Here is a 144179-nt window from a genome sequence, read left to right on the forward strand (position 1 = left end):
GCTCCGCAGATCTAAAGTGCACAAAGTAAAAGAATGGGAGGGGATATCTCACGCGACTGGGAAGCACACAGGCAGAGGCAGTTACTTAGACTCTGCCATAGCCAAGGTGTAAATTTTAAGTATGTAATACCAATGCTTTAAATGTGCGGGTCTTTTGAAGCAGCACCCTCACTTCGAGGGAAAGACAGTAAGTATGCAAAGGTGATTTACTGTGAAGTTTACAATAGCAAAAAACTAGGGACAATCTAAATGTTCCTTAGTGGGGGCTAGGATAAATATATTACAGTACATCCTCACAACGGAATACTATACAGCCATTAACATCAATGAGGTAAAACAGACACGGAATGAATGGTGTTACAGTATGTTAGTTTTAAGAGACATTTAATAAAGTAATTTATAATTGCCTCATTTTCATTAAAAACATCTGTACAAAGGCATAGTAAGAGTTGAGGTACAGTTATTAAAAAGGAGTGGATAGTGGTTATTTTTGGTGCATTAAATTTTGAGGTGATTTAAATTGCTTTTCTGTTTTCTATTTCCATATTACATGAGGAATGACAGTGTGTGCAACACGTGCTCCTCAAAAAAGAGCAGTGAATGTCTCAGAGAGAAAGCAGGGTCAGGTAGAGAAGATGTCTGCTTCAACACTGAACAGCCCTGGATGCACTGGTAAGAAGGTGGCAGACTCGGCGTTCCACCATACTCCTGCCGTGATAGTGATGTGGCATGAAGAGAAAAAAGGACTCCCAGGACTCCTTGAACGCACTTGCAAGAGTCTTCTTCCTAGTGGGTCTGACCACCTTCTTAGTTTGGACTCAGAGCTGGCAGATATCCAGCAGCAGCAGGAGCCCCAGGCAGATGACTGCTGGGATGTAGGTGTTCGGTGACTCTTTCAGAGATGCCAGAGTGAAGATGGCTCCTGGAATGGAAAGTGAGGTCCCTGAGGCCCCCTGCCCCTCTCCAGCTGAAGCCTTCCCATTCAACACCTCCCAACCACACCCACACAGAGCCTGAGCTAGCTGCTCTCATCTCTCTGGCCTCCCAAACAGAACCAGGAATCAGAAGCCTCTTAAACTAATGTAGCCCCTCTCAGAGGGTGAGAAAGAAACAGGAGCAATCTAGCCAAATGGCGCAGGGAGGTAGGTAGGTGGGCATCTGGGAACAACTTCTAATCCTTCTCCTTTCTTAATCCTACCGGAGGGAAGGTGGAGGTATGGGAAAGATCCGAAAATGAGGGAAGCCTCAGAGATGGAAAGCAAGTCCGGGGCGGGGGGAGGGGTGGCAGTGGTGGCAGCAATGGTGACACAAGGCCAGGGGATCCAGAAGAGTCTGAAGTCGTCTGATCTTTGAAGCAGCAGCTGTCTTGGTACATCAGCAGGTCCTGTGGGCAGAGCTGCTACGAGGGGGTGCTCTACAACTGCCTGTCACAGGGAAATTCTCTGCTTTTCTGGGGGCCCTGGCTTCCTTGCTCTCGATTCCCACCTGCCAGACACATAACCCCACCGGCAGCTGCAACTCCATCCCCTCCTCTTTAGGGTAGGGCTTAGGAGAGAGCAGTACGGACTTTGAGATTATATACATCCATACAATGGGAATACCCTGCAGCCAGTTGAACTGATGAGGTAGGAAGTATGTCTGACAAAGAATCACGTTCTAGTATACTAAGTTTTAAAAGCATCTGTCCTAGTCCAAAGGCCATGGAAAATAGAGTACAGCAGGGAGGGCTCCTGGTTCTAGAAAAAAAGGAAAGGAGGCAACAGTAAAGGGAACAGCCAGATCTTCCATGATCCTCTGCCAGAAGCCCCGATTTCCCCAGCCCAGTTGCACCCCCTTACCCATCATGAGCAGGGTCAAAAGCAAGTTACTGATCTCTTGCAGCATCGGTGGGCCCAGGACCAGCAGCAGCCCAGCCAGCAGTTCCAGCCAGCCCACAGCCTCTTGATAGCCCATGGGATCTGGCTGATAGCCGAACACCTTCAACGGGAACACCTCAGCAAACTGCACAAACAGGGCTTTCTAGGGGCAGCAGGGAATGTCTGTCAGCCACACTCAACAAGGATCCACTGCCTGGGCACTCCACAGGGACATTCTGGGCCTGCGCCCTCAACCCCTCCCCACCCCCCCCCCCAACAAAGGAGCTACTATTCTAGGTCAGGTCCAGGGTTGAGGTCAGTCTGGAGAGGGGAGGGCCTCCCTGGGGAGGGGCGGGGGGAGCTGAGCTTCGGAATCAGGAAACAGGCTTTACCCTCCAAGAAGGGCTGGATGGTGTGGTGCAGAGATGGACTGATTTTCTCAACAGACTCTCACCAGATTACAACCCAGCCCCAAATTCCAAGACCAGGAAGCTAGGCTTGCCAACTTTAGGAATGTCACAGCTTCTCTTTCTTTCTGCCTGACCTGCTTTCCCCTGATGACACTATGCTGGGAATATTGGGAGGTGGGGGTGAGGATGGAAGGGTAGACGGTTGCTCATTCAACGGATTCCACTATGAATATGGTATGCTGGGCCTGGATCCCATTGCAGTCGACACAAGAGTAGTTAAGGAGGCTCAAAGAGACTCATTGTGCTGAGTTAGGCTCCGTGACAACTTCAGCCTCTGGCTGACTACCTTTTCCTGCATCGCACCCCACCCCCACTTTAGCTCTACCTCCCCTACTGTCAGCAGCAAGGAAGAAACTGTAAGCGGCTGGCTCTGGGGAGGTATGTACTTCCGCAAACAATCCACCACCCTAAACCAGGGAGGAAGGGCAGAACCCAGGCCTGGGAGACGGAGGCTGGCAGGGGTCTCCAAGTCAGGCTTATTTGAAGGGCTGGGGAATTGGTGAGCATAAGGGCACGAAAGCTTTCCCGAGTCTGGACCTAGCCGGAAGGTGGAAGAACTTGTAGACTTCCCTCTCAAGCTGCCTGGGGAAGGGTTCTCTGGATTCTGAGTTAGGGGAGCGTCTAGATTGACTCCTGCTTCCTGACCTGCCGTGTAACCTTTAGCAGACACACTTCACCTTCAGGGAGAGTTTCCTAGCCCACCAAGCGGTAATTCATAAACCCATCCTCATGAACCTCCCAAGAACGCAAACAGGAGAAGGAGGAGAAAGGGGCAGGGAGGGTTCTGGGTCCCCCTTCCATTCCATCTTCTTCCGCCCGGGGTCCCGGCGCATTCCTCCTCCAGCCCTAGGTTTGCCCGGGGCCCCCAGTGCTCAGCTGGAAGATGTGCCCCTTCCGTCTAGGCAAGAGCCAGAGGACTCGGAGGAGCACCCCGGGAGAGCGCCTACGTCTCAGTCTAGCACTGTCTCGCCGGAAGGCAGGCGGGTCCGCGGGGCACCGGCGCAGGCAGGCGGGCCGGTCGCCGCGGGGGGGGGGGGGGGGGGTGCGTAACGGCCGCGTCCGCAGTACCCGCCGCCGCGTGGCCGCCCACATCCCGCTGCTCACCATCTGCTCGGACGCTGGAGCCGAGATCTGCCCCGAGAGCTTGGCCGCCCCCGTGAGCGCGAAGAAGCCACCCAGCAGGACGCGCAGAGCGGCGAGCCCGAGCGCCATGGCCGCGCAGGTCCTCCGGGAGGGAAGGAAAGGGAAAGGAAAGGAAGGGGAGGAGAGGAGAGGCCCTGCCGAACCCTCCCCCTGCCGCCCGCTCGGTTCCTCCCTCCCCAGGGCCACCAGAAGACCCGCGCCAGAACCTCCCGCTCCCCGCCCCCCACCCCGAGGCTGTTGCCACCCTCTTTTCTGGCCCCCACCTGTTGCGAGGGGAGACGGCCTTCGGGAGGGGCATCCCCATCTCTCAGATGGGGGCACTGAAGCCCAGTGGCTCAAATGACCGCACGAGCCCCTTTGAATTCAAGGGGCATCTCTTGTCTCCCAACCAGTATGACTGAGTAGAGTCAGACTCCAGGAGTAACCATCTACACGTGCCTCGCAGAAGACCGGGGTTTCCTTCCAGCCTGAGCCACCCTAGCTTTGGGATCTGAGCTGCCACCTAACCTCTTCGGGCCTCACTATTTGCATCTGTAAAAGCGATTAAGCCTGTTCTCCTTAGGAACAGGCCTAGCACAATGTCTGGCACCTGTAAGAGCTCAAACGTTATTTGTAAATTAGTAAATTATGAAATCATTAATAATAAGTCGGTAGCAAGTAATTATAAATTGCTTTCTTTGTGTAAAATATATTTTTCCTCCAATTCCTCTCAGTTGAAATTAAAATATGAAAAGTGTTTGAAAATTCAGACACTTGCAGCATAGGTAAGAGAGACTTCCACTAACAAAACCCTACAGGCCACTCGTGGTCCATCTGCTATAACCTGGAAATCAGTCTAGACCTTGATAGACAAACTGTGGGCCAAATTTAGTCAGCGGTTTTTTCCCACTGGTTCCCCCTTCTTCCTCCCCAGCTAACAATGTTTTACATTTTTTAATGATAAAAAAAATTTTAAGGCAGCTTTCATGACACATGAAAATTATATGAAATTCTTAGTTCAATGTTCATAAAGTTTTATTGAAACACAGCCACACTCATTTGTCTGTGTATTGCCTACAGCTGCTTTTGTGCTGCAAACCCAAAATTGACTAGTTGCCACCACATGGCCTGCAAAACCTAAAGTATTCACTATCTGGCCTTTTATGGGAAAAGTTTGCCAAACCCTGGTCTAGAGCGCCACAGAAACCCCTACTCTCCTGCAGCTTCTATTTCTGATCAGCCAAGCTGCTTAGATCTTTGTTTTCTACGTACCCACAACCTGCTGGGGTGGGTGGCTGCCTGGCTGAAGACTGCAATGTCCCATGTGCTTCTAAAGGCCAAGCAGATTAACATCCAGGTGTGCTGATACATTACAAACAGGCTTTTTGTGACCATTTTTGTCCCTAATCCAGATGATCCAATCAATCAATCAAATAGCTAAATTCTCTGCCTTGGACTATTAAAATTATAATATATAACTAGGTATAAATGCACAATTATTCCTCAACAAAAAGAAAAATTATTAAAACATATAATCACTGAAAACACATATCCACATTAGGAAATTATATTTTAGGATATTTATACAAAATTTAACACAAAATTATAGACTTTGATCATTAGCAATACCCATCTTACTATTCTTTCTCCTTTACTAATTTTTCTATCCTTGGAATTAAAGATGTGACTGCAAGTCTTAGAGCAGGACCAGAAACCAACAGATTTCTTTGTCTTGACTCAGTCAAAGCGGAAAATGTAGCATCACATAAATAAACAGTTGAAAAGGGCAATAAAAACTTCATTGCCTTTTCATGGAGTTCTGGGTAATTTGTCTTTGCATTTATCCAAAACTGAGTCACAGACATTGATTTAAATACTGACTGTAATTCCAAATCTGAAGATAGCTGTACTAGTTTTTCTTCTTCGAAGTCCATGAGATTACTATCTTTGGAATTCATAAAAGGATTAATTATCCACAAATTTCCTGAACGCAAGTCTTCTTCTGGTGGGTAACAGTCATTGAACATTTGACAAAGTCCTTCCAGGTGCTCAAAAATAATGCTTGCAATGCTTCTCATATTTAAGTCTGATGAGTTTACGAATTCGGAAAATGAAGGGAACATGTCATAATCATTCTCTTGTGTGCGCTTCAACCACATTTTTAACTTTTCCTTAAGTATATCCATTTTATTATACAAATTGAAGAGAGTAGTCATAGTTCCTCGGAGACTTAAGTTGAGTTCATTTATAAGTGAAAAAATATCTGATAAATAGGCCAGCTTTGCAACCCATTCTTCATCAAGAAAATACTTGGCCAAATCTGAATGCTTCTGGTTTAAAAAAATTTCAATTTCATGTCGTAGTTCAAATAATCTTGTTAAAATTCTCCCTCTCGAAATCCAACGTACTTCAGCATGAAGGGGTAGATTCACATGCTCAGGCCCCATTTCTTCACACAAAATCGTTAACATTCGTGAATTTGATGCATTGCTCTTTATAAAACTTAAAATTTGTGCTGACTGCAAAAGAATTTTATGTAAGCATGGAGACAACTTTTCTGCTGCTAAATGCTCACGGTGAATAAAACAGTGTGTAAATGCCACTGTATTCGTGGCGATTTCTTGAATCTTTGCCCTTAAACCAGAACACCTGCCAGTCATGCTTGCAGCCCCATCTGTACAGAGACCAACACAGTGTTTCCAATTCAGAGACTTACTATCAATATATTTATTTATTAGTTCAAATATTTCAAAACCAGTTATTTGAGAAGGCATTTCAATGCAACATAGTAATTCTTCTTTTATATCACTGCAATCATAATCAATGAAACGAATATAGCACAAAAGAAGGGTGATATTTGAGATTTCTGATGATTCATCTACCTGAAGGGCAAACCACTTTGACTTTCTGACTTTTTGAATCAGCTGATCTTCAATGTCTGCAGACAACTCATCAATCCTGTGTCCAATCGTGTTATTAGAAAGAGGAATGGTTTTCATTTTGTCTCCAGCACTTGAACCCAAAACTTCTGAACACATTTCCACTAAATATGGTTTAATTAATTCTTCGGCAATGGAGAATGGCTTCTTGCTGGCAGCAATTTGGAAAGCAATTAAATAAGAAGCTTTCACAAGTGACTTTTCAACTAGTAAACACTTTTTTAAAGAACTATTCTGACATTCCATTTCAAGAGATTTTTGTTCAAAAAAATCTACTGGTTTGTTTTCTAATTCTGAATGTTTTGTCTTCAGATGATGAGAAAGATTTGCTGGCTTCATGTTTTCAGTGGATAAGATTTCTCCACAAATGACACATTGTGGCCTTGGTGAACTTTCTTTTGATCCTGGACAGATAATAAAACCAACTTTTAAATATTCCGCATCATAAGTCTGGAAAAAACCTATTCTTTTTTTCTTTGCAGGTGGAGAATCAAGTTCCGCATCATTTTTCTCATTAGGCATAGGTAAATCTGAATGAAATATTTGAATCACTGTTATTTTTCAAGAAGAAATAAGCAATAGTCTTTATGTTTTCCCCCACACATTTAAAATATCTTTTTTTAGTATTTATATTTGTCAAAAGAATACACTAACGTTGAAACAGAAACCACAGAACTTTCATGGTGCCATTAAAAACAGAATTTCTCCTTGCCCAAAACTTGGCCACTGACTAGAGCAAAACTATAGGCTGCGGGACGTGAACTAGCAATGCTATATATATATATTCAACAGATTGCTGGAATTAGGGCTGAAGTCCACAGGATGCATCTAGTTAAGAATAAATTAATTTACTTTTTTAAATTTCAGAAAAAAGAAAACAAATGTTTAAAAAGTTAACATTTGGTGAATCTAGCTGTAGAATATATTAATGTTCATTGTGCCATATTTTCAATCATTCTGAACTTTGAAATTTCTCCAAATTAAAGTTGAAGAAAAAAAAAGGTTAATTAGTAGTTTTAATACCCAATGTATGAGGGTAAAGAGAAATGAGTGTTCTCAAACACTGATGTAATTTTTCAGTTTTGCAACACATATCAAAAAGCCTTAAAAATCTATGATAGCTTTTGAATCTGAAATTCTACTACTTAGGATTTATCCTAAAGACCTAATTAGACAAGTGAACAAAGATTCATTTACACAACTTAACTCAATACTGTTTACAATATTAAGCAACTAAAAGCGATCCAAGTGTCAATCTTAGGGGGATGGATAGGTACATACATTGGAATCTATGCATCCATTGAGAATCTCAATGTATATTTAAATTTATATTGACATGGAGTATTTCTGATGAGCAATGTCAAAGGAAAAAGTTCACAACAGTACATCTTAAACAATCCAGTATTTAATCTAGAAATTTTTGAAAAATGTATAAGCACACACATACCCACACATACAGATGTCCACAGATCTTTTACTACCTTCCACATGTGAATGTATATAGAATATAAATTCATGTACACAGAGTATATCATTTTAACAGGAATATACAACAATCAAATTTACTTTGGAAGGAAAACAGGATTCTCCTTGACTCCTACTAAAAGAAATGCACCCTACATAAAAACTCAAGATTACTTGTTGACAGATTATACTTTTAAATAAACTACATATATTCTGTGTAGTAAAATTATCATTAAAAACAAAAATCAAAAAATGCTTTGGGCAGAGTAGGCTATGTAAGTAATTGAAAACATGAGGGTAGTGGCAGTTAACATGGATTGGGGCAGCAATAGTTTACAGCCTTTCCAAATATGAATTCAAGTCATTTTCCTGATCACCAACACCTCAGACACACAGTTATATTTTTAGTAAATGACAAATTAATTCACATTGTTTTTAAAAAGAAAGAAGAACTACAGTTAAATCATTAACTCTTTTAAAGAAATTTGTATCTTAATAGTTATAATAGTTTGTACATTTGAAAAACAGCAGTGCACAGAGATGTCTGTCCACATAATGCTGTGTGTGCAGATGGATTCAATTTAGTAGTTATTGGTGTTAATGACAATAATTACAAAAGGAATAAATCAGATGTTCAAAGGATGTGATGCAAGGATGAATGTTTTCCCGTTTAAGAAATGGTATATGATTTTCTTTGCCTTTCTTAAAAAAAACAAAAACAAAACAGAGTTAACTTTCCACATAAGCAGAGCACAAGGATACATACCTGTCTGACATTCCTTGTGTTGTGTATGTGGTTTGCAAGAGGTGGCCTTGGTCTGTGTGACAGGCTTGCACAATACTGCTTTGTTCTTTAAAAGCTTGGAAGACTGGGAAGATAGAAGTTTTGTGGCATCTATCTGTGTGCTTCCCTAGTTAAAAGCAAATTCAGAAACCAAAAACATGTTTTTTAGTACCTTAACACTGACCAGAATCACTATCAATTGAAAGTTGGCACATAGTAAAAGAAACAATTCCTGTGAAAGAGTAGTTGCAATAAAGAAGCTACTTTGGAAAATATACACTAATTCCTAAATCTTCTAATTAGTGTCAGTTCCATTCATTAATTTTTTAAAAATACTCTGCCTATAGTAAGGACAATCAACACAATAAAAACAATCTTTACTGATTAAGACAATTGGCTATTCAGAAAAATTAGATCCAACTCAGACTTTATGCAAAATATATTCCATATTGATTTAAGACCTCAACATGAAAAAAATGAAACTTTAAAATCACTGGAGAGGGAGTGGCTAGCCGGCTCAGTCAGCAAAGACTCTTGATCTCGGGGTTGTGAGTTCAAGCCCCACGTTGGGACGAGAGATAACTTAAAAATAAAATATTTAAAAAATAAATAAAACAAAACAAAAAAATAAAATAAATTAAATCACTGGAGAACTTTCAAATGACCAGAACAAAGAGGAGATATTCTTAAAAGAAACACAAGAATTATAAACAAAATAGAAACGACTAATACATTTGACTATCTTGAATTTTTTTTTTTTTTTTTTTTTTAAATAAAGGTCTTTATAAAACAAAGCTGAAGAGTAAGCAACAGAGTTAGAGAATATATTTAAGGGGCACCTGGGTGGCTCAGTCTGTTAAGCATCCGACTTCAGCTCGGGTCATGATCTCAGTTTGTGGGTTTGAGCCCCACATCAGGCTCTGTGCTGACAGCTCAGAGCCTGGAGCCTGCTTCCGATTCTGTGTCTCCCTCTCTCTCTGCCCTCCCCTGCTCTCACTCTCTCTCAAAAATAAGAATAAAATATCCTAAAGGGAGAAAGAGAGAGAGAAAATGTATTTAAAAGATGTTTGCTGGAGTGCCTGGGTGGCTCAGTTGGTTAAGTGGTTAAGTGTCCGACTTCAGCTCAGGTCATGATCTCGCAGTTCATGAGTTCAAGCCCCACATCAGGCTCTACACTGGTAGCTCCGAGCCTGGAGCCTGCTTCAGATTCTGTGTCTCCCTCTCTCTCTCTGCCCCTTCCCTGCTTGCTCTCTCTCTCTCCCTCTCAAAAAATAAATAAAAATTAAAAAAAATTTTTTTCATAAATAAAACATGTTTTTCACTCAACAAGTATTTACGGAATGTTTACTGTAACTCAGGCACTGTTCTAAGCCCTGGGGATACAGCAAAAAAAAAGAGAAAGAAAGTCCTGCCTTTATGGGCTTTACATCCCACAGGGAGACACAAAAGATAAACAAGTAAAGCAAATATATATTGTATAATTCCAGGTAGTGACGAGTGCTATGAAAGAAAGCAGGGTAAGGGAATGGAGGGTAATGGTGTGGAGAAAGGGTATTTTTAGAGTAAATATTTGAGCAGAGATCTTCTGAATACTCAACTCAAAAGAACAAACCACACAAAGGCTTGAAGTCAGAGGACTCCAGGCAGTGGGATTACAGATGCAAAAGCCCTGAAATGGGAGAGTCTAGCATGCTTTAGGAACATTAACAAGAACAAGGCTGAAATAAAGTAAGCAGGGGCTAGAATGAAATGTTTGAAGAGGCTGGCAGAAGCCAAATTGTATAGGATCTTGAAGGTCTTAGTTTCAAAAACAGTAAGAAATTAGGATTGTATTTTAAATATGATGGAATGCACTGCAGATTATATTTAAATTTACTTTTTAAATAAGCAATGGATGTAATAATTTTGAATTATGTAATAATACAAAAGGTATAAAAGTATTTACATGAAAAGTAAGTTTTCCACCCATCTACCCCCTGTCCAGACTCAACCTTGAATACAAGGTTCCCAGTTTTGTTTTGTTTTTGAAGTTTATTAATTTGAGAGACAGAAAGCACATGTGTGAGCAGGAGAGGCGCGGAGAGAGGCAGAGAGAGAGAGAATCCCAAGCAGGCTCCACACTGTCAGTGTGAAGCTTGATGCAGGGCTCAAACCCACACACCGTGAGATCATGACCTGAGCCAAGATCAAGAGTCGGACACTTAACTGACTGAGCTACTCAGGTGCCCTCCTAGTTTCTTACACATCCTTCTAAAGGTGGTCTATGTAATTAAATAAGTTGCTTCTGACTACAAATTGGTGGCATATTATTAGCAAGGCTCTAGCACCTTGTACTGTACCTATTAGCAAGCTATCTTAGAGGTATATTTACATAACTTTGTATAAAGCCACCCTAATAACAGCTTTATACATTGAATGTATCATAGGTAATCTGAAGAATCTCTGCTACTGAAAACTGAATGTTAAAAACATTTGCTATTACAAACAAGGCTTTTTTTTATTACATTTATTTATTTTTGAGAGACAGAGTGAGACAGAGTGCAAGCAGAGGGACAGAGAGAGAAGGAAACACAGAATCTGAGCAGGCTCCAGGCTCTGAGCAAGTGTTCAGCACAGAGCTTGATATGGGGCTCGAACCCATGAACCATGAGATCATGACCTGAGCTGAAGTTGGACACTTAACTGACTGAGCCACCCAGGCGCCCCAAACAATGCTTTAATAAATACCCCTACATATAAATTAATTCTACACGTGCTAGTATATTTATAGAATAAGGTATTCTAAATTGTGGTTTGGTGGGTCAGAAGACTTTAATTATGTTAGTACAGTCACACTGCTTTCCATAGAAGCACACTATATCATATTATATGACCTTCAGCAATGTACATGAGCTCGTTTCCCAACACTCCAGTTAATATGGTATTTATGAAACTTTTTGTTATTTCTCAATAAATGAAAAATTATCTAACAGTAGTGTGGTTAGGTATTTTGCATGTTTAAGCATTATTAGTGTTTCCTCTTCTGTGAACTATCTACTCCTATCCTGTACCCTGTTTTCCTTTAGCCTTTAAAAAAAATTCTATAAAGTTAAAAAAGAAGGGGGTGGGGGGGACACCTGGGTGGCTCAGTTGGTTAAGCACCTGACGGCACAGGTCATGATCTCACAGTTCAGGAGTTCGAGCCCCACATCAGGCTCTCTGCTGTCAGCACAGGAGCCTGCTTCAGAGTCTCTGTCTCCCTCTCTGCCTCTCCCCTGCTCACACTCTTTCTCTAAAAAATAAATAAACATTTAAAAAATGTTTTAAAAACTTCTATGCATAATTTTTTGAATGAGTAATGTAACATGTGACATAAAATTCAAAGACTTTAATATCAAACATGAAAATATACTAATTTCCCTCTTAAATTCTGCCTCAGTCGTTCAGTTCTCCTTAGAGGCAACCACTATTATCTATTCATTGGCTGCCTTCCAGTGCTTTCTATACATATGTATAGGTATGTGGTGGTGGTGGTGGTGGTGTGTCTGTATGTGTGTTTAAAACACAAATGGCAGTTTGCTATACCATTTGGCCTTTTTCATTTATTGTATATGAGACTGCTCTATGTCTGTACATATATAGTTACCACATTCTTTTTAAGTGCACAGTATTCTACTGTAATGGATATAGCGTACTTATTTTAACTATAGTCCCCAAAGAGCTGCTGTATATGCTTGGGCAGGGAATTCCACTCACCAGACCACATGACTAAGTATGAGCTAGGAGAGGGGTATATTTCAGGTTCTACCCATGTAGGCCTATTTTTTTTTTTTTCTAGTTCACACAGTAACTGAGAATGAACTCACAATGGCCCTGACTATTGATCAAACAATGTGGCTGTTTTCAAGCCTTTGCTACTACAAACAATGCTGAAATCATCCCCGTACATACTTCAATTTATAAATGTGCAAAATATATCTGAAGGATAAATTCCTAAAAATGGAGTTCCTTGGTAATATGGTATTTACATTTTAAATTTTAACAAGTTTTACTAAATTGCTCTCTGTAGCAGTTTTACCAACTGCAATTGACAACATGTAAAAATGCCTTAACAGTGTTATCCATTATTTTTATTGTTGCCAATCTGATAAAGTTGGAATTTCTCTAATTTTAAAGTTGAGTATCTTTGCATATGTTTAAGAATAATTTTTATTTCCGGGGCACCTGGGTGGCTCAGTCGGTTAAGCATCTGACTTCGGCTCAGGTCATATCTCATGGTTCGTGAGTTCAAGTTCCACGTCAGGCTCTGTGCTGACAGCTCAGAGCCTGGAGCCTGCTTCAGATTCTGCCTCCCTCTCTCTGTCCCTCCCCCATTTGCCCTCTGTCTCTTTCTCTCTCTCAAATATAAATAAACATTAAAAAAATTTTTTTAAGAATAATTTTTATTTACTAGTCTGATGGATGAGATTTTGTTGCCCATTTTTCTACTGGGTGCTGGGTCTTTTTATTGATTTATAGAAGCTCTTTACATATGGAAAAACTGGCTTTTTATGACATGAATTGCAACCTTTTAATTTTTTTCATGTCTTCTGACTTTGAAATGTAGCTGAATTTCCATAACAACTCTTTATGGCTTCGAGTTTTGTGACATATTTAGAAAGACTTTCTCTACTTGTTTATTAAAATTCTTTCCTGTATTCTTCCCTACTACTTTATTATTTTTTTACATTTAAATCTTTTCTCCATGTGGACTTCATTTTGGTGGAACTCGTAAGGTAGAAATCCAATTTATTTTTTTCCATATGTATGCTCAGTTGTCACAATGCTGTTTATTGAATAAGTTTCTCCTACTGATCTGAAGTGCTATCTTTATTATTTCTAAATCTACATACATATTTAGGTCTATTTCCGGACTTCTATTGAGTTCATGGCTTCAGTATCAATTGTTTTATCTTTCTAGCTTCATAAAATTCACAGTTCTACTATAATTTTGGAAACTAGCTCTTCCTCTTCCCCCTTCTTTATTCTTCTTTTACAGAATTTCATTGAAGATTTTTAAGCAGTGGAGTGACACAATCTGATTTAAAATCATTCTGCTAACAATGTGGAGAAAAAAAATGCAAAGGGCAAGAATGCAAGCAGGAAGACAGGTAGGAGGTCACTGCAATGAATCAGAGAAAAGACGATGGTGCCTCAGACAAAGAAGGTAGCAGCAGGAATGGTAAGAAGTAAGGAACACTAGAGAGGAAGTCTGGGGTGGAATAAAAGGGTTCTGATTTAGACATATTATTTGAGATGGCCATTAATCATCTAAGTGTATATGTCAAGTAGGCAACTGGATACATGAATCTGGAGCTCAGAGGTCATGGCAAGAGAAATAAATCTGGGAATAAGCCACCATCTAGGGGGTGTTTAAAAACCACAGGACTGTACTGAGTCCCCAGGAAGATTGAGAAAAAAGACAAGTATGTTGACCTAGAAGTTGAAGAAGGTATTTGAAGAAGAAAGGGAGAGCAACTGTATCAAATGTTACTGAAAGGATAGGTTAAATGAGAACTGGAAATTGACCACTGGACTTGCAAAACTAAAGGTTCATGGTGACCTTGACAAGAGCAATTTCTTCCCCCCCCCCCCCCGTGTTTGTTTATTTTTGAGAGAGAGACAGAGCACAGTAGGGAAGGAGCAGAAAGAGAGGGGAGACACAGAATCTGAAGAAGGCTCCAGCTCTGAGCTGTCAGCACAGAGCCCAACGCAGGTCTCCAACGCATGAACCGCAATATCATGACCTCAGCCAAAGTCTTAACCAACTGAGCCACCCAGGCACCCTGACAAGAGCAGTTTCAATGGAATGGTGCAAAGCCTGACTTAAGTGCCCTAAGGAAAGATAACAGATAAGGGAGTAAGGCAGGAAGTTGAGGCCACCCTTAGAGTTTTTCTAAAATGGAGAGTAGAGAAATAGGACAATAGCTGGAGGGCTCTGGTGTTAAAATATTTTTCATAGATATTAAGTATTACTGCATGTTTTTTGTGTCAGTGAAAATGAGTAGAAAGAGGTGGGGGCAAATCCAGAATATATAAAGAGATTCTATAAATCAATAAGGAAAAGATAATTCCACACAAAAATGGGGAAAAATTAAGAACAGGAAATGAAAAGAAAATTCAAATGTTCAAAAATACAGACATATAAGCAAAATTGCTAGTTATCAGTGATATGCAAAATAAAATAAGGTATTACTAAATAGACTGACAAAAAATGTTTAAATCTGACAACACTGAATGATAGCAAGGCTGTGGGAAATGAGTATAATCATAATCTCCTGGTAGGAATAAAAACTGAAACAGACATTTTGAAAACAAAAATGCAAATACTCTTTGAATTCAAAATTCTACTCTTCCATATCTACACCAGACAAACACCAGCACACGTGCACAAGGAGATGTATACAAAGATGTTGATTGTAGCAGAGATTGTTTTAATAGTCAAGACCTAGAAGCAACCTAATGTTCATCAACAAAGCAAGGATAAATAAAATGCATTACTTTCATACAACACTATCCAGCAGTCAATGAACTAATAAGAAATGAATTCAGTAAAGCCACAGAATACAAAATTAACAGACAGAAATCAGTTGCATTTCTATACACTAATGAAGAACTATTAGAAAGAGAAACTTAAAAAACAATCCCACTCACAACTGCATCAAAAAGAACAAAATACCTACAAATAAATTTAACCAAAGAGATGAAAGATCTGTACTCTGAAAACTATAAGACACTGATGAAAGAAACTGAAGGAGATACAAATAAATGGAAAGCAATACCATGCTCATAGACTAGAAGAATTAATATTGTTAAAATGTCCACACTACCCAAAGGAATCTATAGATTCAATTCAATTCCCATCAAAATACCAACAACATTTCTCATAGAACTAGAACACAGAATCTTAAAATTTGTATGGAACCACAAAGACCCTGAATAGCCAAAGAAATCTTGAGAAAGAAAAACAAAACTGAAGTATCACGCACTCCCTGATTTCAAACTACAAAGCAATAGTAACCACAATAGTATGGTACTGGCCGGAAAACAGACATGGAGATCAATGGAATAGAACAGAGAACCAAGAAATAAACCCATTCATATATGGTCAATCTATGACAAAGGAGACAAAAATATACAGTGGGTAAAAGACAATCTCTTCAATAAGGGAAAAACCCAACAACTACCTGTAAAAGAATGAAACCGGACCACTATCTTACACCACATGTTGAGTAAGAGTTGAAACCATAAAACGCCTTGAAGAAAACATAGGTAATTAGCTATTTTTCATTTTTTAAATTAATTTATTTATTTTGAGAGAGACAGAGACAGCATGAGTGGGGGAGGGGCAGAGAGAGAATCCCAAGCAAGTTTCACGCTGCCAGTGCAGAGCTCAACTCGGGGCTTGAATCCACAAAACTGTGAGATCATGACCTGAGCCAAAACCAAGAGTTGGACGCTTAACCCACTGAGCCACCCAGGTACCCCGGCAGTTAGCTATCTGACATAAGTATCAGCAACATTTTTTTGGACCAATCTCCTCAGGCAAGGGCAACAAAAGCTAAAATAAATAAACGGAATTACATCAAACTAAAAAACTTCTACATAGAGAACGAAATGATCAACAAAGTGAAAAGGCAATCTACTGAATGCGAGAAGATATTTGCAATTCATGCATCTGATAAGGGAATATCCAAAATATAGGAAGAACTTATACAACTTAATATAAAAAAAAAACCCAATTAAAAAATGGGCAGAGGACTTGAATAAGCATTTTTCCAAAGAAGACATATAGATAGATGGTCAACAGGTATATGAAAAGATGATCACATCACTAATCATCAGGGAAATGCAAATCAAAACCACAATGATTCATCACCTCAAACCTGCCAGATTAGATATTATAAAAAAGACAAAAAAATGACAAGTGTTGGCATGGATATAGAAAAAAACCCTCATGCACTGCTAGTGAGAATGTATATTGGTGCAGCCACTGTAGAAAATAGTATGAAAACAGTATGGAGTTTCCTCAAAAAGTTAAAAATAGAATTCCCATATGATCCAGCAATTCAACTTCTAGGAATGCATCCAAAGAAAACCAAAACACCAAAGTGGAGAGATACATACACCCCTATGTTCACTGCAGCATTATTTACAATAGTCAAGATACAGAAGCAACCTAGGTATTCACTGATGGATGGATAAAGAAGTATGATGCACACACGTGCGCGCGCGCGCACACACACACACACACACACACACACACACACACACACTGGAATATAACTCAGCCATAAAAAAGAATGAAATTTGCAACAACATAGATGGACCCAGAGGGTATTATGTGCACTGAAATAAGTCAAACGCAAAAAGACAAGCACCATATGATTTCACTTGTATGTGGAATCTAAAAAACAAAACAAATGAGCAAACAAAACAGAAACAGATTCCTAGATAGAATTTCTGGTTATCAGAGAAAGGGAGAGATTCGGGGGGGGGGGGGGGGGGGGAAGGAGGGACAGGCAAAACAGGTGAAGAGGATTAGGAGGTACAAACGTCCAGTTATAAGAAAAATAAACCATTGGGATGTAATGTACAACACAAGGAACAAAATCAATAAAAATGTAATAACTTTGTATGGTGACAGATGGTAACTACAACTTACTGTGGGAATCATTTTTTTTTTTATAAAATTTTTTTTTTCAACGTTTATTTATTTTTGGGACAGAGAGAGACAGAGCATGAAGGGGGGAGGGGCAGAGAGAGAGGGAGACACAGAATCGGAAGCAGACTCCAGGCTCTGAGCCATCAGCCCAGAGCCTGATGCGGGGCTCGAACTCACGGACCGCGAGATCGTGACCTGGCTGAAGTCGGACGCTTAACCGACTGCGCCACCCAGGCGCCCCGGGAATCATTTTACAATGTATAAAAATATCAAATCACTATGATGTACTGATGTACTCCTGAAACTAATAGGATACTGTATGTCAATTATACTTCAATTTAGGAAAAAAAACATAAGTTTTAAAAGAAAAAGAAAAAAAAAGATAGACTAAAACTAAGCAAATAAGCCCAATCTAACAATGGTTAATTCTCAATGGTGAGAATACAGTAGAGCAGGAGTTAGCAAAGTTTAGAGTGGACCAAGCCCAGCCTACCACCTGGTTTTGTAAATAAAATTTTATTGGAATGCAGCCACTTACTCATTTATGGATTGTCTATGGTTACTTCTGCACAACAGCAGAGATGAGGAGTTGCAACAGAGTCTGTATGGCAAGTTTAGTCTAAAACATTACTACCTAGGAAGTCTGCTGACTTGTGCACATTTTTTTAAGTTTATCTTGAGAGAGTGTGTGACAGCACGGATGGGGTGAGAGGGAAAGAGAGAGAGAGAATCCCAAGCAAGGCCCACACTGTCAGCATGGAGGCTGATGCAAGGCTCAACCCATGACTCATGAGATCATGACCTGAGCCGAAATCAAGAGCTGGACGCTCAACTGACTGAGCCACACAGGAGCCCTGACTTGTGCAGATTTTCTTCTTTGTCCTTTTCTATATCTCACCTTCCCCTAAAATTTAAGACTATTTAAATAACTTGAAGGAGAGTCAAACTAAAGTCTGAGAGAAACAAAGAAAAGATTCTAAAACTTTCATTTTTTTTTTAAATTTAAGAGTACTACATATACTTTGTATTGACTAAACCGAAAACATTAATCAGAGCTATTCTATAACACAGTTTAAATGACTGGTGAATTATAGAGGTACTCCACATAGAGAAAAAATACATAGGGCAGTCCTATTTAAATGAGGGATGTATTCTTGAAAACCCAGAATAATTCAAAACTAACTGTCCCATATATAGAAGAAAAAGGATGCATTCTCAGGATACATAAATTTGCAACCAATATAGAATATTTTTATAATATATACTAATAACATTAGTATAAAACCTAGTCTATTAATGCCCTTATCAATTATACAGTTATGTGCTTAAGAAGAGAATTATTCATTCTGTTATAGCAATTTATTAATCACGTAATTTTAAAATATAACTTAATGTATAATATACAATATACAAATATAAGTACAAAGTTAACTTAATGATATTGCATTAACTACTGCAGTATCCTGCCTGAAAATAATTGAGTAAAAGTTATCATTATCATCTTCTAACAACACAAGTAAGGGGAGAGTTAAAAGGTATTAGGACAAGCTATGTCGCCACATCATGGGGAAGGCTGGTCTGAGTCCCTGGAAGATTTCTACTAAAGAATGAATCTGATGTGGCTGGTTTTTGCTCTCATTTTCTTTGCCTCTGGGGATTTCTTGATATGCAGACACACTGTCCATCTTTCACCTTGCCACCATGAAACAGCAATCCACATTTGGATCACTTTCTTTAATAATAGCAATTGTTGCTGGAATATGGTCAAAAGCATATGCCAGTTACTTCGCTGCTGGCTGCTGTGCTGAAGGCCCAATAAGTGCCGGGACCCTCTTCCAGCTGCCTTTGTTTTTCTAATTCTAGCAAGTCTTCCTGTATTACTCCATGGAGAACCACCCAAGCGAAATTTCAGCATCCCCTTCACCAACCTTGCACAAATTCACCTTCTTTGTCACTTTCACAGATTGTTTATCAGGCGTGAGGCTGTCGTCTTCCAAGATAAAGCCTCTTTAGATTATGGTAAAGCTGAAATGTTTTGATAGCTTCGGTTAGCAGCTATAGCTTGCCTGCTCATTTTTATACTCTTAAAACTTTGGTAGGCTTTAAAATTAGAAGGCCAGCCATGACTTGTAGTGAACTTTTTTGTCTCACTTTCAACTCCTTTCAAATCATTAAAATTACTTCAGGCCTTAGCACAGGCAATGGCTTGAACTTAGGGGGGCATTACAGCAGCACTGATCTTGCAGCTGCGTTGCCAGGATTTTTTCCGTTTACTCCATTATTCTTGCCTGGTTATAAGATTTTGTGTGTGTGTGTGTGTGTGTGTGTGTGTGTGTGTGTGTGTGTGTGTGAGTGTATGTGTGTGAACTAAACGATGTATCTTCTTTAATGCTGCTTTTGTTTTTTTGAGCATTATCTCAATATTCTGCAGGCTGCACTCTCCTAAATGAACTGCACATCCTGGTCTGGCCTTTCTCACAGAGTTTTATCACATCTAACTTCTGTTCCAAAGATACTGAATTTGGGGTACAGTTTTTTAGCACTAGCACCACTACTTAATGAACTTGAATGACACTGCTATATGACATACAAAAATATCTTTAACTATACCAAAAGCAAATGTTAAGACAGCTACCAAAAACAGTCCCCAAAAACATTAACCCAAGATCCAATATATTAGGTTCATGTGATATTGATAAAAGATGATGGGAATTTTGTTTCCTGCTAACACAAGATATAGGAAAATAATGACGTAATTTGCAATCCTTTCAACTAGTCAGATTTGAAATTATGTGTTTCCTCAAAATATTTTTTTTAATTTTAAAAAGTTTCACAATACTTCAAATTGGAAACATAAAGTGGGAACTTAAATGTATTTTTACTTTGCACTATTTTCAGCTTCACATAATTTGAAGATGCATAAAATAACACTACACTGAACTTTTTCAAGAGACTTTCCAGTCTAAAAGAAAAATACTTGAATGTAGTAAAAGAGAAAAATAAGCAGCCAGATGGAATTAACAAGAATTTAAAGAAATTAAGGAGCCAGGGAGCCCGGGTGGCTCAGTTCGTTGAGCGTCTCACTCTTGATTTCGGCTCAGGTCATGATCCCAGGCTCATGGGATCAAGCCCTGCACTGGGCTCTGCACTGAGTGTGGAGCCTCCTTAACATTCTTTCCCTCTCTCCTTCTGCCCTCTCCCCTGCTCGTGTTCTTTCTCTCTCACTTTTAAATTTTAAAAAATTTTTAAAAAAAGAAAGAAAGAAATTCAGGAGCCAGAACACAACAAAATAAATCAGAAATGCATTCTTATTAATGTAACTTTAAGATTCCGAAACAAAATCAGTGCATAATACTCTACTTTTTTTTGAAGACTAAGCGAAATGCATTCAGATACATATTAGAATGCTACATCCAAAATGAAAATAAACCCAAGTGGCATTATGAGGAAAAATATTAACGATAAAACTTACATCTTCAATGACTTTTTGTGTTGCCTCTTTAGTAACTGCACCTGTTATAAATGAACACACACATTATTATCCCCAAAATATACAGATGTAAACACTGAGACCAACAAGTTATTTTCCTCTCACTAAGGTGGGCCAGAGTCTACTCCAGAATTTCTCAAAGAATGGTCCAAGAAAACTGGGCATCAATATCACCTGGGATGCCTGAGAAAGGTAAGGATTCTTGGGCCCCAATTTCATCCTACTACAGTAGAATCTCTGGTGATAAAGGCAACTATATTAAAATCACTTAGGTTTAAAAGAATAATAATAAATTGTACACGCCTCTTCCTTCCCTACCCATGCCAATATGCCTGCTACCCACTTCCCTCTGAGAAAAAGGGGCATGTTTCCTCACAGAAATATAAAAGTAAATATTACTAACAAGAGCTACTTAGACAAAACATTTAACTCTATAGTCTAATTAAATGCCTTTACATCAAGTCATACCTTTTAAAACACTATTAGTGTTCCCTGTGGGCTGGGCAGGAGGTATTTTTGCCAATGACACCACACTGGTTATAACTGGTGTTGTATTTTTCCTTGTAGAAGGGAGCTCCGTGGAAGTAGTTTGCGCCTTATAAATATTTACTGATTAAAACAAAAAGGTAAGACCTAGTATAAACAAAAGGGTTACACACACACACACACACATACAAAACCCTGTTCGACAACTAAGTTTCCAAGAAACAGTGCAAATATCTAACTCTGTATAATGTAACTCTATAAAAAGAGTGATTCTGGTCAGATTAACATTCATTAGGACTTAAAAACAGCCTGATTTTCTAAAATTATAAACTTCAAATGCTATTTAAAAATATAGGTATTAGCTTTAGAATTAACTGGCCTTCCTATTAGTGAATATTAAAACTCCTCCACCTAAGCTTGCTTCAAATAAAAATTTAACATGACAGTTTTTATAAAGAAGTTGGTGAGTTTGCTACCCATCCGCTGGTTTGTCAACACATATTATAAAATAAAAACTCTACCACTGACCTGACTGGTCTTAGGGAATGGATGATGACATAAAAGATTGGCACATGGCATATGTGATTAAGATGATGATCAATAAAATTGCAAAGGTAGACAAGGGCCAGACTGTAAGGACAAAGCACATGGATTCTGTCAATTCAACAGCACTCCAGGCTTTGATCAGACAGCATAATATCAAATGGTTTTACCCTAATTCAGAGAAGTACTACTTCAGGGAGCTACTTTAAGAACATGCCACACATGTAACTATTCATCTGGATATTTTGACCATATTAGCTTTCCTACTTGCAAAATTATTCTTAGCCAAAAAAATTTTTGCCACCTATGAAGAACTGGTCTACTTTATTTTTTCTGATATAATTAATGTGTTGGTTCGTTTTTCCTTGGCTACAATCAAACTCTTGATCAAATCTTACACCAATCATAGCAACTGTATTAACATACTTCTATTCTCTCCTTCTGTTTGCCCTGATTTTCTATTTTTTTCTAGTTTATTAACTGAATAACATATGCCCCTTAGTGGAAATTATTTATGTACAGATAACATCAACCAAAAGCAATCAAATTTAATTTTCCTATAAAATACATTTATTGATTCCTTGGTGTGTTTGATTATGATAGCAAAAAGCATCAGGATTGATTTTCCCTGAAGGGCAATTTTTAAGAATTCTTACAAGAGGGACATCTGGGTGGCTCAGTCATTTAAGCATCCGACTTCGGCTCAGGTCAAAATCTCATGGTTTGTGGGTTTGAGCCCTGTATCAGGCTCTGTGCTGACAGCTCGGAGACTGGAGCCTGCTTCGGATTCTGTGTCTCCCTCTCTCTCTGCCCCTCCCCTGCTCATGCTCTGTCTCTGTCTCTCAAAAATAAATAAGCATTAAAAAAAAAATTTTTTTTTAATTCTTACAGGAAAATTTAAGGACATCCAGGCTATTTGAATTCAATAAAATTTTGATGCTATTATATTTACAACTGTGTGTACTAATAGTATATCCTAGCACTGACATAAAGATCCCATTAGCCAAGTTTAATTTTTACCTTTATTTTGTGAAAGAGGGTCATTCATAATTTGTCGATGACAAAACTCCAAGACACAAAATAAGTTACAGAAATGTTTGATGTTTCCTCGCCATTTTATGGACTCACTTAGCTTACCCTGTCGTTTACAGCCATCACACTTGGCCATCTGAGAAAAAAATATAAGACAGGATAGGCTTAAAACCATAAAATAATGAAAAGATAACATTAATCATAAAACCAGAAGGCACTATGAAAACAGGATATGTAAATCAGCTGAAATTACAAAATGTAAGGTTCCTACCTTAAAATATTCTGGTTAAAAATGCATATACTTGGGGCGCCTAGGTGGCTCAGTCGGAAAAGTGTCCAACTCGATTTCAGCTCAGATCATGATCTCACGGTTCATGAGATGGAGCCCTGAGTTGGGCTCCTTGCTGACAGTGCAAAGCCTGCTTGGGATTGTCTCTCTCCTTCTCCCCCTGCCCCACCCCTGCTCTTGTGCACACTCTCTCTCAAAATAAATAAATAAATATTAAAATATATATTTATTTGCTTTACATACATATCTCGATCTACAGAATATAAAAACTGATCTCCCATTTTCAAAATTACTGATGAAGGAATCTAAAGATAGGCTCTATTTTTAAAAGGTTAAGCAGTGACATCATGTAGTAGAAAGAATATGCACTTTAGAGTTGTAAAGACATTGATTCATTCAACAACTATTTAATTAGGTACGCTTTGTCTTGAGCACTGAGATAGGCGCCACATAATTATGATAAAGACATACCTCCCAAACAAAAATATTGTATTTTAGCGGGTAGGGAGACAAACAGATGATTTCACTGGCGTATTATAGGTGCTATCCAGCTATCACCTACCAGCTTCTTGAAGAATACACTACTGAACCTCCCTGGATCTTACTCCTTTTCCTTATTTCTAAGCTGGTAATAACACACCTACCTCTAAGGATTAGAGTGAGGATTAAATGCAATAACACTTACGAAGCACTGGACCTGTATTAGTGGTTCAATTAATTGTAGCTTTCATTGTTAGCCTTCCAAAAAAATAATTTTTTAAAAAATAAGTGGGTAAGGAGGTCAGTCACAGTCATTTGACCTATGAAGCAAGAACAAGGTCTGACTTCAAATTCATCAGAGTAACCTTCTGAATGAGACAGCCACTTAAAGGCAACATAACTATAAAGGCAACTTAAAGGCAACTTGAAAGAACTCAGTGGTAAATAAGGTTCGTGTGCCTCAAGAGAAAGCAAAAGATAAAAATAAAAGGAATATACCCTCAAACAACAACAAAGCCTCCAGATATCATATGCTCTTTACCATCAAAATTTCATGTTTATATTCAACTGAATTTTGCTTTGGGAGCCCATAATTTATTTTACCCAGTTCTAAACACTAAATTTTACTTCACATGATCTGAACGTATTTAAGAAAATAATTTGTACTAACTTCAGAAAACCAAAAAGGTGTATTACATTTACCTGATAAAACAAAACTGTAAATTTGGACATGCAATCTTCACAACAGAACTCTTCTAGCTTTCCTTCCAATCGATTTTCTACCAAATTAGGGGATGTCTGTGAGCAGTAACTGCACATCTTACAGTAATTCCCCCAGCGCTCTCCAAAGTCACGGGCAGAGAGGAATTTGCAAACTGAGAACCAGAAGGGATGAAAGGAAGAAACATCAAACTTACATTAACTCGAAGGAGGTAAAGTGAGTTTCCACAGTCTCAGACACCAACTAAGCTAGTTTCTTGCTTGCTTCTTAAGCCAAGAAGCAGTAATTGCTTAAGTATCCTCTTTACAAGTGGGTGCAAGAACAGGAAGATCTCTCAAGTCACTGATAAACTTATGAAGAGATTTTTTTTACACTCTAACCTAATACCATTGACCGAATTACCTTTCAAAAGTTTTTTTTTTTTTTAGTTTTAAGCAATTTATTTAGATGACTGTAATTTTAAAAATCACTACAATTTGGCAAATCATAATCACAAATATAATATTTAAATTTGTTTCAAGTTTTTCTTTGAGATTATTATAATATTTAAAAAGACTTTAAAGTGAATTAAGCATGAAAAATAAAATGAATTAAGTATAAACTCAAGAAAGAAAAAAACCTGAAATTATACCTAAAACAAAATTACTTGAAAATTAATTGTAGAATAGCCCAACTCAGCATGAACTACTTTGTACCAACCACAAGCTCTGTGGATAAAGCTGAACCGCTTGCTTTCTTTACCTTCACTACAGAATGGCTTATCAACCCCTGAGAATCGGACAGTCTCCTTTATAATTTTCTGCAGTTTACAGTAATCACACATTGCCATAACTTTATTTTTCTTTTTGTATTCATCAGAACAAGTCTTGCCACAAAAAAGAAACATTCTACCCTGCAGAGATTAAAAAAAAAAAAGTCATTAAGACCTAATTAACAGTTGCTTTATCTTTAAGAAATCATTCTCATTTCAAAGCAAATGAAGTGACTGTCAAAGATGAAAAGATAAATGCTTCTAATGGATATGTTTACAATTCAATCCCTTTCATAATTTCTCTTTACCTTGTAGAACAGAAGTTCTGGTTTTGTGGCAAACAGATGGTTACAGTGCTGACACTTGAGTTTAACAAGTGTCCGGGTTAAAGCAACTTGCTGGGATGGGGCCGCAAGAGGCCGGAAACTGGCTGCAGGAGAACCACTGATGGAGGCAGGGGAACCAGCAGAGGTGTTACCTCCTCCAGCTGATACTGATGACCCAGCTGGTGGGCTTACAACCACTTGGCCCTGAGACAGGGACACCGCTGACGAGTTTGTTCCTTTTGGCTTGTTAAATACATTCTGAACGAACACAAATAAGGCAAAGATTTTAGCAACTGAGAAACAACTTGGTAATTTTCATTTTCTCATTTTAATAAACTACTACCTGTAACATTTTATAAATATTTTTTAACATTTTATAAAGTAGTTCACAGAAAGAGTTTAAATGGCACACTTCCAGAATAGAAGGACTGAGAAATGTAACATAAAAAGGTTTAAGAACTTGAATTCAGGCTTTCCAAACACCTCTAATATAGAGCTCTAATAAACTAGAGCAGGCCCCTTCTTTTCCCCCAAAATACCCCTCCATCTGCATTCCCATCACCACCCGGCCTCTGATGGCTATTATGAGTACAGTGGAGGGGCGCCTGGGTGGCTCAGTCAGTTGAGCGTCCGACTTCGGCTCAGGTCATGATCTTGCAGTCTGTGAGTTCGGGCCCCACGTCGGGCTCTGTGCTGACAGCTCAGAGCCTGGAGCCTGCCTTGGATTCTATGGCTCCCTCTCTCTCTACCCCTACCCCGCTCATGCTCTGTCTCTCTGTCAAAAATAAATAAACATTAAAAAAAAAAAAAAAAAGAGTACAGTGACCACCAGTAGTCTCTTTCTTCCTGGTGCCAGGGACATTGCATCAGGCACCTTGCCACCCCAGGGGATCACTAAACTCTACCTTCTCTGTGTATCTCTCAGAGAGTGAGGAGCAAATGGGACAAGAAAATGGAGGCTTATGATTCCATGCCAGGAGTCAATAAGTATCTGGCCCATGATGAGAGGGACACATGAGCACATCACCGTGCCACCTATCTGAACCTTATCTTAGCTTCCATCCTTTTGAAAAGGATAGCGCCAAGGGCAAAAGTAGGAGGGAAGGGCAGTTTAGGTAAGGACCTTGAATTTAGGAAGAGGGCAAATGTCTACCTGGCTTAGACATTTTGCAGAAATGACTTCTGGGACCAGAGTTGAACAGAATTTTTTTCTTTCTAACTTGAATTTACTCTTTTGTAAATATGGACCTTCAGCAGTTCACATATTGCCATTCCCCAATGCCTAAGAGCACTTAGGGGTAAAATACTACCTCAGATCATACCTGGAAAGCCACCACACAACTGGAGCTGCAGAAGCTATAGATAGTTCCGTTGGACATGGCTAGGTGATACTGAGGGATTGCTGAGGTTTTACAACTATGACATGAAACCTGGACACCTTGGCAACAACAACAACAAAAAAACCAATGAATAAGCTACATAGATGAACACATGATCCAAAAGGGTATTAGGGGAATTAAAAAATATTCAGTAATATACAAAGCCAAAATCAAGCAACCTTACAATAATCTGTAAAGCTAACTGTAACTAATCTCAGTTAAATTCCACTTACACAAAAACTAACTTGGAACTTACAAGTGTGGTTTTTATTTCTTTCTTTTCACATATGGAACTACAAAATAAATGCCTCAACCAAACCAGTGAAAAACTATTTTCACTTAAAAATCAGTTCTTTGAAACTAAACTTTGGGTCTTTATTTAACCACACAGATAAATTCAATTTGTAACAAAATGAAACAAAAGCAGCTACATTGTTCTTTAATAGTTACTAAATCTATAAATTTATCCAATGTAAACATTACCTGAAGAAATAACGGTCTTAACTCTATAAGCAGATAAGCAATTAATAGAGCAGAAAAGTTCGGTTTTTCCTGAGTCGTTGGTAGTCTCAATCATTTCTGCTGAAGGCCTCAATGATTTCCCCAAGGCGTATGGAGGAGTTTGGGCTGAATTCTATCAAGAAAATAAAATAACATTTAGATACCTAGCACAAACACACACGTTGTTTACGAAAAGAAAAAAGAAAAACTAACTATAAAGATTGCCTTTGATTGAAATATCTGAGCTCAGAGGACTATGAGGCCACTCTAACTATAGATTTTTCTGGAAGTTGGGATGTGAGAAAAATGAGTTCTTTCAGACAATAATGAAATGTAAACTGAAGAAAATGAGTAACTACACTCACATACATTAACAACAAAACACATTAAAGGTAATGAATTTGGTATTTGTTATACACTTTTCTCATTAAAAATAATCTAAGATGACCAGGTAATCCATGAACCAAAGGGCCATCCTCAATAGTCTTGGACATCAATCTATAAGACTGTCTACCACCTTTAAGGTTACATAATCAGTAAGACTCTTTAGCAGGAGGAAACAGAAATGATGCTTAATGTAAATTAGGAGATCTTACAGAACTACCTGTTTTTTAAGCTGAGTTTTACACTAAAATGTGTCTGTAACTTTACTCATATTTTAAGAAACAATAATTACGATGGCTACCATTTATACAAATTACCAATATTATTACTTATTCAGTGCTTACCAGAAGCCAGGCCTTATACTAAATACTCTGTATTTAACTTATATATACTGTATCATGAAATCCTTCAAACAACATATTGAAATACTTTTAAAAATTATATTAACAAGAAGTTTAAATTAATTTTAATTCAATTAACAAATAAACAGAAAAGTGGGAGATTAAACATTTCATCTCGCTCCAAAGATCCAGGCTAACCATTACACTATACTGTCATTGACACAACATAGTCTCTCAACAAGAAATTATATGCGGAATTAAACAGTAGGAAAATACAAATTGTTGGGACTGCAAGCTGGTGCAGCCACTCTGGAAAACAGGATGGAGGTTCCTCAAAAAACTAAAAATAGAACTACCCTACGACCCAGCAATTGCACTACTAGGCATTTATCCACGGGATACAGGTGTGCTGTTTCTGAGGGACACATGCACCCCAATGTTTATAGCAGCACTATCGACAATAGCCAAAGTATGCAAAGAGCCCAAATGTCCATCAATGGATGAATGGATAAAGAAGATGTGATATATATATATATATATATATATATATATATATATATATATATATGTATATATACATACCTATATATGTATGTATATATATGTATATATATACATATGTATGTATATGTGTATATATATATATATATGTATATACACACACACACACATACACACAATGGAGTATTACTCGGCAATCAAAAAGAATGAAATCTTGCCATTTGCAACTACGTGGCTGGAACCGGAGGGTATTATGCTAAGTGAAATTAGCCAGTCAGAGAAAGACAAATATCATATGACTTCACTCATGAAGACTTTAAGAGACAAAACAGATGAACATAAGGGAAGGGAAACAAAATAATATAAAAACAGGGAGGGGGACAAGACATAAGAGACTCTTCAATATGGAGAACAAACAGAGGGTACTGGAGGGGTTGTGGGAAGGGGGATGGGCTAAATGGGTAAGGGGCATTAAGGAATCTACTCCTGAAATCACTGTTGCACTATATGCTAATTTGGATGTAAATTTTTAAAAATTAAATAAATTTATTAAATTTATTAAATAAATAAATAAAAATCTTTGCCAAAAAAGAAAAGAAAATATAAATTGTGAAGTTTCACTATATAATCTTCCTGGTGAAAGAGGAATATCACTTATACAGTTGACAGAGTATAATACCAGCAACAAAATTAGAAACAGAACGGATTTTTGGATCACATATATAAAAAAAACACGGGTTTTATTCTTGTGAAAACAGTAACCAAAATGCCAAAAGTGGTAACTCCTTGAAAAGGGATACTTCTCACAGATCAATGTCCAACACCAACTACTTGGAGGAATTAAAAATAAATCAAACTTGCTAACTGAAAAAATTTAGTTATCATTTATGCTTTTTTAGAAAAGTAACTTTTTAAAGACTTCATTCAGTAATAATTAACATAGATAGTAACCAAATGAATCTATTATTCATTACAACAAATAAAAATTAGGTAAAGTAGTCGAATAAGGCATGTTGCCAAAATAATTACAATTCATCCCAAAACACATTAAAAAAATATATTTTCTAGGGGTGCCTGGGTGGCTCGGTTGGTTGAGCGTCCAACTCTTGGTTTCCCCTCAGGGCATGATCTCATGGTTCATGGGATGATCAAGCTCCACGTGGAGCTATGCACTGACAGTGCAGAGCCTGCTTAGGACTCTCTCTCTCTCTCTCTCTCTCTCTCTCTCTCTCTCTCTCTCCCTCTCTCTCTCTCCCTCCCCCCTCCCCATCTCTCTTCCCCTCCCTGGCTCTCTCTCTCTCTCAAAATAAACAAACATTAAAAAAATTTTTTTAAATACGTATTGTTTTTTCCTAAAAGGAAAAAGAGAAAGATATGCTTTAGATCTACTGATTTTTAACATCTTATGCCTGTTGGCCACAATTTATTTAAAATAATATGGAGCTTTCTCCACTTACCAATATATCATAAAACATTTCTGACTCACAGAAAATCATGAAAGTACATTAGTGTATCATTTCACTATAGTCAACACACCACCAGGACCTATCCCATTTTTCTGGAAGGGAAATCACACCCCAAAATCAATTGATGGGAAGAGCCCACTCGTTTATTTTAACCTCATCCCTGCACAGCCATCCTGGAAGGAGTGACGGACGGGCCTTTATACCTGCTTATATGCTGTGACGCTTGTTGAACTAAACACCTTCTGGGACCGGCAAGGCCCAGAGCTGCTGTAGCAGTAGCCCCCACAGTTCTCACAACAGTTCATGGTGAGGTTGTTGGCGGAGTGAAATTTTGAGAAACAGGCATCACTACAAAGACCATGTACCACATTTTGATATTTAACTTCAAATCGGATCTAGGAAATAAAACACACACACATCCAAAATAAGTAAAGCCAATTAAAAATCTCTGATCTCTGGTCACGGCAGGTTTGCTGAAGAAGACCACCAGCCTTGTGGGATTGGCTGTCAGAGTCCACACAAGAGGCTAGGAATATTGTACACAAAGATTCTTGATGTTCCTGGGGTGCGTGGGTGGCTCAGTGGGTTGAGCATCCGACTTGGGCTCAAGTCACGATCTCGCAGTCCGTGAGTTCGGGCCCCGCGTCGGGCTCTGTGCTCCCTCTCTCTGTCTGCCCCTCCCCCACTCGTGCATGCCCTCTCTCTCTCTTTCTCTCTCTCTCTGTCAAAAATAAACATCAAGGGGCGCCTGGGTGGCGCAGTCGGTTAAGCGTCCGACTTCAGCCAGGTCACGATCTCGCGGTCCGTGAGTTCGAGCCCCACGTTGGGCTCTGGGCTGATGGCTCAGAGCCTGGAGCCTGTTTCCGATTCTGTGTCTCCCTCTCTCTCTGCCCCTCGCCCGTTCATGCTCTGTCTCTCTCTGTCCCAAAAATAAATAAACGTTGAAAAAAAAAACCACATCAAAAAAAATTAAAAAAAAAAACATTCTTGATGTTCTTGAGCAAATGCCTAAAAACGCAGCATATATAAAGTACACAGAACAGATTACAAATGAAAAGTTGAGTATGGTTAAAGGGGAACCAGATGTTAAGAAATCAGAAGACCAACTGCAGGATGGCCAACTAGTAGAGGTGATTCTTCAGGCTGAAATGAACCAAGTCTGGCAAGAAAACTTTAGAGTGGAAACCATGGGAGCCTTTAATGGAAGAGCCTCCTGCCAACCAATGGAAATGGCCAATATAATCATCATTAAATGACTAGCGTGTTGATGGGAAACTGATATAATTAATATTCTGTAATATTAAAAATGTTTCCTTATTATTGATGCCTTATAAACAAGAAAACTAATACAGAACATAGAGTTGTTAAAACTGATGACTGTGGTAACAGGGATTGGTGAATCCATATTTGATATGTAAAGCATTCATGTAAATTATTTCAAAGATGGTTTTTTTGTTTTGTTTTTTTAACAGAGAGGTTGTGCAAATATCTGAAAGTTAATTGGAAAAATTCCTACAGATTTTTAATGCAGAGGCCATAACTGAAATGTGAAGTATTTTTAGTAGTGTCTTCAACACATCATTTAATGTTTTTTATCCTGAAAAAAATAGGAAAGGTACTTAATTATTATTATTGTGTAGATAAATTTATAAATCACTGAAGTGAAGTACTAAGAGTAAAAACCATCAAATTATAGTTGTACAGCTGAGGAAACTGATTTGGTATTTGAAAGAAAGACTTCTTATTTATAGTGGTAATTGTAAAAACATTTTTTTTGTCTCATTTAAAGAAGTTAGCTTTCTGTTGCTTAGCCTTTTGTTTTCTTGATCAACCAAAGTACATCAAGGTAGAGATAGAATTTATATAAAAGAAGAGACATAAAGAGTTCCTAAAGTTTATCAGACTTATGAATAGGCTTATATTCAGAACATCTTAGTCACACATGGGTTGTAACTTCAAAGTGGAATCACTAGGTGGTTTCCACTAAGTTTCCAATATGAGTGCAGTTGGGTATCAAACTGAAGATAAATGCTATCGCAGGAAAGAAACAGTTGGCATAAATTACTTTTAATGTGTCCTCACCCTTTCTTCCTAGACCCTATCATGTCTAAATACCTAAGTTGGTATTTCTTAACTTCAAGACAGTACTCTTTTGTGTTTGTACGCATATGTGTGTGTTTTGCTATTCCTTGTGTTTTGCTATCCCTGACTCAATTCAGAATTTTTAGAATGAGAAAAATTTTTTCCCCAATATATTTCTCCCCTACAATGCTATAAATTGAATGGTAAATAAATAATTAAATGAAAAAAAATCTCTGAGCAGAATCCCAGGAAAGGTACAATGTAACTTACATCAGCATTCTTCTGACACATGCTGCACTTGGTTGAAATGCTGTTAGTATATATGGTAACAACAGGCTTCTTCTTTAGCTCATAAGAAGAAAGGCATGATTGGCTGCAGAAATCTTTGCTAGAATTTTCAAAACGGGTCGTGATCACATCCTTTGGATTTAAAATGTCTCTAAAAATAAATAACAAAAGGCAAAATGAAATATGTTCTTCATAATTGTAATTTCTTCCTCTTTGTGAGCTAAAATAACTATGTTTACTAAGGGCAGCTATTGCATGCTAGAAAATGGCTGGCCAGGGATAAGACATCTGAAAACCTGGGCTTGATGATTAGTTCTGTTAGTTAGCTGAGTGACAATGAGTGAGGTAATTACTCTCTCAATTTCCTCATGTAGAAAATGGGTTTATGATACCTAATTTATAGATGTGTTGAGGGAAAATTATATTTAAAATATATCCAGCCAGATGTTCATGACAAAAGCCGTGAGGCTTCCAGCTCCAACCAAGTTTCATCCACTGGAGCCAATGGAAGAAGTGGCCATCCCTCAAGTCCAGACCACAAAACCCTTGTCCTCTTACTAGCCAGCAGCTGCTAAGAGTAGGAACAGCAGAGACAAAGAATGACATGTTTGTTTGTTTTTTAATTTAAATGCAAGATTTGGGAAACAGATGAACTACCGAAGATTAATATAAAAAATAAGCATGATATATAAAACTGAACTATAACTGAAGAGATCAAAGAAACAGAGGACAAAAGAACTATTAAGGTTTGGTAGCAGAGGACAGATGGAAATAAGAATAAGACAGAAAGAACACAAATAACTGAGTCATTCTGTAAGATTCCTCAAGTTATTTTGTAAGAGCCCATTGATGCAATACGCACTAACGGTAAAAACAAAGGCTGAGCATTGCCATTTTCTGACAAGTATAAAAAAACTAAAGGAAATGGTCAGTAATCAGAAGCACTAGTATAAGCCACGAAGAATATAATGGCAATAATATTATATACAGTAATGTGTACTAAGTAATTGCTATGTACCAGACATCATTCTCTTTACTCAAATTATCCAACTTAATTTTCACAACAATTCTGTGAGATAAGTATTATTATAATTGCCATTTTACAGATGAGGAGACCAAATCGGAAAGGTTAAATAACTTGTCAAAGTCACAAACTGGTAAGCAATGAAGCCAGAATACAAATTCTAGGCAGTCTGATTCCACATTCAGTGGTTCATCATTCCACTCTTCTGCCTCCCATCCTGTGCCTTTATTATACAAAACTGTTTCACAGTAAACTATTTACGAATAACAATAACAACAAAGTACTTTAATTTTCTAAAACTCACCTAACCTTAAAAATAGGACAGTGAGTCTTGGAAACCAAGTGGATATGCTTACACACGGATGAAGTTATTAATTTTGAATAGTGATTTTTCTACTAAAAACAAAGCAATAAAGAATGTTATTTAATAATGTGAATCTGCCAGTGGTATAATATACATATATGTAAACCAAAGTGAATGACTTTTTAATGGAAATCTGTGCACATGAATATAAATGCATTCTAAACCTTAGGCATCCAAATGAATCTTACACCTTAACTTTAATCTTAGAAAAACCATACATCTTCCAAAAACATGGCTCCAACATTCTTCTACTTTATCCTTTATTTACAATAACTCTAAGAACAACTTTTCAAAGTTATAGTCAAGTATCACGTTTAACAGTATGACTCAGTTTAATCGTCTACGGTAGTCAACTGATAAGGCATCAAGCAACTTCTGACAATTTGTAAAAATCAAACCCATGGTTTAAAGATAGGTTTGTCACCTATCTTGGTCTAAAGGAAAGTTTCATAGGCTCTGAACGCAATGCCAAATCAAGAGAGCAAAAAAATTTTTGAGAAGGAGCAGCGCTGTGGTAGAACATCTCTGACAAGAGTAACTATTTAAAAAAAATAATATGCATTTAGATATATAACTTGTGCTGTGTTCTTTAAAATTTAATTCACTTTATTTTGATATTTGATATGTTGAAACGGAGTATCTAAAAACAGAAAACTAAACTTACCCTTCTAGATCAGTTTCACGAGAATGCTATAGAAGAGTTTAAGTAAGGTATTAGAATGGCATTTTAGAACAAAACTAAATTTGAATATTTATGTAAAATATTTTTAAATTCCTCTGTCCTTTTAGTTGGAGATTTTCATTTTAACATGATCTACTTTTAGATGCTTAAGGCCAACACCCCAAACAGATAAAGAAACTGTCGTAGATCTCCAAAGACAAAATAGGGGCCTAGAAATAATATGGTAAGATACATGATGTGCTAAGCCCTGGGCTAACATTGTCTCATTAAAATCTGAGGAAGTAGATACTATTTACCAATGAAGAAACTGAGGCTTAAAAAAAATTAAACATCTAGCCCCAACGTCATATAGTTAGTAAGGGATAGAGCGTGATCTACACAATAAGCTCTTAACTTTTTTCACTCTACATTAACACTTCGGACAACACAATACATTCTTAGAACTACATTACCACGGGAAGAGGCAGAACATGCCAAATTTTTCAAACATACTAAGGTAGAGAAAGAAGTTTACGTGGCTTTGTTACTATTTCTTCCTCTCTCTGCATCTATGTGTGACTATAAAGCAATAACTTCAAAGAACTTTTTTTAAGAAATAAACACATTATTTTGTGGCCATTTAGAGATTTTTTTTTAACCTTCTAAAGAATTAACTAACTTTTATATACTATTATAAGACCAATGTTATAATATGCTATATACTTCAATAACTTTCAAGATAATAAATAAATGTGAATGGCTGTTGTCTATAGTCACAGGATATATGAGCAGCCCTGCAATTCCCACAAATGGTTTGTTATTTCTTTCCACAGTAAAATTTAAACTTAAAGAGACAGAAAACTAGTTAAGATGATACTTTTAACACCAACTCTCTTGTTTAACATTACAAAGAATTTGCAAATTTCTCAGCTAAAAAGCTATTTCCATAGAAACGTGCTCAAGAGATTTAAAGTAGCAACAGCATATTTGAACTAAACTAGATACACACTAAAAAAGTAAAGTAAAAAGGGATGTAATTAAGAATTTTATACTTTGAGCAGTTTGTGCAGGTTTTCCTGGGAGGAGTTGGTACGCAGACAGGTGAAGGATATCCAGTGATGCACCGCGTGGAGCAAAAGAGCTGAGTAGATCCTGTCTTATGATATGCAGTTTGCCCTTTATAAAGCATTTTTTTACAACCAGAACAAAAAACCTGAATAGCTACGGCTGGAGCCGAAGGAAGCAATACATTTGGGCCAGATGATGCAAGAGAAAACTGAAAGCCTGGAGTCAACTGTTGGGCTATAAATACAAAATAAGGGGGGAAAAAACAGTTTTAGTATCAACACAAACACATATACATTCTCCATTTTTTAAGACAAATTCTCAGTCTCCAAATCCAATTAAACACTCTAAAACAGGGAGTTTCAAACTTTTTTTTTTTTTGGGGGGGGAAGGTGTGGGTTCAAACTTTTTTATAACCCATAGTAACAACTATATTTCACATTATAACCCTGGAGACACATACATACATTTCTGTGTATGTTTATATGTGTAAAATTTAATAACTGAAACAGTTTTGCAAAATAATGTTTCCTTACTACATGCATCACATTCTTCTAATACAATCTTATTCTATTCTCTCTCCCTCCCCCCACCCACATACATACATGTATATGTGTGTGTGTGTGTGTGTGTGTGTGTGTGTGTGTGTATTTTTTTTTTAAGATTTTAAGTAATCTCTACACCCAATGTGGGGCTTGAACTCATAACCCTGAGATCAAGAGCCGCATGGTCCACTGACTGAGACAGCCAGGTACCCCTCAATTCCACTTTTTAAAATGCTAGTCAACACCACCTACCCAGTTTAAAAAGTACTGCTTTATCTTAAGGAAAAAAAGATTTACATGAGGACATGCTCTCCCTCAGTTCTACTAGTTAGAATATAACAATATTAATCATAATTAACTTACTTGGTCCTATTTCTTTCCTTTTTTAGATTTTATTTTTAAGTAATCTCTACACCCATTGTGGGACTCGAACTTACAACCCTGAGATCAAGAGTTCCATGCTCTACTGACTGAGTCAGCCAGGTGCCCCATATTCAGTTCTATTTCTTACCAAGAGGACTGTCACTGACTGAAAACACAGCACTAATTTTCAGTTCACTTTCTTGAGTTTTTTGCTTTGGGGCATGTCCATACTCCTTAAAGAAAAAGAAAAGAGAGAAATGAGTACAGTGTTAGTATTTAAATAAACTAGAAATTCAAGAAAAAAATAAGTCTGTCATATCTCTTCTACATTCTAATCATAATCACCTTCACAAATACCTCAAAAATCAAAATTTACAAGTTGTTAGAACAGATTTAAACTTTACAAAAAGGACCTTTCAGAATTGGAAAATCTTTCATGACAGTTATTACTACTTTTCAAATGTAATATATAGGAGTCACATACAGCTACTTCAATGTTCAGCACTACCCTTACTTTAGTCTGTGTTTGTAAGAAAATGATAAATAACATTAAGTCTGAATGATGTAGAGTTTGGATCCAATTACAGATCTACAAACTGTCATATCTGTTAATGGCATAAAGACACAATGCAATCTGTTTGTTACACATAACATCATCACAGCCTAAATCAGATTTATTCTAATTATGTATTCTTTAAAATGCTTTAAGATGAAATATAATCATAAAACAAAGTTTTATTTTTTTACAAGACAAAATTCTAAAAATACATATATCAATTTTAAAAAAGACTTCTTTATTGAGATCACAACCATCCTACATTATGTTGTTGTTAAAATAGCCTTACATACTTCAAAATAAAAACTTAAGGGGCACCTGGGTGGCTCAGTCAGATAAACGTCCGACTTCAGTTCAGGTCACAATCTCACAGCTTGTGGGTTTGAGCCTCACATCAGGCTCTGTGTTGACAACTCAGAGCCTACTTCAGATTGTGTCTCCCTCTCACTCTCTGCCCCTCCCCCACTGTGTTCCGTTTCTCTCAAAAATAAACATTAAAAAGTTAAAAAAAAAAAAGTCTTACTTTTCTGAAACAATGGTGATAATAAATAGTAGTTGTATTTTACATCCTTATACTTAGCAAAATAAATGATGGGTATGTCAGCTCCCAAAGCTACTTTTGGAACTGCTTTGGACTATTACATGCCAAAGACTAGGAACCACTGCATTAATTTACCACTTCCCATAGTGTACATTGTGGCGCCAAATGAGCTGCTGCCTATGAGTAGGGACTACAGTATCTTCTTTATAGGTGAGGAAAGTGAAGCTTAGAGATGGTTCAGCACTTTGTCCAAGGTCACAAAGATACTAAGTGCACAAACGGGAATCAAACCCAGGTCTATCTGTTTCAATCTGTTTCAAAAGCCATGCTATCTCCCTCATAGATGGACAAATATAAAAAAATTACTATAATGAATTCAAACCCCAGCCCCCACCAGAAATTAAGCTCCCAACTCCTTTCACTCATAGCACCTGTCACAATATGTCACTTCTTATTTATTTGGGTGATACTTTGTTTGTCTAGCATCCTTCTTCTTTACCCCAAATGTGCAAGACTGAAAGGACCATGGCCATCAAGAACAGGCACGATATCTGTTTTTCTGCCTCTGCACACTCAACATGTGGCACAGTTAACATAACCTAACAGAGAAGGCTCTGGGTTCTGACAGAAGCAGAAGCAGATGTGATCTTGACTCAAACAAATTTTTTAATCTTTTCTAGTTTCAATTTCCTTATCTACAAAATATATTATCTAACCCACAGGGCCATGATGGAGGGATAAATGATTTAATACAGATGAAGTATGTAGCATGATCCCTTACAGATAAGCCAAAACTGAAGCATGATTTATACACAAAAATGCTAGCTTTTATTACTTTCACAATTATAGCATTTAATAAATATTTGTTGAGGGGCACCTGGGTGGCCCAGTCGGTTGAGCATCCGACTTCGGCTCAGGTCATGATCACATGGTTCGTGGGTTCGAGCCCCGGTTCGGGCTCTGTGCTGGTAGCTCGAAGCCTGGAGCCTACTTCGGATTCTGTGTGTGTGTGTGTGTGTGTGTGTGTGTGTGTGTGTGTGTGTGTCTGTCTGTCTGTCTCTCTCTCTCTCTCTCTCTCTCTCTCCCTGCCCCTCCACAGCTCACGCTCTGTCTCTCTCTAAGAATAAACATTAAAAAATTTAAAAAATTTTAAAAATATAATAAATAAATAAATATTTGTTGAGGAGCACCTGAGTGGCTCAGTTGGTTGAGTGTCCAACTCTTGATTTCAGCTCAGGTCATGATCCCAGGGTTGTGGGATCAAGTCCTGCATCAGGCTCCGTGCTGAGCATGGAGCCTACTTAAGATTCTCTCTCTCTCTCTCTCTCTCTCTCTCTCTCTCTCTCCCCTTGCCCCTCTCCCCCCTCTTTCTCTGAAAAACTAAATCAATCAATAGACAAATAAATATTTCTTGAATGAATGAGTCCAAGTGGATAGTCTTACATATACTAAAATAATAATGTTTATTTATTGGCACTTGCATAAAAAAGAGAGGAAGTTAAAAGTACCTATATACACCCTCCTTCAAATTACCAAAAAGAACACTTAAGAATCAATATAAAATTAATTTGCCCTATCATCAACTCAATCTCTAATATTTTTCTAACATGCCTGTTAAATTTCTCCCGATTATTTCCTTTTACTTCACAAAGTAACTGTTCCAAACCATCACTGCCAAGTCACAACCATGCAAATGTCCAGCTCCCTGATGTTTAAATTTCACCAAGAAAAACAGAAACAAAGAACTCCCTCAACACTCTGATTCCCCCCCCACCACCATGCCTACAAATTGATCAACAAACTGTCCTCCTATCTTCCAGGAAAAAGCAACCTTCTTACATGACTGACTAAAAACAGGCTTGCGTTTGGGATCCTGCTCCCTCTCCCATCTTTAAGCACTCCATAGTATCGTGTATCTTCAGCCTCTCACCACCTCCATGCTGGTTTTCTCCTCTCAGGTTATAAGGAACCTATTTCTTAAGGAACTACTTACTACCCTCTTCTCTCCCCTTCCAATCAGTCAGTGAAAAAGTGCCTCATTCTTTCTCTACTTCTTTATTTTTCTTTTAAATGCTTATTTATTTTTGAGAAGAAGGGGCAGAGAGAGGTGGGGACAGAAGATCTGAAGCCAGCTCTGCACTGACAGCAGAGAAGCCAGATGTGGGGCTCAAACTCACAAACCCATGAGACATAACCTATGCCGAAGTCAGACACTTAACTGACTGAGCCACCCAGGCACCCCTTCCTTAATCTGATTCCCTCCTGAACTTAATGCTATCAGGCTACTGCTTCAACTGAAACTGTTGGCTGTTTTTTGTTTGTTTTTTTAAGTTTATTTATTTACTTAAGTAATCTCTACCCCCATCTGGGGCTAGAACTCATGACCCTGAGAACAAGTGTCACATGCTCTACTGACTGAGCCAGCCAGGCACCCTCAATTGAAACTGTTTTAAGATTAACCAATCACCTCACAGTTGCTTAACCCAATGAACACTTTCAGGTTTTATCTTACATGGCTTCTCAGATACATTTGACACTGCCAATGATTCCATTCATTGTCTTCTGGTTCTTACTTCAATTCATTACTATGTCTTTCTACCCTTCATTGATGTTCTTATATTCAACCCTAGGGGTATCAGAAGCCCCTAGAGGTCTTGTTAAGACATAGACTGTTGGGCTTCAACCCCAGTTTCTGACTCAGAAGGTCTGCACCAGGGTCCAAGAATATACATTTCTAACAAGTATCCAGGTAATGCTGAGGCTGCTGATTGCAGGAACTACTTTGAAGCCACTTTGAAGCCCTAAATTAATCCATTTCCTAGCTTTCTGACGTGAGCTCTACTCTCCTCTCTCTACACTTTTTTCCCTGAACAATCTCATCCATATTCGTAACTTCAATTATCACCTATATGAGGTTACCAGATTTAGCAAATAAAAATATAAAAGCTTGGTTAAATTTGAATTTCGTATAAACAACAAATAGTTTTTAGTATAAGTATGTCCCAAGTATTGCATGCAACATACTTACAGTAAAAAATAATTACTGTTAACTTGAGAGTCAAATTTAACTGGGCATTCTATATTTTATCTGGAAACACTACACCAAATTTCTAAATACCATCACTTCTTGGCCTTTTGGCTAAGATAAAGTGCAACTCTCTAAATACCATACCCATATATGCAAAAGCCTCCCAGTGCAAATTACCAGTTGACTGTCCCACCAGCCCTTTAAACACAACAGATCCCAGGGCACCTGGGTGGCTCAGTCGGTTAAGCATCCAACTTCAGCTTAGGTCATGATCTTGCAGTTCATGAGTTCTAGCCCCACATCGGGCTCTGCGCTGACAGCTCAGAGCCTGGAGCCTGCTTTGGATTCTGTGTCTCCCTCTCTCTCTGCCCCAACCCTCCCCTGCTCATGCTCGCATCTCTCTCTCTCTCAAAAAAAAAAAAAAAAAAAGAAAGAAAGAAAGAAAAAGAAAGAAAAAAAAACATTAAAAATAAACACAACAGATCCCAAACGGTACTTATTACTTCCCCCCAAATCCTGTACCTATAGCCCCTCAGTAAACTGTATCATCAAAAACTCAACTTACCGAGGACAGACACTTCTAAGTACTCTGGGACTCCTCCTTGACCCACATACCTCATATGCTATCTCTAGGTCTGATCAACCCTACCTAAATATCTCAAATTCATTCTCTTTTCTTCTCTTCTTTATTGTTGAACACTCAACCACTAAACATACCACATTCGCTCACCTCTCCATGACTTGACACATGCTATTTTCTATGCCTGAAAACCTTAATTGTTACAACTCAAGTGCTACCTACCCCATGAAGCTGTTCTTTCCTCTCCAGACAGACTTCAGGGCTCCTTCCCCTATTCTCCCAACGTACCTTACACAATTTTTTTTTAGAGTAATTACATAAGACTGTGATTCTGTATCTGTACAGAGGTGGCACAAAGCAACAGAAAGAATACAAGTTTGAAAAAAAAAAAAAAAGAATACAAGTTTGAAGCCAGTTCCTATTCCAGTTCTGATGCTGCCTTTGAATTTGGCAAATTACTTAACTTCTCCTTTTCTCAGTTTCCTCATGTGTAAAATGGAGTAAAGATCTGCCCCTCATATGGTTGTAGAATTTAAGTGAGAATGCATACAGCATGCTTAACACAGCTTCTGATGAGGCATGCTCAATAAATAATTACCCCTTTTTCCTGTATCTTTATTCCTCCTTACACTATTTATTTCCTTGAGAGCAGAGGCCCTGTCTTTTCATCTTCTGAAAACTAAATAACTAACACAACTTAGCCTACAGGATCATGGTTAAGGGGTTGGGAATCTTGAACCAGACTGCTTGGGTTTACATTCTAGCTCAACCATTTACTAGTTGTGAGACATTTAACAAGTTACTACCTGTCTCAGCTTCTTTATGTGTAAAGCAGGGATAGTAATAGTATTTAACTCCTGGGTCCTGCTCATCAAATGGAGTAATATATGTACACCACTTACAACAATGTTAAACAAGTGCTATGAATCATAGTTAGCAAGAATAAAAACTCAGTGAATGAATGACAGCTCGACTGTGACTTTAACATCCAGAACAGACTCTTAGTAGAGGTATTCCCCACCTTTCAAAAGTTCATGTAACTCCACTTTGCTTTCACAAAAGACCTAGGTCAGTTCCTGCATTTGCCAACCAAAAGAAATCTGAAGATTTTCACTTTTAAGAGAAAAGGCAAAAAGCGAAAAACAGCCTTCAGCTTTGTTTTGCAGCGAACAGTTACAGAGCAGTGTGCAGCATGAGAAGCGAGAGTGGCACCACCGAGCTCCTTTCCCAAGAACCACACTCAGCATCTCAGCATCAACCTGATGCTGCTGTGGCTCTGAACTATGTAAGCATTGGTGCTTTCTCTTCATTTATTTTGTGCACCTGGGAGTAAGATGTGTCCTAAGGTATCAGAAAAGCCTAAGAGTGGTTAGTTTGGGGGGTCTAGGAATACTCAAAAATTTTTCCATATAAACCAATGGTAATCAATTCATTTTACACCATTTCAGCTTACAAAAGTTTTCATAGGAACACTACTTTCAGATGGGGGAGGGGGGAGGCTATATATCAGAAAATATTAAACATTTTCTATTTCTTGCCTCCTATTTTCCGAAATTCGAATGCAACATGGAAAACACTACACATGATTTGTTTCTTTTTGTTTTTTTGTTTTTTGTTTTTAATTTTTTTTCAACGTTTATTTATTTTTGGGACAGAGAGAGACAGAGCATGAATGGGGGAGGGGCAGAGAGAGAGGGAGACACAGAATCAGAAACAGGCTCCAGGCTCTGAGCCATCAGCCCAGAGCCCAACGCGGGGCTCGAACTCACGGACCGTGAGATCTTGACCTGGCTGAAGTCGGACGCTTAACCAACTGCACCACCCAGGCGCCCCTACACATGATTTGTTTAATTGGCTTTTCTATCATAGCCCACACTATCAATTATGAAAAAAAAATTACAGCCTATTCACCTTGAGTAGCCTTAATATAAACCAAAGAGAACTGAGTTGGTTCGTATCCACTTAAAATGTAAACTGTTAGGGGGATTTTCATTATCATAATTTTGATATTCAGAAAGAACACTCAACTCATAGCACAATATTTGTTAAATTTATGTACCACAGACAAGGCATAATGAAAGAAAAATTGGATCTGGAATTTTAAAAAACTGGTTTTGTATCCCAACTTGCTACGAGACCTTGGTGAAGTCACTTATTCCTTCGGGCTCAGTTTCCTCATCTGTGAAACAGAGGCTCTTTTATTCCAATTTTTGAGCATGTACTTTGTGCCAGTCATTTGCCCAGGAATTGAGGATTCAGGTCAAATAAGACCAGAGTGTATGTAAACAAAATTCATTGATGTATAGATGCTACAGCAAAAGTGAAAGCAATATACAATAGAAAAAAAGAGAATTACTAATTCTACCCCAGTGACTATTAAACTATGTCTTAAAAGAGGAGAAAACCTAGGCAAAGCTGCCTAGTTTAGAATACCACGGGCAGAAGAAATGGCATGTGCAAAGGGAGAAAACAAAACTCAACAGGATATGCTTCTGAGTAAAATGCAGATAATTTGCAGACTGAGTAGATTCGAAAAGGTGGAAAGGATAACCAATGATACTGAAGACAGAAACAAAGGCTGAAACGTGGATAGTTTGGATGTTACACTAAAAAGTTCACGCTGTATCACACGAGACAGGGTCTTTAAAGGGAATGGTGTCATCAGATCTGTAGAGACACAACAGCATCATTATACAGTGTTTTGAGGGAGGCTGTGACTACAGGAAAAAGGATGAGTAGGAAATACAGTTCAAATGAGAAATAAGAAATAGGGAGGAAAAGGAAGAGACAATAAAAAAATTCTTCAAAGGTAGAATCCACAAAACTTGGCAAACAACGCAACGGCTCTGGAAGAAGAAGAGTAAGAATTTACCATCTGGGGGAAAAGTAAATGTCATGGATGCCACCATCCCCCACCCCACACCCCACAGACACACCTCATAAGCCTTCTCAGCACAGCACAGGAAGACATAGAGTTGACGAATGAAACAAAGCTTTATGGCGTCCCTGTCCTGAAATAATACTGCCTTTAAGATGGTATGAGAAATAAAATATTACCATCATTTATTGTTTTATTATATTATTTATATTTTTAATATTATTAATTTGCTTATGTAATAACTAGAGTCTCAAGCAAAAGAACTGTCCAAGAAGAAAAAAAAAAATCATTTTTTGCCAAAACAACTAACCAATGTCTCCATATTGATCCCCAATCCGGGTTTCCAATCCAGGTTCCTAAGGGTAGCTAGATGATTTTTCTGAACATGTTTATCTCATTCTCCCACTTAAAATCCTGCAATGTCTTCCCACTGCTCTCAGCATGAGCCTCATCCTAGAGGCAGAATAACACAGGCTTTGAAGACTGACTACCTGAATTTGAATCTAGTCTGCCATTTATGAGGTGTGATCCCTGGTAAATTGCTTGACCTCTTTGTACTTCGGTTTCCTCATCTGTAAAATGGGAGTAATAACATGGTTGTGAGAACGATGTCTGCTACAGTCTAAGCACATATATCAATAATAATAAGTTAATATTTATGAAGTCACACATAATATATACTACACATTGATATATAAATACCATCTATTATCAGTGTTGGTGTTATGATCAACATTATCATCATCACCATTTTCATACCTTTTCTGTTCCAGGCCCACTGGTCTTGCAGTTTTTCAAAAGAACCATGCACCTTTCCAACTCAGGGCTTTCCTATATGCAGATCCCTCTGTCTGGAACACTCCCCATGCATTTGCCTAGTCCATTCATTCTTCATAACTCAGCTTACACATCCTTCCCGCAAGGAAGCCTTCCCTAGCCAGCCTCTGCCCCCAACCACACGTAGGTCAGACTCCCCATTTCAGGCTTTTCTTGAAAAGCACTTGTCATAGTGTGTAATTATATATATTATTTGATTAATTACTTGTGCAATGACTATCTCCCCCACTAATGTATAAGCTCAATGAGGGAAAGGACTAAACGGACTCCTTGATCCCCTGATACAGAACAGACCACAAATACTTACAGAATAAAAGGAAACTACTGTCAGATACAAGAGAATTTAAAAAAAAAAAAGGTACCAAGTATAGAAAAACAGTAATACATATTACTTTCCTTTTACAAAAAGAAATAAACAGTTACTAAGGTCTCATTTACAGAGCAGAAAAACCGATTTACCCATCTAATGGGGAGAAAAATCAGCTTGGGTTGTTTTAACATACAAGCCAGAAACTGACTGACTAAAAATCTGAATTCACCAGATAGAAAAGAATTCAAAAATTTTTTTTATTTAATAAAATGAAATGCTTACTTGAGCATTGTCAGGTTCTTCAGCTTGGGTTGTTTTAACATACAAGCCAGAAACTGACTGACTAAAAATCTGAATTCACCAGATAGAAAAGAATTCAAAAATTTTTTTTATTTAATAAAATGAAATGCTTACTTGAGCATTGTCAGGTTCTTCTTTAATTTTGTCCAGAAGTCCCTGCTGTGGTGCCATTGCCTTGCCACATTCACCATCCAAAGGTTCTTTCATTCTAATTGTTTACGTAAAGGAATTCCCCAGTCTAAAACTAATAGATTTCTTCTTGGGGAAGGATAGCTGGACTCCTAAAATACAACATAAAGGATTGGTATTCAGGTTTATTCTTCTCATTTTTTCCTTCATGTTTATATTAAAAGCTTTGTGTTGCGCTCAAGGCTTTAGAGTTGAGCCTTTGAAAAACAATTCTTCTGGGGCCATGACTAACTCTAGTCTCCCCTTCTCCTTCCTTCTGCTCCTTTAGTAGTTCTCATCACATAAGGAAAGTTTCCCGGCCACAGCTCCCAACCTCCCTAATAACTTTAAAGCCAAACGCTCTGGTCTCTCAAATGCTGAAAGTTACAAAGGGAACCAGACCAGCAACCCAGAATATGGGAAGAAATTACCAACCGCTCAGAGGAAAGGACTCGGAAAACAGTTTCTGACTCCAGGAGAATTAGTACTTGGAGGCCCATCTCTGCTTTTATTTCTCAAAGTGGGGACACACCAAGCTCCCCACCCCCACTTCTAACTCAGCCGCTGCTGGAGGCCTCCATAAGGGCCCCATTTCTTGGCCTAAAGATAGACCAGAGCTCCAAATGCCATCACAAGTGAACAACAGTACACCCTTGTTTAAAGCGGACCACCTGCACCTTCCAGGGTCTCCCTGGGAACCATTCCCACGAATAAGCCCCCCTAAGCTTTGCTTCTTAAATGCTTTCCTGCAAACAAGAAATTCTATTAGCCATTCAGCAGATTTCCGTTCCCCTATGGGTAAACGTTCTAAACCCGAACCAAAAAGGAAGCCCCCCAAAGTTGTCTTTATCCAGAGTCAAGCCAGGCATGGAAATGGGCAACTGGTGGAAAAGCCTGCGGGGAAGAACACATGAGAACTTTCGACCACTTGCCACAGTTACAACCATCTAAGGGTGCTCATCCCTCTTTGGAGTAGGGTATTCGCTCCGAAAGTCTCGTCCCCACCAATAATCTCCACGCCCGTCACCGAGTACAAACGCGGCAACGTTGTATCGGAGGGAGAGAACGCGACCCGCAAATCCCTGTCACCGCGTCCCTGCAGCGAAATCCGCACGGCGTCAGCCGCGCAGCCCGTCCGGCGCCGCCCCCACCCGGTGCCCGCCTCGTCACGTGGCGCGCCCGCCGCCCCGCCCCGCGCAGCCCTGGCCGCCGCCACCCGCCGCGCTCACCTTCTGGCCAGCTCCCGGCTCCCGGGGAGTACCGGGGTGAGTAAGGCCGCCTAGGACCCAACGGCTTGCGCCCAAAGACCAGGACGATTTCCTCTTACTGAAATTCTTCCGCCTGATCCATCACAACGCAACACCCAGCCAACCGTGCGTGCGCAGCCCTGGTCTCCGCCCCCCCACCCCCGTTTCCCGTCATGCCCCGGACCTGAGCCGAGTGGGTCTTCCCAGGATTCCCCTTTGCTCAATTATGGTTGACTTCTTAAAGAGACCAAGACCCAAGCGTGAGAAGGTAGAAGTAAGAGTTTGGGGCAGGAAGTTGGAGGCATTAGAAACCCTGCACTATTCTTTAATGCCGGTTTCCAGAAAGATGGCCTGTTAAGAGAATATAAAAATAAATAATGGCTGACATTTATTAAGCCAAGTGCTTGCTAAACACTTATTCCACTTAATCCTCACCACACCTGCAAGAGGTACAAATTTTTATCTGGGAGATGTAAGTGAATAGATTAATTAACTTGCTCGAAGCCAAGTGGTATTTTCCATTCAAAATTGTTTTTTGATTTGTGACTGCTGTATAGTATTCCATTTTATGAACATGCTACAATTTATCTACTATTTATGTACATTTGAGATGTTTCCAGTTCTTGGTTATTAGGAATGTTGCTGCTGTGAACATTCCTGTCTTTTGTTGCAAGTTTGCTAGGTTTATGCCTAGCAGTGAACTTGCTTGTTACATACACATAAAACTTTAATGGAGAGTTACAGTTGCCCCACATCCTTGCCAATAGCTACTATTGTACATCTTTTTAATTTTAACCATTTTTGTGGGGGGTATAGTGGTATCTCTTTGTGGTATTTTATTTCTATTATTATATTTTATTTTTAAATCATCTTTAAACCCAATATAGGGCTCAAACTCACAAACCCGAGATCAAGAGTCACTGTCTCCACCAACTGAACCAGCCAGGAGCCCTTCATTGTAGTTTTAATTTGGATTTCTCAGCTTTCTAATGAGGTTGAGCCCTCTTTTGGATATCTGGATATCCTCTTTTATGAAGTGCCTGTTCAAGATTCTTACCCATTTTTGTATTGGATTGTATGCCATTTTATCATGGGTATATATTCTCAATGAGTCCTTTCTTGAAAATATGTATTGCAAATTATCTTCTCCCAGATATAATTAGTTAAGAGGAGGTCATATTGGCATAGGGTGGACCCTTAATCCAACATAATTTGTGTCCTTATAAGAAGAGGAGACATAGAGACAGACATTTGAGGAAAGAACAACAGGTGACAATTGAGGCAGAGACTGAAGTACTGCAGCTGCAAGCTGAGGAATGTCAAGGATTAAAGGTAAACACCAGAAGCTAGAAGAGACAAGGAAGGATTCTCCCATACAGATTTCAGAAGGAACAAGGCTCTGCTGATACCTTGATTTTGGACTTCAAGTCTCCAAACTGTAAGACAATAAATTTATGTTTGTAGCACTTTCTTACAGCAGGCCTGGAAACTAAGATATGGTTGAATCTTCCAACCCGTGAAAATAGTATATCTCCCCATTTATTTCTGTAATTTCTCCTAATAATATTTTATAGTTTTTAAGTATAGAGATCACACATCTTTTTTAGATTTATTCTAGACCTTTGATATTTTATGGTATTTTAAATGGTAAAATTTCATTTCTTAATTTTTTTTATTTCCAGTGTAAGTATAGAAATACAATTGTTTTTTGTATGTTGGTTTTGAAGCCAGCACCTTTGCTGAGTTCATTTATTAATTCTAATAGTTTATCCATATTTCAAATTTTTTTTGTTTCTAACTATATAGAAAATAATGACAAATTTATTTCCTCCATTCTAAGCATATAATTTTTATCTCACTTTCTTGCCTTATGGAAATGGTAATATTGGACATCTGTATCTTTTTCCTGCTATGTTGCTTTCAATATAAAGTCATTAAATATTAATTTTGCTTTAGAATTTTTGCATTTACCTGTAGGGCATTAAGTATGGCAAATTCTTTGAAACTTCTTTCATCAAGAGAGGGAGTCTGTGTCCCTGCCCCTTGTTTTGTAGTTGGCTTTGTGAATTATTTTGACTGACAGAATGTGACAGAAGTGATATCATGTGAATTCCCAAGTGTAGGTCTCAATATCTTTGCAGCTTCTGCTTTCACTTTCTTGGAACATTCTCACCACATGTCAAGGTTAGATGGGTTAAACTACTGAATGATGAAAAATCATGTGCAGAGAGTAGCCCCATAGCCAGCACTAATGCCACATAATGTGAGTGGAACCACTTTAGATCCTCCAGGTTGATAGATGACTACAGCCGCATGAGTGAGCCCAGGCAAAATAAGCAGAAGAATTACCCAGCTAAGCCCAGATTTTTGATGATGATGATGATAATGTATTTATTTATCATGAATGAATAAATGGTTCTTATTATAAGCCAGTTAGTTTGGGGTGCTTTGTTATTTAGCAACAGGTAACTGTTACAGAATTGATATCTAGAAATGGAGTACTGCTATAATTAAAATCTAAAACATGACATTGACTTTGGGACCAGGCAGCCAGCAGAAGTCTGGAAAGACAGCAAGGAGTCTGTTAGTGGAGGCTGGAAGAGCAGTGAGGAAATTGTTATTGGAGGCCTAGAGAAACAGTAACCAGTGTAATGCAGCAGCAAAATGTTTTGCAGCACTGCCACCTGTAATAACATGGAAGATAGAAAATGTAGTTAGTGAACTTGTGGATCTGGTTAGGAGATTTCCAGGCAGAATATTAAAAGTGCCTATTGATTTATTTTAGTTACCTGTGATAAGATTTTGCAAAAGATAAGCTAAAAAAGGAACTTTTGTTTTCAAGCAGAAATTAGACAAAATATGAAGGGCCCAGGACAGTCTCTCCAGCTAACAAAATATCATCAAAATAAGAAACAACCTCAGAGAAGAAAAATCACATATAGGATATTGTAGGTAAATGTGGCCTCAAAGTCAAGATCAACTCAAGAGTGCCGCTGTAAGACAATGCCTCACAGACCCTCTCATCTAGACAGAAGGGCTTCTAAGAAACACAGGGCGTTGTCCAATAACAATCTGACACAACCAGAATAGAGTTTTGTCTCAGAAAAATGGATGTGATTTGGGGGGCACAGAGTGAATCCAGTAAGATCCACAAAGGTTTTTGTTTTTGTCTTGTTTTAGAGAGAGAGAGAGCGAGAAGGGGAGAGGGGCAGAGAGAGAAGGAGAGGGAGAGAGAGACTCTTAAGCAGGCTACACGCTCAGTGAGGAACTCAACACAGGGCTCGATCCCACCACCCTGGGATCATGACCTGAGCCAAAATCAATAGTCAGACACTCAACTGACTGAATCACCCAGGCACCCCAAGATTTTATTTTTAAGTAATCTCTACACCCTATGTGGGGCTTGAACTCACAACCCTGAGACCAAGAGTTGCAAGCTTCACTGACTGGGCCAGCCAGGCATCCCTCTTCTTCCTTTCTGAATAGGAGCATTCATTGGAGTCATTATGTTTCTGTATCATCAGGTGTATTGAGTATGTGGGCAGCAGGGAGCAGGGGGAACAGATAACCTGTCTTTTTAGTTCACAAAGTTGCACCTGAGCAGATGCACCCAGTCAACTAAAGGAGTTTCTTCTTCATAGACCTGATTTAGATGGTGAGATCATGGACTTTGATCCACTGCCATAATGGCTTGAGACTTTTGGTTGAGGATGTGAGTGTATTTTCGTTGGGAGGGGACATGAATTGTTATGTCCAGAAGCCAAACTGTGAGAGATTGTTTCCAAAGATGGCCACCAACAATTCCTCCTATCTCTGTATGTGTAATGAGGTTTCTCCTACCATGAGGTGGATTCAGTTTCCTTGCCACTTGAATCTAGCTGGCCTGTCAACTTATTTTGACCAATAAGTTGCAGGGGAGTGACAGTGTGAAGTTACAGGTGTAGGCATTAAGAGAACTGGCAGCTTCTGCCTTTGCCCTCTTGGAGCCACCAGCATGTAAACAGGTTTGGCCACCCTGCTAGAGAGACCAGGTACAGAAGGAGAGAAGTCCCTGAGCTTGCCTGCCAAGGTCCCGGGGATGTGGGTGAAGTTATCTTGGGCATTCCAGCCAAATTCCTAACTGAAAGCATCAACATCCTATGGGACAGAAGAACTCCCCAGCTGAACCCAACCAATCACAGAACCATGAGATATAACAAATTGTTGCTTTAAGCCACAAAGTATGGGGGTGGTTTGCTACATAACAATGGATAACTGACACACTAAAACAGTTTACATCTTTTAGTTTACACTAAAACAGTTACATCTGTATACTTCTATTTCAAGTTCCCATTTGCATTATTGTGACCTGTTTAAAGTACAGATTTATTGTTTATCACTCTTTCTTTTCTTCTCCCTTTCCTCTACCTTGAAAACTAGTTACAGTATTTTATTTCCCTCAGATACAGTTATGGATGATACATATTTTTGAATCACTATGTGTTAAAGAGTATATTTGTATAACAAAGAAACCCCAAAATGCAATACCTCAAATAAACTGAAGTTTATCTTTCTCTCACATCACCGTTCAAGGCATGTGTTCCAGGTCATTAGCAGTTGTGTTCCTACAACATCATTTATGAACACAGGATTCTCCCATCTTGTTTCTCCATCCTTGAAACTGGTTCACACGACACATCTTCCTGAGGGTGTGAAGGAGGCACACGTGGGTCTTATGTTGCTGGGCTCAGAAATGACACATAACACTCTGAGTACATTCTCTTAGAGACTCTTTTGTCCACATAGCCATGTATAACTGCATTGAGGGGGGTAGGGGGCAGGTGCAAGGAGAGAATAGTGTCATGTTCCCAGTTACAATGATAACCCCACAGTAAAAACGACATATTTGTTACCAAATTAAAACAAAAGTCACTGGGAAGTGACAGGCAGCTCTCCAGTTCGTGAGTGTAGTGCAGACGTGTGAGTAATAAGTAAGAAAATCCTATGTGAAACATGAAAAAGAACATTTACTTACAAAGGAAAGAGAATTAGACCAGCTTTGGACTTCTCATCTGCAATACTATGACAGAAACTAAAATCTAGGAATGTTATACATGTCCAAGACATTTGTCATGGTCAATTAATGACATTTCTGGAAGTACTGGACAAGGTATGGTGTAGATTGCTAACTTTCCAGTAAATTTCAGTCTTCCTTTTCTTTATGATCAGTTCTATCCATCATAGGCAGACCAAGCCTTCTCCACCTCTCCCCTTCTCAGGACTGCCTGGCCAGTCCCAAGAGGAGGAAGCCCCATAGCTTACCTGGGCCTGGGGGTAGTGGAGGAAATGTGTATAAACGTGGGTCGATGAGTGTTTATTTAGTGATGAAGTTAGGTTTTAACATGCTTATCGGTGAAGAACATATGAAGATAGGGTGCCTGGGTGGCTCAATTGGTTAAGCTGCTGACTCTTGATCCCTCTCTTGAAATAAATAAACTTAAAAAAAAAAAGAGTTAAAAAAAAGAATATATGAAGATAAACATTCATAGCAACATCTATATACAGGCAGGAGTTTATGTAAGTTGTATGTGATTTAAATTACTGTAAATATGGGTGTGCATGTATAAGAAAGCAATAGGAGTTGGGGTTCATTAGGCTGTGACATTATTCCAAGTGGCCTCCAGGCAACCTTGACCATGCCTAGACAGACAGGCAGCTTTTGGAGTGCTGTACCTCTCTGGGACCAGCCCTATGTCCTACCACGATCTCAAAGTTCAGAGATGGAAGGCCCTTTAGTGGTTATATGGTCTCAGCTTGTGCAGTGTTTGAATCCTTGCTGCAGCACTGCAAAGGCGATCTTCAGTCTCTGCACACCTTTCAAGACAGGGAGTTAACTCCCCCCTAGCAACTCCTTTCACAGTGGACAGCCCTGCCTTCAGGAAGGTTCTGATCATAAACTCTGGCTAGGCCCTAGGAAGGCATTCTCCTCCTCCCTCTTCTGTCCTCATTCCCACTTACATAATTCAGCTCCTGGGTACTTCCTTTCCTTTTCTCAATCACCATGACTAAAGCTATCAATTATTATTGAGCCAGAGCTGGTGCTAAGCACTAGAGACATAGAAATGGATGAGTTAAGTTTTATCTTTTAAAAAAATGTTTATTTATTTTAAGAGGGAGAAAGAGCATGAGCAGGGGAGGAGCAGAGACAAAGGGTGAGAGAGAATCCCAAGCAGGCTCCGCACTGTTAGTGCAGAGCCTGACACCAGGCTTGATCCCATGAACTGTGAGATCGTGACCTGAGCTAAAATCCAGAGTTGGATGCTTAGGGGTGCCTGGGTGGCTCAGTCGGTTAAGTGAGCAAATGAACACTCTCATGCTCTCTCTCTGTCTCCAAAAAAAAAAAAAAAAAAAAAAAAAGGAATTAGGAGTGAGTAACCAGGTCGAGGAGGAAGAGAGGTGGCTTTCAGGAAAGACTCCCTGGAGGAAGGAAGAAACATCTGAGCTGAATTAGAGGCAGAGTCAGGCTGAGGAAGCCTGCAGTCAGTGCTGCCTCGTCTACCACACACTCTCCAACTGTGTCCCTAGCTCCTCACTGTCTTTTCTCCTGTTAAGCCTGGAAATCCAGAGAGGAGAGAAACAGGCTTAGACATCTCCAAGGCTGGGGTCAGTATCTCACAGAGTTACAGGCAGAGCCAAGGTGGGAAGTGCCACCACGTGAATGCAGCAGCACGCCAAGTACCCTGTGAGGCCCAGCCCTGTGTCTGACTCCCCTCTGGGAGAGGCTCAGAAGGAGGGCACAGGCCTTCCAGCCCACACAGGGAGCTTTACAGAACAGTGTGCTAACCCGGGAGGCAGCCCTAAGCTCTGGTTCTGGTGAGGGTCTACATCCCTGGACCAGAGAATAGGAAAGGCCATGGGCCTGGCCTGGCTGAGCAGCTCTTGCCCCAAGGGTCCCCGCCATGGGCTTAGGTTCCTAACTACTGCTCTCTGGCAGTTCTGGCAGGCATACGTGTGCCAGCACTCTGGAAGCCAGGGCACATCTTGGACTCTATGATTACATCAGCTCAGCTCAACCCGTCAGAGATTCTCAGACTAGAGAAAGCCCTGGGGCATTAAGAAAGAAGAAAGAAAGGAAGCAAATGAATTCCTTCTGTACCAGGCACTACACAGGGTGCTTCACACAGATTAATCCTTTGATACTATAAATCTCAATTTTAGCATAGTCATAAGAAAAGACCGAACTGTTAACACTTATCTATGATAGGTAGAATATTAGAGGACTTTGTTTCAGTGTTTTATACAATAATACATTATCAGAAGTAAAATATCTTGGGGTGCCTGGGTGGCTCAGTCAATTAGGTGTCCGACATCAGCTCAGGTCATGATCTCACAGTTCATGGGTTTGAGCCCCGTGTTGGGCTCTGTGCTGACAGCTCAGAGCCTGGAGCCTGCTTCGGATTCTGTGTCTCCCTCTCTCTGCCCCTCCCCCGTGCGTGCGCGCGCTCTCTCTCTCTCTCTCTCTCTCTCTCTCTCTTCTCTCAAAAATAAATAAAACGTTAAATATTTTTAAAAATAAAAAAAGAAGTAAAATATCTCTAGCAGCCAAAATATCTATTTTGATAGATAAGATATATATTTTATTTCCCACATTTTATACAAAGGGTCAGTCATTAACAGTGAAGTACTGACTTCTATTTGCTCTGTCGTTCTTTGTCAGTTGAGGTAGTGACTTGTCTAAATAGAGAGTTTGAAAGGACAAACTATGCAATTTGGGCTTTTCTTTCTACATGGAAGCAAGTTGTCAACAGGAAACTAGTTTTCCTTGGCTCTTCTCTGCCTTAAGTATCACAGGGGCAGGCCTGCCATGTGGGGAGTCTTTATCCTCCAACCTAGCCTTTTTCCCAGTAATGAAGGTGATGTGTACCTTTATTTACCATTTCCTACGTCTTATTTCTCAATTGGTTTAGAAGTTAGTGAGGAAGAGGAATGCTAATTGTTTGGCCCCCTTGAAACTCCCAAGAGTACACAGAAAGAATGCTGAATCAGGAGATACAAAGTCAAGTTAGTAATCCTAGACATGCCACTTATGAATTGTGCCCTAGAGCAAAACACTTACCATTTAAAACCTCGATTTTTTAGCTGATGAAGGAGTCTATGTTCTTTTTTTTTTTGTAAGTTTATTTATTTATTTTGAGAGAGAAAGTACAGGTCAGGGAAGGGCAGAGAGAGAGGGAAACAGAGAATCCCGAGCAGGCTCCGCACCTTCAGCGCAGAGCCCATCTATGTTCTGACTGGTTTTCTAATGTAGTTAATGTACAGTGTTATATTAGTTTCAGGTGTACAATATCGTGAGTCAACAGTTCCATGCTCATCAATTAAGTGTACTCCACCTCCTCTTCTTCTCCTTCTCCTTCCTCTTTTTGAGTAGGCTCCATGGGGTTTGAACTCACAACCCTAATATCAAGAGTCACATGCTTTACCGACTGAGCCAGCCAACCACCCCAGGTCTGGTTGTTTTAAGCCAAAAAGGGAAAATATGGTGGCCTTGAGAATGATGAGAAAATCTAAGAAAAGGTTTAGACAATGAACAGAACAGAATCCCAAAATCTGTCAGCAAGAATAGCTTGATCCAAGTCACTGATAATTGCTAAAATAAACTTTATGCCAAACAATTGGTCTTTTAGTCTGGGTAAGCTAATTGCTAAGATAAACTCCCAAATTACAGAGGTTCTACAATGTGAACATTTGTTTCTGTCTCACACAATAGTCCAACATGGGTACTCCTGTTCTAGTGGCTTTTCTGGGCAGCTGTCCTCCAGGCGTTGTCTCAGGGACCCATTATCTTTACATTCTGTGGCTCTATCCTCTTCTATGTCTGTGGAGTCTTCTCCATTCAGCCAATGGTTGGGGAAAGAAAGGGCAAAGATCACATGAGGGAGGTTTATATAGGTCAGGTCTAGATGTTGGCCATTGTTTCTATGTTCCATTGTCCAGAAATCAAGTCACATGCCTGCACCCGACTGCAAGAAAAATGTAGTATATTTGTATGCCCAGGAGGATAAGAAAATGGGGTTTGATGAACATATGAAAGCCTCTCTCACAACATCCCTTGAACAAGATTCAAAGTTCTGAGAATGATCATCTGATTGGCATAGCTTAGGTCACTAAGCTACAGGCCAAATCAGGAAAGAAATACAGAAAGAATCAATCCCTTTCTATTCCACTGTGAGAGGAAGCAGACAAGGGAATTGTCTTTACTTACAATGGAGAATTTTCCTAAAAGGGAGATCAGGATGCTTAGAAACAGGGGGAGAGTTGGATGCTAGACAGCCAAAAATGACAAATGTCCAGTATATCTGTAATCTGCCTATGTTACACAAGAAAGTCTCTAAAGGTTTTTTCAGCTTTAATTGTTCATGACTCAGATGCAATAACTAAAACATATATAGATGTCCAAGGATTTCTGTTGAGAGCAACAGCCCTCCAATTCCTAAGGGCCTCCCTGACTCTCAGAAGGGCAAATAATTCATAGAACAAGATGATGCCTGTCAATACATGGGAAAGCATTAGTGCTCAATGGAACCATGTAGTCTAAGAAAAGTATGATTAAGTAACATAACATGTTAAAATGGAAAATAGCATTTCAACTTCACGACCTTGTTTGTTTTTTTTTTTCCAGGTTTGTCACTACTAAAAGACATAGCAGCTCTAATATTTTGACTCCACATTTACTCTCATGTATATCCCTAACACCTAAATTTGATCTTTAGTAGTTTTATCCACCAAAATTATCTGGAATTCATTGCAAAGTGGCTGATTATATGGGGCAGGGGAAAAAATAGTATGACTTCAGAACATTCTCTTATGGCAAGAAAGGAGGAATGTTTCAAGGATGTCAGGGGCAGAGCTAAAAGGACAACACTTAGAGATGTACCCAGTGGTGAAGTTGTAATAATTAAATTTAAATTTAAATTTAAATAATTTAATGTGAATAATTTAAAATGTCATAATTAGAGAAAATTGGAATAAGTAAAATCTACAAAGGCTATGCATTCATACTAAGACTCAAATGGGAAAAGTAAACAAAAAAATAGCTTTAAGTAAACAAAAAAATTTTAATACAATAAAGGATGAATACAATATATGTTTAATGATTAGTAATGTGTATGTCTTTGCATGTACAGGTGTGGCTGCACATATATTTTTTTCTTCTGTAAAAGGTATGTTGACTTAAATATATCCACATATAATTTACCTATATCTATGATTTACATATGAACAAGCAGATAAAAATGAACCAAAAGGTAGGAGGAAGGAGCCATCAACACTAGTAATTTTGTAAAATTATCACGACCAGATAGAAGGTGAGTCTGTCAATTATTCAGCACCACATTTACAAAAAGCAAGTAAAAATAGAGTTCAACAGATATTCTAAGAATGAGAAGGATAAATCAATATTCTATCTTTCAGGAGATAAAACAACGAAATGGCTCTAGTAATTATAATAAGATACTGATAAGAAATACATAAGTTCCTAAGCAGATCAATGTCATATAATAGCAAGATGGCTATTGGTCATGCAAACCTTAGAGCTTACATAATTTCCAAAATAGACACTAAGTTTCAAAATTTAAAAACCATAAGGAAGACAGAGGATTATAAGTCCTATGGTATTTTAAAACTTTTACTATTACAAAAGGGTTTTAAATAAATGGTCTGAATTACCTTGGACAACAAAACTAGGTCTTATGTCCCAACCAAGAAAGAATTAGTTGATATCACAGATCCTGGAACCTCAACTGATTTAAAATTATATTTCTTTTTCTATTTGATTTGGTAAAATTTCTGAAATCCCAGAAAATAATCAAAATGCTATTACTGAAACCTTAAGAAAATATGAAAGTAAATATAACCTTAAGAGATATAAAAGTGGTACAAAAATAATACAGTAATAGTCAACCCATGGCATTGAATATTCAATCCAGGCCTACCTAATTGATACAAGTGTAGTCGATTTTGTCATCTTTGTGTTTGTGCACAGTTTGCTGATATTTAACGCCTATGAGATATTCAAAAGTATCAACCATATTAAATTTGTAATTCCAGCTTAAATTGTTTCAGAGAATTAATCAAATGTGTATTCTGGTTTAGTGATCAAGAAAAACTATTTCGACATTTTATTTACTAGAAATAGGATTTTGGCAATTGGGCATTAAACAACAAACAAGCTGTGAGTATTCTCCAAGCAAAAAAGCCCCCTGGATATGAAAAATACTGAATCATAAGGCACAAAGTAGATAATGTGTTTTTACTAATACTCCTCAGGAAGAAGGGGAAGTAACAAATGGGAGACTTGAATAAGGGGTTGGTTGAAAGAATTTGGAAAACTGTGGCACATACACTTTCTGAGAGAGACACACAACCAAACAGATAATTAGCCTACAGTGTGGTGATTATTACAGAAGCGATACTTGGACCAAAGAAGAAAGAGAAATTAACCTAACCTGTGCATCTATTACTTACCAGGCATAATAGAATACGATGAAATTGGCTAGATGTTTGTAACCAAGTATCATGGAAACCTCACATCAGTTCTAATTCCAAAGATTTTTCATAATGTGGGGAAACCAGATTAAGCCCAAAATGGCCCCATGGCTAGGATCTAGACATATTCTCCAGGCGTACCTAATTGATAGGACAGCCAGGAAGTCTGTTTTCTAAGGGACTTCTAAGAGAGAACTGATGTGAAAGGAAAAAATAAACCATCAGGACAAACCTGGTGCAGTAATGAAGCCTCAGGGACAGTGGATAGGTGACTGGACAGAATACAGTGTCTGTCACTTGGATTTGATTCGGCCTCGGCTCAAATGGTGTCACGTCTAGGGAAAGGGAAAGACAGGGGAAGAATGAGGTCTCAAGAAGACATAAAAAAGAACAAAACTCAAAACTTGAAACATCAGTTTTTACAAAAGTTTCTGACCAATATTAACCCTACTTCAGCACCCCCTCACACACACATTACAGTGCAACACAAAAGTGGAGAGAGATGGTCTCCTCACTTTATTATAGATATCAAAAGATCATATTGCCAGGGAAATGGTGATTACAAACAAATTAGAGGTCTCAAAAATTAGTTAAACAGCTTCCCCAGCTTCTGCCAAGGTTGTAAGTGATAGAGTTAGCATTTGGATCTGAAAATATGTGTGGATCCAATTCCTCCCCCCCCCCCCCCCTTTCATTTCAATGTGCTCCTCTGTGGTCTCCAGGCTGTGTTTATTTCTAATGATAACTACTTCACTTGCAGCTCTCTAAATCGGAGGATGCTCAGTCTCCTATACCATCTGCCTTTGGATTTTTTTAAGGTTTTAAAGTAATCTTTACATTGAATATGGGGTTTAAACTCAGAACCCCGAGGGGCGCCTGGGTGGCTTGGTTGGTTAAGCGTACGACTTCAGCTCAGGTCATGATCTCACGGTCTGTGAGTTCGAGCCCCGCGTCGGGCTCTGTGCTGACAGCTCAGAGCCTGGAGCCTGTATCAGATTCTGTGTCTCCCTCTCTCTCTGCCCCTTCCCTGTTCATTCTCTGTCTCTCTCTGTCTCAGAAATAAATAAATGTTAAAAAAAAAAAAATTAAAAAAAAAAAAAAAAGAACCCCGAGATCAAGAGTCTCATGCTCCACTGACTGAACCAGCCGGGCACCCCCCATCTGCCTTAGGATTTAAAGTTGGGTCTATATCCCCTATGCCCCCCTTTGCTACTCTTACGTAAAAATTCATGTTCCTTTAAAGCTCATTTCATCAGGCTTTGAGTACCCCTCCTTATTACTGGCGTCTACTTATCTCCTAGTCACTCTTTAACATTCACTGAAGAATTTAGCTGCTGGCTCCGTTTTCCTCTTCTGCCACGATTTCACCTTTCCCATGGACACTTCTAATACCTTGGTCTCTCAGTTTATTTAGCTTCTCAATTTCAGCAAACTTTTCCCCTTTCTACCTGCGCCTCCCCACTCCAATGACACATCTTGAATCCTTTGCCTAAAATTGCTCCTCCTCGGAAATAATATATTCAGATATCCCACTTTCTGACCACACCCTGTTGTTTCTCACTCAATTTCTCCCTCTAAAGCTACCCTTCTATTTTGTAAAGACCTCTGGTTCCTCCATCAGTCTACTTTCATTCTATTTATTCACCTTTTGCTGTCTTCTCTTCCTTTTATGTTTTCTACTAGTCACTTGCCGATATCCTCCACTCTCTTCTATGGACCTTATCTTATTTCTACCTGGAAAAACCCTAAATCAACTTCTCCATGCCCACACCTGTGCTGTTTATTATTGTTGATAAAAGTCATAGAGTCTACCAAACTGGCACAAATATAAATTCTCAGGGTTCTCAGCCTCAACTGGGCTGATGGTATGTCTAGAAATCCTCCCATGGCTCTTTTGTCAGTTTTCTCTTCCATTCTTCACAAAGACTATTCAGTTTCTCCTTTCTCTTCAAATCTCTGACCCAAAACTTCACTCACAGCAGGTGACATAACCTCTTATTCTCATAGAGAAAATACTATACAATCAAATAAGAACTTCCTCAGTTCCTGGCACAAAATGAACAGTTTTCTGCAATTAAACCTACCATTCTTTCTTTCCTCCAATTACAAAGGAGAGAGTGTCTCTCCAGCTACTACCTTATCTTTGTCACAGCCACATACCTCTTAGAAGAGCTGACTACACTCGTTTTCACTTCTTCCTATCACAGCCACTCCTCAATCCACTGCTATCTGGCTTCTGCCTTCCACAGAAACCACTCTTGGCAAATTCACTAATGACTTTATTGCTAAATCCTATGGCTATTTATCAGTCCTTATTTCAGCAGTCAATGGCATTGCTGCTATTGACCTCATCCTCTCTTAAATCCTCTCTTCACGTGGCTTTGTGATACCATGTTCTCCGAGTTTTCCTCATATGGCCTTAGCCATTTCTTCTTAGTTCCTTTCTTGTGTTCCTATAGCTACACTAATTTGTTAATTATCAGTGTTCCTTAAGGTTTCTGTCTTTGGCCTTTTCACCTCACTCTACCCACAATGAGTGTACTCTCAACCACCCACTTCTGTGGCTATAATCATCAACTCTGTATGGTAACTTGCAAAACCACAACTCTTTCCGAGATATTTCTTCTGAACTGTTTATCCAACTGCCTATTAAATATTTATCTTTAGGTATTTCATGGTGTTTCAGACTCAACATATCTAAAACTGAACCCATTATTTGCCCCAGTGCCCCACCCTTTCAACAGCTCCCCTCCCCCTCTTGTATTCCCTATCTCTTGGAATAATGCCACCACCCCCTAGGATGTAACAGTGAGAAATAGAAACAAAGATATTCTGAAACAGAAAGGATACATTCACCCATCCATTCATCAAACAAACATGTATCAAGTGACTCCCTACCCAGTATTGTGTTAAGTACTAGGAGATGGGCTGAAAAGAGACAAAGACATATAGTTTCAGAAACAGAGAAAGTGCATGTCAGGCAGAGATGCAGAGAAAGACCTCCACAGAAAGTTTCATTTCGTGTGTTTGATAACCAGGGGAAAAGAAGTATATATATACTTCAAATAGTTGTCCTGAGACAGGATGTTACACTTAATTTGGGTGCTTTTTAAATTTTTTCTTCAGCATAAAGAACCTTGATGAAGAGGGAAAAGGGCTGATTAAGGAGACAAACAGAATTGACTCATTCTTTTTTTTTTTTTTTCAACGTTTATTTTATTTTTGGGACAGAGAGAGACAGAGCATGAACGGGGAAGGGGCAGAGAGAGAGGGAGACACAGAATTGGAAACAGGCTCCAGGCTCTGAGCCATCAGCCCAGAGCCTGACGCGGGGCTCGAACTCACGGACCGCGAGATCGTGACCTGGCTGAAGTCGGACGCTTAACCGACTGCGCCACCCAGGCGCCCCAGAATTGACTCATTCTTATTCTTGTTATTGGCAATTAGCTGTGTACTAACTATCTAGTTAAATCTCATTCTACGATTTTGCATCATTCTTTGAAATTTATGGAGCCTTTTTTTCCATTATAAAAGTGATACAGGCTATGGTGGGGGGGGGGGAGGATATATAAGAAGCCTTTTGGATGGTATAGAATTCAAAGAATAAGGTTGTGGGATTAATTCTCATTCTTTCTGAACTCCTATTCTTGGACCCAAAGCAGAATACTTTTTTTTTAAACATTTATTTTTGAGAGAAAGACAGAAAGAGAGACAGAGCACCAGTGGGGGAGGGGCAGAGAGAGAAGGAGACACAGAATTGGAAGCAGGCTCCAGGCTCTGAGCTGTCAGCACAGAGCCCAAAGCAGGGCTCGAACTTACGAGCTGTGAGATCATGACCTGAGCCGAAGTCAACCGACTGAGCCACCTAGGCACCCCAGAATACTCTTAATATCTAGGTGTTTTCCTAAGGGTTTGATTGCCACTGATTATCGATGAGATCCTGGGGAATTTTAGGACTATGGCTTGACTGCTGTTGGGCCTCTCTCTTCAGCTATTTATTCAAAAGAGGTAAGTCAAGGAATTAAGTTGGGTTCTGATGCTTCATCCAGAAGTAACAGCGATGATTTTTAGGGCATATTCAGGTATGGAGAAAATAATATTTATTTTCTTCCAAATCTGAAGCCTCACACTGCAACACTGGCAGAAAATTTAATCTCAGTCATTATTGGCATTCTCAAGAAGGGCACCAGAGGTCTGCATAGTTCCTAGGGTGGGCCCACTCCCCCACCCCCCCCACCCCCTCTACCCCCTCTACCCCCCTTGAAGCATCAAGGAAGCTCTGCAACGATTGGCTCAGTAGTCCAGATTGGTTATTGGAGACAGCCACTGCCCCAATCTGCATGTTCTCCACAGGACAAGTGGCTTTGGCATGCGCATCTTCAGCAAGGATAAAACTCCTTATGTTCAGGGTCCAGTCGTCTCCCCACAGCGCTGTTAAAGAACATGGTACACGTTCTTCAAATCACACTATAGACCTTCACCCTCTTCCTAGCCTTCTGAAACCTTTTCTTCCTTGGTTTTCTCTAAGACACTTCCCTGTCTCCTACACACACACATACACACAAACACACACACATACACACTCATACATACACATACTCCCTGGATACTTTCATAATCTTTTCAGTCGGGTTGAATTTTATAAAACATAAGACAGCTCTTGACTTCCAACAGCTTCTGCATTGGCTCCTACCAAAATCTCTCTGACAAAGATGCAAGAGAGGGAAAGTATACAATACAAATCAATGTCTCAGAAATTAGATAACTGCCTCGTGAACAAGCAATTTGCACACTCAATGGAAATCCTCACCTGGGACCAGGATTCAATCTTTCTTATAGTGTTTTCTCAATCCTATTATCAGAAGCAGGGATGTGCACTCAGTGCTCCAGTTCTCCTGAAGCTGTTACACAAAACCTAGGGCTTATCTCTCATTGATATTTTTTACTTGCACGAGTCATTCATTTATGAGAAACAAGAGTCTACACATCTTATAGACCAATTGCTTTATCTTGCTTAGATAAACTTATGTTAACTTAGAAAATAAAAGACATTTGTTGACAGCAATTGCTCATGAGTACATTTACTAGATAGGACTTTTGGCTGCAAGAGATAGAAAACCAAATCAAAGTAGGTTAAGTACAAAGAGAATCTACTGGCTTACATAATTTGTCCAAGAGTTGGACATCACAAATGGATGGACCAGGGAGGGAAGGTGTCAAAATTAGTATTATATGACTTAGACTGGAATCAGAGTCCTCCACCTCTCAGGTACTATGATTAGGTCAGTGATGGTCATTTGATGGTCACCACCTCACTGGGATTTTTTTTCTCCCACCCTATCAAAAAACACACTTCTGTATCCAGTGAAAATATCCTTCAGGAGTGGAGGTAAAATAAAGACATTATTAGAGAAGAAAAACAAGAAGAATTTCTTGGCAACAGTCCTGCTCTAAAAGAATTGCTAAAGGAAGTTCTTCAGACAGGGGAATGATACCTGAAGGAAATGGGAACATCAAGAATCAAAGAACAGAAGTGGTAAATATATGAGTAAATGTAATAGACTATTCTCCTCTGGAGTTGTTTTAAAAATATTTGTTGGTTGGGGTGCCTGGGTGGTTCAGTCAGTTAAGAGTCCTGCTCTTGGTTTTGGCTCAGGTCATGACCTCACAGGTCATGAGTTCAAGCCCCACATCAGGCTCTGTGCTGTCAGTGCAGACTGCTTGGGATTGATTCTCTGTCTCCCCCTCCCTCTCATGCCCCTCCCCTGCTCTCACTCTCTGTCTCAAAAATAAATAAATAAATAAAATATTTTCTGGTTGACAGCAAAAATTATTAACACTGGCTGATGGGGTTTAGAATTCTAATACATAAAATGACTATAACAAAAGGGTAGAGAGAGGATAAACAGATTTATTTAGGGATAATATTTCTACATTTTACTTGAAGTGGTAAAATACTAAGTGGACTATAAAAAGTTAATTATGATTATTGCAGTCACTAGAGCAACCACTAAAAAAAATTATACAAAGATATATGGTCATAAATAGTTAAAATGGGGGGCGCCTGGGTGGCTCAGTCGGTTAAGCAGCCGACTTCGGCTCAGGTCATGATCTCGCGGTCGGTGAGTTCGAGCCCCGCGTCAGGCTCTGTGCTGACAGCTCAGAGCCTGGAGCCTGTTTCAGATTCTGTGTCTCCCTCTCTCTGACCCTCCCCCATTCATGCTCTGTCTCTCTCTGTCTCAAAAATAAATAAACGTTAAAAAAAAATAGTTAAAATGGAATACTAGAAACTGTTCAAATTAGCCAAAAGAAGGCAAGGAAAGGGAACAGAGAACAAATAATAAAATGATAGACATAATTACTAGATATTATATTAGGAACATAAGAATAACTTGGAGAAACTAACTTCAGTTACCAATGTAGTATTCAGAATCACCAAAGGGTCTGAATTTAAGGTTAACTGCAGAGGACATTTAGGGATCATAGCAGCAGGGGTCAGGAGGACCTTTTGACCTGGACATAGACTTTTGATAATATCTCAGGAAGCATGGTCAAAGACAAGATTGCAATAAATTCATCATTCAACTCTATATATCTTTTATAATCCTATTATGATTTTAGGAATAGCACAATTATTCGATACTATACTCTTTTAGGTGTTGAAAATGTTAATTTGTTAAGTAGCATTTAAAATATACCATGAATGGGGCGCCTAGGTGGCTCAGTTGATTAAGAATCCAACTTCCGATCAGGTCATAATCTCAAGGTCCTTGAGTTTGAGCCCTGCATCAGGCTCTGTACTGACATCTTAGAGCCTGGAGCCTGCTTCAGATTTTGTGTCTCCCTTTCTCTCTGCCCCTCCCACTCCCCCACTCGCACTCTTTCTCTCTCTCTCTCAAAAATAAACACTTAAAAAGCTTTCAAATAAAATATACCATGAATATATATACAATGGAATATTACTCGGCAATCAAAAAGAATGGAATCTTGCCATTTGTAACAACGTGGATGGAATTAGAATGTCTTATGCTAAGTAAAATAAGTCAGAGAACGACAACTATATGATTTCACTCATGTGGAACTTAAGAAACAAAACAGATGAACATAGAGAAAGGGAAGGGAAAATAATATAAAAACGGAGAAGCAAACCATAAGAGACTCTGAAATATAGAGAACAAACTGAGGAGAGGTGAAGGGTACTTGAGTGCGGGGATGGGCTAAATGGGTGATGGACACTAAGGAGGGCACTTGTTGGGATGAGCACTGGGTGTTATATGTAAGTAATGAATCTCTAAATTCTACTCCTGAAACCATTACTACACTATATGTTAACAAACTTGGGTTTAAATTTTTAAAAATAAAATAAACCATGATTTTTACACACTCATTTGGGATCATCTTAATATACTAAGACCACCCGCAAATGGAAAAGGCCTGAACCCTCTCTATTGCTGCAGGTAATTCCTTTTACTGGTAATTTACTCTGTACCTTGAACTTTTCCAACCTTGTCTTTCCAATCCACGTGCAGATGACACAGGCACCCAAGGATGAAGAAATTGGGGATATACAGAAATTGCTAAGAGACCCATCTTTTGAATCCAGTAAATCTAACTGCCATTCCTGAGTCCATCCCGACGCTGCCCCAGCCTCTAAGTGTCCAAATTTGTGGCTATCTAGCATGGCTTCATACGTCAGATCCCACGGGACTGTAAGCGCTCTTCCCGCCCTCTGTTGCTAAGGGGAACTGGATCATTCCCGGCCAGCTGTGCTGCGCATGCTCGGCCGCACAGCTCGGCGGGAAAGGGGCGGGGTCTACCTGACTGTTTCGCGTCAGAGTTAAGTTCCTTAGAGAAGCGTCCTGCGTCGAGCCTCACTGAGGGGATTTAGTAAGCCTCCTTAAGTGGCTGTGTTGTCGGTCTTTATTCCTGCGCCTTACCGGAAAGGGGCTGAGAGTTTCGTCTGTCAGAGGGAGGATGAAGCGTCGGGTCGGGCCGGAGTCCTAAAGATGGTTCCTTGCGTGCGGCTTCCGCCATGTGAGAGTCGGGAACTCGGGTCAGGCCCCTGGTTGTGTTTGTCCTTTTCTTTAACCTTGTCCGCAGAGTCGGGGGATCCTTGTCCAGCATTTCCAGCGTTTCTCGCCGCCCACTGCCCCTGCGTCGTAACTGCGCTTTCGGCGTTTGGTCTCTGTCCGCGGCCTCTTTTTTAAAAACATTCATCTGATCGTACCGGTGGCTCTCGATTAAGCCGTGGTGACTTTTCAAACTTAAAAAAAAAAAAAAAAAAAAAAAAAAAAAGACATCATGGAAGTTCTTTTGCAAATAGACGTGTATACGGAATCTGAACTAAAAGAGATTGAATAGTTACTACAAAAGTTTGACTCGATGAATTGGAATATAAAATCGGGATTAGATGAAGGTGCAGTCTTTATCATTTTATTTCAGTATTTTGCCTTAGTGCACGGGGATTGAGAGTATTTTGGTTTGCATGGATTAGTGTGTGCAATCAGTAACTTCCAGCTTTCTTAGGATGCAATTTCAGCAAGAGTTGGATCACTAATAACACCTGACAGTAACTTGTATTCCTCATCACAAATATATAAGACAAGAACTTAAAATTTATAACAAGAACTAAAAATAAAATATTTGTAACAAAACTATATTAATTTTAGTTTTGACAGGATCAGGATTCAACAGTTTGCGGTTTTTTAAAAGATTTTATTTTTAAGTAATCTCCATACCCAAGGTGGGGCTCAAACTCAACCCCGAGATCAAGAGTTACATGGTCTACCGACTGAGCCAGCCAGGCACCCTTGCCATTTAACTTGTAGGTTGAAGCAAGAGCATTAGGGAAGTAGATGCCCTTGCTAGAATAATGAATTTGCTTCTGGGATTTTCTGTGAGTGAGCATATAACAGGTCACAATCCAAAAAGGATAGGTGAAAAGCTGTCCTCTTAACTCGTCACTGACAAAGCTACAAGGAATTGAGCTGCATTCAGCCAGATGGCAGGAAAAACTATTTTCTGAAGGTCACTTAATCTGGTACAAATTGAGGCTTTGGAAGTCTCTAAAATACTTAACATTTGGTATATTATAGAATTAAGTATATTTCATGATTTTTAAAGTACATTTTTAAAATAATATGAATGAAATGTTTGCTGAACCCCTAAAGCTACTGATTTACAAGAGTTAAGTTCAAGGATTTTGGTGTTCAGGGACCTTTCTGATATGACCCATGTCAGCTTCTCAAATGTTATTTCCTTGCACTAGCACTCTTACTTTTTATCTTTAACAATAACTCCGCTTCTTACAGTTCCCACGTTTGTCATTTTGCGCATGCCGTCTCTATACCTGGAATATACTTTTCATCATCCTTTGTAGACACTTTAAAACCTAGCTCAAATTTTATCTTCTAGAAGATTTCTTCCCTCTTTTCTGCTTTTTACCTTGCATACACTTAAATTGTTGTAATCATACTGGGCTAGCAGTGTATTTATAATAGAGTGTTGGGACATCCTAATCGTTCCTCTAAATCCAGTACCTAAATACTTCATAAATAGTGGCTCCCCATTGCCTGTAGAACTAAGCAAGGACATTTTAGTTTGGCTTGAAAAGCATTTAGCCTTCTGCCTCCAGCTTTTCTTTTTAATGTTTATTTTTGAGAGTGAGAGACACAGAATGTGAGCTGTGGAGCGGCAGATAGAGAGGGAGACACAGAATCCGAAGCAGGTTCCAGGCTCTGAGCTGTCGGCACAGAGCCCGAAGCAGGGCTCAAACTCACAAGCTGTGAGATCATGACCTGAACCGAAGTCGATGCTTTACCAACTGAGCCACCCAGGCGCCCCTCCAGCTTTTCTATCAAGATAGTAAAAAAGCGGGGCGCCTGGGTGGCACAGTCGGTTAAGCGTCCGACTTCAGCCAGGTCACGATCTCGCGCTCCGTCAGTTCGAGCCCCGCGTCGGGCTCTGGGCTGATGGCTCAGAGCCTGGAGCCTGTTTCCGATTCTGTGTCTCCCTCTCTCTGCCCCTCCCCCGTTCATGCTCTGTCTCTCTCTGTCCCCAAAATAAATAAACGTTGAAAAAAAAAAATTAAAAAAAAAAAAAGACAGTAAAAAAGCTTACAGAACACAAGTGAATAAAACAAGTTTTTGCAAAGTGCCATGTATAAAGAAATAGCTATAATGCAAAGAAGTAAAATGTTAGAGTATAACTGCTTCTGGACTCATTCATTAGTCACTTTATTTTTTCTTGTGACCACACCACTAGTAAGTCCTCCAACTTTTTTCTTTTTTGAGATTATTTTAGCTATTCTAGGTTCTGTATACATCGCATATATGTTAGAATTATCTTGCAGGTTCCACAAAAACTGGGACTGATCTGTAGCTCAGTTTGGGGAAAACTGACCTAACAGTATTAAGTCAATCAACAAGCATGCTTTATTTCTCCATTTATTTATATCTTTCTTAATTTCTCTCAGCATTGTTTTGTTTTTCATTGTAGAGATCTTGACATATTTCATTAGATGTATTTGATGTTTTATGATGCTGTAGAAAATGGTTGTTTTAAAATATTTAATTGTTATAGTGAAATGATTTTTGAATATTGACCTTCCTAAATTTACTTAATAATTTCAGCAGTTACTTGAAGATCCTTTTGGATCATGACCTGGGCCAAACTCAGATGCGTAACCAACTGAGGCACCCAGGCATCTTGGACTAAATTGTTTCTGACAAGAAAACAACTTTATTCTAATTTTTGTTCTCCTGTATGTTATGTCTTTATTCTTCAGCTGCTTTTAGGATTTTATTTTTAGTTTTCACCAGTGTAACTATAACATACGTAGTTGTGTTTCCCTTTTGTATTTACCTCATTTGTGTATTCATAGAGCTTGAATTTGTGTGGTTTGATATTTTTCTTTATCTGGGGGAAATTGTCCAGCTGGTAGTTCTTCAAATATTATATCTGTTGCATTGTCTGTTTTCTCTTTTTCTGGGACTCTGTGTACATCTGTAAATAGATATATTGTCATACTCTGCATGTTACTTACATTTTTTTGTAGTTTTACCCATTTATGCATTAGTCTGAACTACTTTCTACTATTGATATAAAATTTATTAAATTCTTAATTTCCCTATTTTCCAATTCTCAAATTTCCATTAACTCTTTTTTTTTTTTTTTTTTTTAATTCCAGGACTCTGCTAAACTTCTCTTTTTCTCTGTTTTCTCAAATGCGCCAAAGACCTAGCCTGATAATACCAATATTAGGCACCTGTAGGTCTGTTTTATTGTCTTTTTTCTTTTAATTGATTTTCAGTCAGTCTTATTTGGGAGTTTTTGGTTGGGGTGTACCCATACATTTTTACTGTACTGTGAACACTGTGGATGAAAAAATTTAAAGACTAACTGCACTAACTCCAGAGAGTGCTGTTTCCTGTAGGCAGGCAGACAGTTCTTACAGATTACATTAATCCTGTTGAGGCTAGTATTAGGCCTTGTTAGGGTTTATTTATTTTTGGTTTGCTTTCTTCTAGGGAGTAGTCTTTTCTCCTGGGTTGTGGTCTGTACTCCTAGCACATGATGCTCCCCTGGAGTCTCAACTGCAAGTCCAGATCTTTACCAAGTCCCCTCTACCTTTGCTGGGCTTAAATTTCAACTTTGTTCTTAGCTCTGCAAAGCTTCTATAATCTCTTTTCAGCTCTTTAGACTCCCAGTTGCTATTTTCTGTTTCATATCTACAGAGTATTGATATGCAGTTTGGAAGTCAGCTAATATGTGGAGGAGGAGGAGGATACTTGTATGCAAATTGGGGGGGTTATTTCTCCTTGGTTCTCACCTCTCCCTTGTGCCTCTAGAGTTCCAACTACTTTGGTGACCCAGAACTCCCAGCTCCTTAGTTCAGTATGCCTGTTTTCTGCTTGGGCTTGTTCCTCTGCCCTGGAAAGTGCCCTCAGGGGCAAAGCCTGTTAATTTTATCATTGTTTTCAGCAGGAGGGTTTATCATACTGAAGACTACTCTGTTTTGCCTAGATTTTTTTTTTTTTTTTTTTTTTAAATAAGCAATTTCTACACTCAACCTGGAGCTTGAACTCAGGACTCTGGAGATCAAAAGAGTCACATGCTTTGCTGACTGAGCCAGCCAGGCACCCCTAGATTTATCAGCTTTTTATTTATTTATGTTTTTAATATTCATTTATTTTTAAGAGACTGAGAGAGACAGAGCGTAAGCAGGGGAGGGGCAGAGAGAGAGAGAGAGAGAGAGAGATACGAATCCAAAGCAGGCTTTAGGCTCCGAGCTGTCTGAGAGATCATGACCTGAGCTGAAGTCAGATGCTCAACCGACTGAGCCACCCAGGCACCCCTATCAGCTTTATTTTTTAATTCTTACCAATCATATAAAACTTGGAGCTGAGTTGGTTTAGAAGCTGAGTAGGATTTGAATAGGCAATAATGACTTTACAGGTAAGAGAACAGTATGAGCACAATATAGTGGGGAAGAATTAAAAGATTAAGGGTAAGCAATTTGGAGCATCAAGCTTATATAAGCCGTATTGTACCAATTTTCCAGGAGGAAAGTGCATACATTCTCTGTGGAGGTCTGCTTGTATGTCTAGAAATAACTCCTAATAGCTTGTAATTTCTTTGCAGTCTCCTGTTTTACTTTAAAAATTAATGTGAATTTTGTTTTTTGCTTCATGTTATATTCCTCTTTGGTTTAAATTAAAATGTTTTAATTGGTTATTACCAAGTAGTATTAACCATCAGGAATATGTGCCACATTGATCCTAGTACAATTAATGCTCTTCAACTTATGCAGTTTAGCCCCAGTTGGGGCAGGTGAGAGACTATATTAAAAACAGGTTTCAGGGCACCTGGGTGGCTCAGTCAGTTAAGCACCCGACTTCAGCCCAGGTCATGATCCTGCACTTCGTGGGTTCGAGCCCTGCGTCGGGCTCTGTGCTGACAGCTTGGAGCCTGTTTTCAGATTCTGTGTCTCCCTCTCTCTCTGCCCCTCCCCTGCTTGTACTCTGTCTCCCCAAAATAAATAAACATTAAAAAAAAAAAAAAGGTTTCAATGCTTGGCTGGCTCAGTTGGAGGAACATGTGACTTGATTTAAGGGTCATGAGTTTAAGGCCCACGTTGGGTGTAGAGATTACTTAAAAATAAAAGATTTTGGGGGGGCACCTGAGTAGTTCAATCAGTTGAGCATCTGTCTCTTGGGTTCAGCTCAGGTCATGATCTCATGGTTCTTGGATTCATGCCCCACAAACTGGGCTCTGTGCTGAGTATGGAGCCTGCTTGGGAGTCTCTCTCTTATCTGCCCTCCACTGCTTGTGCATGTGCTCGCGTGCTCTCTCTCTCTCTCTCTCTCTCTCTCAAAATAAATAAATAAAACTTTAAAAAAGTCTTTAATTAAAAAAATTTTTGGGGCGCCTGGGTGGCGCAGTCGGTTAAGCATCCGACTTCAGCCAGGTCACGATCTCGCGGTCTGTGAGTTCGAGCCCCGCGTCGGGCTCTGGGCTGATGGCTCAGAGCCTGGAACCTGTTTCCGATTCTGTGTCTCCCTCTCTCTCTGTCCCTCCCCCGCTCATGCTCTGTCTCTCTCTGTCCCAAAAATAAATAAACGTTGAAAAAAAAAATTTTTTAAGTTTATTTATTTTAGTAATCTGTACACTTAACATGGGCTCAAACAACCCCGAGATGAAGAGTCACATGCTCTGAGCCATCCAGGCACCCCAAAAATAAAATCTTTTAAAAAAGGTTTCTAGGACTTATTTTACATTAATGTGCATCTTGTTGGAAAAGGAAGCACTGGATTTATTATTCATACATGTTTTTTGCTCTTTTTGTTTTTCCAACAGTTCTATACTGTTTTCCCCTGCTTCAGAAACATGTTATAGATTAATTAATTACACTTTCAGGGTGCTTTCCATTGTTTTCATATTTGTGTGATGACTGACACATTGGAAGGGATTCCAAGATGCAAAAGCTCATAGGTGCTTTGTTTTTGTTTTTAATGTTTTATTTTTTATTTTTATTTTTATTTATTTATTAAATTTACAGCCAAATTAGTTAGCATATAGTGCAACAATGATTTCAGGAGTAGATTCCTTAATGCCCCTGACCCATTTAGCCCATCCCCCCCTCCCACACCCCCTGCAGTAACCCTCTGTTTGTTCTCCATATTTATGAGTCTCTTATATTTTGTCCCCCTCTCTGTTTTTATATATTTTTGTTTCCCTTCCCTTATGTTCATCTGTTTTATCTCTTAAAGTCTCATACGAGTGAAGTCATATCATATTTGTCTTTCTCTGACTGACTAAATTTCACTTAGCATAATACCCTCCAGTTCCTTCCACATAGTTGCAAATGGCAAGGTTTCATTCTTTTTGATTGCTGAGTAATACTCCATTGTATATATATACTACATCTTCTTTATCCATTCATCCATTGATGGACATTTGGGCTCTTTCCATACTTTGGCTATTGTTGATAGTGCTGCTATAAACATTGGGGTGCATGTGTCCCTCAGAAACAGCACACCTGTATCCTGTGGATAAATGCCTAGTAGTGCAATTGCTGGGTCATAGGGTAGTTCTATTTTTAGTTTTTTGAGGAGCCTCCATACTGTTTTCCAGAGTGGCTATACCAGCTTGCATTCCCATGTTTTATTTATTTTTGAGAGAGAGAGAAACAGAGTGCGAGTGGGAGAGGGGCAGAGAGAGAGGGAGGGAGACACAGAATCTGAAGCACGCTCCAGGTTCTGAGCTATCCAGCATAGAGCTGGATGTGGGGCCCGAACTCACCAACCACGAGATCATGACCTAAACTGAAGTCAGATGCTTAACCGACTGAACCACCCAGGCGCCCCGATAGGTGCTTTGTTTTTAATTTATTTTTAGACTTACCTATTTTCTTTCAGGTGAATGATAGTCTAATAGTTAATTTCCAGTGAGTTTTACTTCGCTGGTATGGGCTGGGCAGAGGGCATAAGAGCTTTTATTTTACTTCACAGGCCTGAAGGATTCATTTAATTCTTTGCTTTGTGATAAGGGATTTTAGTAAAAGCTACCAGAAAAGTGGGGATAAGATCTCAGATGAGAGAAAAGAAGATACAAGGAACCAGTCTGTCCTTGAAAAAGGAGCCTTGGGACTGAGCAATCAAAAGGCACTTGTGGGGGCACCTGGGTGGCTCAGTCAGCTAAGCGTCTGACTCAGTTTCAGATCAGGTCATGATCTCATGGTTTTCAGGTTAAGCCCTGTGTCGTGCTCTGTGCTGACGGCATGGAGCCTGCTTGGGATTCTCTCTCTTCCTCTCTCTCTGTCCCTCTCCTGCTCATGCTCTCTCTCTCTCTCTTTCAAAATAAATAAACATTTTTTAAAAGGCACTTTTAGTTCTTCAAAAGTGGTAAAATGGATTTTTTTTTTCAAGTTTATTTTGAGATACAGTGCAGGCTTGAGCCAGGGAGGGCTAGAGAGAGGGGGAGAGAAAGAATCCCAAGCAGACTCCGCGTTGTCAGCTTGGAACCCAATGTGAGGCGTGAACTCACAAACTGTGAGATCGCAACCTGAGCTGAAATGAAGAGTCCGATACTTAACCGACTGAGTCACCCAGATGCCCCTGGAATTATTTTTTAAGCCTGAATGCGCAACAGTCTTTTATATTGTGATTTTGGATTTTAGCTATCTTATCTAGTTACCAAAAAGAAATCCATTCATGGGGGTGGAGGAAGGCAGGCATGAAATGTAATGGAAAAATAGATTCAAAACATATTTAGAAGGTGGGGCACCTGGGTGGCTCAGCGGTTAAGCATCTGAGTCTTGATCTTGAGTCAGGTCACTATCTCATGGGTTATGAGATCAAGCCCTGCAGCAGGCTCTTTGCTGACCTTGTGGAACTTGCTTGGGATTCTCTCCCTCCCATCTGTCTCTGCCCCTCCCTACACTCATGCTCTCTGTCTCTCTCTCAAAACAAATAAACTTAAAGAGCAGAAGACCAGCAAAGAGATAGGAGACATAGGTCTTGGAGTCATAGGATTCAAGGAAAGGGAGAATTTCAAGGATGAATGAAGGGAGTAGTCGGAGAGAGGGCAATAGCTTTAAAAGTTGGGTCCTTCTAGGGGCGCCTGGGTGGCGCAGTCGGTTAAGTGTCCGACTTCAGCCAGGTCACGATCTCGCGGTCCGTGAGTTCGCGCCCCGCGTCAGGCTCTGGGCTGATGGCTCAGAGCCTGGAGCCTGTTTCCGATTCTGTGCCTCCCTCTCTCTCTGCCCCTCCCCCGTTCATGCTCTGTCTCTCTCTATCCCAAAAATAAATAAACGTTGAAAAAAAAAATTTTTTTTAAAAAAAAAAAAGTTGGATCCTTCTATACTGACAGCTCAGAACCTGGAACCTGCTTCGGATTCTTTGTCTCCCTCTTTCTCTGCCCCTCCTGTGCTCACGCTCTATGTCTCTCACTCTCAAAAATAAACATTAAAAAGAATTTAAAAGTTGGATCCTTGAATGTATTTGAATGTTTATATGTGAAGAACCAATAAGGAGGGGAAGTAGAGTTGAAGATACAGATAATAACTGGCTCTATAGGAAGGCAGTGTTGGGGGAGAGGTAGTGAGTACAGGTATTTGGATTAACCTTGGACAGAAGGCTTTACATTTCCTAAGACTATTTATTTTAGGGGCGCCTGGGTGGCGCAGTCGGTTAAGCGTCCGACTTCAGCCAGGTCACGATCTCGCGGTCCATGAGTTCGAGCCCCGCATCAGGCTCTGGGCTGATGGCTCAGACCTGGAGCCTGTTTCCGATTCTGTGTCTCCCTCTCTCTCTGCCCCTTCCCCGTTCATGCTGTCTCTCTCTGTCCCAAAAATAAATAAACGTTGAAAAAAAAAAATTAAAAAAAAAAAAAAAGACTATTTAATTTTTTTAACGTTTATTTATTTTTGAGACAGAGCATGAATGGGGGAGGGTCAGAGAGAGAGGGAGATACAGAATCCGAAACAGGCTCCAGGCTCTGAGCAGTCAGCACAGAGCCTGACGCGGGGCTCGAACTCACGGACCGTGAGATCATGACCTGAGCTGAAGTCATTCACTTAAACGACTGAGCCACCCAGGCGCCCCTCCTAAGACTATTTAATAAGTTAAAAGTAAACTTGTGAGTTTGGTGGTTTATGCTATAGTCAGGCCTGGGGGAATAGAAGTGGAGAAGACTAGTCCCAGAAGAAAGCATAGATATGTCTACCAGAAAATAATACAGCAAAGCTATATTGGGGAATAGTAAATGAAGGGAAGAAAGCCAGTGTTGGTACTGTGAAGGAACCTTGAGTCCAAGCTGTCTAAAGACCTTTTGTGTTTCCAGAAACCTACCATATTTAAAAAGACTAATTTTAAAATCAGGCTCTCCATTAATTCATATTTTATTTTAGGAACCTGGATACTATTCCCCAAGAAGAAATTCATTAGTTTGGAACTAGTGGATTCCTTTGCATCAGATACTAAGATGAAAGAATCACCGATAGATAGCGAATGTGACAAAGCAGTGGCACCACAACTGGGGCAGCTGGATGAAATTAAGACAGAACCTGACAATGCACAGGTAAGTATTCTACTTTATTTTCTTTTTTCTAGAACAGCGTTTAAGTGTACATTCCAGTTATGCAGATGCTGGCTTATGGGTTTAAAATCTTTCTTTTTCTTTCTTTTTTTGTTTTTTTAAAAATATCTTCTTTATAATTTTTTTTTTAATGTTTATTTTTGAGAGAGACAGAGACAGAATGCAAGTGGGTTACGGGTAGAGAGAGAGGGAGACACAGAATCCAAAGCAAGCTCCAGGCTTTGAGCTCAGTACAGAGTCCGACATGGGGCTCAAACTCATGAGCTGTGAGATCATGACCTGAGCTAAAGTCGGACGCTCAACGGACTGAGCCACCCAGGCGCCCCTATGGGTTTAAAATCTTAAATCTTGGGGCACCTGGGTGACTCAGCCAGTTAAGCTTCCAACTCTTGATTTTGGCTCAGGTTATGATCTCACTGTGAGTTTGAGCCCCACATGTTGGGATTCTCTCTCACCCTTGTTCTCTGCTCCTCTCCTCACTCTCATACATACGTGTATGTGTTCTCTCTCTCTCAAAGTAAATAAACTTAAAAAAGAAAAGAGAATCTTAAATCTTTATCTTCCCTAAAGTAGTTGGTCAAATCATATAAAGTATATTGTGTCAAGTGCCATCACAACTATATGCAAGAATATGATTTGAGAGAAGAATAGATGGTTGGAATTGGGTTTTTGGATTGATACAAGGATTGCCTAGGATATTATGGGCCTAGCTAAGGGTAACACATTTTTCTTTTCATTTTTATTAACTAGAAACCATACGAGTAACTAATTGTATGTTTTTATGCTACTGACTCAATTGAAGTAGTAGAATTAGTACATTTTTAATCCTTAGAATTTTGTATTTTTTTTGTAATTATCTTACCCAAATTAGTTTCATGTTTATTCTTAAACTTTTTTAGATATATCCTAAAAAACCTATAAGTGACAAACTGATTCAAGCTGTGAGTATTCTGTAGTAGGGCCAAATTTTCCTTAGAATGTTTATATATGAACCAGCTGAAATTTTTGATGAAATAAAAAGTAAATTCAATTTTAATTTCTTTCTTTTTTTTATTAAAACTTTTTTTTTTTTTACATTTGTTTATTTTTGAGAGACAGAGACAGAGCACAATGGGGGGAGGGGCAGAGAGGGAGGGAGACACAGAATCCGAAGCAGGCTCCAGGCTCTGAGCCATCAGCACAGAGCCCGATGCGGGGCTTGAACTTACGAACCGTGAGATCATGACCTGAGCTGAAGTCGGACGCTCAACCGACTGAACCACCCAGGCGCCCCCAGTTTTAATTTATTTCTAATATTCAGTTTAGAAATAGCCTAAAGTAAGTCAGTATCAAGTAAGGATATGACTCTCATTGACTTGGTGTCACTGGGGAATGTTGTCCATCTAGGAAGTATCTGTTGCTTCTTCAGTCTATGGACATTCAAACACATAAATCACATTTAGATAGCTTGTCTGCTGCTCTGAAACATTCCTCTGTAAGACTTATTTAGGCCAGTCCAACAACTTTTGTGTTGATGGTCTTTATGAAGACAGTTAGCTATTAATGACTGGAACAAGGATGGAAAATAGATGTCATTATTGAGTGTGTCTCCTCTGTTTGTAGTAGCTCCTGAAGGGCTGTGTGAACAAAAACTATTGAAGTCACATCTAGTTATGATTACACATAATGTGATTTATTGGTGTTGTCAGTCAAAGGTCACCAAAAGGAGAGTGTTCACCTATGTACTATGGTTCAGTTTAATTATACAATTCACTGAACAGACTTAAACATAATTTATCATTTTCTATTGAATAACTGCTGGTTTTATACACAGTGTATTCATTATTTTCATCTCTTTTTTTAGGAGTATTGTCAAGCCCAGCAGCCCAAAACTCAGGAGAATGAACTGAAAATAAACACTACATTTTCAGACAGTGGTAATAGAATCACTTTATTCTAAATGTAATAGCCAATTTATTCTGCTTTTTTAGAATATGTTTGAATAGTGTGCATTGTTTGTTTTGGGTTTCACGTCCAGGAGAAGTAACCTCTAAATGAAAATGAAAGAATGCATACTTAATTTTATGTAAATACTAATTTTCTTCCTTCCTGTTTTGTGTTTATAGCTCCACAGTTGACTACAAGCATTCAGCTTTCTCTGACATCATCTGGCATGAATAAAATGCTTCCTTCAGTTTCAACCACAGCTATTCAGGTTTCCTGTTCTGGTTGTAAAAAAATTCTTCAGAAGGGGCAAACTGCTTATCAGAGGAAGGGGTCTACTCAGCTCTTCTGCTCCACGTTTTGCATCACTGAATACATTTCATCTGCCAGTTCACCAGCTCTTCCCAAGAAAACTTGTTCAAACTGCTCAAAGTATATAATTCTAAATTATGCCCACTTTTATTTCCCCTACATAGAGCTCGATCAGTCTTGGTTGTAATTACCTACATTTTCATTTTTTCTGAAGTAGTATCACCTTGATTTAGTGAAAAGAAGCTGCTTCTGCTTTCACTTCCTTTATTAGATTCTTCAGAAATAGTTTTTTTATTGAGAGATTTGCACAAATTAAAACACAGGGAGTTCTAGTTCTCTTCAACTTTAAATAGTGTGACTTCTGAAATTTACTTTTCTTTCTAGTTGAAATTCTCTATAAGTGGGATTATTATATGCCCATTCTATTTTATCATTTAACTGTATAGGATGCACTAACACATTAATCATAAACAGTTTATTTGGATCTTCCAAGGTATAAAATTATATAATGTTTGTCTTGTAATGAAGTTATTTGATTCTTTTGCAAAATCGAATAGTCACAGGTAAACATAAATAGGTAGATATCTTTTCAAGATTTCTGTGAGCTACTGTCGGGGTCTTTATTGCTAACTTTTTTTTTTTAATTTTTACATATGTAAGGCAATTTAGATGCAGAGAAAGGAAGTAGTACTAATTTCATAATGAATTAGTGGAAAATGTCCAGAACTTTGAACTCTACCCTGATATGTAGATCAGTGTGCTTTGAGACTCCTATCATAATATTCTGGTTTGTTAACGCTCATGAAATGCTATTGCTAAATTTTAAATGTTTTTGTTTCAGAATGAAGAAAACACATAGATCACCAGTTTTGTTTGTAAATACAATAAATTCCTTTCAGATGTCTTATTTTGGAATCAGATTGCCATAATTTGAATCTTGCTTTCTCCATTTATAGTTATATTTTGTAACTTACAGCAGCTGTATTAGTATCATCTGGGAACTTGTTAAATAAAACCACAGAATCTCAGGTCTCACCCAGACCCACTGAATCAGAAATGCTTTTGTCCCCAGATGATACGTATATAATGCTAAAGTTTGAAAAGCACTGAGAACTTCTGTCTTAGTATTCCCATCTGTTTAATTCAATGTACATAAGAATTATGAGCATTAAATAATAGATTTAAGTGATAGAACAATACTGGTATGTAATAAGAACTCAGTAAATGTTAATTATTACTATTACTACTCTCTTAACAAACTTACAAATCCTTTTTATTGGTTGCTTCAGCTCCTTGTTTGGCTGGCACTTTGGTGTTACCCTTTGCTGCAAGTCTTAGACCCTGAAACTGACCTTTCTCTTGTGCTTTTTCAGCCCTTCAATACTGTGTCTTTTTTCTTTTTTGCTAAGGGCTGTAACGCACTTTTCTTCAGTCTGCTTTCTTTCTCTGCAGAAACATAAAACTGGAAGGGACCTTAGAGATCATCCAGTCCAAACATTTTCTTTTGGTTTTGAGGAAACTGAGGCCCTCAGAAGTTAAGGTATCATGTTACTATTTTGGCCCATTATACATCTTCAGCACATCTCCCAGGTAGATTGAAAAGGCTGAAACAGGAAAGATACAGTAAGTTCTCTAAGGCAGAGAAATCCAGTATGAGCAAAAACAAGAAACAAGTTTTACTTTCTTTGGAATACAGAATTTTTTTTGATGCAAAATACTATTGTATACGTTGGTGGAAAGGTGGTAGTGCTTAGGCTAGGAGAGTCCATCCATTTTTCAGAGTAACCTGTGCTTGTTTTGAAATTTTTTTTCCTTCACATTTATTAGCATCTTGCATTAATACGTAGTTCTCAAGTTTTAGCTAATTATCAGTCCTTGTTGAAGTTTCTTTTATAGCAGTGATTTAAAATCTGTTTTGAGTTATTGCAATCTTTATTCTGTTTTATGAACCAAATGAAAGTTAGCTTTGAAAATGACATTTTAAATTATGTTAGAGAAGACTTCTTTTGAAGAACTGTTGTTTCTGCACCTCAGTATCCCAGGTGGAACCAACCAGAGATCCTGAAAGCAACCAACAGAGTTCAGAATATCCCTGTGCACTAATGCTGTAATACTTATATATATAGGAAAGTTGTTCAGTCTGATGCTTAAGAGTTAGTTTAAGCTAATTGTAGGCACTTTTAAGAAAATTCATTTTTTTATTTTTTATGTATAAGGCCTTAGTAGATTAGAAACCAGCAATCTAGTATACTGGTAGCAGTAAAAACCAGTAAGCGTTTTCAGACTTCATGCTTCTGCTGATGCAGTTTCTTCTGCCTCCGTTTCTATCTGGCTAATTTCTGTCTTAAAGGTCTGCCTCCAATATCTTTACCTTTTGTCTATTCGCACACCATTCCGTCCTCTCTTCCTAACTCCCAACCACTCGGAGTAGTTGTTCCATGGTCTGTGTTTCAGTAGTGTTCATAATTCCCACAATATTAATCATAGCATTAATGTTTTAAAAAATTGATATTGCCCCAGTTAGACTGTGAACCTCTTGAGATTAGGAACCAGATCATACTCCTGTTTATATTCCCAATGCCTAAACACTAGCTGGCACACAGTGAAACCTAGAAAAATTTTTGTCAAATGAAATACAAGGATAGCACAACTCAGATACTGCATTTAGAACTGTATCTTAAACCAGTAAAATGACTGATTGGGGATCATGAAATGAACCTGTTATTTTTGGTACCATTTGTTTAAGAGGCAGAAAGATCATAATACACTAAAAATTTGTAAATATTGAAGTGTTAAAATAGTGCTGATTTCAGGAGTATTTCATCTGGATAATTATTACACTGAATAATTGATATTCTGAAGGTTCTAAGTAGCCAGATATCTTGGCAGTCCTCAAACATTCTGGTCCCTGGACCCCTTTACACTCTGAAAAATTATTGAAGAGACAGAGAGCTTTAGTTCATAGGTTATATCTACTAATATATACTGTGTTAGAAATTAAAATGGAGAAATTTTTAAGCTCATTATTTAAAAACAGTCATTTAAAAATAATAACTCAGTGCATGTTGACATAAATAATATTTTTTAAAATTCATTTTAGAGAGAGAGGGGCAGAGAGAATCTGAAGCAGGGTCCATGCTGAGCATAGAGCCTGACGGGCTCAGTCCCACAACCCTGGGATCATGACCTGAGCCAAAATCAACATTCAGACACCCAATTGACTGAGCCCCCCAGATGCCCCTACATAAATAATATTTTTTAATGAAAACTAGCCATATATGTTTTTTAATTTGATGAGAAGAAATGTTAAGAAAAATTTAGTAAGCATGATTTTATTTTGCAAACCACTTTAATGTCTGGCTGAGTTTTCATATCTGCCTTTGTATTCAGTTCATTGGAAAATGTTTTAGCTGAAGTGTGAAAAAAAACTGATCCTACAAATATGTAATTGGAAAAGGGAAGAGTGTTTTAATAGCCTTTTAGATTTTGTGGTGCTCTTCTGTGACACTCCACCCAAGTATTGCTAAAGGTTATTTGGAATGTAGAATCTGAAACCATATCAAAATTTTTTTGTACTGTTTGATTAAAATTCATTGGTCTTGTTAGGTTACAATCATTGGTCTGTCTGTACTTTGAATTTTTTTTTACCCATAAATGAATGATTTTTGTTACCTGGTATAATAATTTGGAAAATAATGGTTCACTGAGTTATGCAGATCTTCTAAATGTTAACATATTTCTTTATGCAATATTTCAAAAATCACATTTGCTAAAAAAAAAAAAAAAAAAAAAAAAAAAAAAATCACCACCCCCAAAAATAATCCTCATCATCACTACTAATCTCATCAGGAAAGTTTAACTATTGGGAAGCAATCAAATTGGAGGTGGCAGATTTTCCAAAATTCTAATTTTCTTTTTTTTCAGCTTATTTATTTATTTTGAGAGCGAGACAGCACGAGTGGGGGAGGGGCAGAGAGACTCCCAAGCAGGCTCCACACTGTCACCATACAGTCTGATATGGGGCTCAAACTCACGAAACTGTTGAGATCATGACCTGAGCTGAAACCAAGAGTCCGATGCTTAACTGACTTGCTTAGTCAATGGCTTAACCGTACCACCCAGACACCCCCAAAATTCTAATTTTTCTTTTCAATTTTTTTTTTTTTTTAATTTATCTTGAGAGAGCGTGAAAGGGGGAAAGGCAGGGAGAGAGGGAGACACAGAATCTGAAGCAGGCTCCAGGCTCTGAGTTGTCAGCACAGAGCCCGACACAGGGCTCAAACTCACAAACCATGAGATCATGACCTGAGCTGAAGTCGGACACTTACCTGAGCCATCCAGGCACCTCTGAAAATTCTAATTTTCAATGAAAGCTCAAATTTTATCATTGGCAATGAATACTGCCAGTTTATCTTGAAGTTACAGTCTTACTTTATTCATTTTTGAGAAAATATTTACCAGATACTCACTTCTGGATAATAGTTTGTTCTTTCAAGTGAAAGTATGTTCCACAAAAAAAGTAGCTACCTTAGGTTGTAACTGTTAACATTCCCACATGAGATATTCTTTGAGGCGGCCATCATACTTTAGTGTGCAGGGGAAGATCTTTATGCCTGTGTCCCATTTCATCACAGAATACTGAAAAGAGGTTGTCAAGGGTGAAGTTTAATAAAGTAAATTGATTTTTACAGTGAATGTATGGCAGTGAATAACAAATACTAGGACATTTTGGTACAAGTGCCTTAATTTGCCTAAGGCTCTGGCAAACGTTTTTATCCAGCATTTTTTTCCCCTCCCAGCTTATTAAGGTGAAATTCACATAACAAAAAGCCATTGCAGTAATGTTTAGTATACTCAGGGTGTCTAATTCCAAAATATTTCTGTTCTCCAAAGTAAAATGTTCTGTCTCTACCAGTCTGTCTTCTTGCTGGGGATTTATCTTTTCTGGATATTTCATATTAATGGAATCATACAACATATGACTCTTTGTGTCTGGCTTTTAGCATAAGGTTTTCAAGGTTTATCCATGTTATAGCATGTATATCAGTACTTCGTTCTTTTTTTACAGCTGAATAATATTCCACTGTATGGATATATCACAATTTGTTCATCCATTCATTCATTGGTGAACATTTGGGCTGTTTCCATCTTTTAGCTTTTTTTTTTTTTTTTTTTTTTTTTACATAAACTCCAGGCCCAACGTGGGGCTTGAACCCACAATCCAGAGATCACATGCTCTACTGATGGAGCCAGCGTGGCACCATCTTTTACCTATTTGAAATAGTTCTGTTAGAAACATGCATGTGTCTATCCTTTTTTGAATACTCACTTTTTTGAATACTCACTTTTTTGAATACTCACTTCTTTGGGGTGCATATCTAGGAGTGGAATTGCAGTGGCCCATTGTTGATTTTACACCATCACTTGAAATGTTAACACAACGAGAAAGACAAATAACATTTTAATATGAAAATAATTTTGATTTGTGAACCCCTTGAAAGTCTCTGGAGGATCTCTGGAATTTTGTAGACTGTACTTTGATATATTTTGTAGATTCCAAATTTGGTGAGGAATGAATATGTGATTTCTCATCATCATTTTGTTATGACTAGCACTAACTAATACAGACTAGGTAGTCCTCAAAACTACGCTCTCAGATGTGCTTTGTAGTCCCTACTTTAGGGGCACCTGGGTGGCTCAGTTAAGCATCTAACTTGGGCTCAGGTCATGATCTCATGGTTCGTGAGTTCAAGCCCCGCTTCCGGCTCTGCGCTGACAGCTCAGAGCCTGGAGCCTGCTTCAGATTCTGTCTCTCCCTCTCTCTCTCTGCCCCTCTGCAGCTCATGCTCTCTCTCTCTCTCAAAAAAAAAAATACTACAGGGGCGCCTGGGTGGCGCAGTCGGTTGGGCGTCCGACTTCAGCCAGGTCACGATCTCGCGGTCCGTGAGTTCGAGCCCCGCGTCGGGCTCTGGGCTGATGGCTCGGAGCCTGGAGCCTGTTTCCGATTCTGTGTCTCCCTCTCTCTCTGCCCCTCCCCCGTTCATGCTCTGTCTCTCTCTGTCCCAAAAATAAATAAACGTTGAAAAAAAAAATTAAAAAAAAAAAATAAAATAAAAAAATACTACAAAAAAATTTATAGTCCCTACTTTATAGATGAGGGAATTAACATTTGAGAGTATAAATGACTTATCCATCACTACTGAATGTAAGTCCTAGAACTAAATACCAAAGGTTTTCTTATTTCAAGGATATTACTGCTGCTGCACACTCCTCAAGTAGGTGAAACGGGAGAGGGTTACTTGAGAGTGTGCTTTAACTTATAAAAGTGTTTAATAGTGCCCTTGTTTTTATTTTCAGAGACATTTTAAATCTAAAGGATGTGATCAGTGTCCAGCTGGATGACTCTAGCAAAAATTTTTGCAGCCAGTCTTGTCTTTCATCATATGAAGAAAAAAGAAAAGCATTTGTTGCCATATGTACTAATAACATTTTAACCAAGTGCAGCATGTGTCAGAAGACTACTGTTGTAAGTTGCAATTTTTTTTTAAACTTTAGGGATTCTGATTATTTTGCTTAAATATTAGCATTTTTAGTGAATTCTTTTAAATCCTAGATTCAGTATGAAGTAAAAAATCAGAATGTGAAACACTGTCTTTGTAGTAATGCCTGTTCTTCACTCTCACTTGAACAGCCTCCTGTGATCTGTTGTGAGAACTGTAGGGCTTACGATCACACTGTCTAGTCTGTTGCATATACTTCCAATGAAAGGCCAGTCCCATTACTTTATTAGTTCAAAGGGTATGACAGCATATAAGCAGGTAAAAATAAAGACCTGTTGCATAAGGACCACTCCACTGGAATTTGCATGGGACTAAATGAAAAATCCAAGATTGAGTTCCTTCCATTAGTTTGCTTGTGAGTGGCTCCACTTCAGGAAAATGTGGGGATTAGATTTTAGTACCATTGGGAATAGTTTCAGTTGGCAACACATTGAAGGAGATGAAATGAAAGACTTCTGACAGTTCCTCTTACATAGCAATTCATGATAAATGCTGTATGGAGATTTTCCTAAAATATCTCAGGATGATCATCTGCCTTGAAAAAAAGCCACACAGATAGAAGCTTGTTTATAAACTGAGATTAGAGATAGCAAAAATAACAATAGCCTACTAGTCAGTAAGACTCAACCACAAAGGTGTTTTTAATTCTGTTTTCCTAAACCCTAAGCAAGGTTAAAATGAATCAAGAATGTCACAGGTTTATCTGAATCTGTGAGAAATAATCTTCTATTTCTGGTGGGAGAGCCTTTGGTGGTTGGTTCTGAGAGCAGAGAAGCTGGTTCTACTTTGGTGGACTAAATGAGATTAACACAATTAGTGGTTTGAGCCCCTGTCATGAGGTGGGACTGTTGTCTTGCTTATTCAGATGATGCTTTGAGACCCAACTCCCTATCTATGTAAATTCTTCCTTAAAAATAAGCAATTGAAGATGGGATTCTCAGCAAGTCTGAACAATTCAAATAGGTCATTTATGAGCCACCTTTTATCTGTGGCAGAATGTCCACACCATGAGAGTATCTTGCCTTTGGACCAGAAATGGGAGAATGGAAGGCATGGGAGCCTTCTGAAGGCAAGAAATGCCATTCCGTCTTTTCATTCTTTATCAGTCACACTCAATAAATAGGCTTTGTCCTGTTTTTAAGAGCCTGTTTTGAGTACCTAGTTACTCAGCCTATGTGATGGGGTAGGGCTGATTTGGGTAAAGGAGTTTAAAAAGCACCATTTAACACTACACCCTGCATATAAGATATTATTGTAATAGTGATAATGGAGAAAATCCATATTGTTAGTTAAGTGTAATCCAGAATTAGACAAGCAAAAATAATATAAAAATGGGGACAAAACATAAGAGACTCTTAAATACAGATAACAAACTGAGGGTTGCTGGGGGGGTTGTGGGTGGGGGGGTGGGCTTAATGGGTAAGGGAGCATTAAAGAAGACACTTGCTGGGATGAGTGCTAGGTGTTACACATACGGGGTGAATCACTGGAGTCTACTCATGAAATCATTATTGCACTATATGCTAACTAACCTGGATGTAAATTTAAAAAAAAAAAGACTTAGAAAATTGTTCAAATCTATGAATCTAAAAATGGGGTGACTTTTTTTTAAGTGGATTGTTTTATATAAATATACTTTGACCACATTGTTTTCCCCCCACATCTTCTTAATAGAGTAAATTAATTATTACTTTTCCCATATGAATAATTAACTAACTACAGATGATACATAGTACTATTATTACTTGATGTTAAATATTGATGAATTGTTAGGGGTGTCTCAGTATAAAAAGTCATAAAGGGTAAAAGAATTTTCAAAGTTAGACTGTTTTTTGTTTCATTATTCCTTTGCCAATATCCTGTTCTTTCACAGAAGAAAACCTATATATTTTCAATTGTCTTTGCACTTTATGTCCCCCAAAGCAGTTCTTTTTCACCATTGCCATAGTCCAGGAATGAGGATTCCTCTTTCAGTAGAAACAATAGATGGTGAACCTCAGTTTATATCCTTTACGTTTGTACACTTACTGAATGCACTGTATTCTATACATCTTACTGCTTATGTGCTGCCTTCTCATAATATGCTTGCAATTTTTACCATGAAGTTAGCCTAGAAAAACAGTAATTCTCACAGCATGTTATAACTTAATTAAGCACCCTTTTCTGGCCCCTCCTTAGCACAAATAAAAGGCTTCCCTGAGTTTATATCCAAAGTGGAATTGAGAAAAGAGATATAATTTTAAGGCTTTTATTTATGTATCCCGTTGGCTTTGATTGCCTGGATTGAGGAACATTTTCTGTGACCTCCTTCTTCATTGCTTGCGTATATATTACTGCTGCAACTAATATATATCTGAGACATAACACAAATAGTTATATTTTGGATTGATCTATTTCCCTCATTTTAGTCATTGTAATCCGTAGTGCCTTTTTTTCCTGGCTTTTAGGAAAGTGTAAAACAGGGCTTCATCATCATTACTTATTATATTTCAGCTAATAGCAGTAATGGTGGATATGTTTTGCTTGTTAACAATATATATCATATACCGGGAATATGAATATTACTTTAATCTCTAAACAGAAACCAGCCAAAACACTTACATCTGTTCTTTGCAAATCATTGAAGCCCTCAGATGAAATGATTGAGACCACCAATGACTTGGGGAAGACAGACCTTTTCTGTTCTATTAATTGTTTCTCTGCTTACAATAAAGCTAAGATGGAATCTTCTACAGGTAATGTTTATTTAGCAGTTATCAGAGGATTAGAAACTATTGAAGAATATTACTGCTTTCCTTTAATTTATAACCTTGATTTATCTCAAGGTTAAGTTTTTGACTTAAAAATCAAAACAATGCAAAACTTGTTGCAAAAAAAAGTTTCCAGTAGTTTTATGTAAAAGAAAATCTACTTCACCACCAGAGACTTAATATTTATTTATGAAAATCGTTGTATTAGAATATAGAATTTTGTACTCAACCCTGCTTTGTAAAAGCAAGGCTAGTAGTTAGTTACATTTTTTACAGGAAGTAGAGCTAGTTGGAAATAGTTTGAAGTTCACTAGTAGAAAAGCACTAAGTAACCCAGAGCCAACTTTGTATTCCATCAGAGGGCCTCCTATAGAACCATTGGTGCTATTTACATAGATAATAAAGTGAATGATTTTCCTGGGGCTTATACATCATGTAAACTGGCTTATGATGGAAATCTCTGCACTGTTAGCTTAGAAACCAGTCTAGCTCCATTCATGTTGAGGATTAAGAATCTTGGAGGTGTTAGAAATGATACCCATTAGGAGATTCTATAGGAATCTCTTTTCTCTTCTTTGTGGGTAATTTCATGTAAAGATTTGCTTGAAATTTCAAGCAAATGGTGTATAAAGAACTAAGAAATTGTATGCAAAGATAAAATATACAAAATAATAGAAAATGTAAATTATCAGTTTAAGGTTATTAATGTGTTATCCTAAAGAACCTACCTATTCCTTAGACTTACTTCATATCCAGCAATACCTTAAGCTATTAGATATTTCCATTGTTTGTTGAAATAACTTGTTATTAAATAATGCTTTCTGATTGATTCTGCCTGGTTTTTGAGAAATCTTCTTATTTTTATCAGTAAATGTTTCCATGGTACATGATGCTTCAACGGGGCTCTTTTCTCCAAAGAAAGATACAACTCCAATTATAAGCAATATAGTGTCACTGGCAGATACTCATGTCTCCCTACCCATCATGAACTCTGATGTCTCACAAGGTAAAATTGATAATAAAGATATTTGACATATACACTGTTTTCCCATCCTTGATGAATCTATCTATTCTAAGTTTGTTTGTTGTTGTTGTTTTAAGTTTTTTTAATGTTTGTTTATTTTTGAGAGAGAGAGACAGAGTGAGAGCACGAGCAGGGGAGGGACAGAGAAAGATGGAGACACAGATTCCAAAGCAGGCTCCAGGCTCTGAGCTGTCAGCACAGAGCCCAATGCAGGGTTCAAACCCACGAGCCGTGAGATCATTACCTGAGCCAAAGTTAGACGCTTAACCAACTGAGCCATCCAGGCGCCCCTATTCTAAGTTTGTTTTTGTTGTCTGATACGAAATAAGCAATTGTGGTTTATGATGCTATTTTGTAGATTATAGTATAAGATCTTGAATTGATGATACTCTATTTTATTTTAGCAGATACAGTTTCTTCAGTAACAGCAAATGTCATTGTAGATGTAAGTTTTGTTCCTAATATTGTTTGATGCTGTATTTTCTTTGTTAAGTATATTTGTGTGTATATACACACATATATATGACCACATTCATTCCTGTTTTCATCCTAGAACTCAAAAAAGTTGAGCAATAAATATCTTTTGGTATTCATATTCAATTTCCCAAGTCTCAGGTCTGACTTGAAATTATTAAGAATATTTAAACATAAGTATTATTAGTCATAGTTTTTCCTTTGGGTTCTTTATTACCTTTTTCAATACTATAGTCCTATGAGCAATAAAAATTATTTTTATTACAATTACATACCAAAAGATTATTTGAACATTTTTTTTTTTTTAATTTTGAGGGAGAGAGAGAGAGCATGCATAAGCAAGCAGGGGAGGGGCAGACTGTGAGGGAGAGGGAATCCCAAGCAGGCTCTATGCTAAAGAGGGGCTCGACAGGGGGCTCCAGCTCACGAACCATGAGATCATGACCTGAGCCAAAACCAAGAGTCAGACACTTAACCAACTGAGCCACCCACGCACCCCAAGATTCTTTGAACATTTAGTGTTGAATCTAGATCACAACTTTACATTATAAATAATTGTTAATGTTTCCCCCTAGTGGAGCTCATGTTGCAACGTACCTATTCATTTTCTTGTGTTATTAGAATAGATATGTTTGATATTTTAATTATTTGATAACTATTCAAACAAATGTTTTTGTTTTTTTTCTCCCAAACATTTCTAAGAGTTTACCCAGTGAATCAAGTACTGGTGTTGCTAATAATAGTGTTGAACAGCCAAGCCTTTCACCATCTTCATCAATATCCAGTCAGAATGCAGTTGGCTCCAGTGTAGAAGTACAGAAAGATCAAGTGTCAAACCAAGATGCTACATACAATATGAAATCTGTGAAAATAAGTGATGGACTATGTCATCCAAAATTTACATCCAAAGTACTAAAAGTTAAAGATAAATCACGAAGTATTAAGAAATCTTGGTGTTCAAATTTCCAGCATTTGAAAAGCAGTATTAAAAAGGATGTGACATTCTGTTACTCATGCCAGTTGTTCTGCCAAAAAAATTTTAGTTGTGGAGGAGAATCATTAGCAGCCCAAGGAATTTCTAATTGGAAAAAGACTCTGGAAAAATTCAGAAAGCATGAAAAAAGTGAAATGCATTTGAAGTCATTGCAGTTTTGGAGGGAATCCCAGTTTTGTGATGAAGCTGTCAATGATAATTTATCTATTCATTCAAAACAGATGGAAGGAAATAAAAAGTACCTAAAGCTTATAATTGAAAATATTTTATTTCTTGGGAAGCAGAGTTTATCATTAAGGGGAAATGATCAGTTGATTTCAACTGTGAATAAAGGCAATTTTTTAGAATTGTTAGAAATCAGAGCAAAAGATAAAGGAGAGGAAGTATTCCGACTTCTGAATTCACAAGTTGACTTCTATAATAGTACACAAATTCAAAATGATATTATTGAAATAATAAAGACTGAAATACTGCAAGATATTGTGAATGAAATCAATGTCTCCCCAGCTTTTTCAATAATATGTGATGAGACAACTGATAGTGCCACTAAAGAACAGCTTTCCATTTGTGTAAGATACCCACAAAAAATGTCAAAGGCTGTCTTAATAAAAGAAAGATTCTTGGGTTTCATAGATGTTGAAGAGATGACTGGGACTAACTTACATAGAACTATCAAAACTTACCTGCAGCAAATTGGAGTTGATTTGAGTAAAATATGCGGCCAGGCCTATGATAGTACCATGAATTTGAGGGGAAAATTTAATAAAGTTGCAGCAGAATTCAAGAAAGAAGAGCCAAGAGCTTTGTACATACATTGTTATGCCCATTTTTTGGATTTAGCAGTAATTAGGTTTTGTAAAGAAGTAAAAGAACTCCGAATTACTCTAAATACTCTCAGCTCTTTGTTCAACACTATTCATATGTCTGGGGAAATGTCTGCACATTTTCAAAATACTTGTAAACTAAGTCAAAACAAAACATGCAAGAAACATACATCACAATCATGTTGGACAGCCCATGATCGTATGTTACTATCAGTGATCGAGGGTCTCCCAGAGATTATTGAAACACTGGAATTTGTAGCAAGCCATTCTTCAAATACAAGTTTGGCTGATGAATTGAGTGATTTGTTAACATTGGTTTCCAAATTTGAATTTGTCTTTTGTTTGAAATTTCTTTATCGAGTGTTAAGTGTTACAGGAATTCTTTCCAAAGAGCTTCAGAGTGAAACCATAGATATTTTTTCATTGTCTTCAAAAATAGAAGCAATTTTGGAATGTTTATCATCTGAAAGAAATGACGTCTATTTCAAAACTATCTGGGATGGAACAGAGGAAATATGTCAAAAAATAACCAGTAAAAGTTTTGAAGTTGAAAGACCTTCTTTTCAGAAAAGAAGAAAAATTCAGAAAACAATAGATCTTGGCAATTCAGATAGTACTTTTTTTCCTACCTCAACAGAAGAACAATATAAAATTAATATTTATTACCAAGGATTGGACACTATATTAAATAATTTAAAATTATGTTTTTCAGAGTTTGATTATTGCAAAATGAAGCAAATTTCAGAACTACTATTTAAATGGAATGAACCGTTAAATGAAGCAACAGCCAAACATGTCCAAGAATTTTATAAACTTGATTCAGACATCATCCCAGAACTTAGATTTTATCGGCAATATGCAAAGCTTAACTTTGTCATAGATTATGATTGTATCAACTTCATCAACCTTGGCTATTTGTTTATCCAGCATGGTCTTCACAATAATATTCCTTGCATATCAAAGCTGTTATATATTGCTTTGTCTTGGCCAGTTACTTCAAGTGCCGAAAACTCATTTTCTACACTGCCTCGTCTTAAAACATATTTATGTCATACCATGGGACAAGAGAAGCTTAGTGGCCTAGCCCTAATGGCTATTGAGCAGGAATTGGTAAATAAACTGATGGAACCTGAAAGACTCAGTGGGATTGTGGAAAAGTTTATCCATCCAATGAAAGAGATGTAACACTTGCTAATTTGAGTTTTACCTAAAAGAATTTTGTATTTCTGCTGGAATGTTTGTTTTTATTTCAAAATTTTATCTCCTAAGAAAATTTTTTTTTCACCAGAACATGTAACATTCACTTGATTCAAAATTCAAAAACCAGAATGATGTACAGTGAAAAGTCTCCTTCCCTTTTTTTAGTACCCAGTTCTCCCTGTAGTGTTGTCTGTTTCTCAGATATCTTTCTGGAGATATTTTTCATAGATCATACTCTGCAGTGCACACTGTTCTTCAACTTGTCTTTTCCACTTAACATATTTTTGAGATTGTCCCATATCAGTACTTAAAGGTTTTCTTGATTGTTTTTCATAACTGCATAAATTTTCATTGTATGGATGTACCATAATATATTTTAATAGTCCCTAATGACAAACATTTTAATTCTTCACAATATTTTGCCATTATACGTAATGCTGCATTTAATAACGTTACACATAGGTCATATTGCACATGAGTGAGTTAACTCGAAGATAAAATTTTAAATTGGAATTACTAGGTCAGAAAATTTATACATTTTTATTCTTGATAGATAACTGGCAAATTGATTTCTATAAGAATTATGCCATGCATGATGCCACATCACCAACCATGTGTGAGATTGCCTATTTCCTTCAATCTGTATAAACATTGTTCCCAAACATTTTGGTTCTTGCCAGTCTGTTATTAATCCCAGTGGAACTTTGCATTTTTACTTAAGAAGAAGGTTGGGTATCTACTTGACCCATTTATATTTCCTTTTCCTGTGAACTGTCCTGTTTAAATATGGCTGTGGTTTTGGTTGACACAAATAGCTAAATGATACAATATAAATTCTTAATCTACTTTATGAAAATATTACTATTTCTTAAATAATCAGAAAGGATCCTTTTTCTCATTATACTTTATAAAAGTTCAGGGGCTAAAGGAAAATGTGTCCCTCAAAGATTTGTAAGAATTTAGTGGTAGATGTATCTGGGCCTAGAATTTTCTTTATTTGTTTTAGGAATATTTCTCTGCCACTTTTCCCTTGCTGTTTCTCATCAATTCTTATTTGTAATTTTTCTAGAAAGAGCATCCATTTTATTTAGGCTTTTTTAAAAATGTATTTACTCAGAGGTATAGAAAGTATTTTAATTTTTTCTATAAACTATACTTACTTTCCTCATTGATCTTCTATATACTTTTTTGATTAGGCCAAAGTGATTTATTTACTTGTTTTTCACACATATTCTTAGATTTATTTATCAGCCCTGCCTTTTAATAATACTATGGTTGATTTTTTTTTTTTTTTTGTTATGGTTGATTTTAACATAAAAATACGAAGAGTGTAACAAGTAACATTTAATCCTGTTAAATCCTAACATTTTACCATGCTCCAGATTTTTTTTTTTTTAAGTTTATTTATTTTGAGACAGAGAGTGGGGAGGGTCAGAGAGAGAGAAAGAGATAGAATCCCAAGCAGGCTTCTCACAGCATGGAGCCTGATACAGGCCTCTGTCTCACGAACCATAAGATCATGATGAAATCAAGAGTTGGATGCTCAACCAGCTGACCCACCCAGGCACCTCCAAGCTCCAGATTTTTATTTCAGAAATAAAATATTACAGATGAAGTTGAAGCTCCCTTGCAAATCTTTTACTGAGAGCATTCCTCTTCTGTTTTCCCCAGAGGCAACAATTATTTGTTGTGCTTCTTTACATGCATGTCTAATTTTATACTTGAAAGATAGCCTTGTTTCATACTTATAAACTTAATATAAAACTCTATGTAAGTTGCATTGTATGTATCTTTCAGCAATTTGCTTTTTTCACTCAATGTTGTTTTTGAAATTTATACATGAATTTCTAGTTCATTTACTTTAACTGCTGAATAATATTCTATGAAATACATGTTCATCCTTTCTTTTTTTTAATTTTTTTTTTAATGTTTTTATTTTTGAGACAGAGACAGAGCATGAGCGGGGAAGGGGCAGAGAGAGAGGGAGACACAGAATCTGAAGCAGGCTCCAGGCTCTGAGCTGTCAGCACAGAGCCTGATGCGGGGCTCGAACTCACAGACTGTGAGATCATGACCTGAGCTGAAGTCGGACACTTAACCAACTGAGCTACCCAGGCACCCCATCCCTTTTCTATTTAAAGGGACATTTTATACTCTCTGATTTTGCACTTTTATAATACACCAATGAACATTTATATATGTGGTATGTACACATTCAACAAATATTCTTTGAACAAGTACTATATACTTGACATTGTTCTAGCTGCTGGAGATCCAATGAGAGAATAAAATAAGGCCCTAACTCCAATGAAAACTTAGCATTCTAATGTGGAAATCCAAGAAAGATACTAGAAGAGGTTGTTCACCAGTTCTTTATGTAGATAGATGATAATACAGAAAAGAAAGTGCTTAGTGCTATGAAATTTCCTCTGAAGTCACCTTTGTCTACCATGTGTTTCTCATTTTCATTATTTTCTAGCTGTTTATAGTTGTAGTTTGTATATCGTCCTGAAACCAGGAATTAATTTTAAGAGGTTAGGCTTCTTTTTTTTTTTTTTTTTAATTTTTTTTTTTTCAATGTTTTTTATTTAGTTTTGGGACAGAGAGAGACAGAGCATGAACGGGGGAGGGGCCGAGAGAGAGAGAGACACAGAATCTGAAACAGGCTCCAGGCTCTGAGCCATCAGCCCAGAGCCCGACGCGGAGCTCGAACCCACGGACCGCGAGATCGTGACCTGGCTGAAGTCGGACGCTTAACCGACTGCGCCACCCAGGCGCCCCTAGGCTTCTTTTTTAATATTCAAATGTTTTGGATTTTACTCTGTGTGTGTGTGCGTGCGTGTGTAGTCTGTAAAGTCGGTAACAAAAAACCTAGACCTGAAAAAGGAAAATACAGTAACTAAAACAGCTATCTATTTTGAGTAGCTGCTATGTCATTTAGTGTTTTCTCAGTGCTTTACACGTTATTTCATTTAGATCTCTCAACAACCTGTTATTTTACAGAGAAAACGACAAGAGGTTATGGATCACACATTGGTAAATGCTGAGTCCCAGATTAGTGCCCAGGCAGTGTGACTCCACAGCCCATGTTCTACTACTTCTTACATAAACTGTTATCAGAAATATTACTAAATAAAGGATTACCAGAAATGCATTAAATAGAAGATCACAGAAATAGTATACTTTTTAAAAATTTTTTTAACATTTATTCATTTTTTTAATATATTCATCATAACGTTCATTTTTGAGAGACAGAGTGTGAGCAGGGGAGGGGCAGAAAAAGAGGGAGACAGAATCCAAAGCAGGCTCCAGGCTCCAAACTGTCAGCACACAAAGAATCCCAAGCAAGCTCTGTGCTGTCAATGTAGAACCCATTGTGGGGCTCAATCTCACCAGCCTCGAGATCATAATCTGAGCCAAAGTGAGATGCTTAGCTAAGCTACCCAGGCGCCCCCACAATTGTTTTAAACCAAGGTATAAAAATTTAAGAAAATTATGAAAGCTATAACCATTAGAAAAGCTCAGATAAGTGAATAAAAGATTTGAAAAGATCAGTAATTCAGGAAAGCATTAGAAATTAAAAGGCAGTGGGGCGCCTGGGTGGCTCAGTCAGTTGAGCATCCGACATCAGCTCAGGTCATGATCTCGCAGTTTGTGAGTATGAGCCCTGTGTCGGGCTCTGCTGACAGCTCGGAGCCTGGAGCCTGCTTTGAATTCTGTGTCTCCCTCTCTCTCTGACCCTCCTCCACTCACACCCTTTCTCTCCTTCAAAAATAAACATTAAGAAAAAAAATGAAAAGGCACTTCAAAAGTGAAAACTAAACTAGAAGGAAGTCCAAAGTGAATACGACACAATTAATACCTAAGAAAAAGTTTGGAGGAGCACCTGGGTGGCTCAGTTAAGCATCTGACTTGGTTTTGGCTCAGGGCATGAGCTCACGAATTGTGAGTTCAAGTCCCACATTGGTCTCCATTTTGACAGTGTGGAGCCTGCTTGGAATTCTCCCTTGCTCTCTCTGTCTCTCAAGTTAAGTAATTAATTAATAGGATGGAAAGGAAGAAAATGTTTACAATCAAGACGAGACTTTGAGGGGTGCCTGGGTGGTGAGCATCAGTCTGACTTTGTCTCAGGTCATGATCTCACGGTTCATGAGTTCAAGCCCCACATTGGGCTCTGTGCTGTTAGCACAGAGTCTGCTTTTAGAGCCTAAGTTCCCCTCTTTCTCTGCCACTGACTCACACACTCTCCCGCTCTCAAAAATAAACAGGGGCATCTGGGTGGCTCAGTTAAGCATCTGACTTCAGCTCAGGTCATGATCTCGTGGTTCGTGGGTTCGAGCCCCACATCGGGTTCTGTGCTGACAGCTCAGAGCCTGGAGCCTGCTTTGGATTGTGTCTCCCTCTCTCTGCCCCTCCCCTGCTCACACTGTGTCTCTGTCTCTCTCAAAAAATGAATAAACATAAAAAATAAAAATAAACATTTAAAAAACATTAGAAGACAAAAGACTTTGAAAAGATTCAAGAGAAACTGTTATCAAATATAGAAGACTTGATGTCCATATAAAAGGAATCTTCAAAGAAGAAAATAATGTTTATTTTTGAGAGACAGAGCCCAAGCAGAGGAGAGGCAGAAAGAGAGGAAGACACAGAATCTGAAGCCGACTCTGAGCTGTCAGCACAGAACCCAGCATGGGGCTTGAACCCACAAACCTTAAGATCATGATGAGCTGAAATCAAGAGTCGGGACATCTAACCAACTGAGCCATCCAGGTGCCCCAAAGAAGAAATCTTCAGAACTATCCAGTAATCCAAAGCAATAGAAAAGAACAAACACTAAAAACTATATGCCAGTTATTAAGATTTTGTCTCTGCTCCACACCCAGCATTCTGTCTTTTATGATGGTAAAGCTTTAAGTCCAAACCACGGCAGTTCTGCTCTTCTAGCTGGGTCTTGGTTAACCTCAGCCAATAGGGGGCACTAGAGGAAGGCTGCGAGTCTGTCAGAGAAAGTATTTGTTCCTTCCCATCTGTTTCCTGGGCTTTATGTCTGCTTGTGGTTGTGAGCATCATTCCAGCAATGCTACTTCATTCTAGAAGCAGAACCTCCTTCCCTGGCAGAAACTGAATCCAGCTGCAGTTTTTACAACACTTGCAGAACCACTTTCATCATGCCCCTCCTGTAAGACCCCAGCATCCCTCCTCAGAGGTCTCTCAGCTCCATGAGGTCCCTGTAAATTTTAATTCCTAGCTCCTTTATTCGTTCTCTCATCTCTGAGAATTTAAGTTGTTACTTCTATGACATCTTGGGTTTTCTTTCTATTTTCAGTAATCTAGTTAACTCTATACTTAGTTACTTTGGTTTCATATTCCCTCTACTCAAGTAGCTAATATGGCTTGTGTCCTTACTGGACCCAATACACTGTAATTCAAGGGGGCTTGCCTGAAATCAAAATGACTTTATGTATTGAAAAGATAACACTGTGTGCCTAGGAACACGACCCAGAATAGTCATGGCCTAAAAAAACAAAACAAAAAATTAATGTTTTCATTTAAAGAAGAAAATCATTTTGGAGCACCTGGATGGCTCAGTCTGTTAAGCATCTGACTTTGGCTCAGGTTATGATCTCACAGATCATGGTTTTGAGCCCTGCGTCAGGCTCCATGTTGACAGTTCAGAGCCTGGAGTGTGCTTCAGATTGTATCTCCATCTCTCTCTGCCCCTCCCCAGCTCATACTCTCTCACTCTCTCTCAAAAATAAACAATAACAAAGTTTTAATAAAATAAATCCTTTTGAGGATCCAGGCCAAAAAAAACAAAGTCACTTTTTTTTTATATATATATTTTTTTAATGTTTATTTTTGAGAGAGAGAGAGAGAGAGAGAGAGACAGAGCACAAGCGGGGAGGTGGGTGGGGGGCAGAGAGAGAGGGAGACATAGAATCCGAAGCAGGCTCCAGGTTCTGAGCTGTCAGCACAGAGCCCAACACGGGGCTTGAACCCAAGAACTGTGAGATCATAACATGAGCTGAAGTTGGACATTTAACCAACTGAGCCAACCAGGCACGCAAAGCCAAGTCACTTGGAAGGTAAATCTGATTATTTTCATAGTTTTTCATAATGATATTCTATGTCAGAAAACAATGAAGTAACATAAACTTAGGATTTTATATCCAGCAAAATTAACTTACAAGCATAAAATCCACAAACTGTCATCAATATACAAACTCATGGGACATTGTTTCCATGATCCCTGGACCTGAGGAATCTACTAGAGAATGAGGTTCAGATAACTAGATTAATTGGAGAGGCATTAACATAAGGGGTGATTTTACAATAATTTATCAGAATAAGAAAGAATAATGAAATTAGAATTACCCCTCTTGCATTAATGGATCTAGGCAATGATCATGCATGGCTGCTACTGTCGCTAAAGGACAGCCAGACTTTGTGTACTTCCCAATGGACATCAGCACCAGCTGAGCCTTGTGTCCTTCTCAGAGGTCTGGATTGCAATTCCACAGAACTCTTCTTCCAGGCTTTTAAGGATTAATAATTCCAATCTCTTCTCTTTTTCCCCCCAGTGCTACAGATGGTAGAAGTCACCTGGAATTGCTGCTTCTATAACACCTCAGTGCTCTCTTTGTTCCTTCTTAGTTCTATAGTTCAAATAAGTCAGGGGCACCTGGGTGGCTCAGTCCGTTAAGCATCGACTTCAGACCAGGTCATGATATTGCAGTCGGTGAGTTCGAACCCCGCATCGGGCTCTGTGCTGATAGCTCAGAACCTGGACCCTGCTTCAGATTCTGTGTCTGCCTCTCTCTCTGCCCCTACCCCATCCTCTCTCTCTCTCTCACATAAAAATAAACATTAAAATTATATATATATATATATATATATATATTTCAAATAACTCATGTGGTTTCAGTCTCCTGACTGATACAGAACCACCCATGAAGTATTCTTGCCAAAAGAATCCAATCTTTAATTTCATCAAGTCCCTAGATCTAATAATCTGGTTTCTCTTCAGGTCAAATAAATCTTCTGCCTTTTATTAAAACAAAACAAAACAAAACCAAAACTTACATCTAACTGCTCATTTCTGAAAGATTGGGTCAAAGGAACATATTAAACATCACTGAGATGCAACCAGCAAAATCTAGATACTGGAAGACTGCACAGGATAAACAACACTTTAACAAAAACTTACAAGAAAAATGTAAGATATGACAGAAGATTCTATAGATTAACAGAGAAGTAGGAGACCTGTCAACAAATTACAATATATGAAATTTGTTTGGATCCCACTGTAAACAAATGTGAACACTGGATTTTGATAATATTAAAGAATTGTTAATTGTGAAAGCCTAATAGTGACATTGTGGTTATGTTTTGTAAAAAGTCACTGTCTTTTAGAGGTAAGTATTTCCAATGTTATTGGATGAAGTTATATGAAATCTGGGACTTCAAAATACTTTGGTGGAGGAGGAAAGTGGTGGAGGAGGTTGAGATGAAACAAGATTGGCCATGATTTCATAGTTGTTGAATCTAGGTTATATGTACATAGGAGACTCACTGTATTGTTACTCAACTTTTGTATGTGAAGTTTTCTATAAATGAAATGTTTTGTAAATGATGTAGTATTACCCATTGGAGTTCATGTCAGGAATGTAAAGGTGTTTCAGTGTTAGAAAACTTATGAATGAAATGCAACAAAATAATATATCAAATTAAGAAAGTAATATCTCAATAAATACTATAGAATTATATAAGGTGGGGCGACTGGGTGGCTCAGTCGGTTAAATATCCGACTTCAGCTCAGCTCATGATCTCATGGTTTGTGAGTTTGAGCCCCACATCGGTCTGTCTGCTGTCAGCACAGAGCCCGCTCTAGATCCTCTGTCTCCCTCTATGTCCCTCTCCCATTCACACATGCTCTCTCTCAAAAAATAAACACTAAAAAAATATATTGATAAGGCTTTTAACATTTGTACCTGATTTTAAAACATAGGTAAAATTAGAGTTGGGGCTCCTGGGTGGCTCCGTCAGTTAAGCATCCGACTTCGGCTCAGGTCATGATATTTCAGTCCATGAGTTCAAGCCCCATGTTGGGCTCTGTCCTGACAGCTCAGAGCCTGGAGCCTGCTTCCAATTCTGTGTCTACACCCCCCTGCCCCTCTCCCACTTGTGCTCTGTCTTGCTCTCTCAAAAATAAATGTTAAGGGGCGCCTGGGTGGCTCAGTTGGTTAAGCATCCGACTTCGGCTCAGGTCATCATCTCGTGGTTTGTGGGTTCAAGCCCTGCATCAGGCTCTGTGCTGACAGCTCAGAGCCTGGAGCCTGTTTCGGATTCTGTGTCTCCTCCTCTCTCTCTCTGCCACCCCCCACTCCTTGCTCATGCTCTGTCTCTGTCTCTCAATAATAAATAAATGTTAAAAAAAATTTTTTTAAATAAATAAATGTTAAAATTTTTTAAAATTAGAAAAGTTATTCCTTTAACAAAATGTAGGTAATATTAGTATTAGTATATTTGTATAGGCCTAGCCAATATATAACATCATGCTTAAAGGTAAAATATTTGAAGTAATATTCCCCAAAATATCAGAAATCTACCAACTATGGGGCATGTGGCTGGCTCAGTCCGTAGTGCATACAACTCTTGATCTGGGGGTTATGAGTTAGAGCCCCACGTTGAACGCAGAGATTCCTTAAAAATAAGATCTTGGGGACAAAACATAAGAGACCCCTAAATATGGAGAACAAACTAAGGGTTGCTGGAGGAGTTGTGGGTGGGCAGATGGCTAAATGGGCAAGGGGCATTAAGGAAGGCATTTGTTGGGATGAGCACTGGGTGTTATATGTAGGGGAAGAATAACTGGATTCTACTCCTGAAATCACTATTGCACTATATGCTAACTACCTTAGATGTAAATTAAAAATCAAAACTGAGTAAACAAATAATAAAAATAAATAAAATCTTTTAAAAAATCTACCATCAGCCTTATATAATATTTTTAAATTAGACAATATTTAGATAATTGTAGGTTCATATTAAGTTGCAGGAAGTAAGAGTTCACACATATCTTTCACCCAGTTTTCCCCTACATTAACATCTTCCATAAGGAAATAAGAAAGGAAGGGAGGATCATCTATTTTATGTTTGAGAAATTGTACAGGTACTGTTTTTCATTTTGTTTTCTACATTTTCATTGTTAGTATAAAGAAATTCTATTGGGCTTTGTGTATTTATTTTATATCCTTCAAATCTGCTGAACTCACTTTGTTCTAGGAAGTTTTTTTGGTAAAATCTCTGAGATTTTCTACATAGACTTTGTCATGTGCAAATAAGGACAATTTATTCATTTCTAACTGGTATGCCTTTTCTTTCTTTGTCATTCTTCTTGTGGATGTATAAACTTTTAAATACTAGACAATATTCCCAAATAAGAGCACACAAATATTTATTGAGCACATCTAATATGTGCCAGATAGCTACTGGGAATACATCATTTAACAGAATAAAATCCCACCTCATATGGAGCTTGCATTCTAGTGGGAGGTGATAAACCATAACGAAGCAAATAGGTAAAATATATACTATCTTTAAAAGTGTTAAGTAATGTGTAGAAAAGAGAAAGATTTGCTGGAATCATGTCTTTGAGAAGAGATAGGATCTAGTTCACAAATGGAGGAGTTGGCCTTAGCTAGAAATAAGGAAATTTCATCCATAACAGAACAGGAATTTACAGGTGTAGGTAGGACACGAGATGTGACTGTAGAAGCTCATGGAACTTCTCTTCTGAGTGCTTCTGTTTTCTCAATGAAATAGGAAATAAGGTTATCTGCTGAAAATGAAGATGAAAGAAAAGGCATTACACATTTGAAAAAAGAGGATATGACATGAAGTAGATTTTAATAAAGAAAAAAGTATATGATTGCAGGGCAGTAAAAAGGAATCCCTAGAGATTAGTAAGTAGAATTTAAAGACAGCAGTGAATATGTATGGATTAGATGGAGAGTTTTATTTGATATGATTTTGATGTTTGCCAAGTGAGTTCAATTAATAAAAGCAAGGCAGAAGAATTACGATATATACAATGTCAACTTAAAATTATCAGTTTTGGGGTACCTGGGTGGCCCAGTCGGTTAAGCATCCAACTCAATCTTGGCTCAGGTCATGATCTCACAATTCTTGAGTTCGAGCCCCATGTCGGGCTTTGTGCTGACAGTGGCAGCCTCTTGGATTCTCTCTCTACCCCTGCCTGGCTCGCACTCTCTCTCAAAATAAGTAAATTAATTAATTTAAATGATCAGCATTAAGTACCATTTTATTGAGTGTTGACCATCTACCAGGAACATTAAAAAGGAGGAAAGTAAAAAGTAACTTTTTTATTTACATGATCTCATTCATTCTTACATTATATCTAGGAAATGGTGCTGACTCTTGATCCTTCTCCCTGTTTACACAGGCCAAATTTTCTAGGAAGGTGGCCAGGGAAGTGAACAAGCTGAAAATGTTTTTTCTAGATTACTCTAGATTACTTTTAAACTCTGACAAAAAGAGATTGGCAGATTGAATTTTTTTTTTAAGTGATACAATAATATGCTGTCTACAAAATACTCATTTTAGATTCAAAGACACAGGTTGAAAGTGGAAAAATGGGAGCCTGGGTGGCTCAGTCAGTTAAGCATCCAACTCTTGATCTCAGCTCTGGTCTTGATCTCAGGTTCAAGCCCCACATAGGGCTCTATGCTGGGTGTGAAAACTAAGGAAGGAAGGAAGGAAGAAAAACCGGAAAAATAGAAAAATATATTTTATGCAAACAGTAACAAAAAGAGAGCAGAGGTGACTATACAAAATCAGACAGAATATACTTAAAAAAGGTTACAAGAGGGGCACCTGGCTGGCTCAGTCAGTACAGCATGTGACTCTTGATCTAGAAGTTGAGTCCAAGCCCCATACTATGCATAGAGCTTACTTTAAAAAATAAAAATTAGGGGTGCCTGGGTGGCTCAGTAGGTTGAGTGTCTGACCTCAGCTCACGTCATCATCTCACGGCTCACGAGTTCGAGCCCCACATCAGGCTCTGTGCTGACAGCTCAGAGCCTGGAGCCTGCTTCAGATTCTGTGTCTCCGTCTCTCTCTGCCCTGCCCTGCTCTCTCACTCTCCCTCTCTCAAAAATAAATAAACATAAAAAAAAAATTTTTTAATTGAAAATTTTTAAAAAATTTTAAAGGAAAAGGTTACAAGAGACAGGGACATTATATATTAATAAAAAGGGCAAGTACAGCAAGAAGATGTAACAACTATAAACATGTATGCACATAATGACAGAACATCAAAATATATGAAGCAAATATTTACAGAATTAAAGGAAGAAATGGTTCTACAATAACAGCTGGAAACCTCCTATTCTCCGTAACGGATAGAACAACCACATAGAAGTTATGTAAAGAAACAGAGGACGTGAACAACACAATAAATCAAAACTAGATTTAACAGAAATATAAGAACGCTTAACAACAAAATACACATTTTTCTCAAGCACATGTGGGACATTTTCTAGGGCAGACCATGTGTTAGGCCACAATTAAGACTCAGCTGATTTTAAAAGATAGGTATCTTCTCTGACCACAATGAGATGAAGTTAGAAATCAACAAGAGGGAAAACTAGAAAATACACAAAGCTACAATAATCAAAACAGTGTGATACTGGCATAAAGATAGGCATATAAAAGAATGAGAGCAGACACTCCAAAAATAAACCAGATATATAATCAAATGATTTGCAACAAGAGTCCCAAGGCCATTCAAAGGGGAAAAGACTCTGGGCACCTGGGTGGCTCAGTCAGTTAAGCATCTGACTTTGGCTCAGGTCATGATCTTGAAACTCATGAGTTCGAGGCCCATGTCAGGCTCTGTGCTGACAGCTCAGAGCCTGGAGCCTGCTTCGGATTCTGTGTCTCCCTCTCTCTCTCTCTGTTCCTCCCCACTTGCAGTCTGTCTTTCTCTCTCAAAAATAATAAATAAACATAAAAACACGGGGGGGGGGGAGATAGTATTTTCTTTAAATTCTACTGGAAAAATTGAATATCCACATACAAAAGAATGAAGTTGGACTCATCTAACATTATAAACAAAAATTAACACAAAATGGATCATGACCTAGAGGTAAGACCTAAAACTATAAAACTCTTAGAATAAAGTATAGGGCACAGCTTTATGATACTGGATTTGGCAATGACTTCTTGGATATGACATCAAATGCGTAAGAAAAAAAAAATAGATAAATTTAATGAAAAATTATAAATCTTGTACATCAAAAGACATTATCAACAGGATAAAATGGCAACTCAGAGAGAGAAAATATTTGCAATTAATCTAATAAGCAATTAATATAAGAATATAGAGAACTCCTAAATTTGACAATAGCAACAACAAAAATGAGATTCAAGAATGTTCAAAGATTTTGAATACACATTTCTCCAAAGAAGATAAACAAATATCCAATGAACACATGGAAAGATCCTCAATACCACCAATCATTAAGGAAATGAACATCAAAACTGCAATGAAAGGATGCTTGGCTGGCTCAGTTGGTAGAGCATGCAACTCTTGAACTTGAGGTCATGAATTTGAGCCCCATGTTGGATGTGGAGCCAACTAAAAAATAAAATGTTTAAGGGGTGCTTGGGAGGCTCAGTTGGTTAAGCTTTGAACTCTTAACTTTGGCTCAGGTCATCTCACAGTTCGTGGGATCAAGCCCCATGTTGGGCTCTGCACTGACAGTGTAGAGCTTTCTTGGGATTCTCTCTCTCCCTCTCTCTGCCCCTCCCCTGATCTCTCTCTCTCTCTTTCAAAAATAAATAAACATTAATTTTTAAAAAATGGTTAAGATAGCACATTTTATGTGTGTTTTACTACAATAAAAAAAATGGGAAAATTTGGGGGGAAAGAGGCAGGTTGAACAACGGAAAGCCTACAGCCAAGGAAAAATAATAACCTGATACAGACATCAGGGTAAGCAATTGTCCTGAAGCAACAGGAAGCATAAAGAAATGGAAGGAATGAAAAAAAGTTGAGATATGAAGAACAGAAGTAGAAATAACATCTGTATAAAATGAGTTCCAGAAAGGGGTGGGGAGGAGTAAATTATTTCCCAAAATAGCAACTACAACCAAATGGTTCTTTAAAAAAAAAAAAAAATTATTACATGTGTAATACACATCTGTATGCACAGAAAAAGAGCACTCATGGTAAAGTAAATGGAGTAAAATGTTACCAATAGGTGACACTGAGGGGCGCCTGAGTGGCTCAGTCAGTTCAGTGTCTGGCTTCAGCTCAGGTCACGATCTCACAGTTTGTAAGTTCCAGCCCCTGACACAGGGCTCGGAGCCTAGAGCCTGCTTTGGATTCTGTGTCTCCTTCTCTCTCTGCCCCTCCCCACTCGTGCTCCATCTCTCTCTGTTTCTCAAAAAATGAATAAACGTTAAAAACAATTTTTTTAATTGTTTAAATAAATAAAATAAGTAGGTGACACTGAGCCAATGATGATACACGGATGTTCTTTGTACTATTCTTATTCTTACAACTTTTTGTAAGTTTGAAATTAAGTACAAAGGGTTTTGTTTTGTTTTGTTTTGTTTTTGGTTTATTAGATTTTATTTTTAAGTAATCTCTACACCCAGTGTGGAACTCAAATTCGCAACCCCGCGATCAAGAGTAGCATGCTCCACCAACTGAGCCAGCCAGATTAGTCCAAATTTTTTAAATTAAGTCCAAATTTTTAAAAATGCTTTTAATTTCCCAGATTAGAGAAAGAGATATATAACTGCTAAAAAGGATTCAACAAAAATGCCTCACAAGATAGACTTTAAAATCCTTGGCCACATCTACTACAAGACTGAAGAACTATCATACTATCAACATTCCAGAAAGTGTCCACATTACTCTGAAAGGATGCAGTTATTGTGAAGGGCCCCAAAGGAATCCTGTGGAGGGACTTCAATCACATCAATGCAGAACTCAGTCTCCTTCAAAAGAAAAAGAAGAAACTAAGGGTTGACAAATTCTGGGGAAATAGAAAGGAACTGGCTTCTGTTCCCATGATCTGTAGTCATTAACATGACCCAAGGATATTACACTGAACTTCCATTACAAAATCAGATTTGTGTATGCCTATTTCCCTATCAAGCTTGTTATTTGGGAGAATTGTGTAGAAATCTGAGATTTCCAGTCTTTTGTGGATATCTGAGATTTCTCGGGTAAAAAATACATCCACAAGTTTATGTGAGGCTAGGTGTTCCTTGTTCAGTACTTGAGCCCAGGAGGAGGATTAATTCTTGAAGGAAAGGACATTGAACTTGTGTCAAATTTAACTGCTTTGGTTCAGCAAGCCACAACAGTTAAAAACAAGGATATCAGAAAAGGATTATGGTATCTATGTCTCTGGAAAAAGAAAAAAAAAAACGTTCAGCAGGCTAATGAAGATCTAAGATAGCTACAGAAACAACAAGATGGCAGATGATTCCTAAGACCTATTTTAATAGATAAAAATTGGGACCTCCCACTACAAAACACTTAGATCCTACAATATACACATACTTTACATATACAAAAATCAACTCAAAATGGATTTAAGACTTGAAAGTAAGACCTAAAGCAATAAAGTCCTTGAAGAAAACATAGGTGGTAAGCTTCTTGACATTGGTCTTGGCAATTTTTTTTTTTTTTAATTTCACAGCAAAAGCAAAGACAACAAAATACAACACAGACACAATGAGATGTGACAAAAAATGAAAAGTTAAGGGTAGAATGAAAAGTAATCATAGTCTAACCAGAGTCTCAAGAGGGGAAAAATCAGAAAATGAAGAGAATGAAAGAGAACCAACACTAGAAGAGATAATGGCCAATAATTTATTGGATCTGTTAAAACTATAAATTAGGAGATACAAATATATATCAAGAAGGATGATAAAAAGAAACCTACATCTGAGCTATAGTGTCATACAGAATGAAAAGACAAAAAACAAAAACAAAAACAAAAAAAACAAAAAACCGTACAAAGGAATGACAAGTTGATAGCAGATTTGTCAATGGCAACAATGAACAGAGGACAAATGGAATACTATTTTAAGCACCAAGAAAAAATTATCAACCTAAAATTCTGTATCCAGAGAAACTTTTAAAAAATGTATTAAGTAGACTTCACACAGTGTGGAACCCAACACAGGGCTTCAACACATGACCCTGAGATCAAGACCTGAGCTAAGATCAAGTCAGACATTCAACCAACTGAGCCACCCAGGCGCCCCCAAATTTAGCTCTATATTCTGTTCAAAAGGGACCTGTCTAAAACAAAGATCCAGACAGGTTGAACTTAAAAGGTTGAAAAAGATGTAGCTAGCAAACGTAATCTAAAAGCTGCCATAGCTACATTAATACCCTAAAAATAGGCTTTATGACCAAAAAAAAAAAAAAAAAGAGATGGTGTTACTACATAATAATAATAAATTCAGTGTATCAGAAAGAAAAACAATTCTAAATATATACATTCCAAACAACATAGCCTTCAAATATTTGAAGCAAAAATACATATATTTACTGGAAGAAATGAACAAATCCACCACTATACTTAGAGAATTAAACACAAATCTCAATTACAGATAAGAAGAACAGACAAAAAAGCAAAGCTCTAGAAGATTTAAGGAATGCCAATAGGAGGTTTGAGTCAACAGATATAAATAGAACACTGCACCCCAATTTGGGGAATACATATTCTCAGGCACACATGGAACATTTACAAAAATTGATTATCAGGTCACAAATCAACTTTCATAAAATTTCAAAGAATTAGTATCATACAGACAATATTCTTTGATCACAATTCAATTGATTTATAACTCAGTAACAAAAAAATATTTTTTAAAGTAATACATTTAAAAAAACTTAAATGTGTCTATGACTTCAGCTTCTATTAATTGTGAACTTAGAAATTTGGACCATTACTCCATCTGATAACAACTAAAAAGACTACATATAATATTTTTGTTAAATCTTCCCTAAAAGAATCAAATTGCTAAAGAAATACCAGACCAAGATTGAACTCAGGGCAAAAATCTGGAGAGGATGAACCTAACATTTGATGTCACTCATGCCCCAGTGTACAAATGCTAAGCAAAAAGAAAATAAGAATTGGGGCGCCTAAGTGGTTCAGTTGGTTGAGCATCTGACTTCAGCTCAGGTCATGATCTTGCAAGTTCAAGCCCCGCGTCGGGCTCTGCACTGACAGTGTGGAGCTTGCTTGGGATTCTCTCTCTCCCACTCTCTCTCTCTCTCTCGCTCTCTCTCTGCCTCTCCCCACTTGCTTGTGTGAGCTCTCTCTCTCACACAAAATAAGTAAACTAAAAAAAAAAAAAAAAAAAAAAAACAGGAGAGAAAATAAAAGACATAAAGTGACCATGTAGCATGGTGGATTGGGCAGTCCAGTTTATGCCTGGTGCCCTGAGGTTAGTACTTTTAGTTATTATTAATAGCTTAATTATTATTGGAAGTGTTCCAAGATGGACAATAAATTAGTCATCCCAGTCATAGAGGATTTGATTTAAAAATTCTAACATTTGTTTAATTGGAGTCTTAGGAGAGATTGCAGCAGAATTAATATTTGAAGAGGTAATTGCTGAGAATTTTTTGTGAGATTTTTTTTTTTTTCATGAAGGAAGACATTAATTCAGAGATTCAAGAAGTCAAACATTCCCAGCAGGATTAATAAAAAGTAGCCTACACCTAAATATATCATAGAGAAACAAACTACAGAAAGCCAAACATGAAGAAAAAAAAAAAATCAGTCGAGAGTGGGAAGAGTTTACTATAAAAGGAGCAATAGTTAGACTGATTACTGACCTCTAGAAAGAAATAGGGGCTAGATGATATAGCTTCAAAGAGCAGGAAGAAAATAGCTGATAATGTACAATTCTATATCCAGTGAAAAATACCCTTCAAAAATGAGGATGACATAAAGATACTTTAAAGACGATGAAGAAATGGGCAAAAGACATGAATAGACACTTCTCCAAAAAAGACATCCAGATGGCCAACCGACACATGAATGCTCAACATCACTCATCATCAGGGAAATACAAATCAAAACCACAATGAGATACCGCCTCACACGTGTCAGAATGGCTAACGTTAACAACTCAGGAAACAGCAGATGCTGGCAAGGATGCGGAGAAAGAGGATCTCTTTTGCATTGTTGGTGGGAATGTAAACTGGTGCAGCCACTCTGGAAAACAGGATGGAGGTTCCTCAAAAAACTAAAAATAGAACTACCCTACGACCCAGCAATTGCACTACTACGTATTTATCCAAGGGATACAGGTGTGTTATTTCAAAGGGACAGATGCACCCCCATGATTATAGCAGCACTATCAACAATAGCCAAAGTATGGAAAGAGCCCAAATGTCCATCGATGGATGAATGGATAAAAGAAGAGTACTGGATATTTTTGTATTTTTATAAACCTTCTTGATCTTTGTTCTGATTCAGTTACTTGTAAATAGCTTGATCCTTTTTGTTCTTGCTTTCATAATTTGTTTGGTAGTGTGAAGCAGTACTCAGTCTAGGGCTAATTAGACTGAGGCAAGACCTTCCTGAGTATCATCCCAGTGAGAATTAGGAGATTTTCTAGTCTGGCTGCTGGGACCAGGCACTATTTTCAGCCCTACGTGAGTGCCAGGCACTGTTCTCTAATCTATTCTAATGGTTTTATCTTGGCCTCAGGAAGATTCTTCACACACATGAGCTGATCAGTACTCCGCTGAATATTTGAGGGAAACCCTCTACAAATGTCCAGTTTCCAGACTAACACACAAAGAGTCTGGAAGTCAATGCTCATGTCCTCACAACAAGAAAAGCTACATGTACTGAAAATCCATAGCTCTTCTTAGATTCACCAGAAAGTTGAAGTCACAGGGCAAACTGCTGTCCCCAAACTGGAGAGACAGACAGGCAGATAAAGAAAATCACAGCCGACCGGGCGAGGAAGCCCAGGAGGAAAAGCCTGCAGCGGAAACTAGCCAGCACCGGTAGAACGCTTCAGACTGTAATGCACAGGTTGCCAGACCCTCAGTGTGGACAACCTTGAGAGTTCAGATCTCTAGGCACCCACTCTCCTACTCTTAGGGGGAGCTTCCATACTTGTGTTAGTTCTACCTCCAGGATCCCAACTGGTTCTCAAAGAAAACTAGAGAAAAATCCTCCTTGTGCTTCCAGCAGAAGGAAAGGGAAAGTAACCATTGTGAAATACTTCCAAGTCTCTCTGTTCTCACTCACAAGGCCTGATGTCAAAGGAAACCATTTTGCCAGAGCCTAATTGACTAGGGTTTTACCAAGGCCTAACAGACCTGGGGGAAGGAAAATACCCAACTCGGGCTCACTGACTGAGACCGAATCATAGGACTACAGAATGCTTCCTCTTCCTCCATACCTCATAACCACGTCAGTAGGGTTCCTGTATAATAGCAGAGGATGACAGCTAAAAGGACTTCAAGCCTCAGGCCGTATTTAAGGAGTCTCTAGGGATGCCCAAGGCAACAAGGGAGAAAAACAGGGACACAAAGCCTAGCCTCTAACACCACAGCTATAGGAAACAGTAAACACAGCCTAACTCCTAGCCAAGTAAGCATAATACTTCACACTAAAGGACTATCTGCTTCAGGTTCTTTTATCCAGTATCTGGGGTTGTCTCTCTGGGTAAGGCTGTCTTTCCTATGAACTGCAGCCACCTGGGATACTCAGCAGCATCTCCTTTAACTCAGTTCACTGACCTCTGCCTGGTTCCTCTTCCTGCACCATAGCCCAGAAGCTCTCCCAAGGCAGTGTGCTGGGACAACTAGGAGTCTCTCCTCATTTATTTCTCATCTCTCAACAACCACCGTCTGCTCTCTGACATCCAGTGCTTTGAAAACCATTACATCATGTATGTTGCCTGGGTTTGTGTTTATTTGTTTTGTTTTAGGCAGTAGGGTAGATCTGGTTTCTGATGCTCCATCTTGAGTATAAAAGGAAGTCTCCTTTACTTTGTTTTTTAAAGATTTGTTTAAATGCTTATTTATTTGAGAGAGAGCACGTGTGCACAAGTTGGGGAGGGGCAGAGAGAAAGGTGGACAGAGGATCCAAAGCGTGCTTTGTGCGGACGGTAGAGAACCCGATGCGGGGCTCCAGCTCACAAAGCGTCAGATCATGACCTGCGCCGAAGTCAGACACCCAACCGACTGAGCCACCCAGATGCCCTGTCTTTTTAAATTTTTATATCTGGAACGAGTTCTTTAAAAGTGTGCTAGAGGAGCACCTGGGTGTTTCAGTCGGTTGTGTGATAAATAAGCATTTGGAGAAGGTACCAAAAAATGGTGACACTTGAGGCAAACCTCTAAGAGCCAAAAGAAGTTACTTTAGTAGGAAAGAAGAAATCCTCTTCAGAGAAAGCAGCCTCTTGGCATTAAGCAAACACATGGCAGGCACTCTTCACTATCAGCATGCTAAATCAAAGCAGCCCTTTTTCTTTCCTTGTTTTTTAAGGTTTGTTTTGTTGTTGTTGTTGCTTTGTTTTGTGTGTGTGTTTGTGTGTGTTTTAATAATCTCTACACCCGGGGGGAACCGAGTGGCTTAGTTGCTTAAGGGCCCAACTTCAGCTCAGGTCATAATCTCGCGGTCCGTCAGGTTGAGCTCCGTGTCAGGCTCTGCTGACAGCTGAGCCTGGAGCCCACTTCTGTCTGTGTCTCCCACTCTCTGCCCCTCCCCCCACTCATGCTCTGTCTCTCCCACTCTCAAAAATGAATAAATGTTAAAAAAAAATTAAAAAAAAAAAAATCTCTACACCCAACATGGGGCTTGAGCTCATGACCCTGAGGTCAAGAGTGGCATGCTTTCTCTGAGCTGGTCAGTTGCCCCAAAGCAGCAGGCGCTGAGAGGGAGAGAGAGAGAGAGAAAAAGCATGAGCAGGGGAGGGGCAGAGAGAGAGGGAGACACAGAATCTGAAGCAAGCTCCAGGCTCTCAGCTGTCAGCACACCGCCCGATGTGAAGCTCAAACCCATGAACCATGAGATCACAACCTGAGCTGAAATTGGATGCTTAACTGACTGGGCCACCCAGGTGCCCCTAAGTTTACTTATTTTGAGAGAGAGTGAGAGAGAGAGAGAGCAAGCATGAGCAGGGGAAGGGCTGAGAGATGGAGAGAATCTCAAGCAGGCTCCACACCATCAGCACAGAGCCCGATGCATGGCTCAAACCCACCAACTGTGAGATCATGACCTGAGCCAAGATCAAGAGAGTCAGACACTTACAGACACTTAACTGACTGAGCCTGTTGACTGAGCCACACAGGCGCCCCATTAGAAGAAAACTTTTAAATCAGTTGTATCCTTTCAGTTCTAACCAGCTTGTCTGAACATGAGCTGAAGAAACATTCTGTGAAAAAACTGAACACAGCAAGGTTGGCACCTGCTATCTTTTCTGGGTCTGTTTCCTCATAACCAAAAGGAACTAGATGGACTAGATGATATTTTGTGGTTCTATAAGCCACATCTTAGAACACCTTTTTATTTTATTTTATTTTTTTTTACATTTATTCATATTTGAGAGACAGAGAGAGACACAGCACAAGCGGGGGAGGAGAAGAGAGAGAGGGAGACACAGAATCTGAAGCAGGCTCCAGGCTCCCAGCTATCAACACAGAGCCTGATGCGGGGCTTCGACCTGAGCCAAAGTCGGATGCACAACCAACTGAGCCACCCAGGTGCCCCCACATCTTAGAACACCTTATAAAAAAAAAAAAAGAAAGGGGCACCTGGGTGGCTCAGTCAGTTAAGTGTCCGACTTCACCTCAGGTCATGTTCTCACGATTTGTGAGTTCAAGGCCCACATCAGGCACTGTGCTGACAGGTCAGAGCCTGGAGCCTACTTCGGAATCTGTGTCTTCCTCTCTCTGCCCTCCCTCCCTTGCTCACACTCTGTCTCTTTCTCTCTCTCTCTCAAAAATAAGTAAACATTAAAAAAATAAAAAAATTAAAAAAAGTTCAAAAAAAAAAAACCCATGCTCAAGTAATGGCTGTACAAAACAAGACACACTAAGGAAAAAAAACAAAAAAGAAGGGGAGGAGGGAAGGAGAAGAGGATGAAAACCCACAAGAGAAAAGGGGGTTAGGAAATGACCATGGTGACTAATTTTTTTTAAGTGTATTTATTTTGAGAGAGAGAGAGAGAGCATGCACATGTGAGCAGGGGAGGGGCAGAAAGAGAGAGACAGAGAGAATCCCAAGCAGGCTCCACGCTGTCAGCACAGAGCCTGACGTGGGGCTTGATCCCACAAACCGTGAGATCGTGACCTGAGCTGAAATCAAGAGTCAGACACTTAACCGACTAAGCCACCCAGGAGCCCCCATGGTGGCTATTTTTTAAATGGATGAACACGTTTGCCCAGGGAAGAAAAAGAAAACAGTAGAAGAGGAAGAAGTGCAAGCAGCCTGTGGAAGTTAAGGCACCCTATGTGGATCCAGAGGAAATTCAGACTCAAAGGAGAAGGAAATAAAATGAGTACTGAGAGGATGTAAAGAATGGTGAAGAGCAGGGGCGCCTGGGTGGCGCAGTCGGTTAAGCGTCCGACTTCAGCCAGGCCACGATCTCGCGGTCCGTGAGTTCGAGCCCCGCGTCGGGCTCTGGGCTGATGGCTCAGAGCCTGGAGCCTGTTTCCGATTCTGTGTCTCCCTCTCTCTCTGCCCCTCCCCCGTTCATGCTCTGTCTCTCTCTGTCCCAAAAATAAATAAAAACGTTGAAAAAAAATTAAAAAAAAAAAAAAAAAAAAAAGAATGGTGAAGAGCCTGAATAGTCAGGAGGCCACAGATGGTAGGAAGCAACACAGGACAGCAATCAGAAAGATCCAAGAGCCCAGCAATGAAATACAAAAAAGAATAAAAGAAAAAAGAATCAGATCAAGCATAGAAGATTAATACACAGTGTTAAATTTATATAAAACTGTGCTATAGATTTAAAAACCTGCTAGGTTCACAGAATAGGAAGAATGTGTTGCAAAAAGATAAACTGGATGGAAAAGAAGACAATTTAAAAGTCTTGGGAACTTCTGGCTATTTTATAAAGAATGACTAAATCCAAGAAATAAAACTTTGATGATTATGCATTGTATAACAAAAAATGGAAAATAGTGACATTTCACAAAATGGTATGTACAAAAGAAAAAATAAATATTATTAACCAAGGATTCCTTCATGATAACTATAAAAGAAAAACTTGCAATTTAATTTTTTAAAAATCTAATTTCAAAATATAACAATCTATAAAACTATTTAAATAAGAAGATATAGAAGGAGGGGTACCTGGGTGTCTGTTAGTTAAGTGACCAGCACTTGGTTTCGGCTCAGGTCATGATCTCACAGTTCATGAGACCAAGTCCGGAGTCAGGCTCTGTGCTGACCAGTGTAGAGCCTGCTTGGGATTCTTTCTGCCCCACCCCCTCCAACTCATGCTCTCTTGCTCTCTCAAAATAAATAAATAAACTTTATTTACTTAAAAAATTTTTAGTATTTATTCTTGAGAGAGAGAGAGAGAGAGATGGAGGATGAGCGGGGGAGGGGCAGAGAGAGGGAGACAGTATTTGAAATAGGCTCCAGGCTTTGAGCTGTCACCACAGAGCCCAACACGGGGTTTGAACCCACAAACTGGGAGATCGTGACCTGAGCCAAAGTTGGACACTTAACCAACTGAGCCATCCAGGTGCCCCAAATAAAAAAAGAGAGAGAGAGAGAGAGAGAGAGAGAGAAGGAAACCAGAATTACCAATTTGAATAAATGGAATTTCTTTTTTTTATGTATATTTTTAAATTATTTATTTATTTTAAAGTTTATTTATTTTGAAAGAGAGACAGAGAGAGAGAGAGAACAAGTGGGGAAGGGGCAGAGAGAGAGGGTGACAGAGAATACAAAGTGGGCTCTGTGCTGACAGCAGAGAGACCCATATGGGGCTCAAATCTCATGTGACATCATGACCTGAGCTGAAGTAGGACGCTTAACCGACTAAGCCAGCCAGGCACCCCTATTATTTTTGAGAGAGAGAGAGAGCGCGCACATGGGTGTGCCAGCAGTGGAGGGGCAGAAAGAGAAAGCTTATTGTAGATAACTTTAATACTTTAATAAAGCTGGTTTTTTTTTTTAATATTCATCATGTTTTCCAGTGTAAAATAGAGACTTGTATGAATATTTATAACTTTTTCCAACTTGTTCTGTCCTCTGGTAAAACAAATCTGTTGGATTCAGCTTCTAGCTCAGAGGACTGGTACCAGATTTGTCCTTCTGTAAACAACCAGAAAATTTAAAAAAGCCTAAAAAACAAAACAAAAACAAAAAAACAACCAGAAAACTATGCAAAGTATATTGAATAACTGTTCACTGTACATTATGCTTTTTTTTTTTTTTTTAATGTGTGTTTATTTATTTTTGAGAGGGGAAGGGCAGAGAGGGAGATAGAGAATCCCAAGCAGGCTCCATGCCATCAGCACAGAGCCCAACTCAGGGCTCAAACTCACAAACCATGAGGTCATGACCTGAGCCTCAATCAAGAATCAGAAGCTTAACCAACTGAGCCACCCAGGCACCCCACATTGTGCATTCGATTGCTAGGGCTGCCTTAATAAAAATTACAGACTGGATGGCTTAAATAATATAAATTAATTTTCTTATAAGTCTGGAGGCCAAAAGTCCAAGATCAGGGTATCAGGTTTGACTTTTTCTGAGGCCTTCCTTCTTAGCTTGCCCATTGACATTGTTTTACTGTGTTCTTGCATAGCCTTTGCATCTCTTCCCCTTCTTATAAGGACACCAGTCATATTGGTTTAGAGCCCAAACTTTTGACCTAATTTAATTACTTATTTTCTGTATTAAAATAATTTTTTTTCATGTTTATTTATTTTGAGAGGGAGAGATACAGAGCGAGCAGGAGAGGGGCACAGAGAGAGGGAGACAGAATCCCAAGCAGGCTCCACACTGTCAGCATGGAGCCTGATGCGGGGCTCGAATCCATGAACCATGAGATCATGACCTGTGCTGAAACCAAGAGCCAGACACTTAACCGACTGAGCCACCCAGGTGCCCCTAAATACCTGTTTAAAGGCCCTATCTCCAAATACAGTCCCATTCTGATATGTACTGGATAAGACTTCAATATATGAATTTGGGAGGGATACAAGCCAGTTCATAACACACTGGAAAACAGGCTATGCAGTACTGTGATCCTGAAAAAAAAGTAACAAATGAGGTGAGGGCTTGTCATAGCCACCTGCCTGGAGGCATTATCCAATTAGCTGGATAGGAAAAGGGCTGCAAGCAGAGCTTGATAGTCTGCTGCACTGAGGAGAAGAAATGGACGTTTGATGAGGCTGAAGCAGCTGGAATCTGTAGAGCAGACCACTAGAATGGAGGGAGCTATGCAGAGAAAGAAATCAATATAAAGCCTCTTTTTTTTTTTTAAGTTTTAATTTTTTTTAAGTTTACTTATTTATTTTGAGAGAGACAGACAAAGAGGCAGAGGAGCAGACAAAGGGAGAGACAGAATCCCAAGCAGGCTCTGCACTGTCAGCACAGAGCCCATCGCAGGGCTCAAACCCATGAACCATGAGATCATGACCTGAGCCAAGATTGAGAGTCGGATGCTTAACTGACTGAGTCACCAGGTGCTCCATTTAAAACTTAATTTTTAAGTAATCTGTACACCCAATATGGCGCTCCAACTTACAACCCGGAGATCAAGATTGCATGCTCTACCTACTGAGCCAGCTGGGCACCCAGTGTATAAAGCTTTTTTAGAAATCTTTGGCATTTGAATCCTTGCACCAAACTGTGCACATATAGAATGAGACTCCACAAGATCAAAGTACAGTTATTTAATATTTAATTAGTGACTTTATTTTGAGAGACACACATAGAGTGTGAGCAGAGGAGAAGTAGAGAGAGAAGGAGAGAGGGAATCCCAAGCAGGCTCCACTATCAGTGCAGAGCCTGACATGGAGCTCGAACTCCCCAACCATGAGATCATGACCCGACCCGAAACCAAGAGTTGGATGCTTAACCAAATGGGCCACCCAGGTGACCCAATTGTTCTTTTTTTAGTAATTGTTCTTTGTCTGCGGGGGCACCTGGGTGGCTCAGTCAGGTAAGTGTCGGACTCTTGGTTTTGGCTCAGGTCATGATCTCATGGTTTTGTGAGTTCAAGTCCCACTCCGGGCTCTGTGCTGACAGCGTGGAGCCTGCTTGGGTTTCTCTCTCTCCCTCTTTCTCTGCTCCTCTCTCACTCACACCATCTCTGTCTCAAAAATAAACTTAAAAAAACAAAAACAAAGAACAATCAAGGAGTTGTAAGATGAACCTAGAGCTTACACAGGCCAGGGAAACATTCATGTTCTGTCTATCCAAAACAGAGGAACCTTGTTAAACAACTGTGGCATTAGCAGTAGACACTGGAATTAGTTCTTGAGAAAAGGCCATATATGCATATATATGACATTTTCCCTAATTTTCAAACTTGTTTAAAATATATTTGAGTGTTTAAGCAAAAATAATTTATTTCTAGGGGTTATAACACAAGCAAAAATAAAGTATGACAATAACACAAAGGATGGGGAAAAGATGTTTTAAGGTTCTATTTTTTTATTAAAAAATTTTTTTTAATGTTTATTTTTGAGAGAGAGAGAGAGAGAGAGAGAGAGAGAGCAAGTGGAGGAGGGGCAGAGAGAGGGAGGGAGGCACAGAATCCGAAACAGGCTCCAGGCTCTGAGCTGTCAGCACAAAGCATGACATGGGACTTGAATTCGGGAATAGCGAGATCACGCCTAGGCCGAAGTCAAGATGTTTAACCGACTAAGTCACCCAGGTGCCCCTTACGGTTCTTACTTCTATGCGAAGTGGCATATATTTGAAGGTAAAAATAAGTTAAAGAGGCAACCACTAAGACAGAGGAATAACTAATGAGTCAACAGAAAAAATAAAATGGAATACTAAAAATATTCAATTCATCCAAAAGACCAGGAAAAGAGGGGAAAGGAAACATAGAACAGATAGAACAAATAGAAAACACAGAATAAGGTAGGAGACTTAAATCCATATTGGTAATAATACTAAATATGTGGTCAAAAGCAGACTCCAAATAAAAAAGATTGTCAAATTGGATGAAAAGGCAAGATTCAGGGGCGCCTGGGTGGCTCAGTCGGTTGAGCGTCAGGCTTCAGCTCAGGTCATGATCTCACGGTTCGTGAGTTCAAGCCCTGCCTCAGGCTCTGTGCTGACATTCAGAGCCTGGAGCCTACTTCAGATTCTGTGTCCCCCTCTCTCTTCACCCCACCCCTGCTTGTGCTCTCTTTCAAAAATGAACATTAAAAAAATTTTTTTTAAAGGCAAGATTCAATATGTTGTCTATAAGAAATGAACTTTATATATGATCAAAAGAACTCCAACCTCATAGAGGATGGCAAGGAGTAACAGGACTCCAAGGAAGATGACTAAGCAAGCAAGCTCACGAGCTTGCCAGCATTTCCGTATGTGCTAAAAATGAAACTCAGTGGATCCGAGTAAGAAAAGTTCTTTCATTTTTTCAGGTAAGCTCTGCACCCAACGTGGGGCTTGAACTCACCACCCCACAATCAAGAGTTGCATGCTCTACCAACTGAGCCAGCCAGGCACCCCAAGACAGGTTCTTTTGACTCACAGCACAGCAAACAGTAGGATCATTAGCAGGGTTAACATCAGATGCCCTAATCCTCCCTCTGGTTTCAGAGGAATAAAAAATTCTCCTACCAAGGGTGAGCCATCTACGTGCACTCTAGACTCTAATACTTTTCTCTGCCTCTAAATCTTTGCTTTATAATTTATTTTCTCTCCTGTCCTGGAGCCCCTAAAATCACTTCATTGTATCCTCTCTCATCTCTCATGAACTCTTCTTACTCCCAAATCCTAGTATTCTCAGAAGTGCACCCTCAGGCTTTTTTTTTTTTTTTTTAAGTTTATTTATTTATGAGCGAGAGCATAAGCAGGGAGTGCAGGAGGGGCAGAGAGAAAGAGAGAGAGAGAGAGAGAGAGAGAGAGAGAGAATGAATCCCAAACAGGTTCCACACTTACCTGCACAGACCCCAATTCGGGGTTCAAACCCACAAACTGTGAGATCATGACCTGAGCCAAAATCAAAAGTCTGATGCTCAACTGACTTGAGCCACCCAGGCGCCTCACTCATCTTATATGTACTTCCTGGACAATTTTATTTACTCCCATGACTTCATCTGTTACCTAGATGTTAATTATTCTCATATATATATTGCAAGTCCAGTAGTCTTCCCTGAGCTTTAGGTAAACATGTTTTGGACTCTGGTATGCCACCAGATAGCCCTTTTAGAATTAAGGCACTTGCTTCCCCAGCCGTCCCACAGGCTCAAAACTGCAGTCCCTCTCTGGGAGTTGTCCTCAGTTGAAGGAGATGCTTCGTCCAGGTGTATGCCCATCTTTCCCCAACTCCACTAGAGACAGACCATATCCGGCGGGACAAAAGGGCTCGACCCCCTTAACTCAATTTGGGACAACTCTAAAAGACTTCATGGATCGGCTGAGACCTCTGTTGTAACATCACATTTCAACTTTCCTCTAACCCTGCTTCCTTTTTATCCCTTCTGTGTATGATTGCTAAGTGTACTGCTTGCTAAATCTCCATCTAAAACAATAGTCAGGGGCATCTAGCTGCCTTTTGGTGGAGCATGTGACTCCTGATCTTGGAGTCCTGAGTTTGAGCCCCATGTTGGGCACAGAGCTTACTTAAAAATAAATAATATCCAACTGCCTACCACTATACAGATCATTCTCTTATTTTCATGCTTCAGCATATGTCTAGGACTAGTGAATGGTTGTGAAGAATATATTAGAATAAACTTCTGTGACCTACGTAAAAGTGTAGGTTTCTCTTCCTTCTCAACTATGTAGACCTCCCCACGAGAAGAGCATCTTGAGGACAGGACATCTTTGTATCTCCACTTGTTTAAATATGTATATGCACAAGAGTCAACAAAATCCACTGCTGGTTTGTGATCACTTTTTGGTCTTTTGGCTAAGATCAAATGTATTGCTGATAAATGAAAAAATAAACAGATAACTAATTAGCCTATGAATTTCAAGACAGTAGTGGTCTTAAAACATTATCTGTCTGGGTGGCTCAGTCGGTTGAGCATCTGACCCTTGGTTTTGGCTCAGGTCATGATCTCATTGTTCATGGGTTTGAGCCCTATGTCGGGCTCTGCGATGACAGCGAGGATCCTTCTTGGGTTTTTCTCTTTGCCCCTCCTCCACTGTCTCTCAAAATAAGGAAACAAAAAAACATATCTGCACTTAAAAATTAAAGTCAAAACACAAAAACAAAAAACATACCTGCAAATTCTGACACTCCTCCCAATTAGAGGTGAGAGGTGGGGGGGACAGATCCCCTCCCCTTAAATCTGCTTGAGTTGTGACTGTTTAGACAGAGCATGGAGGAAGTGACAAAGCCATGTCACAAAGGTCATACAGCTTTCATGGGGGCTTCTTGGGATTCTTACTCTGAGGGAAGCCAGTTGCCATGTAAATCTGACTACTCTGAGATGGTCATGCTGAAGCCATAAATAGGCACTCCAGGCAACAGCCCAAGGTAAAGCTCTTGGCCAAAAACCACCTTCTACCATGTCAACCAATAAGCCATCTTAAATGTGAAGCTGAAATTTTAGAGGACTACAGCCCATCAACTGACTGCACTTTCAGGAGATCCCAAACAAAAATGGCCAAGTCAAGTGCTTTCAAAATTCCTGACTCACAAAACTGGTCAAAGTACCAAATTCCTTTGGATAAATTTATTACACAGCATTAGCAACCAGAATACCTGAGTTTAAGGGTAGTTTGCTCTAATTTTTGCACATGGTAGGAGGTAAACCTCCATATGAATCTTAGAATCAATCAGTTTATCGATTTCAAAGTTATCTGGGAGGGGCATCTGGGTGGCTTCAACTCAGGTCATGGTCTCACAGGTTCATAGGTTCTAGCCCCAAATGGGGCTCTGCACTGACAATGTGGAGCCTACTTGGGGTTCTCTATCTGCCCCTCTTGTGTTTCCTCTCTCAAAATAAACTAAACTCATCTGGGGGAGCCGCCTGGGTGGCTCAGTCTGTTAAGCATCTGACTCTAGGTTTTAGCTCAGGGCATGATCTCACGAACGAACACCTTGAGTTCAAGTCCCACATCAGGTTCTCCACTGACAATGTGTAGCCTGCTTTGGAATCTGTCTCCCCCTCTCTTTGCCCCTCCCCTGCTCATGTTCTTTCAAAAGTAAATTTAAAAAATAAGTCATCTGGGACCGCACTGCATCTATAAAATCAGTTTGGGGAATATCGGGTTCCTCTGACTTCAGTATGTTTGAAACTCATTTTAGGCCAAGACACTACAACCTCACACATCATTTGCTACAGAATCATGTGGACTTTGTCACATTTTGAGCTCTAAGCTTTCTCAGGCTTATTTTCTCCCACCTTATCTCCGCACTTAGCATCTACCCAACATTGGGCCAAATACTAAAAATGCCAATTTACCCACATACAACTGGTAACATTAAGAATCTCTACTTAATGAAGTAACTTGCCCAAGTTAAAAGGCCTCTCCCAGACTTCCCAATCCCTTCAGCCTGAAGGATATATTCCTATTTTCTCCTCTTAGACTCTATGGTCTAAAAGCTTACCAAAAATGAATACATTCCTCTATTCTTTGCTATCAAGTTTAAAATTGCCGGTCATACCTAATTACACTGTATAAAGAGGGAGAAGAATTCTTAACTTGCTGCCTGTGAAGCCTGGTGACTAGTAAACACATTTTAAGACAACATGTGCAACTTTGGAGCCAGGACTGTGCTAAACACCACATCCATCAATTTCTATCCCAACTGCACAAAGAAAGTTATGTTCATTTTATTGATAAGCAAACTGCAAATTGGGTAACCTGGCAGATAACACAGCTGGGCAAATAGCTCAATACTTTGAACTTCAGTAGTTAAGATCCCGTTATGCCCCTAAACCATTGTACTAATTTTTGCCTAGAGATCCATTAGGTTCCTAACGTAGCAATCAAAAAGGAGCAATAACAACTTGAACCAAAAAAAGGACTTTAGATTCTGGATTTGGGATGGCTGGCCTCTAAAACATATGCCAACCACAGTGAAACAAGGACTAGGAGTATGAGAAAAACAAGGTCTTGACCTCATCCCTGGTACTGACCACACCCGTTTTCAAAGCAAATCCCATGGGAGGGGTGACTGTTACACTTTCAACAATCCTTTGTGGCTTTCTTTTTCAAGTAACACTGAGCAAACTTCTGAATTCCAAGTTTCTTCTCTTTTGCTTACTTACAGCAAGCTAACAAACTAGCACTTTCTGAAATTCTGCACTATACAAATGAGGCCCACAGAGACCTAGCAACATTAAACATAGGCCTCACACACCTTATCCCAAACAAATGCTTAAGCTAGTGCCAAAGAGTCCTTTGACTAACATCTTGTCAAGTTTCAAGAATGACTAGAGTGAAAGGAGAAAAGATCTTACTTCCAAAGTTCTTTATTAAGCAGATTTTACAGCCAATTCCAGCAAGCTTTTCCCTACATCTATATTCAAAGACCCTGTCCATTTGCTACCGCATTATGAAATTCAACTTAGAGGAAACCTCGTCATTTGGCAAGCTGTAATTCTGTCTGTGCTTCTTTGTGAACTAACAGGAGTACCCTGTAATAACCAGCATCTGAGGATTCTTTTGTGAAATACAAAGTGGGACACAAAATGCTATTAATGCCTGAAACCCAATGAAGGAGGGGCATGTAGTTAATTGCTGTATTCACCATACGCTAATTTTAGGAATAAAACCTATAAAGAATGAAGGCAATTTTAAACTATCGATGGTTACATCAGGTTAGTTAGGACAGTGAGGAAGGGCCGTTAGGTTGATCAGTAATTAATGTTGAAGTAGCTCTGCCAAAAAGGTCCAAGAAAGAGTCCTGAATTATAACCAGTTCTATGCCCACAATATGGAGCATCTTTTTATATCACCTAGAAACAAGGTGATGACATATAAGGAGAATTCTAGGAAACAAAAGGTCCTAACTTAAAAACAAAAACCAAAACACATAAAAGCACAATCTGATTTTAAAATGTCTTTATTAACAACAATTAGGTTGCTCATTCCTCTTTGCCCTCTTCCTCACTGGTTTTCTGGACACAGTTCACCTGATCCTGCCAATTAAAAGAAACAATTACTCCAAAATATGTTAAGAATCAGAGTTCTCAAACATTTACCATTTCGCACCAAGTAAACTTCCTAACACCAAACAATACTAATCAAGGAGTGTGGTATTAACAATATTTAATGACCTATATAATTAAGGATTCTTTAAGAGGCAGATGATTTTAACACCAGACTTTGTCACCAGCTAGTTGATTCAAGTTTACTTCCATTCACTACAACTTAAGTAGCAACCACTCTTGCAAGGAAGATATAAGATACTCCATTAATTGGCACCTTCCCTAGGTTTAAGATATAGTCAATTAATTATTGCTATTTCTACCTTATTCTCTTTTCAAACTACGATTATGACAGCCCTTTAAACCTGAGTGTTTATCTAGTTATCTATTTATGCAATTTGTATTAGATGAGAAGACAGTAAGCTATTGTCCACCTACTACCTTTCTGTAAAATACTGGCACAAAGTTATGTCCATTTGTTTACCTACTGTCTATGATGGCTTTCCCAGCTAGAATAGCAGAGTTGAGCTGAGTTTTCTTTAAAATTGCCAACCCGGGGGGTGTCTGGGTGGCTCAGTCACTTAAGCATCTATCTGACTCTTGATTTCAGTTCAGGTCATGACTTCATGGTCATGAGATGGGAGTCCTCACTGGGCATGGAACATGCTTAAGATATTGACTCTCTTTGCCCTTCCCCCGCTTACACTTGCTCTCAAAAAAAAAAAAAAAAAAAAAAATCTCACAAAACCAAACACACACAAACCCCAAAATTGCCAACCCTTCTAATACATCAACCAGATGAGATCAACTATAGGAGATCCCATCAAGTGACTATGTGGTTAAAAAACCGGGAACTCTGGGGCACCTGGGTGGCTCAGTTAAGCACCCAACTCTTGATTTTGGCTCAGATCATGATCTCCTGGTTCATGAGATCAAGCCCGTGTCAGGCTCTGTGCTGACAATTCAAAGCCTGCCTGGGATTCTCTCTCTCCTCCCCCTACCCCTCCCTGGCTCACGCACACACCCTCTCAAAATAAACATTAAAATAAAAATACAAAAACAACCAAGGAACTTTAAACTTTCCAAACTCTCCTCTGCATAGTTCAATGGACAAAGGTAGATATACATACATACTCTTAGAGAAAACTGAAGTCCCTGTTTTCCTGAGGCTTGAGCCAAACCAACAAACAAGGCCTACAACCTCAAGAAGGCTGTTAAAATGATTATAAATATGTACTATAAAAACATATTCCCTACAAGGAAGTTTTAACACAGAGTAAGTTAAAATGAAATATTCACACGTAAATAATCATGTTTGGAACACCCAAGAGTTGTCCGGAAGGCAGTTTACAAAGTAAGAATGATTCCACTTACCCAGACACTTCCTGAATCTAACAAGTTGTGGCTTTCCTTCTTGGCTCATGTTGTGGGATATCGTCTTGAGATTAATAGCTTATCCACCTATCATTAAAAATAGAATTTATATAGCATATTACATTTTTTTAAATTAATTGTTAGTATGTACACTGTATTCTCACATCAACAAGAGGCACATTCTGGGGTACAGGTCTGGGTTCCAATCAGTGGTTTGTATTTTCTTTTGCTGTTTTTACTTAGGAAGGACCTGGCCCACACCAAGGTGACATTCTAAATTTTCTTCACATAACACTTCAGAATTTCTCCTCTACCAATGACCCATTCTGAATGGGTCAAAAGTGGAATTTAGAGTACTAAAAAGATGGCAGTTCTCCACTAATTCAAGCCTCCTTTGTCCATTTTCTCTACATAACCATGTATCTTTTTCTATAGTTGTAAAAGTAACATACAATGTTAACATACAAAGTTAATAACATACAAAGTATAATTGACACACAAAGTTCTCTTAGTTTCAGGTACAGATTCAACCATTTTTTTCAATTCTCCTACTGTTTGACACTTTTATAATAAAATACTCCCCACTTTCTCTTTCCCACTCACGTTCACATGCAAACAACTATTTTCAGAAACAAAACGCTTGGACATTATCTTAGGAGAGGTAAACATCTTAAAAATCAAACATGTTTTGCCCCACATAGCTAAATCAAATTATTTAACCTTTTTACAAATCAAACTCAAACTCTTCTACAGGTTAGGACCTCCAAAGAAACTTACTTGAAGTGAATGAGTACTCCAATATCAGCCAACATCAATCATTCTTACCTAAAGAATAATAAAAGAAAGTTAATATAAAAGACAAGGGTATAAAGGTTTTGAAAATGCTAGTTAACTTCAAAATTTAAAGAGTAAATTCCAGAGACAAAAGATTGGGGGCAAGTTACGGAATAAAAAAACAACAGGAAGAAACTTGATGGGGGGAAAAAAATCTAAAATTATTCTTATGTAAAGTAATAAAGTAGACAGCTGAATTCAAATAAAAATTGTATCTTAATTGAAATACAAAAGCCTAACTGCTATTTTCACCAGTCTGAGCACAATCCAGTTTGACTGCAACCCAAAATATACTATCCCTTATGTGAAGGTATGTGACAACGTTTACCTTACCAAATGAGTTTTAACATCAGCTCTCTTTTCATATAAAAGCACATACCCTGCCCCCCATTCAAGTATGTCTTCCATTCTCAGGTGGACTGACCACCTTCAGCAGGAGTCCTCCAAGAAGAGTGCCCTCCCCACTCCACAGTACACAACACTGCAGCTGTTATCCTGCAATCCTATGTATTTGCCTCATTCTTTCCCTCCAAGTCCTCACTGAGTTTTAAGTTGGGGCAGGAAAGCTAGGCCTTATTCGGGACAGCAAGGAACCTGCGTTTTTCTGAGGGAGAAGACATTCACCTTCACTATATATATGCCTGGTAGGGCCGCAGTGCACAAAAACCAGAAAGATCAGCCTTAATTCAAGTTCCAGGTTTTTCTTCCTCCCTGATTATCAGTTACTGCCAAGGGTATAAAAAATAAGAGTTCCCTGTTGCACATGTACCATCCATAAGGGATACTATATCGTTTTGCATTCTCCCCCATTCTCCAGATTATCCTAGTACTCTGCATCCAGCCCCCTTCTCACCCTCCAAATAAAATCTTTTCAGCACTGGTGTTCAAAAGCAACATTTTTATGGTTGATGGTGTACAACTGTGAGAGTTCCACAGTTGAGTCTTAAAAATTGCCAATCATTATCTAGCAGCAATGACAGATGATTAGGAGCAGTCAAATCCTCGGAATTCTTTCCCTAATAGGCAGCCATTTGAGAACTGCACTAGCTGACAGACACTGAAACATTATCAGCTAAAGCCAAAACCAAATAAAGGCCCAGAACAAGCATCCTGGCTCTCTCAAACCTGTCCAAAATCATTAAGGGAAAGGCAATAAAAATGCAGGACTGTTGATCATGTCACTGCAGCTGACAATGATTAACAATAGGAGACATGCAACCCCCATTAAGGTTAAAAGTCCGAAACTAGTCACACGCATCTCTTTTCTTGGGGAAAAATGAGACTATTATACATTCTTGGTAGGTTTTGCAACCTTGTGTGAAGAGCACCCATTCCATTTCTTTCATCTTTCAGAAAGCACCGGTATCTGTTCCAAGGGCCTAACAGTACGAAAATGCATTCTGGCATCACACCTCTGAACTTTAGACCATTCTCATTAAAAAGAATAATTCTGGTTTGCAACAAGGAAACACTATGAAATACAATGCAAGCACCTCGGTATAGTGGTGTTACTGAAGCCCATTTATTCCCAGCTTTTTGAGTGAGTGATTTTAAGATCCTCTACACTAAGATTCACAAATTATAGCTACATACAAATCGAAACTAGTTTAGAATTGACTTAAGTCACAGGTTTCTCATTTCAAAGTGCAAAAGCCTACTCATCTTGAAATAAGCAGAAATGAAGCAAAATTAACCCCCCACCCCAATGATGTTCCTCAAGTCCATATATTGTAACAAGTACGTTCTCTCAAAATTGTTATTGACTGTTAAGAAATGAACCTGAGCTTTTATTTCTAAACACTTGAATCACTAAATCACGGTAGCAAGTGTTGGCCACCGATTTAATGGATTATGCCACAGGAAAATCCCATCGGGGTTGTATGTCAATTTAGCGACACTATTGTCACTAATATTGAGCATTATGTTTGAACTGCATTGTATTATTAACAAAGAGCTAAACTAGTCACCATTTGCTTTTTCACCTAACAGGAGAGTCAAGGTATTTGTTTGAATAGACTACGTATTAAAGTACAAATTTGTCCCCACCTTGTGAATTGCTTGCCAAAGAGCAAGCCATTTTTCTTGATACAATGGAAGAAAATTCTCATAGTCACGAAGAGTTTTCACCGGCATTTATGCAAAGTAAACCAAACTTCCAGTTACAGAGCAGAAAGCATTATACGTGAAAGCTGTTTCCATGCATGCTAGCTAAAAACCAGCTCGGAGACCAAAGTTAAGTTGAATTGAGGTCTGGAACAACAGTCGATGCAAAGCTTACAAAGCTGAAGTCCTAAGCAACCAAAGCTGCTTTTGAAGACTTTTTATTTTTTTATTTTTGGTAAGCATTTTGGATTATAACATCACATCCCTAAAGCTAAGGGAACCAAATTCAAAAATCTACTCTGAACATTTGCAGTCATCCTACAGAATACGACGAAGAAGTCTTAGGATTGGGAAATGATTCCCAACGTGTATTCAACTGCAGGCAAGTCAACATGCCACACCACTTTCCCCCAGGTTTAGAGCATAGACATATTTAGACAAGTCACGTAACTTGGAACTATTCACATTAGATTCCCATCTAAGCCCACGTTAGTAACAAAGGTATTCCCATGAAGCCCATTAAAAAAAAAATTTAAGTCACATTACAAAAAAAAAAAAAAAAACCACTGTACTTTTTAGTCTTAATTCACTCCAACCTGCAGAATGATTACCAAGATTGCATTCTGAAATGGATATTGCTGACCTATGGGCAGGTCAGTTTGCTACAACAGAGACTCAGTATCACAGGCTATACAGTCCATGTCAAGATGCTAAAAGCACTCTACTTTCCAAGTATGGTTTGATTCCCTCTCCCCCACACCACTGACGTGTTCCACGTTCTCTTCAGTTACAATGCAACTAAAGGAAACCACACAACTGCATCAGATGTACCAAAGAATCAAGTTTGCACTTTTTATCTGAGAACTGCAACAGCACTGATTTCTGCCTGACAAATTACAGCTTGAAACCCAAACCCACGCAGTTTTGATAGCAGCTAGCTTTACCATCCAAGTGTTAGGTGCTGCACTGTAATTTCATGGTCAGAAGTGTGATGTCAGAATGCCCACGGAATAAAAGTACATAGCAAGTCACCAAGTTAGATTATATTGCTTGTTACCTACCTGTATGCAGTCGGCAATGAGAATCTTGGAGCAAGCAGGAATACTACATCCGGGTCCTAATGTCCATTGCCATTTGCGGTACTACGTTCCTCACAGTTACGCACTGCAGAAATGCTGGCTAAATGCAGTTATGTAGCAGGCCACTACTTTAATAGTGCACAATTGCAGTCCAAGAACACCAGAAAACATCCCGCCACAACGTAGTGGCTTGCCCGAGAAAAGCCAAGTATCTAAATTTTTGTCTGCCATAATATGCCACTTATAAAAATTGCACAGGCGTAACGTTACAATTTCCCAAATTATTATCTGTTTGTATTAGTGGTATAATACATCTATATAAAGAGTGGTGGGGTTTATAGGACTTCTTAGGAGTTTTAATTAGTGTTCTAAGCAGAGGATTATGGTTTCACTAAATAACGTGAGCCATTCAGTTAATCTTATAAGGTACCTATTGAATACACTGGGATCTCGTAGAGAATGCAGTTTAAAGATTAGGAGTAATAAGCTTAAAATGATCAGTGTTCCTCTTAAAATAAAATTACGAGAGAAAGTGGAGAAGAGGAAATGGGGGCAGCTGGTTTCTTTAAATAAGAAAAATGGCTGAAATACTTCAAAAGTACTACATTCCCTTTCCCACCCATTTCATATCAGCTTTTAGCAAACTCCTTTTTAAGAGGATTTAAATTCACATTAAGCTAAAAACTACCATATGCATTCCAAGACTTATTGAAAGTCTGAGTAGCTTACAACCCTTGGTACACTGCTGTTTCAGTGAGGAAAAGGCAAAACTTAGTGGAAACTAAGCAACATTATTTGCTAAACAACGTTTAGCAATTCTACAGCCCACAGTAAGGCTAGCAAAACCACAACTTTCAGGAGATTATCCATTAGCATCCTTCACCACTCTTCAAAGGTACAGTACTAACAAAAGCTTATTTTAGGGGTCTGTGCCAGCATCCCTTATAAAGAAAGGCATGTAATCTGAAAAATAAACTGAAACATTAATTTTATAGGCAGATTTTCCCACTTCCCCACCAGCCCCCGCCCACACACATTCACGTTCACCCTCTGTGGGTGTCCCATGAACACCCCTTAATTTGTCATTAGTGGAGTCCCTACCATACAATTCAATCAAATTGTAATGGATTCCTTTCAAATCCAGACCCTTGTTTCCATACAGAAAACCTCATACATATCACCAATTAATGACTTGGGACAAAACTTCCTCTGGATAGAATTATGGTGGAACTACTACCCACTTCCAAGTGTCTTGGGGAAGAAATAATAAACATATTCTAAGGAGATTCTCTTCCTTAATTAGCACACCATGTACCTGTCAAGTCACACAACCAGAATTGAGTGACATGCCTTTATACTCCACTAGTGTTTTACTTTTAGTATTATCCAGTTTCCTATGCAGAAAGTGCTCATAGTTTCAACAAGAGGTTTCCCTTTGTACTCAGGCACAATACTAAACTTCAGCATTTAACGAAGATTTGATTTAGAATTTTACTTTTGCCAATTAGCACCAAGAACAGAGGTGAAAAGGAGGAAGACACATTCCATAGTAAGAGTTCTGTAATGTACAAATTTGAATGGAACTAAGAACAAAGCCAAACCAATTCAATTACTTTACCTACTTTTAGGAAGCTGTTCCTCTGCTAACATACATACTCTGGGAAAACAGGTTCCCATCGTACTATCAGACAACAGTAACAATCTACTTTAATGTTAAGTCAGAATGTCTTATCCTAATGGAAGGAGATTCAATGAAGTTGACAATCAGCTGACAACACCATCGAAACACTCCAAAACTTTATGGTGGGAGAAAGGGGTATTTGTACTGTGTAGCATGAGCAACTCTCTCCAGATTTAGTGCTACATCAAAAGTAAACTATAGAAAAGCAGGTTAACAAATAGTTTACAGTAAGAATCGTGATCTACAACGCTACTGGTCATTAACAGTCGCCACTAGTTCTTAGAAAAGAGAACAAGTTTTCATAGCCCTACAGATTTTGTCCACCAGAAGTAGCACAAGGAGATGTAAAAGTTACAGAGTACAAATGTATACGTAGCTAAACCTACTTCATGGTTACTACGCTTCTTACTTGCAAGTTGAATTTTTCACACTAAACCCCATCTTCATAAATCGCTTGAAGTAATACATGAAAAGGCTTCATGTTTAACAATCTTTAATTCAAATATGAAAGTTCAATACAAGCCATTTGTAGGGCTTGGGACTTGTTCTTTTAAAAACAAGAATGGAGGAATGCAACAAAATGATCTTTCCACTTTTTTCTTCAGAAACTTTCAAGGAAAGGATAGATCATAGGGCCATAAAGATCCATTTAGTCATACCCACTTTCTCCCCCTACCAAGTCTTTCACCCATTCCATAATCTTAATACACATTCCTGAAGGAAGAGTTACAGTTCAGCTTGCTTACATAACCATTTAAAAATACTTAGCACCAGCTTGCTTCCTATAATGCCAAACAAATCATGAAACTACTTCAATATGCATTTCTTCTTTTTAAAACAAGGGGGGGGGTACTTATTTGTAGAAAGCAATGCTTAGCCTACAGATACATTTCCCAGAAATGGCATATGCCATTCAAAGGCCTAGACACGCTCATGCTTTCGAAGTGGAATACCTAGCCTAATGTGCATAGAAGCATGAATGGCAAAGTTGAAGATCAATATTATAACTATTTTTTCTATTTATTTGAAGCACAGTAAAAAAAAAATTGGTACACTTTGGAAATTCAGTGGCACAAGGTACACTGCCATAACTTGAGGGACATTATACAGTTAAAAAAAAAAAAAAAAAAGGAAATAAAAAGGAAAAAGAATTCCCCTGTTTGAAACACTGCATTACATAATTTTACCTGCCCAAACAGACCATTTACAAATATTAGGTCAATAAACTGCTAACATCCATAAAAAGGTAGCTTTCTTACTAAAATGCAAGAATTTAAAAGATTGGTATCTAAACAAGAAAAGACAAAAACAAACTGGAATGAAAACCTAGATATCACATCTAAAATCGGGGCTTTTTGTTTGGGCCTTCATACTCTTCTCTCCCTCTACCATATCCTGCTGGAGTTCCAGGCCCCATTCCTCTAGGACCCTGTCCACCCACAGGTCCCGCACCTCCCTGCCCAAAGCGCTCAGTACGCTATTGGAACAGTAATTAACAGTTCATTATATGTAGTTGATGTCCATGTGTGTTAAGTAAATATTTTAGAAGGTTCCGTAGTCAACGTTCGTCGATACAATCACCAATGAGTCGATCCACAGGTACCGGGAACATAGAAAGGAAAAAAGGGTAATTTGAAAATTAGTTTACGATAATACATGCCTTGTGGTATGTTCCCACTTGAGCCATTCTCATACACCTGTTTCAAAGAATAGGTCTTCCCTGTAGTGCTAAAAAATTTAAGAATTAGTGCAGATGTGAAAACCCATTCCAAAATGAGTTTTAAGAAATTTCACATCAGATTAACCCACTGCAAAAGCTTGCAAACTTCTCACTTTCAAGGTCTGAACAGGAAATTTAATTTCCAAGTAAGCCTAACAAGCCCAACCAGACAGATTCAATTCACTCAATGAAGTGACAAAGACCTACTCACCAGTTAGTGGCATGAGCTGCATAAGAAACCTTGTGCTTTTCAAGATCTTAAGACACATCTGCTAAGTTGCAGAATCTTAAAACATTCAAAGTTTTAATAAAATGCTACCAGACTACAAAAAGAAAAAGCATAAAAGACTAACAGATTTAGTCACTTAACCGGCACAGTAACTTCATTAAAAGTGTTGCCATATTCTCACAGGTATACCACCTTCAGAACCATCACTAAATAAGCAGAGACAATTATGTTCACAGTAGTATAGTTGCAAATTGACTAAATATACAGCCCACCCCCACACCAGCCCAGCTTTTCCTTTGGGTCTTTGAAAGTCTACAAACACTTAGCTATGATTCCATGTTTTGGGGATCTCCCAAACAGCTTAACACCAAGCTTAAGTGACTGCAGTAAAGCAGGACTTCGTTATTCCATCTAGTTTTAAGTACTTTAATCTTAGAAACCTATGTTCCCAAACAGAAAAACCCTATTGATATGCAAAGCACAAAAGCCTTACAAATTCTATTCAAAATAAATCAGTTACAGAGAACATCACTCCAAAAGGGAGGGAAAAAAGCAGTGTTTAACTTCCTATACATAGTTCAAACATGTTTTCTACTATATACTACAGGGCTACTTAAACTAAATCTCAATTCTTTAAACTATTTCTCAAAAACCTAAAAATGTCAGGGTTTTAACACATTGTACGGTGTTTCTCAAAAGCTATGAGAGAATTTGGGGGTTTCACGGTTATGTTATTACATCTTAGAACGCTACCTGTTATAGGAGACAGAAAAAATCTCAATTGTGGGAACATCATGCCAAATTATATTTTACAAATTTGATACAGACCTACAATCTGCCTTTTAGGAAGCGTATAAACCAAAATGTTACCCACGTTATTTTTTAAATTCATTTTGAAGAAAACAACACTACGTTTACCCAACCAGCTATTTATGATTCTAATTCTCAAAAAACCTCAAGTAGGCTTTAAATGGATTAGACCCCATAATAAATCCTTACATTCCTATTTGTAAAATAAACCTAACGAGCTATGTGTTGCAGCTTCCCTCTCCTTTGCCAAAAGCCTGTAGGTGAACCAATCATATTCAACTCAGTTATGAAAATGCACACTTCTCTAAACCCACCTCTAAATCCAATATTCAAATTTCCTATGGATTTGTAAAGCCCTAACACAGCCACTCAGACCAATTCACTTGGTTGTTTCTAAAGCATCCTGACAGACTACCTGTACAGTTAAAATATGAAAGCATCAAGAAGGTTCAGATCAAATGCACACAACTAGTATGCTTAAAATGGTCATGGATTGTTGCTATCCTGTAGCAATATAGAGATGTCAGTGTTTTAGAAGGTGCACCTATTGACAGGCCCAACAAGTGGGAAACGACGAGTCAAAACAGTAAACAACTCCCTTCTCATGGGTAGAAACCACACCAAATATAGGTCAAAGTCCTACACATCACTAAAACATGCCTAAAACTATAAACTGCAAGTCTGATTCATACTTATGGCAAATATCAGCTTAATGAATGACAGTTTGCCATTTGATTACTCTCACGTGGATGTAGAATAATCAGGTACATCATCTAACATTTAGAATTTGGATTTGCCATGTGCTAGAGTGCAAAAGTACACAAGCAATATAATGGAAAGCACCTATGTCTACTTATTGCCGAAGAGAACTCCAACATACTACTGACAGCATTGACTTCTTGTTGGCAACCGTTTCTGTTTAGGTTACCGCATACTGAGTTCTTCTATGTTGCCAAAGTTTTCCTCAATATTATGATTTACATGATACGGGAACTAAAAAGAGGTTCAGTTACCTACTTAAAAAAACAAAACAAAAGAAAAAAAAACAGAAAACAAAACACACACACGTAAGTTGTGAAAAATGAGAATTTCCTTTGTACTACGTCACACAGGATACATTACCATGTCGCTTCCCATCATGGAACCACTCATGGTTGCTGGTGGAACTCCAGGATTAGCTTCATAACCTATGCCACCACCACCACCTAGAGGTGGAAATTTCTGGCCTCCTGAACCATAGGGATCTAGGAAACAAAAATGCTGGTTACAACTCAACCAGAATACAGCTCTTGAATGGTACTGCTAATATTATTTTCATGCTTACCTCCCATGTTCATTGCTCCTCCTCCACCCATTCTCATGTCTCTTTCTCTCTGAAACAAAAAAATCCCTTTCATATGTCCATACCGAGAATTCTTAGACAAAAAAAATCTCCAAAACTCAAAGATGAAGACTATTTTTAAAATCAGTATTCTGAAACCACTTGTTGAAATTCAATTATCCAAAAACCGATAGAGCTTCTTCCTAACCAATGAAATCTTTAGGCCCAGCCAAGAAGATAAAACTCAAAGCGTATCATAATACACTTGTAAAAACAAAAACTATAAAGTGAAATGTTATATTTAACTTAGTAAGACTTCATATTTTTGGTACCTACAAGTTTTGTAGACAACTCCAACTAGACTGCAATAGAATTTTACTTACTGGATCCATGTAGCCCATCCGGCTATAACTTTCCTCTCTTTGGCGCCTCATTTGTTCTTCCATTTCACGTTGACGAATCATCATCTCTTCTTCCCTTCTACGTCGTTCTTCTTCTTGCCTGGAAATATTCATCAAGCACATGAACGGTCACCCACATCTTTTAAAAGTTAATTTGAAGGGGTGCCTGGGTGGCTCTGTCAGTTGGGCATGTGACTTCGGCTCAGGTCATGATCTCAGTTTGTGAGTTAGAGCCTGCTTAAGATTCTCTCTGCCCCTCCCTACCTGTGCTCTCCCATGCTATGCTATCTCAAAATTAATGAACTTTAAAATAAATAAGTCAACTTGGAAAAAGCTAGTGGTCTGCCTCAGAGCTTTACAAAGTCTAGGTTAGAGGAACACCTGGGTGGCTTAGCCGATTAGTCACCTGACTTCGGCTTCTCCAAGTTCATGGCAGTTCATGGGTTTGAGCCAGGCACTCTTCTGAGTAGAAAGCCCACTCTGGGGGCGCCTGGGTGGCGCAGTCGGTTAAGCGTCCGACTTCAGCCAGGTCACGATCTCACGGTCCGTGAGTTCGAGCCCCGCGTCAGGCTCTGGGCTGATGGCTCGGAGCCTGGAGCCTGTTTCCGATTGTGTGTCTCCCTCTCTCTCTGCCCCTCCCCCGTTCATGCTCTGTCTCTCTCTGTCCCAAAAATAAATAAAAACGTGGAGAAAAAAAAATTTTTTTAAAAAGAAAGCCCACTCTGGATTCTGTCTCCCTCCCTCTCTGCCGCCTCCCTGGCTCGCTCACCCTCTCTCTCAAAAATAAACATTAAAAAAAAAAATTACAAAGTCTAGATTAGAGCAAACACACAGGAAAGCCTGAAGAGAGTCTAGAACAGACCTACAAGCATTCTGGCAAAGAAAACTGGTGTCCTAAATGAAAACCTTACACTCTACTCTGATTTAGTGTCAAACCAACACTGACATATGTCAGTATTTAACCTCTGTATGCCAACACACTCGCCTGCAAGACTTAGATGTATCTTTTCCTCTAAATGTTTATGCAGAAGGCTTAATTTAGTTTAACAAAATTTTACCTTAGCTGCATTTCTTTACGTTTCTGCATTTCTTGATTATGAAGTTCTTCCATGCGTCTTAATTCTTCCTGGCGTCTCATCAGATCTAAACATTAGAAAATTTTGTTGTGAATTCACATTAACGGGGTTCTAAAAAGTTCAAAAAGCAATTCAGCCTATCAGTGAAACTTACACAACAGGATCTTTTTTTTTTTTTTTTTACCTTGACGCAAAAGATTTGCCTGATGTTCGTGATAAGCATCTTCCATTTCACTTTCCAATTTGTCCTTTGCATCTTTCATGTTTTTTTCAACTTGCTCCCTTTGCTGTTTCTCCATTTCATCCAGGGACTTCCATCGCTGAGAATATTCATACTCAAATGTGCCATGCTGGGCAAAACGAGGAGGGGTTTCTCTCTCCCTGACAATATTTCAACATGAACCGATTTGTGGATGCACATAAGAAAGACTACTCAATTACCCTAAAAACACTGATTTTGCCCCTGGCCTATCGACTCTAAGAAATACCCAAAGGCAGGGGCGCCAGGGTGGCTCAGCCGGTTAATCGTCCAACTTCTGGTTTTGGCTCAGGTCATCTCAGTGTCATGAGATCAAGCCCTGAGTTGGGCTCTGCGCATCATGACAACATGGAGTCTGCTTGGGTTCTCTCTTTCTGCTCCTCCCCACTCGCATTCTTTCTCAAAATAAATAAATTTTAAAAAATAGCTTTACATCAAAAATAATACATGTCCCAAGATGGCTGGCTGGCTCAGTCAGAAGCACATGACTCTTGATTTTGCGGTTGTGCATCTGAGCCTTATGAATTTGAGCCCCGTACGGGGTGTAGAGATTACTTAAAAATAAAATCTTTGGGTCGCCTGAGTGGCTCAGTCAGTTAAGCGCCCAACTTCACTTCAGGTTGTTATCTTGCAGTTTGTGCTGACAGCCCAGAGCCTGGAGCCTGCTTCAGATCCCGTGTCTCCCTCTCTCTCTCTGCCCCTCCCCACTCGCTCAAAAATGAATAAACATTTTAAAATTTTTAAACCTTTATGTAAAAAAGTAATACATGTCCCAGAATTCTATGGTAACAGAAAATAACGGGCACCGAAAAGCAATCCTACCTTCCTCATTTCCTAATTCTGTTTCCTCTAACCAAATGCCTAATCAAGGAGTATATTGTTTTCCATTCTTAAAAAGATACCTATTCATCACACAACTGTTCTAAAGACAAAACAAAATTGCATGTAAACTACACCTATCTCAACAATGAATACTAGGCATTTGAAGATCTCTGCTTCAAAACCTCTAAACCTCCTGAGCCTTAGATTTCTATCAAGCATATACGCATTTGAAGAATTTTGCATCTTCTAAGCAAAAGTGAAAAATTACTGCAAATTGTTTGGACTTAAATAAGAAAAATGCTTAAAATTTAAATCAATCTTACTTTTGATACATTGGATTCTTCTGTGCAAGTTTTTCAGGAAGGCCATCTTCATCATCTAATTGTTCAAGTGGTTCCACAATGACTGGACGAGGAGTTCTAGTAACAAAAATGGTTCCGTCTTAACTTCGTTTGTTTTGTTTCAACTTCCTCATCCAAGTTAACAAATAAAAATTAGGATAAGCACAAGAACTTACGTTGTTAGTAAGAAAACACCTTCACTGCATCTTTCAAATGCTTTCCTTGCTGCTGGTTTGGAAGCAAACTCAACAATGCCTTTCCCTGTAGATCTCCCGCGATCATCCACAATTACAACAGCCCTTTCAATAGGACCAAACTGGCTAAAAGCTTCTTCCAACAGTTCATTGGAAACATAAGGTGAAAGGTTTCGAACAGAAAGGGCGGCAGCATGTGTGGCAAAGCGAACCCGAAGCTGTCTACCTCTCATCGGTGTATCATCAAGTTCAGCTTTGGCAATTTCAGCCAGTGCTCTAGATTCCTGAAAGTTATCAGACATGCTCATGTTAATAACCTCCTATTGGCTAATGTCCACTCTGAAACTGTTAAAAGCTTAACTCCCACTCCTATTCTTCCTCAGGCTCAGTTCAAGCAACCCTCCCAGACACCACTCAGGGTAGGTAGTTAAATGTCTTATCCACCCACTCTCCCCTTTTCTTAGGTACCAACAATTATTCGCTATATAAGTGGCATCTTGTTTGTAAAAAAGGTGAAAAATTTAAAAACCAACTTATTGCTGTTGGTTTGAATGCTAGCGTCTGCAGTAGCAAAAAATGAAAACACTCTTCTAAATCCACATTAAATTAAAAAAAAACTCACAAGTTTAATAAATCCAAATCCTTTGCCTTTGTTGATAAAAACTTCTCCTGGTTCTCCATATTTAGCAAATAGTCTTTTGAATTCATCCTCTGTGATATCAGCAGGTAGATTCCCAACAAATAACCGACAACGCTGAGTGTAAGTTTTCTCTCCAGGCCTCCTCAAGAGAGACAAGTTGGCTTTAAACCCCTAATGAAAAAGGAAGGAAATTTTTCAGACACCAGTCACCTCATCAAGTAGGAAAATTCAGTAACAATGTTCGCTTTTCCCAGCCTGGGTAACACCACCAACGGAGTTATTCTTCAATGCCGTTTAAAATCAAAACAAAATTTTACTTATTTGCGGATTTCCAATGCAGTTAACTATCCGAACATCAAACAGCCCAAACCATCCAGAACACTCGAGAATAGACTTACAGCCCTCTCTAGACTCGACTCTACATGAGCAACCTCGTCAGCTGTATATGCTTAGTGTCGCTAACAAATCTACATCGTAGCAGACGTTAAGTCAAATCAAGTATTACATGAAAAAAAATGACCAAACCCTGCTGTCACCCACATGACTTGTGCCTGCTCCTGTAAGGCCGAAGTTCCCAGATCTCTCCAACCCTACACAGCACGCTCTAGTCTGGTTCCCAGGACCCGCTAGCTTTAACATGGCCCAGGGCAGCTTGTCATCGCCTGCCTCCCCAGGCCAGCCTCCCTCGGGCCGTCCTACTCCGGCAGCGGCCCCGCCCTCGGCCGCCCGCGCGCACGCGCTCTTTCCGGTCTCCGACAAAATGGAGGCCGGGAAAGGAAGGAGGAGGGGGCCGCCGCCATCTTAGGGAAACCGACGCGTAGCTCCGGGAGATACTCACCTCCGAGTCGGAGATCTTCTCCTCGCTGCGGCCACCAGGCCCGCCGGGTGGGGGCCCCTGGTGGTGCTGCTGGTGGTAGGGTGGGTGGTGCTGCCGGCCTCCTCGGGGCTCCCCGCCGCCTCGGTGTGGCGGCTTGGGGTGGCCGCCAGGAGTACTTAGGCCCGGGCCGCCGCCGGGCTTCGGCCCGCCTGGCATTTTGCCGCCTTTCGGGCCTCCGGGTCCTGGGCCCTGCTTAGGACCGGGCCCCGGGCCCCCTGCGGGTGGAGGCGGGGGGCCCCCGGCCTGAGGTGGGGTGGTGGGGACACCGCTGCTCGGCGGCGCGGGCGGGGGCGCCCCGGGGGGCGCCGAGGTGACAGCGGGCGGCGGGGTCGGGGTGGGGCCTGGGCCCGTAGGGGCCCCAGAGGTCGGGGGAGTGGCGGGCGGTGCCGAGCCGGAGGCCGGCGGAGCGCTGCCCACTCCAGGAGCCGGGCCGGGTCCCTGAGGAACGACGGGCTTGGACGAGTCCTGTGGCGGCGGCGGCGGCTGCTGATGCGGCGGCTGATGCGGCGGTGGCTGAAGTGGCGGCGGCTGCTGTGGTGGCGGCTGCTGCGGTGGTGGCTGCTGCTGTTGCTGGTGCGGAGGCGGTGGTGGGATTGGGGGCTTGGGGCCACCCTGGCCCGGGCCGGGCCCCATGGGTCCGCGGTTCTGATTGAGGCCCATGCCGGGCGGCGGAGAGCGGAAGTCGTGGAGGCCGCCGCGGCCGCCGCCTCCTCCGCGCCGGTGGAAGCCGCCACCGCCACCGCCACGGCTCCGGAACCGATCCCGAGACATGTCTGTAATCAAGGGGCGGTCGAGGCAGAAGCGGAGAAGACGCTCTGGGAACGTGGAGGCCACCTTGCTTCGCACAAGATGGCGGATGACACAGGCGGCGCGCCGCCTTTGTCCTCCTCTTATATAGGCCAGCTGGCTTGGCCCCGCCTACTTCTCGATCTGTAGCTCCAATAGCCAATTGCAAGTACGGTACTTGATGACACAAAGTTACGGAACGCTAATCTTTCCGATTGGCTTCCGGATGAGAGGAGGGAGGCTTGGAGGGGCTGAAGTTTCCAGTTGGCCAATGAGCAGAAAAGGAGTTGGCTGCAGGCCACTGTGATTTGCTGTGAGAAATTTGAATGGGTTCGCCAGAGCAGTTTTCCCTGATAAGCCACGGCCCTATCAGCTCCTGGGTAGAGATGTTAGAGGACCCTTTTCTTTGTTGATTACTCCCAAGAGCTGCCTCCGGGTATCCTTGCCCTGAAAGAACAGCTGTTCTCCGTTCTCGGGTTCAAAAGCATAAATTACGTGTATCTACTATCTACTCTACCTTGTTCTGGGCCAATTAAACTTGAGAACTAAAATCTTACCGATTTCACACACCCAAGCTTACTGATTTCATTTTGGAACCTCAGCGGAGTACAGATTTGTTCTAGCAGTATAAATTTGGGAATAGGCTTAAGTTAGTGAACTCTTTGTTAAAAAAGGAAGTTTTGACTGTGTGAGCGTGTGTGTAGACTAGTAATTTACAAGCACAAGTCACAGGAGGAATATAACATTTTCCTTAATTCCTAGCACTCAATACTTTGTAGACAGATTAAGATACTTCCAAATTACAACGTTAAAATATCTGTATGGGACGGGGCGCCTGGGTGGCGCAGTCGGTTAAGCGTCCGACTTCAGCCAGGTCACGATCTCACGGTCCGTGAGTTCGAGCCCCGCGTCGGGCTCTGGGCTGATGGCTCAGAGCCTGGAGCCTGCTTCCGAGTCTGTGTCTCCCTCTCTCTCTGACCCTCCCCTGTTCATGCTCTGTCTCTCTCTGTCCCAAAAATAAATAAACGTTGAAAAAAAAAAATATCTGTATGGAATCAACCAATGGGCACCATCCTTCTTCCTTCGTACAGCATCTTCTAACAGTATCCCTTAACACCCTTCCTAGTTACTGTCATCTATGGACCTTTTGATGGATCGATCATTCCTCCCTCAATTAATACTAGGCCATGGCTCATTGTCCTCCTCTCCATCTCTATTTCTGCTCATCATTCAACATCTAGGTGGATGAATACCCAATACTCTGTCAATTCTTTACCTCCAACAATCTTCTATCCTATAGTAGCTACCCAACCCCCATCATAGTCGCCCTGTGTTTGTTATTGCCAGTAACTACACCATCTCTAAAATCTCCATTTCAAGAATCTCAATTGTCTGATCAGTAACTGTAACTGTCCAATCAGTACCTCTTGATTCTTTGACTTCCTCAAAACCTCCAAATCATTAAATGTACTGCTTTTTCACTATCTCTCATGTTCTTATGGTCATAACTTGTGTCACCAGGTTTAGATGTCATGATTGTCTTGTTTTCCTCTTTCTCCATTACACTAATCCCAATCCTCACCTTCTAAATGAGAGCTGAGGCTTTCAATTTAAGTTCTTGACCACAAACCTCAAAAGGGCATTAGACTTTTTCTGGCATCTTACTGAATTTCACTAGTAAATTTACTTTCTCACTTCCCTTCTTTCAGAGATAGAGTATTTCATGCTTTTTCTCTTCAAACTCCTACACATTCTTCTCTCACTCCACCATAATGAATTCTCCTATTTTGGGGGGAAAATAAAAATCATCAGAGAGCAACATTCTCATCCAGCTGGAAAGCCTCAAGCCTACTTGCATTTCTTTTTTTTAATGTTTATTTATTTTTAAGAGAGCGAGAGACAGAGCATGAGCAGGGGAGGGGCAGAGAGAGTAGGAGACACAATCCGAAGCAGGCTGCAGGTTCCAAGCTGACACCAGCAAGCCCAACTCGGGGCTCAAACTCACAAACCATGAGATAATGACCTGATCTGAAGTCAGACACTTAACCAACTGAGCCACCCAAGGCCTACTTGCATTTATACCTATCTTTTCTGTCTTCCTTCCTGATACCATGAAAGATGTGTCTTTGCCCCTATCAAAGGGCAGACTCCCCCTTCTAGTATATGGATCCCACCCCCTCATGTCTTCTCAAGGATTTTTCCTTGCTGTATCATTACTTCTATTGGAATATTACCACCTTTAAAATTTTTTAAATTAATTTTTTATTTTTTGAGAGAGAGAGAGCTAGAGCATGAGTGAGGGAGGGGCAGAGGGAGAGAGAGAATCTTCAGCAGGCTCCACTCCCAGCACAGAGCCCGATGCCAGGCTCAATGTCACCACTAGGAGATCATGACCTGAGCCAAAATCGACTCAGTCATTTAACCAACTGAGCCACCCAAGCGCCCCTGGAACATTGCCATTTTCAAAATAAACAAAACCTTCCTTTTAGTCTATCATCTCATTACTTCATTCCTCTTTACAACAAAACTAAAACAAATCTACACTAGAGGTCTCCAGTTCCTCACCTCAGTTTCCTCTTAAATCCACCCCAATTGGCCCACTCTTCTCCTTTAAGGATTCCTTGCCAAGGATGCCAGTGATCCACATGTTGCAAAATCCAATAAACACTTCTCTATACTAATCTCGGGGCACCTGGGTGGCTCAGTCGATTGGACATCTGACTCTTGATTTTGGCTCAGGTCATGATCTCGTGGTTCGTGAGTTCAAGCCCTGAGTTGGGTTCTGTGCTGGCAGCACAGAGCCTACTTGGGATTCTCTCTCTCTTTCCCTCTCTGTCTTTCCCCTGCTCGCTCGCTCTCTCAAAACAAATAAATAAACATTTAAAAAAATCTATACTGGGGCACCTGGGCGGCTCTGTCGGTTGAGTGTCTGACTCCTGACTTCGGCTCAGGTCATGATCTTATGGTTTGTGGGTTCAAGCCCCACGTCAGACTCTGCATTGACAGCACAGAGCCTGTTTAGGATTCTCTCTCTCTCTCTCTCTCTCTCTCTCTGCCCCTCCCTCCCTCCTCTATAAATAAATAAATACATAAATACATACATAAATAAACTTTAATTTAAAAAAAATCTAGGGGCGCCTGGGTGGCTCAGTTGGTTAAGCATCCAACTTTGGTTCAGGTCATGATCTCACAGCTTGTGAGTTCAAGCCCCGTGATGAGCTCTGTGCTGACAGCTCAGAGCCTGGAGTCTGCTTTGGATTCTTTGTCTCCGTCTCTGTCCCCCTCCCCTGCCCACACTCTGTCTCTCTCTTTCAAAAATAAACATTAAACATTTTTTAAATAAAAATTAAAAAAATCTATACTTGTCTCTTCTTACCTATTAGCAACCTTCCACATAGATGGCCCTCTGTCTTTCGTGAAACACCTCTCACTGGCCTCTGTGACACCACACTCATGATTTTTCTCCTGCTTCAGTGATCCCTCTCCGTTGCTGACTCCTCACTCATAAGACTTCTAAATGCTGAGATATTTTGGCATTCATTTCTGGGTACTCTTTAACAACTGTTCTCTACTTATGTAGATAACCTTTTCAAGACCAAATACCATCTAAATTTATATTTCCATAGTAGAGTAGATCTGTCCTCTGAGTTCCCAAGTCAGATAGTCAACTTGGAGGTGTTACTGGCATGTCCGATCTAGTATATGTAAGCTGGAGCTCTTGATTTTTATCAACCTAACCAGTTCCTCACCAGAATCTTCCCCAGCATAGTAATTAGCATCGCCTAGTTGTTAAAAAACAACAAGTATTCATCCTCTTCATAAAACCCCCAAATCTGTTCTACCTACAAAGTATATCTTGAATCCATTTACCTCTCTCCATCTCTACCACTACAACCTAATTTTTTTCACCTCCATCTCATACCTAAAATTAACTCAACCACTTTTCAACTTGTCTTCTTCCTCTCTTTCTGGGTGCTCTCTGATCCATTTTCTTCTTCTTCTTCTTTTTTATAATGTTTATTTTATTTTGAGAGAGAGAGAAAGTGGGGAAGGGGCAGAGAGAAAGAGGGAGAGAATCCCAAGTAGGCTTTGTGCTGTCAGCACAGAGCCTGACTTGGGGCTCTATCTTACACATGAAATCATGACCTGAGTTGAAATCAAGAGCTGAACGCTTAACTGACTGAGCCACCTAGGCGCCCCCTCTAATCCATTTTCCATGTGGCAGCTAGGGTGATCTTTTAAAAAACATAATTCAGATGTCAT

General features: G+C 39.1%; 4 protein-coding genes and 2 long non-coding RNA genes across 27 annotated transcripts; 3 read left to right on the forward strand and 3 right to left on the reverse strand.

Moving 5' to 3' along the window:
- Positions 1-367: 367 nt before the first annotated feature.
- TMEM35B (transmembrane protein 35B) lies at positions 368-3564 on the reverse strand. 4 transcript variants are annotated; one of them, XR_015254600.1, is made up of 5 exons: positions 3431-3564; positions 1839-2019; positions 1682-1736; positions 1199-1384; positions 810-922 (listed from the first exon to the last, which is right to left on the reverse strand). XR_015254600.1 is itself a non-coding variant. In XM_086716423.1 (4 exons), the coding sequence occupies exons 1-4, from the start codon at positions 3536-3538 to the stop codon at positions 819-821; spliced, it is 453 nt and encodes a 150-aa protein (XP_086572549.1). In that variant the 5' UTR covers positions 3539-3564; the 3' UTR covers positions 368-818. The 4 variants fall into 4 exon arrangements, 3 of the variants coding, with proteins under 3 accessions (XP_086572549.1, XP_086572551.1, XP_086572550.1); XM_086716423.1 differs by lacking the exon at positions 1839-2019 and having other exon boundaries at positions 368-922; XM_086716425.1 differs by lacking the exon at positions 1199-1384 and having other exon boundaries at positions 368-922.
- Positions 3434-21074, forward strand: LOC147577911 (uncharacterized). Of its 3 annotated transcripts, none has more exons than XR_015254603.1 (4): positions 3434-3548; positions 3862-4060; positions 13653-13835; positions 20918-21074. It is a non-coding gene; the product is annotated as an uncharacterized LOC147577911 (long non-coding RNA). The 3 variants fall into 3 exon arrangements; XR_015254602.1 differs by having other exon boundaries at positions 13653-13764; positions 20918-21064; XR_015254601.1 differs by lacking the exons at positions 13653-13835; positions 20918-21074 and having other exon boundaries at positions 3862-4130.
- ZMYM6 (zinc finger MYM-type containing 6) lies at positions 4466-66446 on the reverse strand. Of its 11 annotated transcripts, none has more exons than XM_086716410.1 (17): positions 66306-66446; positions 58601-58703; positions 45545-45711; positions 36549-36633; positions 35480-35729; positions 32361-32529; positions 30212-30403; positions 27299-27449; positions 26759-26874; positions 25419-25694; positions 25101-25251; positions 24341-24513; positions 22858-23005; positions 21277-21417; positions 20791-20831; positions 8618-8762; positions 4466-6791 (listed from the first exon to the last, which is right to left on the reverse strand). In XM_086716410.1, the coding sequence occupies exons 3-17, from the start codon at positions 45635-45637 to the stop codon at positions 5086-5088; spliced, it is 3837 nt and encodes a 1278-aa protein (XP_086572536.1). In that variant the 5' UTR covers positions 45638-45711; positions 58601-58703; positions 66306-66446; the 3' UTR covers positions 4466-5085. The 11 variants fall into 11 exon arrangements, with proteins under 11 accessions (XP_086572536.1, XP_086572529.1, XP_086572530.1 ...); XM_086716403.1 differs by having other exon boundaries at positions 4466-6917; XM_086716404.1 differs by lacking the exon at positions 66306-66446 and adding an exon at positions 65858-66186 and having other exon boundaries at positions 4466-6917.
- LOC147577912 (uncharacterized) lies at positions 21374-22784 on the forward strand. The gene is made up of 2 exons (XR_015254604.1): positions 21374-21434; positions 22729-22784. It is a non-coding gene; the product is annotated as an uncharacterized LOC147577912 (long non-coding RNA).
- On the forward strand, positions 66264-92691 carry ZMYM1 (zinc finger MYM-type containing 1). Of its 6 annotated transcripts, none has more exons than XM_086716417.1 (9): positions 66264-66402; positions 75779-75948; positions 77810-77882; positions 78072-78321; positions 84559-84727; positions 87343-87496; positions 88380-88517; positions 88940-88980; positions 89712-92691. In XM_086716417.1, exons 2-9 carry the CDS (start codon positions 75853-75855, stop codon positions 92010-92012), a joined length of 3222 nt encoding a protein of 1073 aa, XP_086572543.1. In that variant the 5' UTR covers positions 66264-66402; positions 75779-75852; the 3' UTR covers positions 92013-92691. The 6 variants fall into 6 exon arrangements, with proteins under 6 accessions (XP_086572543.1, XP_086572544.1, XP_086572540.1 ...); XM_086716418.1 differs by having other exon boundaries at positions 66290-66421; XM_086716414.1 differs by lacking the exon at positions 66264-66402 and adding an exon at positions 66589-66784.
- A 30577-nt stretch (positions 92692-123268) lies between these two features.
- Positions 123269-140008, reverse strand: SFPQ (splicing factor proline and glutamine rich). Of its 2 annotated transcripts, XM_086716421.1 has the most exons (13): positions 139092-140008; positions 138236-138424; positions 137596-137897; positions 137402-137497; positions 136182-136378; positions 135980-136064; positions 134904-135021; positions 134524-134572; positions 134322-134443; positions 128742-131917; positions 125521-125568; positions 124744-124830; positions 123269-123360 (listed from the first exon to the last, which is right to left on the reverse strand). In XM_086716421.1, the coding sequence occupies exons 1-10, from the start codon at positions 139899-139901 to the stop codon at positions 131780-131782; spliced, it is 2106 nt and encodes a 701-aa protein (XP_086572547.1). In that variant the 5' UTR covers positions 139902-140008; the 3' UTR covers positions 123269-123360; positions 124744-124830; positions 125521-125568; positions 128742-131779. The 2 variants fall into 2 exon arrangements, with proteins under 2 accessions (XP_086572547.1, XP_086572548.1); XM_086716422.1 differs by lacking the exon at positions 128742-131917.
- Between the last annotated feature and the right edge of the window lie 4171 nt (positions 140009-144179).

The sequence above is a fragment of the Puma concolor genome, chromosome C1 (assembly GCF_028749965.1).
Source record: "Puma concolor isolate L17-30 chromosome C1, mPumCon1.1.hap2, whole genome shotgun sequence".
Taxonomy (NCBI): Eukaryota; Metazoa; Chordata; class Mammalia; order Carnivora; family Felidae; genus Puma; species Puma concolor.

Excerpts from the sequence above, each read along its gene's own strand:
- SFPQ (XM_086716421.1), bottom strand. The coding sequence starts at position 139,901 with ATGTCTCGGGATCGGTTCCGGAGCCGTGGCGGTGGCGGTGGCGGCTTC. Across the intron at positions 138,425-139,091 it reads AGAAGATCTCCGACTCGGAG|GGGTTTAAAGCCAACTTGTC; the intron begins GTGAGTATCTCC and ends CTTTTTCATTAG. Across the intron at positions 137,498-137,595 it reads GGTGTTTTCTTACTAACAAC|AACTCCTCGTCCAGTCATTG; the intron begins GTAAGTTCTTGT and ends TTTTGTTACTAG.
- ZMYM6 (XM_086716403.1), bottom strand. The coding sequence starts at position 45,637 with ATGAAAGAACCTTTGGATGGTGAATGTGGCAAGGCAATGGCACCACAG. Across the intron at positions 25,695-26,758 it reads GTTGTGTGGTGGCTTTCCAG|AATGTATTTAACAAGCCAAA; the intron begins GTATGATCTGAG and ends GTGTTCGTTCAG. Across the intron at positions 8,763-20,790 it reads CACAAAAAGTCATTGAAGAT|GGAAGCACACAGATAGATGC; the intron begins GTAAGTTTTATC and ends GCTTTTAACTAG.
- TMEM35B (XM_086716423.1), bottom strand. The coding sequence starts at position 3,538 with ATGGCGCTCGGGCTCGCCGCTCTGCGCGTCCTGCTGGGTGGCTTCTTC. Across the intron at positions 1,385-1,681 it reads TGGCCTTTGGACTAGGACAG|GACCTGCTGATGTACCAAGA; the intron begins ATGCTTTTAAAA and ends CTCTGCCCACAG. Across the intron at positions 923-1,198 it reads ATACCTCCACCTTCCCTCCG|GAGCCATCTTCACTCTGGCA; the intron begins GTAGGATTAAGA and ends TTTCCATTCCAG.
- ZMYM1 (XM_086716414.1), top strand. The coding sequence starts at position 66,751 with ATGAATTGGAATATAAAATCGGGATTAGATGAAG. Across the intron at positions 66,785-75,778 it reads AAAATCGGGATTAGATGAAG|GAACCTGGATACTATTCCCC; the intron begins GTGCAGTCTTTA and ends ATTTTATTTTAG. Across the intron at positions 77,883-78,071 it reads CACTACATTTTCAGACAGTG|CTCCACAGTTGACTACAAGC; the intron begins GTAATAGAATCA and ends TTGTGTTTATAG.